General features: G+C 43.4%; 2 long non-coding RNA genes and 1 gene segment (V, D, J or C); all 3 read left to right on the top strand.

Moving 5' to 3' along the window:
• Window positions 1-21,895: 21,895 nt before the first annotated feature.
• LOC143676102 (uncharacterized) lies at window positions 21,896-22,261 on the top strand. Its single transcript, XR_013171817.1, has 2 exons — window positions 21,896-22,128; window positions 22,209-22,261. It is a non-coding gene; the product is annotated as an uncharacterized LOC143676102 (long non-coding RNA).
• Window positions 22,262-22,637: 376 nt separating this feature from the next.
• Window positions 22,638-26,450, top strand: LOC143676103 (uncharacterized). The gene is made up of 3 exons (XR_013171818.1): window positions 22,638-22,649; window positions 23,954-24,075; window positions 26,406-26,450. It is a non-coding gene; the product is annotated as an uncharacterized LOC143676103 (long non-coding RNA).
• A 30,820-nt stretch (window positions 26,451-57,270) lies between these two features.
• LOC143675569 (Ig mu chain C region membrane-bound form-like) lies at window positions 57,271-106,047 on the top strand. The segment is given in 9 exon segments: window positions 57,271-57,284; window positions 57,373-57,418; window positions 93,099-93,141; window positions 100,344-100,661; window positions 100,808-101,152; window positions 101,500-101,817; window positions 102,039-102,371; window positions 105,206-105,321; window positions 105,777-106,047. Coding segments are annotated over 9 exon segments (1,542 nt in total).
• Window positions 106,048-144,179: the final 38,132 nt, after the last annotated feature.

The raw sequence follows: 144,179 nt of genomic DNA, 5'->3' as shown, positions 1-144,179 counted from the left end.
GATTTTCTGAATCTATGGGATTGTTACATTAAGTTGCTGCCTCAAAAATTTCAAATATCCAGGAGTTTAATGTGAGATAACAAATGAAGACAATAGATGAAGATAGTTGTCTGACAGCACAGATGTTTTGGGATATGTGGTGGATATTTGACAAATATATTCCTGAGTTGAGGCACAATGACTGTTCCAAAAGCTGTTCTTGATCCTTGACCACAAGCATATCCTGGTCATAAACAGTAAGCACATCTCCTAACCTGGAAGAAGTGGATCCTGGGCTTTTGAAATGGGGACACCAGAGAGAATAGTGTGTTCTTAGAGAACTGAGCCAGGATCCTACTCCCAGGTGTACCCACAGATGCAGGGACTCTCATTATCCACTTTCACTATTAAATACAAAGTTACTAGATTATAAGCATTCTGGATGATATGATCTCAGTCTTTATTGTCTATCTTTCCTTCTGATTTCATTTATGCCCCCAGCCCTCCTCCCTCTATCATCCTCACATTCAGCTTCATTCAGTATGCTAACATTATTGTATTACAGTTAGGTAATATTGTGCTATCCATTTCTGAATTTTTACAATGAATTCTGTTGCACAATCTGTATCCCTTCAGCTCCAATTACCCAATATCTACCCTATTTCTATCTCCTGATGGTCTCTGTTCTTAAATGAAATTCTCCAAGTTCATTCACTAATGTTAGTTCATGTCAGTGAGACCATACAGTATTCATCCTCTTGTTTCTGACTAATCTCACTCGGCATAATGTTCTTAAGGTCCGTCCTTGTTGTTACATACTTCATAACTTTATTCTGTCTTACAGTTGCATAATATTCCATCGTATGGATATACCACAGTTGTTTAGCCACTCATCTGTTGATGGACATTTGGGCTGTTTCCATCTCTTGGCAAATGTAAATAATGCTGCTATAAACACTGGTGTGCAAATGTGCATTTGTGTCCTTGCCCTCATGTCCTCTGAAGCAGGTTTATAATTCTCCAAGTTTTCACCCATAAAGACTGAGTTTTAGGGTCTAAGATGCACTTTCAGACAGTCTGCTATCAATGGTATTGCCGGATCATATTGCAATTCTATACTTAGCTTCCCGAGGAAGTGCCAAACTGCCTTCCACAGTGATTTTGGCATTTGACATTCCCACCAACAGCGGATAGGTGTGCCTCTTTCTCCACATCCTCTCTGGCACTTGTCATTTTCTGTTTTATTGATAATGGCCATTCTGGTGGGTGTGCGATGATATCTCATTGTGGTTTTGATTTGCATTTCCCTAATAGTAAGGGAAGTTGAACATCTTTTCATGTGCCTTTTGGCCATTTGTATTTCCTCTTCTGAGAAGTGCTGTTCATGTCTTCTGCCCATTTTGTAATTAGGTTGTTTGCCTTTTTGTTGTTGAGTTCAACAATCTCTTTATATATTCTGGATATTGGACCTCTAGCTGATATATTATTTTCAAATATTGTCTCCCATTTTGTAGGCTGTCTTTTTACTTTCTTGACAAAGTTCTTTGTTGCACAAAAGTGTTAAATTTTGAGGAGTTCCCATTTATCTATTTCTTTCTTAAATGCTCATGCTTTGGGTGTAAGATCTAGGAAACCACTTCCTATTATATGATTTATGCGATATTTCCCTACATTTTCTTCTAAAAGTTTTATGGTCTTAGCTCTAAAGTTTAGGTCTTTGATACATTTTGAGTTCATTTTTGTATAGGGTGTGAGATATGGATCCTCTGTCATTTTTTTGTATGTGATGTCCAGTTCTCTAGGCACCATTTATTGAAGAGACTGCTCTGTCCTAGGTGAGTTGGCTTGACTGCCTTATCAAAGATCAATTGTCCACAGATGAGAAAGTCTATATCTGGACACTCTATCCAATTCCATTGATCAGTATATCTATCTTTATGCCAGTAGAATGCTGTTTTGACCACTGTAGCTTTGTAATATTCCTTAAAGTCAGATAGTGTGAGACCTCCAACTTCAATTTTCTTTCTCAGGATATCTTTAGCTATTCGGGACACCCTGCATTTCTGAATAAATTTGGTTGTTGGTTTTTCCATTTCTGAAAAGTAAATTTTGGGGATTTTAATTGGTATTGCATTGAATCTATAAATCGATTTAGGTAGAATTGACATCTTAACTATATTTAGTCTTCCAATCTATGTACAAGGTATGCCTTTCCATTTATTTAGGTCTTCTGTGGTTTCTTTTAGCAACTTCTCTTAGTTTTGTTTTTTACACTCCTTTTGTTGCCTCTAGCTGCTCTTGCCTGGAGGGAATATACTGCGTGGAAGGTCACTCCAGAGATGACTTTCCAAGTCAGTATTTCCTAGACAAAACCAGGACAGGGATCCATGAAGGGCACATAAACCAGTTTCAAAGAACCCTGGGGAGAGTGTCAGGAAAGATACAAATGTTTTTTGATGACTCCCCTAAACATTCCTGGTCAGCCCAGTAGATGGTGCTCTTCAACAAGCTGTTACACAGCCTTTAAGTTTCCACTCTCTTCACCTCTGTCTAAACTGGGCTGAAACATCAATCCAAATTCGCTAATCAGAAGCCATGATCAGTGGTCGTCCATGCTCACCTGTGTTCTTAATGAAAAAGACTTTCATATCCCTCTCCATCTGCAGCAACCATCCAGGACTGGACCTCAAGGCAGTGCAGGGTGTGGGGACAGCAGCTGCTGGTCCAGGCAGTGAGCTGCTCATGTTATTTTACTACAGTATCTGAGCATCTTCCACCTGCTCTTCCCTCCATGCTGTAAAAGCCTCCCTGGCTTCAGAGAGTTCCTACCTCTCACTAGATGTTATGGATGAGAAGTGAGTCCTGAACATCTGTACTCCACCATCATTCCTGTACATTCTCCTACTATTAGCATTTCTTTGATCTCATTGAGGATAAGAGTATTGAACTTTAACAATTTTATATTAACTGCATAGTGACATTCTGCTGCATATAACTTTTTTAAAAGCTTTATTTTCTTCATTATTAGTATTAAATTTCCCTTTGCCATAGCAATTCCAATATTAATGTACATCTCTGTAGGATTTTTCTATTGCTTACCTTCGATAAATTCCTGATAGATGCATTCAATATGTTTACAATGTATTTTACAAGTTTACATTCCCACACCCAATGCACACATTTCTCAATATTTTTCTAATTATTTTATTTATATGAAATGTCTGTGTTTACAGGATAAGGTACTATTACAAATTTATGTTCCTTTATGTGCATACCTATCTGTCCTACTCCAGTTAGCAAACATGATCAAGTATATATATTTGTACAACTGAAAGTAAATGTCACTCTTGTTGAATATAAAATTTGAAAATAATTTTCTAGGGTCTATACAATTTTATTTTCTTAATTATGTCAATAGCATGTTTTAAAAGTGTCAGTGACTTATTAATACATTAATACATATATTAACTGATGAGACAAATGTTCACTTTTAATATTTAATATTTATCATACCTTTCATAAAAGCTATAAAATAATTATAAGAATAAAAAAAGATTATTTTAGGTATAATTAGATGGTCTATTGATAATTGACAGTGGTGAATTAAAATGTCCTACTGCTAATCTAGAACAATAACTTCTCCCTTCAAATCTGTCAGTATTCATTTCGGTTAGATCTACATATACTTTTCCCATAACCCTCTGTCTTCCACCATTTTTTGTACCTGTACAAATCTTTGTAGATTTCAGGTTTGAAAAGATATATTTTTCATTATTATTCATGCATCTACATTTTAGCACTTATGGAAAGTGAGAATTGGAATTAGATACTGTGTTAGTCAGGGTTACCTAGAGAAATAGAACCAACAGGAGAGATATGGAAATATGAGATTTATAAATGCATCTCATGCAACTGTGGGAATGGAAGAGTCCAAAGGCCACCACTTGTCAACTTGGGAGCTATACACATCACCTTGAAACATGCTTCATTTTCAAGTAAAATAGAGTAACAGTTATATGTTTCACTAACGGTACTCAACTGTCCTGTGTATAATTGGAAATGCATTACATCTCTCCAGAATAGGGTGCAAGTCCTTAGGTAACATTCACTGTTAAACTTCATATCTTATTACTTAAATACTGTAACATGCACAATACAACTTATGCATGACTTAAATGCCATAGCATGAACAATACAACTTATGTAATATGAAGAGTGGGAAAACAAAATGCATGCTCATGTACCAATGCAAACATACTAATAAAAACAGGGAGGAAAACATACTCATAAAAATAGGGAGGGAATATTCATACAGTCACAGTCCTCATTTCTGTAACTGGCCACATGATCATAGTTCATATTTATCAATACCTACTTCTACTACCCATTAAAGTTTTCCTTTACCCTCAGCAAGTACTTCAGATGGCCATGGTAATTTGCCAGTTGGGGTGACCCAGACCTTCAATCCTGAAAGTTTCTGGGCCACTGATAGCCATGTCTGGATTGTGTTGTTGCAGTTCTCCACTGAGTTTAATTACAGGGAATAGTAGTACTAAGTGAAGCCCTAGGGGATCTCTTATATTCCAAGAAAGCTCTTCTTTACCTCCATTGTGTAATTGCAGTCCTATATCCCCTTGATAGTCAGAATCAATCACCGAGGGAGAACAGTAATCCCCTTTGGTGCACATTGATTCAGTGGCATGAGAAGCCCAAAGTGGCCCAGGTGAAATGGAATTTCAATAGAAATTCCACTGAATTCCATTGAATTTCTATTGGATTTCTAGTTTAATGGAATCATTGCTGTGTCTCCTGGGAGGAGCACTCTTCCTTTTAGAATGAAGATCTGGAGACCAGCAGAGCTTAATTTTTTAGGGGCAGGAAACAAACATTTTCCTAGTAGATTACTAGGGGTGATAGTGGGTGGTGCCGTTCCTATTTCCACTCCTTGATTCCTGGACCCATGAATCCTGGCTATAGTAGAAATAGTACCTTAGAGTGGGTACTGATTCAGAGCATACACAGCCTCCTCAAATCATTTCCCCAACCCTTCAAGGTATTACCACCTAGTTGACACTTTAATTGGATCTTCAAAAGTCCATTCTACCATTCTACCATTCTAACAACACAGCTGCCTCTCGATGATGGGGAAATGGTAAATCCAGAGAATTCCATGAGTATGTTCCCATTCCTACAATTCATTTGCTGTGAGGTGTATTCCTTGATCAGAAACAATGCCATATGGAATACCATGATGGCACATAAGACATTCTATTAGTCCATGTACGGTAGTTTCCGCAAAAGCATTGCATGCACGGAATGCAAACCCATATCTGGGTTATGTGTCTTTTCCATTTAGAACAAATCACTGACCATTCCACGATGGAAATGCTCTGAAGTAATCTACATGCCACCAGGGGGCAGGCTGAGCACATCGGAGAATGGTGCCATATTGGGCTGAGTGTGTCTTTGCTTCTGGCAGATTGGGCACTAGACAATGCCTTATGCTTGATCAGCCTTGGTGAGAGGAAGTCCACGTTACTGAGCCAAGTGGACAATGGCAGGATTAAGTGAGGAAAGAGGATGACTTGTTTTCACTAGATGGGTCATCTTATCCACTTAATTATTAAAACCTTGCTCTTCTGAAGTCACCCTCTGGTGAGCATTCACATGTTACACAAATATCTCCAAGTTATTTACTCATTCATAAAGGTTCATCCACATACATCTTCCTTATATCTCTTTGTCACAAATTTTCCTGTCATGCTCCGTCGAAGTCCCTGACCATCTATCCAAACTACTAGCAAAAGCCCACAAATCAGTATGCAAATGCACTACTAGCTAATTTCCCTTCCAAACAAAATGAACAACCAAGTGCACTGCTTGAAGTTCTGTTCCCTGGGAGGATTTCAACCTCACCACTGTCCTTTTAAGACATCCCAATATGGGATTATAGTGGTGCAGCTGTCCACTTCCAGGTGATTCCTACTTATCATGCAGAATCATCTGTAAACCCAAGTTTTCTTTTCCTCAGTCAACTGACTGTAAGGAACTCCCCCGAGAGGCCACAGTCTGGGAAAGAGAAGGTAATGTGGCAAGAGTAGGGGCCATAGGCAGTTGAACCACATCCTTTTGTAACTTACTTGTGCCTTCAGGACTTTCTTGAGCCCTATCTCTAATACACTATTTCCATTTTATGAGGAAAAGCTGCTGTTCCTGGCAAACTCTATGACTTGGTGGATCAGACAACACCCAGCTGATGAATGGCAACTCAGGTTTCATGGTAACTTTGTGACTTCTGGTCAAATGCTCAGTCTTTACTAAGGTCCAGTAGCAGGTTAAAAGCTGTTTCTCAAGACAGCAGTAGTTAGCACAGCAGATATTAAGGCTTTGTTCCAAAATACTAAGGGTTTGCATTATGATTCTCCCATAGGGGTTTGCTAAAGGCTCTAGACAACTTCCCTATTTGCTGCTGACACTTCCAGCACCACTGGATCTGCTGATCATTTGGCCAAAGTGGCAGAGTAGCTTGCACAACAGCCTGGACCTGTCACAGAGCCTCCTCTTGTTCTAGTCCCCACTCAAAAACTAGCAGCTTTTCTGGTCACTCAGTACATGGGCCAGAGTAGCATATCAAAATGAAGAATATGTTATCTTCAAAATCCAAAGAAGCCAATTAAGCATTTTGCCTCCTTTTTGGTCATGGTAGATGCCAGATGCAATGACTTATCCTTCACCTTAGAAGGGATGTCTTGACTCGTCCCACACACCTGGACACATAGAAATTTCACTGAGGTGGAAGTCCCTTGTATTTTTGATGCATTTATCTCCCATCTCCTGACCTGCAAATGCCTTAACAATAAGACTAGAGTAGTATACCTTTTGCTCACTAGGGCCAATCAGGATGATATCATCAGTGTAATAGATGTGTGTAATATCTATTGGGTAAGAAAAATGATCAAGATCCTGGTAGACAAGATTGTGACAAGCTGGAGCGTTGAGTTACCCCAATACTACTGGCCTTGCCTACTGACTGCAGACTGTTTCTGGTGGTCCTATCTGGCAGCTGTTGAAAAAAAATCATTTTCCAGATCAATAGGTGCATACCAGGTACCAGGTGATGTTTTATTTTGCTCAAACAATGACACTACATCTGGGACAGCAGCTGCAATTGGAGTCACCACCGGGTTAAATTTACAATAATCCACGGTCATCCTCCAAGGCCCACCTGTTTTCTGCATAGGTCAAATGGAAGAGCTGAATGGGAATGTAGTGGGAATCACTACTCCTGCATCCTTCAAGTTCTTAAGAGTGGCACTAATCTCTGCAATCCCTCTAGGAATAGGGCATTGCTTCTGATTCAGTATTCTGCAACTTAGGGGCAGCTCTAGTAGCCTCCACTTGGCTTTTCCTATGATAATAGCCCTCACTCCATGAACCAGGGAACCAATGTGGGGATTCTGCCAGTTGCTGAGTATGTCAATTCCAATCATGAACTGGAGAAATGACCCAAGAATGGGTCAAGGAACCCACTGGACCCACTGTGAGGCAGACCTGAACTTAAACTCCACCTATCACCTGACCTCCATAAGCTGACTAGTGGACAAGAATGTGTTTTGGGTCTCCTGGAATTAGTGTCTCTTCTGAGCGAGTGTCTAATAATCCTTGAAATATCCGATGACTTCCTTTTCCCCAGTGCTCAGTCACACTGGTAAAAGGCTATAGGATACCTTGGGAAAGGCTGGGAGGAATGTTTACAGTGTAAATTTTGGGTAGTGTAAAAGGGTCCTATCCCATATATACGTGGTCCTCCCACCATTTGATGGTCTCTGGGTCTGTAAACTGTCTCAAGTTTTTAGGAATTGATTTAAGGAATGTGATTATCTTTTTTTTTGTAATTCAAGTTAAACTTCTGTTCACTTGACCTAGAATTCTTCTGCTTAAGTAGCTCAAACAAGAATTTAGTAGACTGTCTATCTATTCTGCTTCTAGAGACCCCATGATTTTATAGCCAATGTCACAAGTCTCTGCAAATCAGAATATTTTGACTGCTGCTTCGTGTCCGCTCTGTCCATTTTGGTGGCCAACCTTGTCTATGGTGGTTAACTGTCATCATATAGCTTCTGCCAACTCAGAAGGATCTGATCATCCCCTTGTGTTTAAGGATTCCCCTTGTGTTTAAGCATTTCACACAGTAATATCTGACCTACAGAGAAGAGTGACTAAAGAGCTCTTCAGGGATGATGGAGCTAGTCTCATGGATTTATTTCTCAATAAATTCTGGTAAAAGGTGTGTCCTCTGGACAGTCCTAGGGTGTGTGAACAGGTCTTCCATGATAAACCCATTTTAACACTCCCATCTCTCTAAGCCTCTGGATCCTGTCATCTCCCTTATATCAGGGCAATTATTGCATTTTGACCTCAGGTAATGTTAGCCATGTTTTGATCCATGATTCAGCCAACCATCCAAACAAATGTTAATGCCCTTTCCAACCCCTCAAGCTACAATATTGAATGGAGAATCTCTCATTAGTTGGCCCATCTCAATAAATTCAGCTTGATCCAACTTTCTATTCCTTCTACCATTATCCCATACCCTTAATATCCATTCCTACCCATATTCCCTGATTTGTCTCTATATAGATTAGAAAACTCATGCAGTTCTTTTGGAGTATAGCATACTTCCTCATGGGTAACAATTTGTACCTCACCTTTAGGGGCCTTTTGGGACTTCAGTCTATTAATATATTTTGAAGAAAAGAAGGGTATTGGGGGTGGGTAAGGGAAAGAAATAAAAGTGTCTTTCAGCCCAATTACCACAGGACTGTCCATTGCAGTTTTATCTTGTGAAATAGGATTAATTGATCCAGACAGGAGTGAGGGCTGTTTCCCCAGGGGAGGTGGATACAGGGTTAGTGGGAAGTGAAGGCTCAATCTTGTTAGGTGGAGTTTGGACGGCACCTCTGAGGAGACTGGGGATGGGGAAGCTGTTTCATCAAGGCAGGTTAGAGGTCAGAAAGACATTTTCTCAGGGCAACCCTTTACAGATCTATTTAGCAAAGACTCAGCAAATTCTAGGGATTCCGTCTCTCCATTGCCATCACTATAGAGCAATATATCACTATCCCATGTTTCAGGATCACTTTCTTTTCCAATCTAAGACCTTTCTTTAGCAACAGAAACTCTACAAGGTTGAGATTTTAGCTTACAATGTAAATCTGTTACTTACACAATGAAGTTTTTTGTGTGGTTTTCAGATATCTAAAGTCTGCAACCACAGGAAATAGGATTTTCTTTGAGGGCACACATAGAAACTTTTACATCATGCATATGATGCTATAGTTTCAAATTTGGAGCTTTCAACTTGTCTCTTTCCATCATCATTGTATCCAGTGTGTCTAACAACAACCAGCCAACATCCTACCTCTTAATTCCACAGAACTCCGTAAAAATGTCAAAAATATTATCACCAACAGCCTTGCCTCATATAAGCATACAATTAGCAGAATCTAACGGTGATATTTCAAGTATCTCTTTTGCCAAATCACCCTATGGACTATCAGTGTCATCTTGATAATTGGAAACAGAGTCATTAATGTCTCTGAGTCTAGTCAGAGTAGAAAACCGCTTACAAAACCCATTTTTAATATCATTTCTTTTGCTTGCTGAAGGCTTAAATTGTTCTTCTTTCTCCATTTTCCAAAAGTGGAAGCTTAGATTATAGATTTTACATAATGTCCCTTTCATAAAATCTGAACTTAATGCATGAATTCTCTCTAAGCATTACTTTTACTGCTTTCCACATTTTGATAAATTTCAGTAAGTTCAAAATGGTTTTTAAAATGTCTCGAGACATTTGTACCTATTTTGCTCTACAAGTGTTTGTTTAATCTCCAAATATTTTGGAGTTCTCCAGCTGTCTTTCTACTATTGAATTCTGATTTATCTCCATTGTCTTCTGAGAACCTACTTTGTATGTTTTCAATTATTTCAATTTTGTTAAGGTGAGTTTGATGGCGCAGAATATGGTCTATTATAGAGTTCAATCCATAATAGTGTAGCACTACTCGGGGAAGCTTGTAATTTTTGTGTGGTTCTAGTTTGTTGTTCCCTCTCCAAAGACTCACTTTCCCTCAACTCCCCCCCCCACACACACACACGCACAACTCTTTAAGTTCTGAAGGAGAGGATGTGAGGAATTAGATGGGAGAGAAAAATTTGATTTTTCTACATTAGAAGGCAACTAAAGGAGAATTGCTCAGGAAACCTTGATCGTAGGACCCATGAAACAATCTCCCTCTTAGAGCCATAGAAACAGCATAGAGAATAGAGACAGATGTGTCCACACCTAGAAACATTTTGGAAAGAGCCACATACTCTCTCAAACTTTTATTGACCCCAATTAAATTCTCCCCTGATCTCTGGGAAAGATTTTTTTCCTGTTGAGTCTCAGATGACTACGCTATGGCCGAGACACAGAGGGGGCAATAGGTGATGCATGGGGCAAGGGCCAATGCATCACCAGATCCTATAGTATCTTTCAGGCAGGACTGTTCAAAAGCTTTTAATATGGCCTGTTTGGGCCAGACTCATGTTTCAAAATCTATCTCCAGTCATCTACTGTACAGTTCATTCCCATCTCATAACTAAGGCCGATCCAGAGTCTGTTCTAGCATTGATTTTAGTTACCACTATTTTAGCACTTTCATCATGGGTAGGTTAATATTATATGCAGAGAGAATCACATTCTATATTGAAATGAAGTAATCAATGGCCAGAAGCAGATGCCACTATCTTAAGAATGTTCACAGAACTATTTCTACAAACTGTTACATAAATATGTTTTTATTTTGAATTTTAATTTGGCTTGATTGAGGGTGGGTAGTAAATAGAAGGTTAAAGTTGTAAAATCGTACTATTTCCTGGGGCATTGCAATTCCTCAGGAGAAATCATAATGGCCTAAATCAATGATGGAAGATTGAACTAAATTTAGTCTCAGCAATGCCTGTGAACTATGACATTGACCAGTGTGAGGCTGATAGAGAGAAACTTTATCATCTGAGTCCAAGTTTTCTCTGTTTGTTGATGAGGTGACCATCAGGCTTTCACCATGAGGCTGGATAATGAGGAGAAATTCATGGAAATAGAGGCAATGACAGACTTGGATTTTGAAAATTCTAAGCCTGTGATTCTGGAATATCTAGTTATGTATTTTGTAAGTGATTGGGTTGATAAGGACAACCAGAGGTAAAAAATGTTGTAGTTACCAGGGCTAAGTTACCTTTAGTTCATCAAAGGTAGAAGGCATATATAGTGGGAAAAAATTCTGTACCAAAGATATGAATCTATTTATTCTTGATAAACTAAATGCTGGGGAAAAATAAAACTAAAATGTCAGTGTATTAACATGACACACTCATAACACAGTCCAGTGTGGTGTAGCAAGGATCCTCTGCTCCATGCAGTCACTTAGGGACTCATGTGTATTGCACATTGTGAGTCTCCCCTTCTCTAGTCCTTAGAATCACCTTCATTCTACTGATTGGTAGAAGGAAGATGTAGAGGTGTTTTGTTGGCATGAGCTGGAAGTTATATATGGCAGAGTCTATTAACAAATAGTCGTATGTTTCCACTTCTCTGCAAGGGATAATAGGAAAATGAGGCAAAAGAAAGTGAAATGTAGCTTGAATTGAGTAGAACAGTCTCTGGCATAGCCGTATAAACTTTTAAAGGCAGAGAAACAAAATTAGTGTCTGTTTCCTATGGAGTTCCAGCAGCTTTCTAGCTATTTTTGCCATAATTGTCATTTTCATCCCCATAGCCATTATTTTACTCACTGAAAAGTTCAATAGCACCTATGATACACCAACTAACTTTTTTCTAGACACTCTAACATATATGCCTGAATTAGTCTTCATAATATCTGATGCTATATTTTGTCATTACACCAACATTGCAGATAAAGCAAAGGAAGTCGAGAGAGGTGATGTTCACACAAAAGGTCACATAGTAAGAGCTGGAGGAGAGTCTCTTCCCAGAAGCCTTACTTCCCATGCCTTTGAACACCATGTCCCACTGATACCTGTCAATGCCTTCCCGCCTGGACCAAGATTTAAACAGGAACACCTCGTGTTTTCTGTAACAAGCAGGAAAAAATCAAGCTGAGAGCCAAAAATTTTGGTACTGATTGAGTTTGTAGAGGGTTGGCACATCATTGCCTCTAGGGAAGCCCCTTGTCTCCCTATCTTTACGTTAGTGCCTTGTTGAGGTCTCAGAGGCAAGGAGAACTCACATCACAACATCTGCTGCACTTCATGTATTTGTATGAAGACCCTGAGGAAAAGAGGACAATTAAGTTTACCTAATATCCAGGTTTTCCATATCTCAATTTATATGCATCTCTCAGCTTTGACATAGTACCTTTCTACATAGGAATTGCAGTGTTGTTTTCTGGATAACCACTGACCTGGTACCATAATTAATCCAGTGTTCAGAATACAGTGACGTGATAAAAAGTTCACAACAGTGTCATTTAGTGCTCACTGGTTCCTCCACTTTGGGGGTTGATGCTATTCAGGAATAATTTTCACTTATTTTTACTATATGTCATCCATTCATCCCTCCTCTATATTAAGTCTGAAAATCTTTGCTGTGTATTTTTAAGTAAATCCTGATTGCTGTGAATTCGTTCTGTTTCTTTGTGATGAGTCTCTTGGCCTTGTCATCCTCTATATTCCCTCTAGATAAATTGTTCTCTACCATCTTGTAAGAAGGTGGGGAAAACATTCTCCAAGATAAACTGCTTGGTTGATAACAAGACATTTCCAACAAGAAGATGACACGTTTGTTAAAATGATGAAAGGATGAAAAAATAATGTGAGGAGATAGATGATAGGTGGTGATGATGATCATAACATAGATAGTTGGATAGATAATATACAGTTAAAGGAGATCAAGAAAAGGAGACAAAGAGGAGTCTGAAATAGGAAATATTTGTCAATGGGGTGTAGTTGCCACATTATGTCCATACGCCTTGTAATTTTCAGATAAAGATGCTGAGGAGACCTGTTAGAGAAGCTCAGGATGACCCAAGGAATGTAAAGATCCTGCTCTTGAGAGAGGCTAGAGAGGCACAGAGAGGTAAGCCTTGCGGCACCTTTCAAGGCTCATTGGTGAGTTTTCATTATATATATATATATATATATATATATATATATATATATATATTTAATTTCAATTTACATCAATCTTGGTAAACAATGGATTTAGAATTGCACAAACATATGTATGCACAGACAGGTGTATGCATAAGGGCAAATGTGAAATTCAGGCAGGAAGATCTTGCTCCCTGAACTATTCTAAAAATGTAATAGATTTATCCAATCTCAAGGAACTCCAACAGCTGCCCTCCTGACCAAGGTACCCTTCCTGTCTTACCTTCATATGACTGCTTGTCATGTGTGAGCATACGATAAAAGTCAATTATATTTCTACCACTTACTCCTCTATTATTCTATAACTAGTTATTCTGTTTCTTCTTTCAGGAAATTTAACAAGCATTTTAATATGCAATTTGTGTTCTCCTAGGCTGTTCAAAGCAAACACCATGAAATAGGTTGGTTAAGCAATGAAAATTTATTTGTTTTTTGGTTTTATTTTTTTATTAATTTCAACATTGTAAAAAAATAAGACAACAAAGAAACACGAACATTCTAAATATATGATCATTCCATTCTACATAAATAATCAGTAATTTGCAATATCATCACATAGTTTCATATTCATCATCATGATCATTTCTTAGAACATTTGCATCAATTCAAGAAAAGAAATAAGACAACAGAAAAAATTCATACATACCAACTGACCACTAGCACTCATCTGTTGATAAAAGGAGCATCAGATACAAGGTTTTCCCAATCACACAGTCACATTGTGAAAGCTATATCATCATATGATCATCTTCAAGAAACATGGCTACTGGAACACAGCTTTACATTTTCAGGCAGTTACCTCCAGCTTCTCCATTACATCTTGACTAACAAAGTGATATCTATTTAATGCATAGAATAATCTCCAGGATAAACTCTCAACTCTGTTTCGAATCTCTCAGCCATTGACACTTTATTTTGTCTCATTTCGCTCTTCCCCCTTTTGGTCGAGAAGGTTTTCTCACTCCCTTGATGCTGAGTCTCAGCTCATTCTAGGGGATTTCTCAATCTCTTGATGAACAATGGGTCCCCTAGAAGAAAAATATGGAATTGCTGTGTCTCTTTCTCTGCCCAGTGAGTTCATCCCAAAATGAGTTTCCTTGGGTTTTCAGAAATGAGTGTGGGCTATTGTTCTAGTTTGCTAGCTGCCAGAATGCAAAATACCAGAAACAGAGTGACTTTTAAAAAGGGGGATTGAATAAGTTGCTAGTTTATAGTTCTGAGACCGAGAAAATGTCCCAATTAAAATAAGTCTATAGAAATGTCCAATCAAAGACATCCATCCAGGGAAAGATACCTTGGTTCAAGAAAAGACCGATGAAGTTCAGGGTTTCTCTCTCAATTGAGCAGGCACATGGTGCATACAGTCAGGGTCCTTCTCTCATCTGGAAGGGCACATGGCAAACATGGAGTCATCTGCCTGCTTCTTCTCCTGGTTTCCTGTTTCATGAAGCTCCCCAGGAGGCACTTTCCTTCTTCATCTCCAAAGGTTGCTGGCTGGTGGACTCTGCTTCTCGTAGCTATGTTATTCTGCTCTGCTCTCTCTGAATCTCTCATTCTCCAAAATGTTTCCTCTTTTACAGGACTTCAGAAACTAATCAAGACCCACCCAAATGGGTGGAGACATGTCATCACCTAATCCAGTTTAACAACCACTCTTGATAACATCACATCTCCAGGGAGATGATCTAATTACACTTTCAAACATACAGTATTGAATAGGAATTAGAAGAAATGGCTTCCTTGACCAGATGAGATTAGGATTAAAACATGGCTTTTCTAGGGTATAAAATTTAAGTATAAAATTATTATGACAGCTTTGAGATACATTGATAACATCTGTTAATAGATAATATGGGTTGTAGTCAAACATCAGAGGTTGATAAATGTATTATAAACTTTCTCCAGAATTAAGCCTATGGAATAGTTGTTTTAAAAATGAATTGGTTGAGGGTGGGCAAAAGTGACTTAGTGGCAGAGCTCTCACCTGCCATGCTGAAGACCCAAGTTAGCTTCCTGGTGTTTGCACAAGTGAAAAAAAAAATGAATTCGTTGATAAATGTTAGGATATAAATTTCAGGCAATATTCTTAATCTAATTAATCTGCAGACTTTGGTAAAATAAGAACTGAGAGCTATATAACCATATATGAACTATCAAGAGGAGCAACCCAGATACAATAGGGATGGATCTACAGCTGTTTTCATGGGCTCACACTGGGTGTTTGGGAGAAAGAACAGGAACAGGGCAGGGGACAAGAGAGACCCCCAAACCCTCCTTGTGGCAAGTGCATCCAAGATGTATTTCAATGCACTGGGGCAAGCACAAGTCAAAATCACCCATGCAGTACCTTCTATAATCAGATACGTTGGATGTGGGAAAGTGACAAGAAACTCTCTTGGCCACCAGAGAAATAATCTTCATGCTGGAGAAGAATAGAAGTCAAGCTCTCTTCCTTTAGTGGAAAGGCAGGAAGCACATGGGACCAGCACTGAGGTCTGCACTGAGATGAAGTCTATGACAGCTAAGTCCAGGGAGGGGCAAGAAATGACCTTGTATTCAACACCTATCAGGGGCACAAGGTATGGTGACCATGGGGACTTTCAATGACCAGCCAGTAGCTGGCTGGACTCACAAGTTGCTTCTCCACAAATAGTTTCTCCAGTCACTGTTTAGCCTGAAGACAACTTCAGCTTGGACTGATGTTTTGACTGCAACTTCATGAAGGATCTTGAGCAAAAACTGTAAAGGCAAGCCAATGCAGAATCCATGCCCCATAGAAAATGTGAAATAATCAATGTAATTGTAAATCCTTTGGGCCATTTGTTATGCAACAGAATATGTCTTGCAAATGCAATTTGATAACATCTAATATAACAGTGAAGGATCAAATGTATCTAACTGTTATTGCAAGTTAGCTTTTTTAAAAAATTAATACTGCTTTATTTTAAATGTGTGTACATGTACAATGGGAGTTTCAGAAATACATGATTAAACTTTCCTTGGATTTGAAATAAATATCAATTTTAGAAGATTTTAACAATCAAAGAATCATTTGTGCCTCAGTTCTAAATACATATCTTGGCCTCCTGCATGCCATAATTTTTTTCTTTCCCCACCCCACCTCTTCCCTGGTGAATTTAGGAAACTATCTTTCCCTGCATATATAAAAAGAGGCATGGAACATTGGGTAAACCTTATACTTCTAAATCCATCTATTCAGTTCCTGTATGTTAATATATATCTTCCCTAATCCAAATTGATGAAATCCATGCTAATGCTGGAATACTGTCATTTGTTATTGGATTGTTCATAATGCTGCTTACACACTAATCAAATCACTTTTCTCTCTACCAGGGTCAGAGAAATAAGGAGAGAACTGCTCTAAGAGCCTTCCCCATGCACCCTGAGCCCTTTGCTGTCCTCTTGTAGTTTCAGGGACGCCTACATGCAAATCTCTCTTCAAGCCATGTAGGGAAGCAGGAGTGGGCAAATCAGCCTGACTTCTCACTCAGGGCAGTGGTCTGAGGAAGTCAGGGACTTTATGAAGAAAACCACGAGACTGCTGTTTCTCTTGCTCTGCGTATTAGCAACTCCCTCATGTGATAATTTACATGATTTAAAAAATGAGGCCATGGGCTGTACTGTACGGTTGTAACTCGCTATGGTTCCTCTCCTTTTCCCCAGGTGTCCAGCCCCAGGTATAGCTACAGGATCAGGCCCAGGACTGGGGAAGCCCTCACAGACCCTGTCCCTCACCTGCTCTGTCTCTGGATTCTCCATCAAAACCAGTTGTTACTGCTGATATTGGATCTGCCAGTTTCAGGAAAGGATTGCCGTGAATCGGGGACATATGTTATTATGGGGACATGTACTATAGCTTATCCTAAAAGAGCCACATTTCCATCACTAGGACACATTCAAGAACCAGTTCTGAATGCAGCTGAGCAGTGTGACTGTGGATGACGCGGCCATGTATTACTGTGTGAGAGATAGTGAAATCAAGTTTGAAGAATTATTTTATTGCAAATGTGATTTGATAATTAGTGAATTGCCCTTGACTACATCCCCGAATCTAATGGAATCGGGTGCCCACTGCTGACTCTGCCTGCCCTGCCTCCCAAACCCCATATCTCAGCATACCTGCAGTGTCTATTTATGCAACCTCCTAATCTGAAGACAACCTACAGTCAGTAAGGCCTACAACCCATGGTCAAAACTGAATAGTTAAATGATGAGACATTCCAAGACGGCCATGTAAGCATTTCCAGTTTTGCTACATGTCTTAATTAGGATGAAAGAAAGTAAATATAATTCCTGCTGGTTAAGTATGTGGTGTCCAGGGACTGTTTTTGGAGACAGTTGGACCAGGTCATCTGCTTTTGCATGAGATCATTTCAGTGTCCAGCCAGCCCAGCAAACACCCGAGAGTGGATGCTGACTCCAGGTGCCAGGAGGTCCATTCTTCCAACTCAGTGAAGGACTACACTGCCCAATACAACTAGAAGACAAACATGTGGATGCTGCCATCGGGAACATCTTAAATGCCTCAAAAGTGTAGTTCACAGACGGTACTCCTGGACACCCAGAACAGAGTTGGGACTCTGTGGATCTTACTGAAGCAAGAGATTAATGACTTGGTTCTTCCACCCTAATCATGTCAGCAGGGTTGGCAGACCCTGACTGTTTGCTGTAAATACCATGTGCCACCTAGAGGGGAAGTTATTGTGGACATAAAGCTCTTTCTTTTCTTTATTTGACACAGAATTTATTATTATTAAAGGAACCTGATATTTCAAAATAGTCACATTGTCTTAGGGAGCTTCTCAACATGACCTCCTAGAGTATGATGGGAAAACTAAATTCACCACAGTAAATGCTTACCAAACTCCTTGCAGGCCTTAAATGATCAAGAAATTTAAATTCATACATAATAGTGTCAATATTTGTCATAAAGTGTTAGTATAAATTTGAACAATACCTTTTCCCTCTTTAAAGAATATTTTAATAAATGTTTACTTTTTTATTTTTAATTCCTTAAAAGTTCCATATTTGTAACATACCTGCTGGAATCAGTCTTAGAAGAGATCATTCCCACACTGACTGAGGACACATCTTTCCTGCTCCTCTTCTCCTGCCTCAATCACTCCACCCTGAACTCCTCTCCTGTTGCTGCTCTGAAGACACTTCTTCCACCTGTAGGTACACTGCATATTCTTAAAGAACCAACTGTCTATACCCTACACCCAAGCTAAAGTCAGAATATACGATTTTTGATTTTCAAATCAAGGTATCTGTTAATTGTGCTTGCATGTTTGTTTGTGTTGTAAAGAAAGTCTGTTTTTCTAGGAGGCACTAGGATTCCCTGACCATATGTTCCCATCTGCAGTCTGAGCTGTGCAAAAGTAGGCATGGTGAGGTAGCTGCTGCTGCGGCCACTATTTCCACTCTCTAAACCGCAAGAGCAGATCATCAGATACATGTGACCAGGTCACCCATGGGTGTTCGTCACTGGGCCCAACTTCAGTTCTGGCTTCTGCAATAAATAAAATTTTACTTCTGCCAGAAGTTGGGTTAGGGAAAGGGAGGAATCAAAGTATTAATCATTCATTTTAAATTGCATGGCATTAGAAGTATGTCCTATGAAACACAGATGACCCAGAAACTAGAATGGATATATATGTCGTGATCTCAAAATTCTCTCCAATTTGATGAAGGAATTCTTCATCAGAGAATAAGCATTAACCTTCTCAAGGGAAGACCCAGATCAGGATATCCTTAGCATGTCCAAGAGGTTGAGGAACTTCACTATATACTTGGGCATTAACCAGATGGAAAATTAACTCTTCATTTCCAGAACCAGGAAACATTACTGTAGTCAGAGAAGGCTGAATGAGTTCATCTCCTATGGTCAGAGTGCCACCTACAGGCCTTCAGCAGCAAAATGAGGAAAGCAAAGGGCTTCAAACTTGACTTCCCTCCCCTACGTCTGTGCATCTAGCACCTGAGGCCTCAGAAATCTGTGAGGTCCCAACAAGACCTCCATCTTCTACCCATCTGTTCTACTTTGCTAGCTGCTGGAATGCAACACACCAGAGATAGAATGGCTTCCAATAAAAGGGGATTTATTTTGTTAGTTCTTCAGAGGAAAGGCAGCTGACTTTCAACTGAAGTTCTTTCTTACGTGGGAAGGCACAGGATGGTCTCTGCTGGCCTTCTCTCGGGCCCTCTGAGTTCCAACAACTTTTCCCAGGGTGATTTCTTTCTGCATCTCCCAAGGCCTGGGCTGAGCTGGGAGTGCTGAGATGAGGTATTCAGAGCTTCTTTGCCTGTGTTACATTGAGATCTCTCATTTAAGCACCAGCCAATTAAATCAGAGATCATTCATTGCAGCAGGCACACCTCCTAGCCAACTGCAGATGTAACCAGGAACAGATGAGGTTCACATGCCATCAGCTCATGTCCACAGCAGTATATCTAGGCATCTTCACCTGGCCAAGCTGACAACTGAATCTTCCCACTCAGTGAAGGACTACACTGCCCAATACAATTAAAAGACAGATATGTTGATGTTGCCATCAGGAATATCTTAGATGACTCAAAAGTATATTTCACAGACGGTACTCCTGGGCACCCAAAACACAAAATTGATAATGTCATTTGCAGGTGAGGATGCAGAACGCTACAACATTGCTGGTAGGAATCCAAAATGGTGCAGCCACTTTGGATACAGTTTGACAGCTTCTTACAAAGTTAACCTAGGCTTACCACACAATCAAGCAAAGGTGCTCTTATTTTCCCAACTGATTTGAAAATTAATTTCTACAAATGCATACACTCAAATGCTCTTAGCATCTTTATTCATAATCCTCAAAAGCTAGAAACAATGAAAATGTCTCTCCCACATGTTAATGGATAAAAACTAAATATGGTACAGCCATATTTGGAATATTATTCCAATTGTTTCTTTCTTTCAAAAAATTCTCTTTTTGCTCTATATTCTTTGAAATTATTTCAACTTAATCTTCTAAATGTTTTTCTCCACTTCTCAATTTTTTTTAAAACACAGAAAAGCATTAACTTTCCATTCTCCTACCTATAATTGTATGATTTCCTGTTCTCTTTCTCAAATTTAGATCTTAGTTTTAGGATTCCTTTTGATTCATTTTTTCAGTAACATCAAAATTATATTTATTGCAATAATTTACTATAGGATTATTTATTTCATTTGTTCCTATAGTCCCAGCTAATTTATTTTTCAAGTACTTTTTTGCTTTTCCTTGTTTATGTGCCTGTACTTTGGAGATTTCCTCAAAATTCATAATCGTAGTAGTTTTAATGAGTCAGAAAACTCACAAAGAAAATGATTATAGAATCATTATATGTGGCCAAACTTTCTTGGCCTATGGAAAGTTGTAGAGGGAACTCACTTTTGACCACTGTCATATTAGGTTTATAAATCTCCTTTTGGTCAGTTTTAATATAAATGCACTATCACTTCCTGTAGGCAACTATAAGACTGGCTGCTAACCACCTGGATTCTCTATAACAGAAATCCACTGGAGATCTAAACATCCTACTCATGGAAATTTTGGTAACACTCCTTTCCAGTTGGGCAATGCCTGTATTTGCACAAATTGTCATGTCCTTGAGCACATAGACCATGTCACCCGACCCAAGTAAAAGGGAAATTTCCATAACAATCATGCAGTACAGAAAGAGACCACTCACCCAATTTCCATTACACTCACGGTATAAAGAAAGAGACCACTAACACTTTTCCTGGGATAGAGAATGATGTTGGGAGATTGAGGTGCAACTTAAAATGTTTTTCAAAAACTCCCCTTCGGCAAGATCGATACCCACATCTTCCATAACACCCTCATGACATTCAAGTCCTCAAGAGCCCACCTTCTCCTGCAGAGTCAGCCCATTTGCATTAGTGCCCTTGGCAACTCTGGGGTCTGAGAAGCCAGTCAATAGTGTCATCCACTGAGATCATGGAAGCTGAACTCACAGACAGGGATATGCTCTGGAGCCTCCTGTCACAGCTCCTCCTTGGAAAGGCAGGGTGGGGAGGGTTTGAGGAGCACCCAGGATCAGTCCTCCTGGTCATATAGACAGTGATGTTCCATTCATGCAACCTTGGGTGCCAGGATCCAGGAAATTGTGAGAGGCTCTTGCTCTGTGCAGACACTCTATGAGAGAAGAGCAGGGCATGGTAAGGACACTGATGGGAGCACCCACTGTTTAGGGCTTCCTTCATCCCACATACTCTGACTCTGTGCCCACTTACTGATGGAGCTGCCACTATTTCCCTTTGAAGGTGCCAGTCCTGGCCTCCTACAATCTGAGGGCTGCTTTGCCCTGCTCTCTACATTTGCCTCCCATCCTAAAGTTGATGTGGAATTTTCTCAATTATGATTGGTTATTTCCTGTCAGGCGCACTTCTAAGGGTTTGACATGGATGAGGTAATTTCTTATACCAATGCTGGGATATGACTCCTAATATTATTACCCCCTTTGGTTACAGACACTCGGGAAAGAGTGCCTGGAGACTCAGACTGAGATGTACACAGGTTCCACGCTGTGGAGGTATTCCACAAGCTGCGTTGTGGATTGGAGGCAGCTCTCTATGCTCAGACTGCAGAAACTCTCCCAAGAGTAAAAGGTCTAGAGAACGATACAGCCAGGGCTGGATCCCAGGTCAACCAGAGGCAAGCTCAGCCTTTATCCTCACCCAGCACTGGGGCACGTGGAATCCCAGTGACTGCCACTAGTTCAGCCTCTTTTACCCCCAGGGATACCACATGCAAATCACCCTGGTGGCTCACAGATGAAATCCCCCTTCACAGCCTGGGCCTGTGTGGTGGGTCTTCATGGTCTTCGTGACAATGCAGATACTGGAGCTCCTCCTCTGCCTGCTGGCAGCTCCCTTGGGTAAGGTTTAGGGGGTCCAAGTGTTCACAGAGCTTGCTTGTGTGATGGGACTGACTCCTAATGACTCTCTTTGTCCCCAGGTGTTCTGTCTGAGTTGACACTGCGGGAGTCAGGCCCAGGGCTGGTGAAACCCTCGCAGACCCTCTCCCTCACCTGCACCGCCTCTGGGGGCTCTGTCACAAGCAGTTATTCTTGGAATTGGATCCGTCAGCGTCCTGGGAAAGGGCCGGAGTGGATGGGGTACTGGAGTGGGAGCACATACTACAACCCAGCCTTCCAAGGCCGCATCTCCATCACTGCTGACACATCCAAGAATGAGTACTCTCTGCAGCTGAGCTCCATGAGTGCTGAGGACACAGCCACCTATTACTGTGCAAAAAACACAGTGAGAGGAAGGCAGTGTGAACCCAGACACAAACCTCCCCTGCAGGAGGGGATGGACTGCAAGATGCCTCCGGGACCACCAGGAGGAGGATCAGCCCCAGGAACAGACGCAGGCAGGGGAATGGTTTCCTCTCAGGGTCTGGTACTTCCTTTGTCCTAACCCCAATTCCCTCAGGACTTCACTTCCCTTTTCCTGGATTCTCCTTCATTTCAGTCCCCAGTGCAATGTCAGGGCAAATCACAGCTTGCATTTGGTTCACATTAAGAGGGAAAATGAGGTCACTGTCTCCATCCCCTCCATCCCCTTACTTAGGGCTTTGATTAAGATTCCAGTGTGACCTTTTCTAGCTCATCTGAGCTAGTAACTCAAGAAACACCTGAATATCTCTGTCAAATAATGACTTTCTCTTCTTTCTAAAAATTGAAACCAAGTTAGGGAAAGACCAAATTATTAAGCTTTCATTTCTTTTTCTTTGCAAAATAGATTTTCATATTTTATGTGAAAATATATTTTCATATTTATATGAAAATATATTTTCATCTAAATCAGAGCTGTAGATTTTCAGAAAAACTGAGAAAATGCAAAGAAAATTGCCATAGATTACATATCTAGTTTCTCCTACTATGGACCTCTTATATATCCATAGGACATTGATAAAAACTTACTCTTAATGATAACAATAATAAACAATAGGCTTTATATGTTGCCAATTTTTCTATATATGTCCTCTTTCTGATATTTCCAGTCTTGTGCATATGTTGAATTTTAGTTTCATTTCTCCTTTCCCTGATGTATGAATATTTCTCATTCTTGCCTTGTGTGTTTAGATATTTTGAAGAATGAACTCCATTTTGGGTTTTAAATGTTTTCTTATGGTTGCACTGTGATAAGGGTCAGGGGAAGAGTGTCAAAGAGGCCCTCGTGTCATACCAGAGGACGCATGACATCAACATGAGTCAGCACTCATGATGGTCAATCCCCTCACTTGGCTGGGGTGGTGGTTTCCACCTTTAAATGTAGATTTACTATCTGTCCCTTTCCATACTCTATTCTCTGGGACTGAGTTACTGGATACAGTGCACACCCAAGAGGAGGGTAATTAGGCTTCAATTCCTTCGTCAGTTTGGTTGTCTGAATCTGCATAGATTATTTGAGATAACGAAATGGTTTCTTGGATCTTTATTTTATACTTTGGGCTATAATCCAATACATTATTTATTTTTATGTTCAAACTGTTCTAGCTTATTCAAGTGGGAGCTCTTTCAGGGTGGTCCCTTCCTCCCTTTGAAATATTCCAATCAGTATGCATTTGTGTGTGCATAGGTAAGTGAGTAAGTGTGTGTGACTGTATGCATGCATGCATGCTGTGAATACTTCCTTATATTCAGGTATTACAAGGTATCCTGGGTTCTTCCTATCTTTTTCCTTTACTGCTCCTAGCATTCCATCTGCTTCTGTATATATCACTGTCCTTCAGGAGAAGTGCTAAAGAAGTACCAAAAGAGGCTCTCCAGGAGTCTCTGGGAAAGAAGTCTCCTGTAGCCTCATCTCCTCTCAAACAGGTAAGCCTTCAGAGATTTTCAGGACAAAACCCTGGGAGATAGGACACCTCCAAGATGTAGTGAGGCAATGCCACCTCTAGGGCAGGAGAGGTAGAACTATCTAGAAAACTTGGGAAAGGGCCTGGGCATTGGCTCTGTTGCTTCTCTGCAGAGGCTCAAGTAGCTGCACCATTTCCTAATCTGATGACTTTATCTCTGCCTTTCAAATTTGGTTTAGATGTCAGTGATTTTACCTTAATTCTCACCTTCTTAATAAATACCATGCAAATTGAACTAAACAACAGCAATGGGACTCATAGACATCTTCTCACCTCGATAATTCCAGCTCCATTCTTTGGACTCTGCTTCCTCATCTTCCCTTGCTCCCTAAATCTGTGTCCTGGCAAGCCAAAGAGGCAAGACCTGGGGAAAGAAGCTGCTTGAGGTGGTTTCGTTGTATGTGAGTCTCAACTATGACTTCCCTGCAGACTCTTGAAGCCATCAGGTGGCCTAGATACAAATTAACCATCCAGTGATCTAGGGAAAGCTTGGTGTCACACTTGGGAGTGTCAGTTATTTTTCTTGCTCTTGCTAGAGACCTCTGGGAAAGACATGGTCATCATTAAGAAAAACATGAGATCTCTGTATCTATCCTTGGCCTGCTAACTACACTCCCATGTCAGTCTTTCAGAGATGTCAAAAAATAGTGCTTCTAGTCTGAAGCTTCTGATTGTGACTCCGTGGCTCTCCATTTCACCAGATGTCCTCTACCCACTGCAGCTACAAAGGTCAGGCTGAGGACAAGTGAAGCCCTTGCAGACCCTGTTACTCACTTGCTCTTTACCTAGTGCCTCCTTTACCAGTTGTTACTTCTGGGCTTGGATTTGGATCCAGAAGCTTCCAAGAAAGGGCTAGCGTAGATGGGGGCATCAGTTTGGTAGGGAGTACAAAGCTCTGCATATCCTGCCAGAGCTGACTCTTCATCTCCAGAGTCACATTCAAAAATTAATTCTCCCTGAAGCTGAGCTCCATGACCACCCAGAACATGATTATGTATTACTGTGCAGGTGTCACTTTTAAAGGAAGCCACCATGAGTGAGGTACAAACTGCCCCTGCAGGAAGGGGTCTGTGGAGCACCCGCCCACGGTCCAGACCTAGGAGCATGCACAGTGGTAAACAAAGATCATATTCCTTACTGTGCCTTGAGTTGGATTCGCCCCTACTACACAGGAACTGAGGTCATAGGAAATCTTGTTTTACACTTTAAGAGATCATTTTATTTTCTCCTAGTTCAGGCAAAATGTAATATATATTTTTGGCACTGTGTACAGGACCATGCACAGAATCGTTATCACTTGCAACATCAATGAAGTTGACTTTAAAAGAGTTTGGATTTTACTTGGAAAAAAATTTGATTTAAGATGATCATTTTCTTTGTATGTACTTGGAGAATTACGTCTCCCTTCTTCAGAAAAGAAATTTTACCCACATTCCTTTTCACATCTGCAGGTCTTTTGCATGTTTCTCTTAAACTAGACCATCCAGGGACACTGGAACAGCAACTTGAAGAGATGTGGACCAGAAATCAGGGCCCTGTCAGTGCTGAGAAAAATCCCTCTGAGCCTAGTGGAAGTCTGCATCTGTATATCTGGGTGTGGATGATGTTATAATGTGCCTGGTAATAGGAACATGTCTTCAGGGTTCAATTATCTAAGATATTGGGATTGGATACCAAGAGATTATTTGCAATAAGGCTACTCATAATGTTTTCCTTCTCTTTCTCTTAATAGAGAGATTCATAAATACTAATTTAATCTGGACTTTGATAAATGAGAAAGTTGTTTTAAATTAAAAAATGTTTTTATTTAAATTCCGAATGCAATTTACAAATTACAGGTATCTACAAAAAAAATGGTGCATGGATAATGTGTGCATATGTCCAAAGACAGGAGAAAAAAAGTAAAGGAAACATGAAAATGCATGTAAAAACTATGTCAGAGTTTGGTCTTGTGCAAGGCCATACTTGAGCCGTGGGGAGGTTTTCATGGGGTGATGCTTAGGCATCAATTATAATTAGGCTTAATTTAATTATTATGGGAATAAATTTTCAAAAACCTGACTTATGACAACAAGGACACATTTACATCCCATAGGAGCATATTGCAATATAAAGTTCAAGATATCCAAAACGGCCCTGTTAATTGAGACTCTTGACCTTCTCCCACCTTTACAGTCTCACAGGGTTATGTTGACAGATAGAAAATATTTTATGTACTTGTCTTGCTTCTCACTTAACGTTTTTGTGCTATTGCTGTTGTTATTTTGTTTGTTATTGTTTTTTTCTCTGAAGGTGAAGTTTTGATCTGCAGCTGATCACATACACTTTCAGAGACGCATCAGAGAGAAAAGAACGACAACTGAAAAATAAATTTTGTTCATGTGTCTTGTAACTTTTTTCTAAGAATAAAAAATTACAACATTCCAAAATAAGAAAGAAACAATTAAAAAATAAAATGAAAAAAAAAACAAAAATAGAGCATTCTCATATACTACCACATTGTTGACGCTTATCATTGGTGTAGTGCCTTTGATCCAATTGATGCAAGGTACTAAGATATTACTGTTAGCTCATAGACCAAATTTTGTGTTAGGTGCATTTTTCCCATATGCCAACCTATTATTAAGTACGACTTGTAGTAGCAACATGCATTTGTTGTAGTTCATGTAAGACTATTAACTACAATCACCTTCCACGACAGGGTTCACTCTGTTATACAGTCCTATGTTAAATACCCATACTTTCCTTCTAGTGACATACACGACATCAAATTTACCCTTTCAACCACAATCACACCCACAATCAACATTTTTACTAAATTCTTATTTGAGCTATATGAGCAAAAGTGTTGTAGGTCAAGTGAGCAGAAATCTAACTTGAAATACAAAAACAGAGAGGCACAGCCCTTTAATCAATTTCCAGATCTGAGACAGTTTACAGACCCAGAGCCCCTTGAATGAGGGGGAGTCCAAGTCCCTTTGGGAGAGGACCCTGTTACATGGCCACAAATTTATACTGTTAATCTTCCCCAGGGAGACTGACGGCCTTTAGCCAGTGTAACTGTGCATTGGGAAAAAGGAAATGATCAGATCTTTGGGGGATTATTAGACACTGGTTCAGAAGTAACATTAATTTCAGGGGACTCAAAATGTCACTGTGATCCAGCAGTAAGATTGGGAACTTTTGGAGGTCAGGTGATTGATGGAGTTTTAGCTCAAGTCTGTCTCATAGTGGGCACCATGGGCCATTCTGTAGTTATTTCCCCAGTTCCAGAATGCAAAACTGAAATAGACATACTGAGCAATTGGCAAAATCCCCATATTTGCTCTCTAACTCGTGGAGTAAAGGCTGTTATCACAGGAAAGACCAAGAGGAAGCCACTAGACCTGATCCTACCTAGCAAAATAGTAAATCAGAAGCAATACCGGATTCCTGGAGGGATTTCAGAGATTATTACCACTCTTAAGAACTTGAAAAATTCTGGTGGTGATTCTCATCACATCCCCATTCAACTCTCCTATTTGGCCTGTGCAGAAAACAGATGGGTTTGGAGGATGACAGTGGATCATTGTAAGAATCAGGTGGTAACACCAATTGCAGCTGTTGTTCCAGATGTGGTATCAATACTTGAGCAAGTCAATACCTTGTAGCTGGTATGCAGCTATTGATCTGGAAAATGCTTTTTTTCTCAATAGCTGTTAGTAAAGACCACCAAAAACAGTTTACTTATGCCTGGCAAGTTCAGCGATATACTTTCTCTGTCCTACCTCAGACATATATCAACTCTTCGGTTCGATGTCAAGCAACATTGTTAATAACCCTCATGATAATGTGCTACCATCATTCTGTACATTTCTAATGAATCTTATAAAAAATACTGGACAAATTAAGCATCAGCTCCCTAGTCTCTATTCTCTTTCTGTTTCCTGGTTACCTATTGTCGTGGTCAGGTTCATGCGTCAACTTGGCCAGGTGGTGGTGCCCAGTTGTCTGGACAGGAGAGTGCTGGTCTGTCTGTTGCTATGAGGATATTTCATGGACTTAAAGCATGATTACCTTAGCTGCATCCACAGCTGATTGCATTTGTAATCAGCTAAGGAGAATGTCTTCTGCAATGAGTGATGCTTAATCTAATCACTGGAAGGCTTTTAAGGAGGATTCAGAAGAGACCATCACTATTTGTGCTTCAGCTAGCAAACTTCTCCTGTGGACTTCATCCAGACACTTCATCAGAGTCACCAAATTCACATCCTGCCCTGAAGATTTTGGACTCTTCAATTCCCAGGTTTGTCCAACCAACCTCTCCTAAGAGTTCCTTGAGGAAATTCATTAGAGTAACCAGCTTGCAGCCTGCCCTACAGTCCTTGGACCTTTACATTCCCATGCTTGTCCAGTCAGCCTCTCCTGAGAGTTCGTTGAGGACCTTCATCAGAGTCACCAGCTTGTGGCCTGCCCTCAGACCTTGGCCTCTACATTCCCACTGTTATGTTAGACATTTTTATAAATTTTATATCTGTGGGTATCTCCTGCTGATTATGTTTCTCTAGAGAACCCTGGCTAATACAGCTTGATTTTGGGAGTGGTTCTTAAGAAACAGAATCTGAAAAATGGGTTTTTACAATTAGTTATCTACTCTGACAGGACTCAAAGGCATGAAGGTCTCTGTTTCCCATGATCAGAATGACACTGCCAATCCATGGGGTAAGCTGGCAAAAGAGATAGTCAAAATATCAACACTGGATTCTTCTAATGCTTTGCTTGTATGAAGTCAGGTTCTGGGGGATAATGTTTTTGACACCTTTATGGAGTTTTGTGGAAATAGGAGGTATAGAGATATTGGCTGGTTGTTGCTAGATGCACTGTAAACATTAATGAGGTAAAAGGATGCGCAGAAGGCTTCAAATGAGAAGCATATGCACCATATGACAGATGTAAATGTTTCTATGAGTGCCTTGAAGGAAAATTTTATTTCCTGTAGCCACAGACTTGAGATCTCCAAAATTCAGACTCAGGTTGATTACGCTGGACCACTCCCATCATGGAAGGGGCAGTGATTTGTTCTAACTGGAATAGACACCTACTCTGGATATGGGTTTGCTTTCCCTGCATGCAATGTTTCTGCCAAAACTGCCATCCAGGCTTACAGAATGCCTTATCCATCATCATGATATTCCACATAGCATTGCTTCTTATCAAAGAATCCACTTCACAGCAAATGAAGTGCAGAAATGGTCACATGCTCATGGAATTCTCTGGTCTTCCCATTTTCCCCATCATCCCGAGCAGCTGGATTGATAGAATGATGGAATGGCCTTTTGAAGACTCAGTTACGATGTCAACTCAATTACGATTAGACTTGCAGGGCTGGGGTGATTTTCTCCAGGGGGCTATGTATGCTCTGAAGCAGCATCCACTGTATGGTGTTATTACTTCCATAGCCAGAATCCATGAGTCCAAGAACAAAGGGGTAGAAATGGGAGTGGCACCATTCACTATTACTCCTAGCAATCCACTAGGAAAATTTTTGCTTCCTGATGCCACCACTTTGAGCTCTGCTAGTCTACAGGTTTTAGTTCCAGAAGAGGGAATATTTTCACCAGGAAAAATAGCCAAGAAGGGGATTACATTACTGGCTTGGGTGATTGACCCTGACTATCAGGGGGAAATAGGACTGCAAGTATGCAATGGAGGTAAAGAAGAGTTTTCCTGGAATTTAGGAGATACCCTGGGGTGTCTTTTAATACTATCATGCTCTGTGTTTAAAATCAATGAAAAACTGCAACAACCTAATCCAAGCAAGACTATCAAAGGCTGTCAAACCTCAGGAATGAAGGTTTGAGTCACTCCAGCAAGCAAAGAACCACGGCAAGTGCTTTCTCAGGGTAAGGGAACATGGAGTGGGTAGTAGAAGAAGGTAGTGATAAATATGAACTATGACCACGTGATCAGTTACAGAAATGAGGACTGAAATGCTGTTTCATTCATGTTATAGTATTTAAGTTGTAAGATTTAAGTTTAAGAGTGAATATTACCAAAGGACTTGCACCTTATTCTGGGGAGATTTCACGTGTTTCCAGTTGTACATGGTACAGTTGAGTATTGTCAGATAAAGAAAAAATGTGTCTGTTATTCTTTTCTGTTTAGAGATTTAAAATTGTTTAAGGTGATATATATAGCTGCCAAGTTGACAAGAGGTGGACTGTCATGGTCAGGTTCATGCGTCAGCTTTGCCAGGTGATGGTGCCTGGTTGTCTGGTCAGCAAGCACTGGCTTGTCCATTGCTATGAGGACATTTCATGGACTTAAACCACGATTACCTTAGCTGCATCCACAGCTGATTGCATTTGTAATCAGCTAAGGGGAATGTCTTCAGCAATGAGTGATGCTTAATCTAATCACTGGAAGGCTTATTAAGGAGGATTCAGAAGAGATCATCACTCTTCATGCTTTAGCTAGCAAACTTCTCCTGTGGACTTCATCCAGACACTTCATCAGAGTCACCAAATTCACAGCCTGCCCTGCAGATTTTGGGATCTTCCATTCCCACAGTTGCCCAGTTAGCCTCTCCTGAGAGTTTGTTGAGGACCTTCATTGGAGACACCAGCTTGTGGCCTGCCCTACAGACCTTGGACTCTACATTCCCACAATTATGTGAGTCACTGTTATAAATTTTATATCTATGTATATCTCCTGCTGATTCTATTTCTCTAGCAAACCCTAACTAGTACACCTATATTATAGATATTAGGTCCTTGAGTTTGTCCATTATACTTAGTTCACATTAGTGATATAATACAAAATTTGTTTTATATGTCTGGCTTATTTCACTCAGTACAATGTTCTCCAAGTTCATATATGCTTTTGCATGTGTTGGGACTTCATTTCTCCTTGCAGCTGGATAATGTTCAACCACGCGTGTATACCACATTTTGTATATCTATCATGTGTTGATGGACACTTGGGTTGTTTCTATCTTATCCTTGCAATTGTGAATAATGCCACTATGAACATTAGTGTGCAAATGTTTATTTGAATCCATGCTTTCAGTTCTTCTGAGTGTGTACCTAACAGCAGGATTGCCAGATTGTGGAGAGCCGCCTCCCGGGTCAGGCCTAGTGGACACGCTGCAGCCTGCTCTAGAGTTCCCCCCGCCCATCGAGTGAGCCAAGATGGTGCCCACATCCTGCTTCCGCATATGACGCACACACCCGCCAACCGCATCTACCAATCACCCCTGTATACGTGGTGTTAGCCTATTGGATTTTGATTATGCATATAAGGCGTTACCCGGACGGGGTAAGCGGAGACGACCCGCAGGGAGCCGTACCTGACGGCCGCATAGAGGTTGCTCCCCCGTGGGGTATTCTAGCCCGCGCGGAACCTGTTACAGAGAATGCAAGCTTAGCTCCAGTAAAGGTCTGTGCTCACAACCGCCGCGTGTTACGGATTCGTGTTTATCACTCGAGTCGGTTTGTCTGCGTCTGTCTCTCTCTCCTCTGTCCCCTTCGCCGGCCGGGGGCTTGACGCTGAGCGAGATGGCCGCGGACAAGTGGTGGCCCGTACGGGGAACCTCCTCGAACCTCCCTCCTGCGAGGAGCGCTGTGCTGTCCTTTCTCGAGCTGGTGAGGACGCGCATCCTGAGTTCGCGGCGGACTTTCCAAGCCTGATCACCGCGAGGAGGTGAGTGCTTCTTATTACGTGAGAGTTAAGGCCCGCGGGCTTTCAGGTAGCCCCGGGGACTCGGAAGAGCTCTCCGAGTGATTAAAGTACAGTGCCGACTGCAAGCATGGGGCAGTCAGGAAGTTCACCTTTGTTAGCTCCCTTAAAGACCCTTTTGAAGCAGTGGGGTATCTCGGTTAAGGAGAGTTCCCTCCTGCGGTTCCTTGACGATATTGCTGCTTTTGCCCCTTGGTTCGCCCATTCCGGTAGCCTCAGTTTGCCTTCTTGGATAAAGCTTGGTAAGGACATAGATCAGGCGCGCCGGACGGGCCTATGCATGGACCCTATCCTGGTCCCTATCTGGGAAACCGTCCGTGCTTGTCTTGAGGCAGAAGCTGCTACAGGCCTCAGTCCGTTCCCTGCCCTGCTAGAGGCACGGCACGCGCTTCAGGAAACTCGGTCGGCTTCGTCTGCAGACGGCTCCTGTAAGAGTGAGCCGCCACCTCGCAAGCCGCCAGAGTCAAGCACTAGTTCAGACACCTCTGACTCAGAGTCAGATGGTGATGAGACCGAGGGTGCAGACGCGCCTCCGCTGATCGATTGGGAGAGGCCCCCTGTCTCACCCACGCAGCCTTCCGCCCCGCCAGCGCCTGCTGCAGGGGCGCGGCGGCTTCCGGTGAATGGTTTTGGTGATCTCGCCAAAAACCCTCACCACGGGCTCCCTCTGGTGGCCGAATCAGGTAATTACACTGGTCCTCCTTTGCGAGACCCGGAACCCCCAGCAGGCTGGTCGGGGGAGGGGCAGTTTCAGCTGTGCCCCCCGCCCGCGTATGCAGGCCCTCAGAGTCTTTCGCCGTTAGGCAACAGAGGGAGACATTTCTGGAGGTGGACTCCATTTTCAACATTTAGACCTTTTGGCATGCTGGGTGGTTACCAACCACTTAAACCAGAACCAGCCTCAGAAATGTTCCCGGTTATTGTCAATCCCCAAGGTAACAATCAGTATGAACCATATGATTACAAAATTTTAAAGGAGTTGAGGCAGGCCGTCCATCAGTATGGCCCCAATGCTCCTTTTACCCTGAATATGGTTGAAAACCTTTCCGCCCTGAATCATACACCCGCAGATATTTTTCAGCTGGCCCGTGCTTGTTTACCACAGGGCCGATACATAGATTGGAAAGCATGGTTTGAGGAGCTGGTTGAGGAACAAGCTGCAAGAAACACAGCGGGGAGACATGGCGGATGGAATGCAGATATGCTATTGGGGAAAGGTGCCCATGCCCAAAATCAAACAGGGTTCCCTCAAGAGGTCTACCAACAGATCTTCCGCTGTTTCGTAGGAGCCTGGAAAAAATTAGCAGGCCAGGGAGAAGCCCAAGCTTCACTCAGCAGCATATTGCAGGGCCCCACTGAACCATTCGTGGATTTTGTAGCCAAGATGCAAACTGCAGCTGAGAGAATTTTCTCAGATCCAGGAGTGGCAGAGACCGTAGTTAAACAAATGATATTTGAGCAGTGCAACAAGGAATGTAAAGTCATCCTAGTACAAAACAGGGGAAAAAGCCTGACGGATTGGGTTCGGCTCTGCAGGGACGCTGGCAGCCCGTTAACTAATGCAGATCTCCTTGAGACAGTGCTGTCACATTTAGTCCTTACACTCAGAAAAGTCGGCCTAGAAGTTGCCCCTGAAAAGATTCAGATAGCGGACATTGCCACCTTTCTGGGAGCAAGAGTTACGCCTACTCATGTCTCCCCCCAAAAGGTGTCTCTTAGGCTAGACAACATACATACCCTCAATGACTTGCAAAAACTCATGGGAGATATCAATTGGATTCGCCCGTACCTGAAATTACCTAATGCCAAATTAGCGCCTTTATTTGACTTGCTAAAAGGGGATTCAAACATAACTTCGCCCCGGCACCTCACTCCCGAGGCTAGGCAAGCACTGTGCCAAGTAGAACAAGCACTCGGTGACGCTGCATTAAAAAGAATAAACCCCAATGAGCCTTTTGAAGCTTGCTTGCTGCCAACAGAATTACAGCCCACGGCAGTGTTGTGGCAACAGGGACCATTGCTCTGGATCCACCCCGGAGTTTCTCCTAAAAAGATTTTGGAGCACTATCCTACTGCGATTGCAGAGTTGGCCTTAGAAACCATTAAAAAGGCCGTACAACATTTTGGCCAACAGCCTAAAAACCTCAGGGTACCCTACTCTTCCCAGCAACTTGAGGTACTTACTGGATGTATAGATCAATGGGCCATTCTCCGATGTACCTTTTTAGGAGGTATTGACAATCAATACCCAAAAGATCCCATCTTACAATTCGTTACCCGACACCCAGTAATCTTTCCTAAAATGACTTCACCTGAGCCACTAGCGAGCGCCCCCACCGTATACACGGACGGCTCCAGCTCTGGTTCAGGAGCATATTATATGGAAGGGGATACTCCCAAAACAGTATTATTCCAACCACAAAGACCTCAGTGGGTAGAATTACAAGTCGTTATTACAGTCCTAGAAAAATTTACCGACCCCCTAAATATTGTTTCTGACTCCGTTTATGTCGTAAATTCTGTACAAATTTTAGAAACGGTGGGCATCATAAAATATTCCTCCTCGGTAAGACCATTCTTTGTCAAACTACAAGAGACAATACGTGCCAGACAACACTCTTTCCACATAACTCATATCAGAGCCCATACAGGCCTACCTGGCCCCATGGCACAGGGAAATCACATAGCAGATGTGGCCACTCGACAGCCGCACATCTTCCCTGTGCTGACACCATATCAGCAAGCCCAAGAGTTCCATGCCAGATTTCACGTCAATGCAAACACCCTAGCTAAGCGGTTTAGCATACCGCGTGCAGCTGCCAGAGATATAGTCCGAACCTGCAGAGATTGTGCAGAACAGAGGGCGGTCCCTTCGGTTGGAGTTAACCCTAAGGGCCTCATCCCAGGAGACATTTGGCAGATGGATGTCACTCATCATTCAGAGTATGGCAAAATTAAATACCTACATGTGTCAGTAGACACATGTTCTCAAATTGTATTTGCCTCTGCTGAGACAGGAGAGAAAGTCCACCAAGTCATTGCACACTGCCTTGCTGCTTGGGCAGCTTGGGGTAAGCCAAAAATATTAAAGACAGATAACGGACCTGCTTACACCAGCAAAACTTTCCAAAAATTTTGTGAAAATATGGAAGTGCAGTTAAAGCATGGCATCCCTTACAACCCCCAAGGGCAAGGAATCATTGAAAGAGCACACAGGTCTCTCAAAGACTTGCTTAAAAAACAGAAAGGGGGAATAGGTCATGGCCTGTCCCCAAAGGCTCAACTGTCTGTAGCCTTGTTTACATATAATTTTTTAAATGAAAACTCACAAGGAATGACACCTGCCCTTCAGCACACCACTCCGAGTCCTCCACATAGAGGCTTGGTCCGATGGAAGGATGTCCTGTCGGGGCAGTGGCGAGGCCCTGACCCAGTGCTCAGCTGGGCCAGAGGCTCTGTTTGTGTCTTTCCCCAGGAACCAGGACGTCAGCCAGTGTGGGTTCTGGAGAGACTGGTGAGAACCGTGACATCGCCAGAGGACGCAAAGGAACTGTTGCCCAAGAAAAAGGAAGAATCAACAAGCCTTCAACCTGAACCATCAGATCCGGTCTCCGACTCTGCTGATGATGGCGGCGACCGACAAGATGACAACAAAAGTGCTGGTCACCCTTCGGCTGTTTAGAAAGGGGACCCGTTTTAATACCCCCCATTCTCCTGCTATGAAAATCTTTTTAACTTGCCTTTGCCTTTTCAGTACAGTTATACTCTAAACCAATGTCGGGAACCGATGGTCAATCCCACAGCCTCCCGCGTCCAAACCTTCGCTCAGCATCTGGCCTGTAACCCCTTAGGGGCCTGTCTAGACTTGCGTTATTTTAAACCAATTGTTCCTTTCAGTTACACCGAGAGGTTTGTGTGTCACCTCCCTTTGCCTTCTTAGTCTCTGAAAGAGCAGATTTCAACTGTTCTTCCGATTCCTGCATCCTGTCCGAGTGTTGGAACGGATTTCCTGTCTTCGCTATTCTAGTGTATCGCCCCAGTTATGTTTGGCTTCCCATTAATACAACTGACTGGGTAGGCCCTGTCTCTCAAGTCATGTCAATAAATAAGTTTCCACTCTCTAGTCACAGGTCAAGAAGAAGCGTGAAGGCCTGGCTGTGGAACACCGCCGGGATAGTATCCTCCTTGTTTATCCCGGCGGTGGGACAGGCGGTGCTTCAGGCCTGGACAACAGATCAGATCGCTCTGACGATGGAGACAGTCAATACCCTGGCCAACGTCACCCGGGACGCGCTACTATGCCACAGCCAAATGCTGACGTTGCCCAGTCCTCCCCCTCACCGGATGGCCCATCCCGGCCACTCAGGGCGGGACGCTCGAAAGCAAGGTCAGCGGCAAGGCCCATGGCTGTGTCCCGGGTATAAAAGGCGGCACCAGATGTCATAATTTTTGGTCTTAGGATGATCTCTAAGGCAGAGTCACGGTCCTGGCCAGGCTAGACTCCGGCCATTGCACAGAGACACCTAGTGACACTCTCGACTCTGGTTGCCGCTCTCCTACCCCCCTCATAACCCAGTTGCGAGGTGAAGCACTGCAGGGAGAGTCACGTGGTTTCCAGTTCACGGGCTCTCCGGTCTCTATATGAGGAGGCATTCTGGTTGGTGCCTAGCAAGCCTAGTCCAGACTCCCCAAAGCACCAAAACATGTAGTGGGCCGCTCAAGCCCACGGGAGCTCACTCATCAATGGAGACACTGGGTCAAAATAAATAAAAAAGGGGGAGATGTGGAGAGCCGCCTCCCGGGTCAGGCCTAGTGGACACGCTGCAGCCTGCTCTAGAGTTCCCCCCGCCCATCGAGTGAGCCAAGATGGTGCCCACATCCTGCTTCCGCATATGACGCACACACCCGCCAACCGCATCTACCAATCACCCCTGTATACGTGGTGTTAGCCTATTGGATTTTGATTATGCATATAAGGCGTTACCCGGACGGGGTAAGTGGAGACGACCCGCAGGGAGCCATACCTGACGGCCGCATAGAGGTTGCTCCCCCGTGGGGTATTCTAGCCCGCGTGGAACCTGTTACAGAGAATGCAAGCTTAGCTCCAGTAAAGGTCTGTGCTCACAACCGCCGCGTGTTACGGATTCGTGTTTATCACTCGAGTCGGTTTGTCTGCGTCTGTCTCTCTCTCCTCTGTCCCCTTCGCCGGCCGGGGGCTTGACGCTGAGTGAGAAGTCCCGGACACCAGATCATATGGCAGTTCTATGCTCAGTTTTCTGAGAAACAGCCAAACTATCTTCCACAGTAGATGCACCATGTTACATTCCCACCAGCAACTAATGTGTTCTTATTGCTCAACATCCTCTCCAATACTTGTAGTTCTGGTAGGTGTGAAAGGAAAGCTTATTGTAGTTTTGATATACATTTCTATAATAGCTAGTGAAAATGGATATCATTCCATGTGCTTTTTAGTCATTTTTGTAGAGTGAGATGGGGTCCTATTTCATTCTTTTGGATATGTATTTCCATTTATCCCAGCATTATTTATTGAAGAGAATGTTCTATCCCAGTTGAGTGGACTTGGGAATCTTGAAAACAATCAACTGACCATAGAATGGTCAATCTGCTTCTGAACTCTCAATTTAATTAGATTGAATAATATGTGTACCTCTCTGCCAGCAAGATGTTATTTTGGCCACTGCAGCTTTGTAAAATACTTTAAAGTCAAGAAATGTGAGTTCTCCAACTTCATTCTTATTGTTCAAGATGTTTTTGTCTATTCAAGGTTATTTATCATTCCAAATAAATTTGATAATATACTTTTCTATTTTTTGAAAGTAAGTGGTGGGAATTTTTATTGGTATCATGTTGAGTCTGCTAAGAATTAATATCTTAATAACATTTAGCCTTCTAATCCATAAATATGTCATGTTCTTTCATTTATTTAGGTCTTCATTGGTTCCTTTTAGAACTGTTTTGCAGATTTCTGAGCACATGGTCTTTACGTTATTGGTTGTTCATGCTTAGAAATTTGACTCTTCTAGCTGCTAGTTTAAATAGAAGTTTTTCTTCTAAATTTCCTCCTCAGATAATTACTAGTGTATAGAAATTCTACTGATTTTTAAGTTTTGATTCTGTCTTCCACCACTTTACTGAACTGGTTTATTAGCTCTAGGGGCTTTGTCATAGTTTTTGGGGACTGTGTCTTTTGCAATCAGTGAAAGGTTTAATTATTTTTCAATTTGGATGCCTTTTATATCTTTTTGTTGCCTAATTGCTATAGTTTATAAATTCTAGCATAATGTTTAATAACAGTGGTGACAGTAGACATTCTTGCTTTACTGCTGACATTGGAGTGAAAGCTTTCAGTTTATCACCATTGAGTCCAATGTTGGCTGTGGCTTTTTCATATGTGCCCTTTGTCATGCTGAGGAGAATTTCCTCCTACTTATACATTTTGAAGTGTTTTTATTAATAAAGGATGCTGCATTTTGTCAAATGCCTTTCCTGCATGAATCAACATGATCATGCGTTTTTTCCCTTTTGATTTGTTAATGTGATACATTACATCGACAACGTGATGTATTGTATATCACACTTGCATACCTGGAATAAAATCCACTTGATTATGGGGTATAATTATTGTGACGGGTTACTGGATTGGATTTGAAAGTATCTTGTTGAGGGTTATTTCATACATATTCATTAGACAGATTTATCTGTAATCTTCTTTTCTTGTTGTCTCTTTATCAACTATTGGTATTTGGATGAGGTTAGTTTTATACAATGAGTTAGATATTGTTCCCTCCCCCTCAATGTTTTGGAAGCATTTCACCAAGATTAGTATTAATTCTTAAATGATTATTGAAATTCAACTTTGAAGTCATTTGATTTCTGAACTTTCCTTTGTTGAGAGGTTTTTGTTTTTGTTTAATTTGTTTTTTAGCTTCCTTAGAAGTCAGGTTTTTTTTTAATGATACTAATGCAAATTGTATCAAATGTTTCATACCAGTGCAAGTTGCTAGTGGTTGGATGGTATATGAGAACCCTGTATTTTAGGCATTATTATTCTGTAAGCCCACAACTTCTTTAATAAAGAAAAACTGGGGAAGAAATAAAGTGAATCAGCAACTTAAAGTGGATGATCTAAAATTATGTAATTAATAGAAGAGTTACACTTAGTGTAGTATATGAGTATATTTCCATACCACATCATTATACATTTAGAATAAATATTTTTTTATAAAATGAAATAACTTCTTCAGTCTCTCTAAGGAAAAATTAAACATATTTATGTGTAATGCTGATATTAAAAATAGAAATTATAGGGTGTACAGGTGGTTCAGTGGTAGAATGTTCACCTTCCATACAGGAGACCTGGGTTCAATTCCTGGACCATGAACTCAAAAAAAAGAAAAAAAAAGACAGAAAAAATAAATACTTTTTGTTTTCAAAAAAATTATACCAACTGTATTCTTACTGGCACAAAAGTCAGAAAATACAATTTTAAAAAGCAACATTTATAATAGCATTAATAAATCATAAAATGTCAAGAATGTAGTTAAAACATTGAGAAAGACTTACATAGTTAAAATTGTAATGCATTGTTTAGGGAGGTTTAAAAATATCTGAATAATAGCAAGGTATATCTTGGATATGGATTAGAAGGATCACTATTTTTAAGGTGACAATTTTCTTCATCATTGTCATGATTGAATGCAATCCAAATCAAAACCCCAGAATGCTTTTCACTTTAGAGAAATTTAAAAGAGAATTCAAAAATGTACATGAAACTGCAAGTAATTTAGAATAACCAAGACAACCTTGAAGAACAATGTTGGAGTACTAACAAAAACAGATTTCACACTTTCTGTAGTTATAACCCTGCAGTAACTAAGAGAGGGTGGTTTTGGCAAGATAATAGGTATTTAGTTTATAGTTGTCTGTACTATCCTTCCGGGTTGCTTGTCTGTTAATTATTTTTTCACATTATGCATGGATTTTTAATGATGTAATAGATACTGCAATTTCAGCAAAGACACATCTACTGACAGTCTTGAATTTCTCTTCTACTGAATAACTTTCTTAAATTAAAATATCATCATTAAAATTAGAGGAAAATTTCCAAAGACCTGGAAATCGGAAACCCAGCACTCTCTCTACAGTTAAGAATCAGGAATATATTTTCCGGTCATTTTCCCAAAATGGAAAATTTGGATAAAAGCATTAGAACATTAAGTTGAGGTAATTCCAGAGAATATAGAACAAACAATAAGTAGGTCTTTTTAAAAGAAAGAAAGAATTAAAAAATCATCCCACTCTATGCATATGCCACGACGTTTTCATCCATTCAACTTTGAAAGATTTCTTGGTAGCTTCCAGGTTGGGGCAATTATGAGTAAAGCTGCTGTAAAAATTCACCTCACAATTATGTGAATGTGAGGACATAAATTGTCAAATCATTTTGGCAAATACCTACTTTGGATGCATGTCTTTCATCAGATATGTACTTTACAAATACCTTGTCCCATTAAATGGCTTATCTTTTCATTCTCTTAATGTTGTCTCTCACAGGCAGAAATTGATAATTTTCAAGAAATCCAACTTAGCAATTTTTTCCTCTAATGGTTCTTTTTATTTGCTATCTAAAAACTCTTTGCCACAAACCCTAGTCTTACTGATGGGAAGAAGCACAACTCCCAGCCCTGTGGGCTCCTGCTCCTGTTCCTTCTAATCCCTTCATGTGGCTGCAGTTTGTTGTTTCAAATGCTTGTGTTTGAGATCATTACATTGGATCTTGGAAAGGGACCTTCTCCAGATATACAGAGTTCTCCTTCTGTGCAGCTCTGCCTCTGCATTTCTGCCTTGCAAACTCTAGTTGGCTTAGCCTCACAGACCTTCAACTCAATCTCAACTCAAGAACTTTATTGGGTTCTGTTTCCTCTTTGCCACAGTCTAAAATATCCCTCAAGGCAGTAAGCAGAAGCAACCTTTGGGCTCATCTCATTTGTTTCCTGTCTTAGGTATTGCTGCCAATTGTTTAATGTCTAATGTCCTAAACATGCTTCACATACTTTGTCTAGTTTTCTTAATTATTTCAAGTGGAGGGAGGGTGGTAAACATACTTCCCATTACTTCCTTTTTCCCTAAATTGAATCTTTTTTCTTTTTCTTTTTTTTTTTAGAAATCATTCCATTCTACATATGCAATCAGTGATTCTTAATATCATCACATAGATGTATGATCATCATTTCTTAGTACATTTGCATTGATTTAGAAAAAGAAATAGCAAGACAACAGAAAAAGAAATGAAATGATAATACAGAGAAAAAAATAAAAATAAAAATACAAAGAATATATATAAAAAAACAGAACAAACAAACAAAAGAAGAGAAAAAACTATACCTCAGATGCAGCTTCATTCAGTGTTTTAACATAATTACATTGTAATTAGGTAGTATTGTGCTGTACACTTTTGAGTTTTTGTATCTAGTCCTGTTGCACAGTCTGTATCCCTTCAGCTCCAGTTACCCATTATCTTACCCTATTTCTAACTCCTGATGGTCTCTGTTACCAATGACATATTCCAAGTTTATTCTCGAATGTCGGTTCACATCAGTGGGACCATACAGTATTTGTCCTTTAGTTTTTGGCTAGTCTCACTCAGCATAATGTTCTCTAGGTCCATCCATGTTATTGCATGCTTCATAAGTTTATTCTGTCTTAAAGCTGCATAATATTCCATCGTATGTATATACCACAGTTTGTTTAGCCACTCGTCTGTTGATGGACATTTTGGCTGTTTCCATCTCTTTGCAATTGTAAATAATGCTGCTATAAACATTGGTGTGCAAATGTCCATTCGTGTCTTTGCCCTTAAGTCCTTTGAGTAGATACCTAGAAATGGTATTGCTGGGTCATATGGCAATTCTATATGCAGTTTTTTGAGGAACCGCCAAACTGCCTTCCACAGTGGTTGCACCATTTGACATTCCCACCAACAGTGGATAAGTGTGCCTCTTTCTCTGCATCCTCTCCAGCACTTGTCATTTTCTGTTTTGTTGATAATGGCCATTATGGTGGGTGTGAGATGATATCTCATTGTGGTTTTGATTTGTATTTCTCTAATGGCCAGGGACATTGAGCATCTCTTCATGTGCCTTTTGGCCATTTGTATTTCCTCTTCTGAGAGGTGTCTGTTCAAGTTTTTTTCCCATTTTGTAATTGGGTTGGTTGTCTTTTTGTTGTTGAGTTGAACAATTTCTTTATAAATTCTGGATACTAGACCTTTATGTGATATGTCGTTTCCAAATATTGTCTCCCATTGTGTAGGCTGTCTTTCCACTTTCTTGATGAAGTTCTTTGATGCACAGAAGTGTTTAATTTTTAGGAGCTCCCATTTATTTATTTCTTTCTTCAGTGCTCTTACTTTAGGTTTAAGGTCCATAAAACTGCCTCCAATTGTAAGTTTCATAAGATATCTCCCTACATTTTCCTCTAACTGTTTTATGTTCTTAGACCTAATGTTTAGATCTTTGATCCATTTTGAGGTAACTTTTGTATGGGGTGTGAGATATGGGTCCTTTTTCGTTCTTTTGCATATGGATATCCAGTTCTCTAGGCACCATTTGTTGAAGAGACTGTTCTGTCCCAGGTGAATTGGCTTGACTGCCTTATCAAAGATCAAATGTACATAGATGAGAGGGTCTATATCTGAGCACTCTATTCGATTCCATTGGTCGATATATCTATCGTTAGGCCAATACCATGCTGTTTTGACCACTGTGGCTTCATAATATGCCTTAAAGTCTGGCAGCATGAGACCTCCAGCTTGGCTTTTTTTCCACAAGACACTTTTAGCAATTCGGGGCACCCTGCCCTTCCAGATAAATTTGCTTATTGGTTTTTCTATTTCCAAAAAATAAGTTGTTGGGATTTTGATTGGTATTGCATTGAATCTGTAAATCAATTTAAGTAGGATTGACATCTTAACTATATTTAGTCTTCCAATCCATGAACACGGTATGTCCTTCCATCTATTTAGGTCTTCTGTGATTTCTTTTAACAGTTTTTTGTAGTTTTCTTTGTATAAGTCTTTTGTCTCTTTAATTAAATTTATTCCTAAGTATTTTATTCTTTTAGTTGCCATTGTAAATGGAATTCATTTCTTGATTTCCCCCTCAGCTTGTTCATTGCTAGTGTATAGAAACACTACAGATTTTTGAATGTTGATCTTGTAACCTGCTACTTTGCTGTACTCGTTTATTAGCTCTAGTAGTTTTGTTGTGGATTTTTCTGGGTTTTCAATGTATAGTATCATATCGTCTGCAAACAGTGATAGTTTTACTTCTTCCTTTCCAATTTTGATGCCTTGTATTTCTTTTTCTTGTCTAATTGCTCTGGCTAGAACCTCCAACATGATGTTGAATAATAGTGGTGATAATGGACATCCTTGTCTTGTTCCTGATCTTAGGGGGAAAGTTTTCCATTTTTCCCCATTGAGGATGATATTAGCTGTGGGTTTTTCATATATTCCCTCTATCATTTTAAGGAAGTTCCCTTGTATTCCTATCCTTTGAAGTGTTTTCTACAGGAAAGGATGTTGAATCTTGTCAATGCCTTCTCTGCATCAATTGAGATGATCATGTGATTTTTCTACTTTGATTTGTTGATATGGTGTATTGCATTAATTGATTTTCTTATGTTGAACCATCCTTGCATACCTGGGATGAATCCTACTTGGTCATGATGTATAATGCTTTTAATGTGTTGCTGGATTCAATTTGCTAGAATTTTGTTGAGGATTTTTGCATCTATATTCATTAGAGAGATTGGTCTGTAGTTTTCTTTTTTTGTAATATCTTTGCCTGGTTTTGGTATGAGGGTGATGTTGGCTTCATAGAATGAATTAGGTAGCTTTCCCTCAACTTTGATTTTTTTGAAGAGTTTGAGCAGAGTTAGTACTAATTCTTTCTGGCATGTTTGGTAGAATTCACATGTGAAGCCGTCTGGTCCTGGACTTTTCTTTTCGGGAAGCTTTTGAATGACTGATTCAATTTCTTTACTTGTGATTGGTTTGTTGAGGTCATCTATTTCTTCTTGAGTCAAAGTTGGTTGTTCATGCCTTTCTAGGAACTTGTCCATTTCATCTACATTGTTGTAGATGTACCATCTATGAGGCATGTTTGGAGTAGTTACCTTTTTTTCCAACCTACAAAATAATGCATGTGTTTCCCTACACTCATATCAGTTTTTGCTTCAAGTTCTTCCTGTGAGAGCACCATATGTTTCTCCAAATGAGAAAGATATGAGCAAGCTCCTCTCTCAGAGGTGACTCTACAAGTCACAGAAGATGTCTAGAGGATGGATGGAGGGGAGAAGGCACAGCTTTCAACACTGATAACACGCTAGTAGGAACAAATCGATCTGCTTAAGAATGTATGGTTCTACACTCCTGTTCAGCACCAGGGGCCTCGCTAAAAGAGAATGTGTGGCTTAGCAGGATGCAGAAGGACAGTCAGGGAGCATGACTGGGTTTGTACGCCAAGATCAAAAGAGACAACCACCCTAAAGACCTGGGATGGGTGGATGGGAGTTTCAGGGAAAGACTGAGTGGGGCATAAAGGTGCTTTCCTGCTCTTAGAAAGCTCCAGGCAGGGGACCATCTCCTTTGCATCAGATTCAACATTACTTAGGTATTTTAAGCAAGCACTGCAGGTAAAAGTCTGATTCTCCACCTGTAGGTACACACCTATAGCAGATATGTACAGATGAGTGACCTAAGCATGAGGACAAAGCCTACAGCCAGCTTTTCCTGTAGGGCTCTGGCTAGAATAGTCTGCCAATCCTGCAGGATGCAGGGAGCTGAGCTCCAGAGGAGGGGCTTGTATCAGATTCAACAAGCCTTCCTCAATGCTTGGAAACTTGCTTCACCAAAGGACTCCCACCCCTCATTTTAACCAGAGTTCCAGGCACAGAAGACAGTGGACAGTAAGCAGGCACACCAGAAAGAGGGTAAAGCACCTGAGGTGTCATGACATTGGCATCCATGTGATGGAGGACTGTGGGAAAGCAGGATGAGGTCAAGATGGTGAGGATTGGGTGGGGTGACCAGGGTGGATGAGGGCTGGACAAAGATGGGCCAGGAAGGTGTAAGGGAGAGGATGAACTTGGGTGGGCTCTCCATTTTTTTCCAGCAGAAAGCTGCCGTTAGTGCAAGCAGCTCTCTAAGCTGTTCCTACCTTCCTTCCCCCTCTAAGCCCATCCTCCCTGTCTCTTTGGCCACTCACTGCACAGGGATCCAGTTTTCATTCTTGACCTCTTCTCTCCAGGTAATTCCAATGTTTTCTGTCCTGAGTATTCTCAGGGAAATTGCATCAAGTGTGTTGCATTTGTTGTTTCTTCATTTATTAAAAGTTAACTTTCTTACCTTTAAGTCAGTTTCACATTTTCTCACGTCAGATGGATAATAGTCACAAAATACCCTATATTGGTTGAATAATGGCTGTGTGCCCCGAATTCCATGAGCATCATCTTTATTCCTCACCACCATCCAAATAATTTGTACAATGTTGAAACCCAAGGTACCAAGGACCAATGAAGAAGCTGAAGGTCAAAAACATTCAATTTTGTGCCCCAAATTGCACAACAAGGGTTGGTAGGGATAGGGATGGTGCATTGTGAGCTTCCCATAGATGCTGGGAACTCCCTTTATCTCTGCATGAACAGTCAGTTGGTGCTTAATGTGTGTTCACTCATTTCCTCACACTCTTCCTTGTCACACATATTTGAGGCACCCCTTTTGTAAGCCATGGAAGTCCACGTAGACTTCACATTTCCCAGCCCCATCAAGGCTCTCTCTGATGCCTGATGCAAGCTGCCTTTGCCAACTACAAATGCACCCAACAAATACATTGTTCCTGCAATGTCCTGGGTACTGCTGAGGGTGGGGCAGGGAACAAAGGAGACCAGGACCCTAGCCACATGGAGAATGTGAGAGAAATAGGACGAGCCCAAGTGAAAAAGTATGTGCAATACACTTATTAGTGAGTCTGAGTGGGTAAGTGCATATTTAGCATGTATATCAGTCAGCCCAAGGGAACAAGTATGGGACATACTTGTGAGTTCAAGTGAACAAGTCTGTGTGCAAAACATACATCAGCAAGCCCAAGAAAATGGATATGTGACGTACATACCAGTGACTCCAAGTACATGTATAACATGTATATGTGATTCCAAGAGAACAAGAATGTGTGTACATCCTTGGTGGCGAGCTCACCAAACAAGTATGTATGTAACACACTCACCAGGTAGTTCTCATTGCCAAGAAGGAAAGTGGCACAGGGTTCCTGGTATAAAGTTTAAGGGTGATATTGTAGATGACATGTCCTTCCTGTTGCCCAGATCCGGCAGGTGAATGGGGTTCAGATGTCAGGAATGCAGCTCTAAAGCTGACACAGGCAAGGCAATAGGTTTTCCCCTAGGGCTACCGGAGAGTACAGCTCTGCTGATACCTGGAGTTTAGCTCTGTAAGATGCATTTTGGAATTCTGATCTCCAGAGCTTTAAGAGAACAAATAAATTGGTCTTTAGCCCCTAAGTGTGTGGTAATTTGTTACAGCTGCTGCAAGAAACTCATACAGGGAGGATGTGGAGTGGCAAAAGGTTCAAGAACCATAGGGTGAATCTGGTAACTTACAGCTTCATGCCCAGACTCTAGGGAGACGTCTTCTCTACCTGCCCTCGAGAGCAGTTATCCAATGTTCCTTGTGCCCAAGGCTACTTCACAGGTACACACAGAGCCTAAACCTGACTTAAGGTCATCACAGTGGATGAGGAGGGGGGCTTGGTGATGAGCAGGACATTTTCTCAACTGTGGATGCTGTGAATCTTAGACACCTCCTCTTGGTTCGGATACCTCTGCTTGGTTCAGTCACCTCTCCATTGCTCCCTTGAGTATGAGAGGCCCCAGAAGCTTACTCCGGGAGCTCTATTTTAAATAGGTGCTGACATCCCCGGGGATGAGGTGAGAATTTCTAGGAGTTGGCTCTGATCCACCGTGCCACCAGAATCTCCAGAAGGCCCTCCAGCATACACCTCAAGCAGGTGGTTCTCAGGTCTTTATCCCACTGCACTGGCTATAATGTGGACTTCCATCTCTGCCTTGTGCTATCACAGACACTGCTGAAGCTGACCTAGCTCCACCAATGTGACCTCCACATTCTCCAGTGAGGTTTGTGCAGCAGGCTGAGGTAGCCAGATCTGGCAACTCTAGGTGTGCAGAGAATCAGCTTTGCCTGGGGCTTCAGGGATGAGGAACAGAGTCAGTCTCTGGGAAGTAACATGTTTGAAGGAAGAAGGCAGGATCATGATATTTGCACTTCTGAGCAGTCAGGAGCCAGCTTCAGAGGAGTGGAAAGAAGCTATTCCTTTCCCCCAACTCTGGAGAAAATCCAAAATTTCAGATATAGTTCCTAGAAAGTAATTTTACAGTTAAACCACTACCAGAGATATCATTAGAGGTATGGCCTCAGCTATCCTTTCCTAGCTAGGAAGGATTACAAGCTTTGATGTGAGTGGCTGATATCCAAGGGCTTATAATGAGGGCTCTACAATAAGATTCAATGACCTATAAATCTCCTAGAGTTGTAAGAGAAAAGTTTTGTAAACACTGCTGGAGAGATGAGGATTGGCATAAGTACTCATGCAGAAAAGAGCTCCCTGGTAACTGTGGGTAATTAGTGCTTCCCTTCCCCTTGGGCCTCTTGTTCAAAGGATCTATGACTATCTTCTTGGCATAACCGTGGCCAGTTTTAGGAAGTCACCTGCCAGTGGAAAAAGATACATATACCCCGATAAATAGCTTTGTGCTATTGCTATTTAAGGATAACATATTTCTCTTGATTAGCTTCAAAATTTTTCAACTTGAACTCACTGCAGCCCTGCAAGGGCAGCCAAAGGGGACTGACTATAGGAACACTCAGGCATACCAACTGCAGGAAGTGCAAGGGCTTATTTAGCCTGATGCCCACATCGTATGCCAACTCACCTGTAGGCTGGACCCACAAAGAGGTGGTTCTGGGCCTCCACAGAGGTGAGAGACTCTGGGCACACTTGAAATCAGACCCAAAATGGCTACCTCTTCTATGCAGACAAGTGCCAGTTACAGCCCAGGTAGAGCCAAGGCCCCATAATAATGACTGAGGCTGCATAAAGTGAATAGGGCCAAGGCCACAGCATGAGGACAGTGTGTTAGAGTTGTATCATTGGAGGAAGGCTGGAGAGGGGTATCTGGAGCTCCAGGACCAGGGAGAAAGCTTGCCAATACAAAATGCTGCAGTGCTGTCCACTGTCAACCTGTAAAACTGACTTTCTTCTACGTCTGGAGTGCATGGCCTCCTGAGATTCATAGAGAGATGACATGTTTTCTTATTCTTAGATAACCTGTTTTTAATGATGAATGCCATTTGCATGGGTGTGTGCATTTTATATACATGTGGGTATACTTGTGAATGTGTCTGTCTCATATACTGGGTCACGAAAAGGAAATATTTCTCCTATTCCATTTCACAAAACAAGGAGGCCACCCTTCTCTTCAGAGCCCAAGGAAGTGACCTGCCCACAGCCCATGTATCTAGAGGCCTCTAGGTCAACATTCACTGCTTGTCACTTGGATAGGCTCGTACCTTCTATATCTCTGAATTATCTTATGGTCAACACCCGTCAAATCCTCAAAGTGTGTTTAAGCCCAGAGATGGAAAGTTTAGGAAAAACCTTACCTCACTCCACTGTGGCTTGAAGACATGAGAATCGTTGGGGTGATTGAGGGTAATTAGGAATGGAGAGATTGGCCAAGGACTGGGTTCCATATGGGAAGGTGGGAGAAGAATGTTCCAGAAGATGCTCCCCAATTATTCTATATGTCACTGCAAAACCACCCCTTGAGAAAAAAAGACTTTTTTTTTTCTGGACCCTGGTCATGACCTTAGCCCTCCAGAAGCTAAGCACTGCGTTTAGTGTGTTTACTGTTCATTCATCACACAAGAAGCCACATGTTCACCACCGCAGGCCACAGTGTCCCAGGGTCTGGCACTGTGGCTTCTGCCCCTAACACAGGTCTCTGTTCACGACCATGGGGCCATGCTGTCCCAGGGCTTAGCATGTGGCTTCTGTCCCTGGCTCAAGTCTCCTTGAATCTGGTCCAAGCTGAGCTTTACTGTCAGGCTGGGCGTAACTGTGAGAGTATGGACATACCCATATGGAGCTACCACCTCAGGTAGCTGCCAGCCCAACCACCAGCCACTGAGATGAATCCCACTGCCCAACAAAAGGCATCAGTGAAAATCCAGAATTGCCCAAGAGGTGGCCAACCGCTTGAGGCCAAAGGTGAGAGCTCCCTGAACTCGAGGGCTTTCTGTGTCAGTAACAGCTGACCTGAAAGAGAAGAGGGGATAAGTCTTCTCTACGCAGACCCCACACTGTTCCCAACAGTGTAGCACAAAGGGGACAGTAGCACACAAGTGCACACAGTTGGTTGCATACTGCAGGAATAGAGTGTCCTCCATCCTGGATGCCCTGTCCAGACCCAGGACTCATGGACTAGAGGCAGATCCAAAAGATCTGAACCCATTGTTCATGCTCTACCCTATACACTACTGCCCTTGATTCCTTGAGGCTCTGTTTACTGTAAGTCTTTCTCTGTCACCATCCAGAAGTTAGCTCCCCTTTTCCCTTCTCAGAGAGAGAGTTCTAATTCTCAACTAATTATCTTATCATCCAATTGTCATCCCATTCAAAAAACCTTCACTTGATTTAAATCATGGCTCTGCTGCCAACATGCTGGTGATCCTGTGCAGATTCCTTCACCTCCCGCTGCCTCAGCCTCTCCCTCTACCCAATAACTTAAACACAATAATAATAGCAATGATAATAATAGTAACAATAATAATTCTAATGGTCTCCCCTTGGATCGGTGATGAGGACCAAATGGAATGTCATACACTGTGCTCAGCCCTCAGCACTCATGTTTTGTGAGCCATTTTTGTTAAATTACCACCACTACATTCCAACACCCAGAACATCCCTGTCTGCTGTGCCTGAAATACCTGTCTCACCACCAGCTTAGCAGGTGTAAAACCCCTGCCCACCCCTCAAGAAATGCTCACCAGCACACACACACACCTGTCCCCATGCATCAGGAGAAAAGCAAAGCACCAGCTCTTCAAGCTGGAGGTGATGTTTCTCCCTTTTGTTCCATTTCATGTCCCATCTCTACATGGCAGAGCTCCCACTGGCAGAGACTCTTCAGGGATCTGGCAATAGCAAGTCACTTCTCCTTGAAGTGTTGACCTCCCTTTCCTCTCTCTGGCTCTTTGTTCACCTGGATCAACTGCTCCCACATACTGGTCACGATTTCTGAGTGCTTTCCCACACACTGGTCATGATTTCTGAGTGCTCTGAATACACTATCTCATTTAATCGAAGTGTAGCTCCTATACAAGAGAGGACAAAGCACATAGAATACTCTTATTAGTATACATTTTGACAATTTATATGATGACAATGTGAAAATTTCCTTTTTGGTAATAAAATTTAACAAAATTGACTCAAAAAGAAGTAGAAAACATAACTTAAGCAGTAATCCTCAAGACAGCAATGAGATTATCAAAGAATTACCAGCATGGATGACATCAGGCCCAGAAGGCTTTATGGGAACCTTTGGAAATTTTAACATAACTGATCATTTCCATATGAAGTGTTCTGGATTCAGAGGACATGGAAAGGCTCATTTAATGAATCATGCTCCTGATAAAGAATAAAATCAGACAAAGCTTCCAAAAAGAGAAACAGAGATTAATTTCTGTTTGAATAAAGAGCCAGGGGTCATAGATAAAATTGTAGAAAGCCAAATTCTGTCTAGTTCATTGAAAAAGGGCTTAAACTAGGAAATAGGGACTGTCGCACTGAACATTCAATGTTCATCTGTACAGTCAGGCAAATGGTAACCGATGACCTCCTAAACAGAAAAAAAAAAAATCTGTATTCAAAGTTAATTCCCAGTTCAACTAAAGCTTTTAAGAGACTGACCCTAACAGGAGCTCTGACACTATGAGCACTGATATCAATCCAAAACACTCCAAATAGACAGATCCAAAAAGCTGCCCAAAGTCATCCAGGCTTCACACCAAATCCCAAAACATAAAACAAGGTAACACATTTAAAGATTATTTCACAAAAATTATCAAAATTTAAAATCAAAATTAGAAACTAAAACAAAATTGTAACCAATATGTAAAGGTTTCATAAAGGTTTTATACCACTAATATGCAAAGAATTCATATAAGATAAGAAAAATAGCAAATCCCTTAAGAAATGGGCAAAGGATACAAAAAACAATTTATGAAATAAAAACAACTGGCTCACAAACATAGGGAAAATGCAGAAAACACTTTATCAACAGACACCATTCAGAGTATTGTTTATAATTATAAAATCTGGAAGGAAGCTAATGCCTAAAGTGATGATAATGGGACATGAGTGGGAATATTCTATAAATATTTGCAATTATGTTCACAAATGACATGTGATAAGGTTTATGGGTACATTCTGTATTGGTTAAAGGGTACAGAGGGGACACACACTGTGATGACAATGGAGTAAACATAACAGGCCAAACTGAGAAATAATTCAGTGAACTAGTTCATTTTTACTTTGTGCTTTTGGTTTAATTTTTTAAATATTTTAAGAGAGTGGGTTTCTATGAGATGAGCAAGTTTTATAGAGGAAAGACAAATGCATCCCAGGCTCTCCTTGCTTGCTCGGCCCACAGAGTCCTTTACGCATGTTGCTGTTAAGGTTAGCCTCTGAGGAGCTGTCCCTCCAACTCAAATTAGGTCTGGGCCACAAGGAGGCGCCCACAAACCCTCGCTCCAAAGGGAGAGCTAAACCTGGGCTCATTGACTCCACACTCTCATCAGCCACCAGCCCTCACATCCCAACAGCCCAGTCACTTCTGTGACCTGCAGAGGCTCCACTTCAGGTCATCTCAAAACTACAAAGTACAGACACACAGGGGGACGAGCTCCGACTCATAGCAGAGAACACCCTGCAATAGCTTTTGTTTCTCCACCAAGAAGGCTACCCTGTTCCAGACCCCACATGCCGTGCACTAATAGCTCCCACTCCCCAAGTACTAATGGTCCCCACACCCCCTGCACTAACAACCCCCACACCCTTCTAACAGTCCCCACACCGCCCTCCACTCACAGCCTCACACCCGCATGTACTAACAGTCCCCACAACCATTGAACTAACAGCCCCCACACCCGTGAACTAACAGCCCCACACTCTCCTGAACTAGCAGCTTCCAACCCCTCCCTGCATTAACAGCCCCCACATCACCCTCCACTAACAGCCCCCACATTCCCCTGAACTAACAGCCTCACACCTCTGCACTAACAGCCTCTATAGCCTCTTCCTGCACTAACAGCCTCCACAACCCTGCTCTGCCTTTATACCCCCTGCACTAACAGCTCCCCACAGACCCAGCCTTCTCTGACCTGTCACTCTAAGCCCTGGGATAGCAGGAGCTCTTTTTCCCATGGAGCTCCAGGGAGAACACCGGGAGATGCAATGCTGCCACTATAGTCCCTGCCCCATTTCTTGCAGTGGAAAATCTGAATCTGCCCAATGCATGGGGCTGAGTTTGGACGAGGGGCTGCAAGCTAATCTATATGACCTGAGACTGCACAATTGTTCTCAACAGCTGTAGGGCCCATCTAGCATCTGGATTACAGAGGCCAAGATCTGGGTTCTATCCCTGTGAAGTCCTCAGGGAAGGGAGAGAGGGCGGCTTAGAGGTAAGCACATACTCCCCTGCCTAGGCAGCCCCTGCTGTGTTAGACCATACCTTTGGAACCCCTCGTTCTCATTCCCTTGCCAAGTCCTGAAAGCACCTTGATGGAACACAGTTCTGGTACCCAGGGTGGGCTCCAGGACCACCTTCCACCTCTCAGGACCAGGCAGCACCCTGAACCTGTCACCCCAAAGCCTCAAGAACCCACAGACATGGGGCCACCAACCCATGAAGTGATGGAGTCCAGCACACTAATTACTCTCCATGCCTGCACAGAGCCATCAAATCTCTGTTTCATGTGACACAGGAAGGATACATCTGGGGCCAGACACTGGAAAATGGTCACCACTAGAGGCCCATAGGCCACCAGAGATGCAGCATTCCAGGTAGAAGGAAAGGGGCACCAGCTCCATTATCTCCAGTGAACCTTTTATGCAAAGTTCAAAGAAAACAGCTCTATGCCCCTCCCCAACCTTCAAACCCCATGGACCCCACCCCAGAGACACCTGTGCTATGCCCCTGTGGACCCTCCTCTGGCTTTCACTCTGTTCCCATACAGGTCACCTCCTGATAATGCAGGACACAGTTGGAGAGACTCTCCCTCATGCTCTTAGGGCAGGGGCTTCAACCACCAAAGAACACTTTCAACACCAGGAGCCCAGGAATGACCTTCCTGGGTCAGGGGCTTGTGGCAGGATTTCTGAGTCACTAGGGGCAGGAATGCTGTCAGCTGGGAAGATTGCACCACATTTGCCTGGACCAGATCTCCCAGGTGGGAGGGAGAGTTGGAAGTGAAAATGCAGGTACCGTGGCCCTGCCCAGACCACCGGCCTAAACACTGACTCCAGGTGTGGATGCTGGAGATGATGAGCACTCCACACTACTACTCAATGTACATCTGCTCCCCAATTTGTAAGGCTGCTCCACATGGTACAGAAACATCCACCAAGCAGGACATTTTCTTCGTTGCTTCTGCGGCTTTTGCTCTATTTAAGCTCTCCCTTTCCACCTCTTCACTGGAGTTCCTTTCCATGGATGAACCGGATGCTGTCTCATTCATGAGTCATAAACTGCTCGAATAAACTCCCATAAACAGATGGACTAATTTTAAAATAGTTTATAATTGAATACTTTAGATATAGGCCATAGCTTCTAAAAATCAAGGAGGCTTTATGCCAGCCCTACCCAGTCTGGGAAATTTCCCCTTGCTTCCACACAAAAAGTCACCCAAAACCTTCTTGAAGGAGAGCTAGGGAGTAGGATCCATCTCTGAAGACTAGCAGAATCCTCTCCCATATTTCCAGGGCTGGCCAGGTTGCCCAGTAGCAGTCACTCAGAGCCTTGCTCAGCTTAACCCAGAGCTGACTGATCACACTCAGAGTCTGACTCACCTCTCCCAGAGCCTGGGTAAACTCCCTCTCAACACAGATAATCTCATCCAGAGCCTGACTTGCCTCATCCAGTATCCAGACAACCTCACTCAGAGCCCAGTTCGCCTTACCCAAATCCCAGCTTGCCTTACTTACTGTCTGGCTTGCCTTTCCCAGAGCCCCCATCACCTCACTTTAACCTGGATCACCTCACTTAGAGCCCGGCTCACCTCACTTTTTGTTGAGCTCAACTTACCCAGAGCCGGCATTTGCACTAGGTCATCCAAGGCCACAAAAGTATCTTCAAGGCAGCTGGGTGGTCATCTGGAGAAAGCAAGTGGTAGGATTCATAGTGGGTGGAGTCTCCTTCACTGTTAGGGGACATATAAGTCCCATCACCACCCCACCAACCCACACATCAGCAGTCATCAATCCTCACAACTCTTTTCCCATTCAGTGGCTTGAGGCTATTACTGTGGGACACACCTTCTCATCAATTTTTCCTCTCCTAAGCCCCAGGGACCCTCCAGTGAAAACCCCTCCCAAGTCCCACCCACAGCTGCTACCATCTAGCAACACCTCATCCGGATGCCTGGGATTCAAGCCTGGCTTGCTAATAGTGGTTATGCATTCAGCCTGAGGTTTGGGAGACAGTTTTTGGTGGTGTTTAATATGCATTTATTGAAACAGTGAATAAAGATTTTGCTCTCTTTCCATGTTCACTTCTAACACACTGGTAATTTTTATGTAAGTGGTTGTTTCTTTACCCCACTCCTTTCCAGGCTATAACTCTGCGAAAATGCAAACTAATATTTTGGAAATGAAATTCTTGGATTGGCCAGAAGCACAGCCCAGCCTTGGCTCAGCCCTGTGTCTCACTTTCTGCTCATGTGTCAATTTGCCTAGGTTATGGTTTCGGTTATTTGGTCAAGCAGGAGCTGGCTTGATTGCCACAGTGAGGATATTTTGTGGATTTAAATCCTAGCACACTGATTGCATCTGTGGCTGGTAACAACTACAATCAACTATGGAGATTGCCTTTATCAATGAGAGAAGTTTCATCTAATCAGTTGAAGGGCTTAAAAGAAGTGATTTCAGCAGTCAGTAGGGACAATTTCCATCTTTATATCAGCCAGCCAGTTTCCCCTGGGGAATTGATCAATAACCTTCTTCAGAGTTCCCAGCTTGTATCCAGTCCCCTGAAATTTGGGACTGTCCATTCTCACAGCTACATGAGTCAATTCATATAACAAATCTCATAATATTGCATACTTTATCTATCTATCTATCTATAGAAGGATAGATAGCTCTTCTGTAAGTTCTGTTTCCCTGGAGAACCCTTACTAATACACCTTCTTTTCACTTGGTCATCATCAGACATCTCCTGGGTGATCATACCCAGCACCATGGCCTTATTTCTGAAAAATGTGCTACTAATATTTAAACACTTTTAATACTAAAAAAAAACCTCTATAATTAATAGCACAATTTAAAAATTTGCTGTCATCAGTTGCAGCAAATGTTCCACACCAGTGCAAGGTGTTGGTGGTGGAATGATATATGCCCCCTGTATTTTTATATAAACGTCTTCTCTTCTTCTGTAAAAGCACAATTTCCTTAACAATAGAATAAAATAAAACTGTCTAATGTTGGAAGCAGTAGACGTGGCCTTGATGAATTATCCCCTTAATCTACTGTATCTTCATATTCCTTTCTGAGGTCAGGGTTTGGGAGTCTACGAGCCTCTAATAAACAATAGAGAAATTTTATTCGCATTCTTGGTGGATTTTGTTTTGCTTGGTTTGGTTTGGTTTTGCCTTAGGGGGATAATTTTTAAGACTGTAGAAATTATATCAGATACCCTTGTAGAACTCAAAGGCTTACTCTCCAAAATTTCCAAAGTCAGTATCATGAACTAAAAGAACTGAAACCATCTCACAAATAGTCTTAAAACTGACATGTCCATAAAGAACAGCTGAGCAGTAACCGGTAAACTACTGGGCAGAAGACAACTCTGTTAACACCAGGCCCACTCTGTTACCATTGAAGATAGGCAGTCGGGTCTCTGAGCCTCAACTGATAGGCAAGCACCTCCCCAGGCACCTTCCCTGGAGCTTCACAGGCAGCAGCACTCTCACCCCAATGGGGAAAGCTAACATGTTGGATGCCCAGCTTCATTCCAGCACAGGACACTCACTTGCGTTTTTCACTACGGAGCCTGGTAGAGAGGGTGGCAAGCCTCAGCATGGCTCTAGCCACACATGTTTACCAACAGAAGCAGTGGGGCAGTTGCAAGTTTGGAACCCTGCCCAAATTGAGATTTGGCAAGCTGACCTCCTAGCAAATTCCAGGTCTAGCTTCCAATTCCAAAGTATGGCTGTGAAGACCACAGGCAGCAGGGTTGGAGCAGCCATCCAACTGCACACGTGTAGAAATGAGGATGAGCTGCTCCATAGGGATAATTTAAAGTTGCCTCTGGTAAGGAAGCCTGTATCTCTCCCCACAGAGGAAGGGCACGAACGTTATCAAGGAAAGTGTATCTCCAGCAATGCCCAAGATATGGAAACCCTTGTCCTATTTCCTACATGGAACCCGCAAGGCTTTGGAAAGGAAACTCTAGCCATGAGGGAAGGAACCCCTGAAACCCTTGTTAGGATTCGTGAAAAGTGGCAACATGTCCATCTGGCCCACAGATTTTCCCTCAAACTTAGAGCAAAACTGGGCCAACAATATTAAGTCAGCCCCCTTCAGATGCCAATCAATTGGATTTGCAGTTTGATTCCAAAGACACAGTCAGAAACTCCCAGTTGATAACCCCATCAAGGAAGTCTCAGAAACTCACCAATTTCTTGCCCACACATGCCAGTACCCAGCCACTCCAGCAAACAGGGCAAAACTCAGAGAGGGTTACAGAGATCAGAATGGAAACAACTGGCGAATCGAAAACTCCAACTGAACCAGCACAAATCAAAGACTGTCCCTAGGCACTGCCAGGCAAACCCCAGCACACATAACCCCAGGGGGCCAGAGCAGCCTGCATTGGACAGTAAGTGCTGCAAAAGAGAGAGGGATAGTCATCTCTATGCCCACCACCAGGCCTCATCTAGATCAAGAAAGACCTCCACATGCAACTCATAGGGCTGGGAGTCTTGTGAAAAGTCATCTCTTGAAACCTGGAGTTCTGTGTCAGGATCATCCTCAACTCACCTTGAAACCAAATGCCCACTGGAAGGTCAGAATATTCTCTGCAGAGCTGTCCTTCAGCCAGCAACACTGTCAGGGAGCCAGGATCTCACCTAGGATGGGAGGATTGTGTGAAGGACTGTGTCACTGTGGTACTATTGTAGTGGTAGTTACTGCTACTACCACAGTGACACAGCCCCATCCAAAACCCCACTAGGGCTCACTAGGGACATTCTGCATTTGAGTGTCTGGGTGAAAGGACAGCAGCACCTACCAACATGTAAAATGCACACTTATTCGACCTAGGCGCCCTCTTGTGGGAGGCAGAATGCAGAGGCAAAAGAACAGGCACCCCATCATTGATTATAACGGAGAAGAGAAAACATGCCTGGAAGTGGGCTGGGCCTCCTCTGCACCTGACTCTCCATTGTACCTCCTCCAGGTGCTGCTGAAGCCAGGATTGGAATAGAGGTTGCACAGGGTCACCACCAGGGCTGCAGGTGTGCTTTGTGGAGTGGAGAGCTATGGAGGTCTCCAATCTCTGCCGTGGTGCAGGCAGTTTTCAGGAGAGGCAATATGTGCAGGAGCGCAGCAGTGACAGAATCAAGTGAGCAATGAGCCACACCTTAACCCTAAAGTAGACCCAGCCAGCAAATTGATCAAGTGAGGTGCAGGAGGGGGAGAGCCTCTTTAGCTATGCCATTCACAGAATAAGGAGCTCTCCCCTAGGCTGGAATGTGCCGTCTCACCCTCCCAGCTCAGACTTTGCACCCTCCTCTGCCTTTCTGCTTGGGAGAATAAATGACCCCAGAGTGACCCATGCACAGGGGAGGGGGGTTTACCTCATAGGGCAGGATTCCAAAATGGACATGCGCAAACCAGCCACGGACCATGCCCTGACATTGTTTGGCAGGAGCATCAGGACAGAGGGAGGCTAGGGGGCATTCACCCACCAGAGAGGTCTCCATGGGCTCTCAAGTAAGAGACCCCAGAATTTGGAGACATCCTCACACCCTCCTCTAGGTGCTTTGCCTCCATCCCCAAGGTCAGCTTCTGTCTGTGGGGTGGTGTGTCCCCTGGGATGTTCGCCTGCCAGGGCCCCACAGAGGGGATTGAGGGTGGGTGTGTAACACTGTGGGTTACTGTTCAGGTTGCTATGGCCACAGTGGCACAATGCCTGTCAAAAACCTTGACAAAAGTCTGTGTCCCCAAGCACTTATCCTCCTGCCAAGAACATACACTCCAGGGTTTGTGAATCTGGCCACACCACCAGGTTATGGTGCTTACCAGAACATGACATCCTATAATGCAAACCTGCTGGGATGTAGGTGCTGACAGTGAGAACATGACCCCTCCCTGAAGTCCACTCCTCTGCTTGTTACAGCAGAAACAAGATTCCTGTTCACCCTCCTGTGAAGCACATAGGACCATGAAACACATAGACAAAAGCCACCCCTATCCCCGGGTGCAACCAAACTTTGCTCCATGGTAGGTGTCCCTACTGTTGACCCTCCCCAAACCAGAGAGGCGGAGTCCAGCTGGCACTCCTTCGGAGGAGTTTGCCCCTTTGCAAAGACTTGGCTACCAACTCAACAAGCACCCATGTCTGAGCCTTTTCCCAGGGGTTTCAATGGGGATCTGGACCTGGGTAGGTTCAGGGGTCTTCAATGAAGCCCCCTCTCCCTTGATAGGCCTGCTAATGCACTCTGCCTGTCTAGCCCACAGCTCAGCTTTCAGAACTTAGCTACTCCAGAAGTAGCCTGGACAAGGCAGGTTGGGTGCTACCCATGGCCTCCTCCAGTCCTGTGGGAACACACAATATTGTCAGGGCCTCTATCACTGTGGGTGGAGTAGTGGGTACCACAATGATGAAGCCTGTGCTCAAAACTGCACTGGCACAGCTGGACCCCTGCCACCCCTGCCAGGAAATAGGCCTGGTGTTCTGTGCATCCTCCCAACAGTACTAGAAGTACCCTCTCCTGGGGAGGCCTCATGCCACCCTGCCCCCAACACCAGACTGACAGCATCAGTCCCTGTGGCCACCCTGGGGGCATATGGGAGGAAGTGGAGCAAGGTCTCATGTCCCTCGGGGACAGCCACATTTCTCCAGAGTGGAGAGGCTGGTGGAGTTTTGGGCGGAAAGCAGGAAAGAGTGGACTGCTGCATGGGGGGAGTGACTGTTTGGGTGTGCTCAAGAGGACCATCTACTGGACATGGGGCCTGAGATCCCTTGAGTGGGCCCTGTGCACCTCAGCCACAACCAGAAGCCAATGCCTTTAAGTATTCATCAGCCTGGGGCCAGGGAGTAGGACAGGGGCCCAAAGAGCTCACAGTGAAGGTTGGGTCACTAAGAACTATGAAGGCCAGGGTCCCTCCCCCAGCCCAGACTGCCTCTATTGCTGTCTTTCTTTCCTGGGCTCATTCTCAGGAGAGAAAAGGACAATTTCCTTGGCCATACCCAGGGTCCTTGGGTCTTGCCTGCCCCTGCTGTCCCTTACCCCCTAGAGCCCCAGTCCTTCCCTGAGTCATCCTGAATCATACCCATTACTCGACCTCACCTAGGGAAGCTGACCGAGGAACCGTTTTCACACACTCAGGCTAAAGGAACATTCCAGAAATTGCTGTGTACCCGCAAAAGTCTCTCCCTGTCCCATGCAGGGAGACAGTCAGTGTGAGGATGGCCATCAGGGGACAGGGCCAGCCGCCTGCTCTGCCCAAACCCCAGGAAAGATGCACAGTGTCCATCCCCTCCACTCCCCTCCCTGCAATGTGCCTGTTTCTCAAGACTTCATCCTAGGGCCACTAGGCTCCTATCCACCCCACAGCATATGTGTGTCACCACAAGCATTTTCCTGGGGGAAGAGGAATGTGGGAGGGTCCACCCACACCTGCCCACAATGGCAGAGGAGATGCAGGAAGGTCTAAAACCTGAGAACCATCCACAGAAAAGATAGAGGGCCCAAGTAGGGCACCTCACACAGAAGCTTTTTCAAAGGACCCTCCTACTGTGTTACTATAACTACCACAGCCACAGACCTAGGAACAAAAACCTGGCTGGGAACCCCACTGGGATTCACTAGCTCCCTCAGCTCTGAGCCACACCCTCCAATGCCCAAAACACACACTAGCCAGGAGAGGCCTGAACGCTTTGCTTCTTCAAGACCATCCTGTGGCCAGGTGCAGTATCTACCCACTGACCAGGAAGTTCAAAGAGCTGAGCAATGAGACGGCCACACTGAACCCCTCTACCCCTCTCTCCAACAGCAGCACTTGGAACCCTACAAGGCTGTCCACATCATGAGCCTCTCTCCTGGCCTCCTGGACACAGAGACAGCTCTGGGGCAAATCATCCATGGTGGGCAAGCTCCCAATGGGCAAGACCTGCACAGACCCTCCCTTCCAACAGGCCCCATTGACCCACAGAGTCAGGCTGTAAAACCGGAGGTCCCTTGCCACCTACCCAACCACTGAGGAAGGGCTAACCTGGTTGGCCAGGCTGGGGCATGCTTAGCAGATGAGTATCTTTGGGGAGGGTTCCCTGGCTGTTCAGGCACATTGTGACTGTGTCTATGGGAGGCATATAGCAGAGCAGACCCTGGTGGGGGGCACACAGCCCTTTTTAGAGACAGTTCTTTCCACTAGCAGCCATCCTCTTCCCCCACAGAAAGCACTGCCCAGAGCAGGGCCGCCCCAGGGGTCCAGCCTGACTTTAGAGAGTCAGAGATCAGAGACTACCCACCCAAAGCTCACATAGTGGCCTCAGGGCCAGGAACATCAGAGTCTATGACCACAAGTTGGCTCCTCTCCTCAACAGACACTGGGCCAGGCCCCAAGGCCCTGCTATGGTCCCACTCAGCATGACCCTAGCTCCAGCAGGCAGGGGTGGGATGGGTTCTTGCCAGCCTATGCAATGGCTCCCAGGAGGCCCGACCATGGCATCTGCCCTTGAAGGCACTATCCACCTGAGGTCAGCCAGTGTGGCCAGACCCACCACATGTGTCACTTATCTCAACCACCCTCTAATTCCTCAGTTTTACCATTGGGAGTCCTCAGCTTGGCCTGTTCAGGTGTTGACCCTTGAGCTTAGCCCCAGGTTCTCTAAGAAGCCCCCTCTCCCGTGACAGCCCCAAGCTCCATGGTACCAGTATGTTGGTCAACTGCTTGAACCCCTCTTGCTTGTTGTATGCCCCTGCACAGGCCCCACCTCCAGGCACCCAGGCATGTTATTCTCATAAAGCACCAGGCAGTGGTCTAAATGACTACAGAGAACAAAGCGACATCCCCTCATAGCAACCAGGGCCAGCATGAGGCACCCCAGCACCTCTGCAGACCCTCTATCCTCTGAGTTCCAACCTCAGCAACAGACCCAGGCTGACCCAGACTTCACACTTGACTCTTTGTGGCTGGGATCCCAAGCCCACCACGCTCTGACCTCTGGTTCCTGGGAGTGATGGTTCCAGAGCGGGAACCGGAGGAAAGACAATGTAAGGCGGGTTCTGCATGAGAAGACTGAAATTACAGGCCGCTGGTAAATAAGGGGCAGGGTCCCAGTGCTGCTGGATAGGTGTGCTGGGGTCTAGGGAGAAGGAAAGCTTCAGGGTTCAGTTCTGGGGATGCAGGAGAGAGGCCAAGAGAGGTGAGAGGCCAGAGGTGGTAGAGCCAGTGACACAGTGCCATGAAGCCCAGAGAGTACGGTTTATGGCTTCAGGTTATGGCCAAGTCCCCAACCTCATCCCCTAGTTCTCAAAGACAACAAGACAGGAATTGCCAGGCCTGTCCTGAACATCTCACATGATCACCACCAGTCCTCACACCAGTCTAGCCAGCACGCTGCATCACCCCTTTCACAGTGGGGAAACTGAGGTACGAGACAGTAGAGGGCCTGGTACAGGCTAACCTGGGTAGTTTAGGAGGAGACTTCGGGCCCGCCCTCAAGTCCTGCACTCAACCCTGGCCACACTGTCTGCACAGGAGCCTATAAAGTAAACTCCTTCCAACCCCCAACACCATGAGTACCATGTCTGAGCCCTTTCCCTGGGGCCTCAGCCAGGGTCAGGATCCAGGAGGCCCCAGGGGCCCTGGATAACCCCCTTCTACCTTGCCCATCCGGGGAATGCACTGTTCCTTACTTCACTTACAGCTGAGCCTCCAGATCAGCCCCTGGCTCCCCTGCAGCAAACTGGACATGGTGAGGTTCTGCAGGGATACATGATATTGTCCAGGTTTCAATCACAGTGGATATAGTAGCAGCTACCACAGTGATATGGCCTGTGGTCTAAAATATGCTGACACTGGCTGCCCTGCTGCAGTGGCTGGGCTTAGTGATCCATGCCTCTCCCAAAAGTGCTAGGAGGCTGGAAATAGGTCTCTTCTCCCAGTGGGGCCTTGGGAGGCTCAGCCACACACCGGTCAGCAGTAAATGGTGTTTCCTGGTCTCTGAAGAGCATTCCACGGGCAGACCCACCAGAAGCCCCCTCCCTGCTTTCCCAGGACAAGAAGAATGCCATTGTCTGCCTACCACTGGCCCAATTAAGCCCCAGCCTGCAGCTTCCTGCAGCTTCCTGCAATGTCAGTCCAAGAGTTCAAGAAATGAAGACACAGCCTCCTTCTGCTGGATAGCCTCGGGACAAGCTGCATGAGATGAGGTGAGATGAGATGAGGTGAGAATGGGGGAAAACTCAACTTTCCCAAGTTGAATTCTTGATATTCTCACAAGCAGTGTGGACAGCCAAAGCTATAGGCTGAGCCCCCAGTCTTGGGGTTTATTCCTATGAAACTTAACCCCACAGGGGATAGGTCAAGCCTACTTAAAATTAAACCTAAGAGCCACTCCCAAGAGAACCTCTTTTGTTGCTCAGATGTGGCTTCTCTCTCCAGCCAACACAGTAAGCAGACTCACCAACCTCCCCCTGTCTACGTGGGACATGACTCCCAGGGGTGTGGATCTTCCTGGCAGCATGCAACAGAAATCCCAGAATGAGCTGAGATTCAGCATCAAGGGATTGAGAAAAACTCTAGAATGAGCTGAGACCCAGCATCAAGGGATTGAGAAAACCTTCTCGACCAAAAGGGGGAGGAGTGAAATGAGACAAAATGTCAATGGCTGAGAGATTCCAAACAGAGTCGAGAGGTTATCCTGAAGGTTATTCTTATGCATTAAGTAGATATTACCCTGTTATCCAAGATGTAATGGAGAGGCTGGAGGAAACTGCCTGAAAATGTAGAACTGTGTCCGAGTAGCCATGTTTCTTGATGACGATTGTATAATGATATAGCTTTCACAATGTGACGGTGTGATTGTGAAAACCTTGTATCTGATGCTCCTTTTATCTACCTTGTCCACAGATGAGAGGAACATATGGAATAAAAATAAATAATAGGGGGAACAAATGTTAAAATAGATTTAGTTTGAAATGCTAGTGATCAGTGAAAGGGATCAATAAGGGGTATGGCCTGTAAATTTTTTTTGTTTGTTTGTTGTATTTTTCTGTTGTCTTTTTATTTCTTTTTCTGAATTGATGCTAATGTTCTGGGAAATGATCATGATGATGAATATGCAACTATGTGATGATATTGTGAATTGCTGAGTGTATGTGTTGGGAATGTTTGTTTCTTGTAATTTTTTTTAATTAATAAAATTTTAGAAAAATGCAAAATTCTACTACCTATTATATAAAATAGATTTTATGCATCTTAGTTTATATACAATTTTGCCTATGTTTTATTTTATAAATAAATAAAATTAAATAAATAAAATTTTAAAAAAAGAGTCAAGTTACCAGGAACCCCTTCCCTGGGAGCCCCTCCATTACCCTACCCCCTGCCAGAGGCCACACAAAGCATGGCCAAGTTCATCAACTCTGAGAAACCCAAGACTTCTCTCCAGGGAGCCACTGCCCCTCCCCAGGGGCACAGGACACTTCCAGCCTCGCCTCTTCTTCCTCTAGCTTTTGCTCTCTTCCTCTCATTCCCTCCACAGGACATCCATAAGGGTGGCCAGGAAAACCATCCCGGGGTGGGGGTGGGCATACACAGAGGTGGAGCACACCAGGAGGATTTGATTAGAGGGCGGATTTGATTTGAGGCTCTATCACTCTGACATTAGCATACCAACTACCAGCATGATAGAGGTCAGAGAAAACACCAGGTCCTGAGAGACAGACCGGACAGGAGGCTACCCCAGAGGTCAAGCCGGGTGAGCTCAGGCTGAGAGGAGATGAGAAGAGACTAAGCAGGGGCTGAGCTGGTGAGCGGGGCTGAGCTGGAGCAGAGCAGGGCCAAGTGGTGCCAGGCGGGAGCCAATTGGAAGCCAAGCAGGACCTAGCAGAGCAGAGCAGGAGCAGCTCTTGGAGGAGCAGGGAGAAAGCTCCAGTGCACAGCAGAGCCAGTGTCCAAAGGGAGCTAGGCAGGATCAGAGGAGGGGCTGAGCCAGCGCTATGAGGGACCCAGAAGGAGCTAAGCGGGGCCAAACAGGAAAGGTTCCTGGGAAGTGGAGCCAGAAGGCCAGGGCAAAATAGAGTGAAAAGACCCGAGAGGAGCATACAGGGGCCCAGCAGGGGTCAAGCGGAAACCCAGCAAGACCGAGGCTGCCAGGCAAAGCCGAGCAGGAGAGGCTGTGGGCAGAGTGGAGCGAGAGGGACCAAACAAAACCCCAGAGACCTGATGGAAGCCATAGATATGTACCCACCATGTGGAGGGGAGGGGAGAAACGCCTCAGTTGAGGATTGCCCTCTTCATTTCCACCCCTGCTCTGGTTCCTGGTCTTCACTCTGAAACCTGCAGATCCCACTTCCAAAGGCTTCTTGGAAGGGTTAGAAAGGGACATTTTGCCTGGGGCCCTGTCACAGTGAACTCTCCACAATGACTCAAGCAGAGCCAAAACCCCTCCAAGAGCCCAGCTTACTGTAAGGGAATCCCTGCACCCACAGAGGCCAAATGCAGGGACCAGAGCCCAGGGTGCAGCCCCTCGGGCACAGGAGAGGACCCAAACCTAGCCAGGTTGGAAGAACACGAAATCTGGATTCAGTTACGGCTGGGATTCAGACTGACATCAGGCCCAGGAGAAATGACCATCTTTTGCTCCACAAGGGACAAGAAAATCCCAACCTATGGGGAATAGTGTCCTGACAATAGGCAAAGTTGAAAGTCCCACAGAATCTGACTTTGAAGATGTTCAGAGCTGAAGAGAAAAGGAGTCCAAGACCCCACCTCACCTGCAAGCCACACAAGACCAAGGTTTTGAGCAGGGTAAGCCTGAGTGTGGTCTAAGCTGAATCAGAATTTGTGTGGGCCTGTGGCACAGTGGTTATAATTGGGGATATCACAATAACACATGACCCATGTAAAACTATCCCTGAAGCTGCCGAGAGCTCAGGGTTGCGGGTCAGGCCCACATGACAGATAGAAACTTAATTCCAGCACAGACCCTCCTCTTACCAAGAACATCTGCCTCAGGGAATGGCCCACAGCACCTGGGGGATTCTGGGCAGCTCTGTGTCACTGTGGTTACAGCTGGAGCTACCACAGTGAGGAAGGCTGTGTCCAAAACTGCTGTGTGGCAGTCAACCAGAAATGCAGCCAGGGCTGGAAGTCAGACCAGACAGTGAAAAACATTGCTTGCCCTGAGCACCCACACTCCACTGGACCTCAGTTCCTCCATGCGTATGTTCATTTCATGCTGAGGATATCAGGCACCAGCCACCTGAGAGTGACATCATCCTCCAGCCTTGGTTAGGACACCCCTGGCTTGAGCAGACCCTATTAAGAACTCTTGGGGAGACAGGTGTGTCTAGTTCCACAGAGAAGCAAAATGAGGTCAGGCAGAGAAATGACTGCCAGCAGACATCAAAGGCTACCTGCCACTTCTCAGGGAGCCTGAACCCAGCCTTGGGCAGCCCAGCCTTGGCCCCTGGCCCATGAACCCACTTTGTTGTGTAACCTGACAGGAGGGTCTGGCTGAGGGCACTAGGTGTGTGACCACTGGTATTCCCATGTTCCTGGAAATCTCTGCTCAGGAAACAGAATGACCTCACCGTCCCTCAGTCTTAGCAGAGTGATGACCCAGGAGGTTGCCTTCAGACATTCTTGGCCCCCTTACTCCACCAAAAAGTGTTAAAAGTATTTTATGGCTGTAAGGGCATAAAGATTTAAGCAATCTGGGCCAAACTCACTGTTGTATATTCATTAGGATATGTTCTTTTTGATTTTGAAAGAAAATATTAAAACATTTTCATTGGTCAGTAAAACTGTGCCCATTGTCCTGGCAGATGACTTAACCCTGGACTCTGGGCCAGGCCCCCTCCTCAGCCACGGAGTTAAAATACAAATCTAACACACTCCAGATAGTCTGGGTCACAAATGGGTCATTCTTGCACTCCAGAGAGGCCAGTGCCATGGCAAAGGCAGGTGAAGAGCAAAGGTGCCAAACAGGTATGATTTCTGTGCCCTCCAGGAGCCCATTTGGGGAGCTCAGATACTCCTACCACTCTGGGGGATTCCCTAAGACCTGGTATCCAGTGCGGGCTGCGCCAACTGGAATCTAGTCCAGTGTATCCACCAGAACCTAAGAAAAGGTCCCTCCTCTCAGCCAAGGACCTGGCCTTTCTGGAGCCCACCCAGGCCCACAGAGAAATCCCTGGAAGCCTGAAACCCACCATGGAGCAGAACAAGGTGCATAGAGTCTACCTGACATGCCACCCCACCCCCGACTCCCATCCCAAGACAAACCAACCTGCACAATCTGCATTCATTCAGTAAATATCCTGGTGGCCCAGTACATAGCATGCCCTGAGTTAGTCGGGCACTGGTACTACAATGGGGTCACATGATGACTGATTATACGTATCCATTTGGCAAAGCTTTGGTGTCCACTTGTTTGGTCAAACACTGGCCTGAATGTTACTGTGAAGGTATTTTGTAAATGTGTTTATATTAGTGTCTAATCTATGATCAATTGACTAAGTAAAGAAGATTCTTTTCAGCCACGTGGTTGAACTGGAGGTCTTAAGAGCAAAAACTGAGGTTTCTGGTAGATGAATTTTGTACTCAATGACAAAAGGAAGGAAGGAAAGGAGGAAGTGAGGACAGGAGATAGGGAGAGGGAGGGTGAAAGGGAGAGCAAAAGAAGAAAGAAAATAAGGAAGGAGCAAAGGAGAAGAGAAAAATGAAAAGAAAAAAACAATGATCTTACCACAATTTCAGGCCTCTGGTCTGCTCTGCAGGCTTTGGACTTGCCAGCCCCCACAATTGTGTGATACAATTCTTTAAAATAAGTCTTTTGCTATATGCATGCGTCCATGTGGTTCTATTTTTTTGGAAACTCCTGACTGATTCAAGCTGAGACAAATTTGTTTTCCACCCTATAAATCAGTCAGTAACAGATAACACCACACAGGCTTGCAGAAACTCAGTGAAAGACCATGAAGGGAAGGTTAGGATGTCCTGATACTGTGTCACCCTACCCGGTCCAGCCTGGGTCAGTCTGGGCAACTTCTTGGAGGAAGCAGAACTTTTATTTGAGCCTTGAAGAATTTGTAGACATGAACTCTACTAAGGGGGTGGGGTTGTAAGCAGAACACTTGCGCTTGGAGGGTCAGTGAAGGAATCCAGGGTCTAAGGAAGGATGCTGGAGGGTAGACAGAGACTGAACTGATGCCCCATGGTCTGTGGAATATGGGAATCTCACTCTGCCTGCAGCAGAAGAGAAGGCACCAGGAGGTTCTGAAACAACAGGAAGACATGTTCACAGGGGAACAGGAGCAGAGGGGAGAAAGGATAAGCACTGGTGCCAGAAGGACCCTGAGATTTCTGGCTTGCAGGAAGCCCCCTAAAAATATGGGGCTCCTTGGGAGGGATGAGGCAAGGTGAGACTGAAAGCAACTTTTGATGGTTCACATTAGGTCTGAGGTCCTTGAAGACCTTCACTGAGATGCTAGGACCAGCTAGGTATCAGGGGATCCAGGCCACACAGAAGCTAGACTGAGGGAGATAGCAGCTGGAGGTGACTTGGAGAGGACCACAGAGTGGTGATGGAGGGAACTCTGATGCACACCATCCTGGCAAGGACCAGACCCATTCAGGGACAGGACACAGAGGGCTTCAGGAAATACTTTTGTCCACAGACACAAAGGACAAACTGGTGCTCCTCTCCATGGGGATTCAGGGTGTGCACCCCAACGGCAGATGTGGAAATGGAACAGGGAATTAGTTGAACAGGGAGACACTACACGAGAGTCTTCCTGAGGAAACTCTGGGGGTACTGTGGGGCCTCAGGGTGTGGGGACAAGGGCAGCCAGAGAAAGGTTGGCAGTCTGCATTGCCATGCCATAAACATGTGTGTGCCACTACTTGGCCATGCAGTGTCCTGCAGTCCACCTGGGCTGGGCCACAGCACATAGGGAGGACCCTGGTGGGACTGAGGCTAGGAAGGGTCAACATAAGACCCCAAAGACAAGGATGCCTCACAAGTTCCATTGGCCCCATCCATGCTCGGGTTTGAAGTTGGAAGTATGACAGTGGAGATATTAGTGGCATAGGGACTTCAGATTAGCTGCATGGTGGACCCCCAAACCAGAAAGATGCAGCAGGGTGGTTTCTGCTGTGTATGCAGAAGAGTTTGTAAGAGAGGGTCTTGGGGTCTCACAGCTTGTACTGTTTGCTGGAACTAAAACAAAGTGAATGTAGGTGCTGATGGTACATGGCTGGGGTAGATGGAACCAATAGAATCAAAACAAATCTGAGAGAGCCCACATACCCTTTGCTCTTTTTCTCCTCTACAAATTGACCATTACAACACCAAGCCACTCTTGTCCCTGATCCATCCAGCATGACCTAGGCCCAACACCAGGACTTGTCATTCTCCATTGCCCCACTTGCTAAATCACAGTATCTAGCATCCCTACCTCCCTCTCTCAGCCTTCAGGCCCCCACTTCTTTCCTCACCCAGCTTGAGTCCTCACCAATTACCACATCTGCATCTGTCAACTCCCCACCCCACCCCACCCCACCCCCTACATAGTCTTTCTAGTTCTTACCATACAATTCTACACATCCACATTGTCTTTGGGTCTAGGCCAAGGACTGTGACTGTCAGCGGTCCAGGTGCCATTTTGGATTCATGCCCACTCACTGCACAAGGCTGTGGACTGCCCAGCTTGGCTTCTACAGCCCCCTTCTCAATCACTCTTTGGGGTAAGAAATCCTAGGTGTCCACTTAATATCTATTCTCTCCTCTTCCTTCCTAACACAGTCCTGACCCATACATCTAAGAGCAGCCATATGAAACCACTTCTGGCCAATGACATGTAAGCTGAGTCACCAGATAAGGATTCTGGGGAAACATGTTGAAAGCACCGGTCAGCCAGAGGATAGTTCCCTACTTGATCTTTGTCTATTCTGAGATACAGATGCAATGCCTAGAAATGAGCAGTCCCTGTGACCACCTGATAGCAGAACAGAAAATTAGATGAAGATGGATACTTATAAATATAGAAGGAACCAGTGATGTTTTGAGAGTCTTCTGAATTAATGTTCATGACAGAAATAAACCACTTTGGTTAACCACTGCTGTAGGGTTTCTATTACATCCAGCCTAATTGAATCCCACACCACCCCATATTTTACTCCCTTTCCATTCTTCTCATACTCCAGGCCATCCCTTCCAACCCCCCTCACTTTGCTGATGAGGGAATAATAGAAAAGGATCCACTCATCCTCCCATCACCATGTCTACTAACCTGCTTACAGTTGTGCAGCTCCCTAGATTTGCTGCCTTTTGAGAGAACCAACCTAGGATAAACCATGCCTGATAAAAAAGAAAACATAGAGGGGGTGCAAGGGTAGTTCAGTGGTAGAATTCTCACCTGCCATGCAGGAGACCCAGGTTTGATCCCAGGCCCATGTACTTCCCAAACAAACAAAGAAACCAACAAAAACAAACAAACAAACAATTCAATAAATGATGCTGTAATAATAGGATACCCACATGGAAAAAGAATTAAATGTGACCCCAGCATAGAGCATAGAAAAAAGAAAACAGTACCATAATATACAATAGAAAATTATGCTCAGATGTGTTATTGCTTTAACAGAAAATGAAAATGGGTACTTACTTGAAATTATAGATTACCTGGCATTATTTATTTTGTTACGTGAATGCTATTTTTAAATCAAAACAATAGGACAACAATAGACCTAGAAGCAATTAGTAATTTCCAGTAGAACTAATTAAACAAATAATGTGTGAGAAAAATGGAACCATATTCTTATAATATCTCTTTACATCCTCTGATAGAGCAATTTATTTTAACTTAAAAAAAATAAACTCCTTTGACTTTATTTAAATTTTGGCACCTATGTCATTGAGTACTCTTAAGATATATAAGTGTAAGACTTTAAAAGGAGAATGTAAATACAGTAGGGATCATTAAACAGGTATTACCTGTACTTAATTTTAAAAAATGGCATGTTTCCCTCTACCCTGTGACACAGTAGGACACATTCTTTCCGTAACTTTTGCTAATAATACTTCTCATAACTACCCACAGCCTCAGGATATCCCTGTTTTTTTTCCTGCCTGCAGTCAGCCATAAACTTCACTTTGACTTACAGCTCTGCCATTATCAAGCACACAATACATTGTTTCCTAGTGTCTGTCAACTGTGACAACATAGAGCTGAAGTGTCTCTCCTGCAAAGCATTTGAGCTTGGCACATTTAGGAGTCTGCAGAGTAGGCCTTTAGACTTTCAGGAACTGGTTTCCAGCTGCCCAAATATATGAATCCACTTTGTCAATCCAGCTCTTTGCAGTCATAAATGCATCATTACTGGTTCTCAATGTCTAAGATATCCACTGCTGTTAAACAACCCAAGGCATAGTGGATAACATTTTAAATTAACCCTCTCTTTCTCAGGGAAAATAGTTTTAAAGTTCAGCAGTAATTTGTATGTGAACTTAATGCTGGATTCCAAATGAATTAGTGTTTTGGCAAATGATTCTAGAAAGTCCTGTTATCTCAGCTACCCTTTCCTGATAGCACACATTTGGGTTCTGAAGTAGTCTGATTTCCAAAAGATAAGTCATTTATTCACTGTATGAGGTCTTTTTTCCCACAAACTTCACAAAGTGATCAGTGTAGAGGCAATCAGTTCATCCTTTTCCAGGCCGTCATGGGTTTTTCAAAGATCATAAAACCATTTTGGAGAAATAGCATATACATTTCTGTTTTATGGTAACCCTTTCTCCATTCTCTTTCTCACTGTAGTTCTGAATTGTAGGACATTCCTCCAGAGGAAACACGATTCTACAGCAGGTAAACATTTGAATTCCTTTTCTATGGCCATTAACGATACTAAAAATTTTGCAGACATGTGTCTAAGATGCTTTTCTCCTCCCATTTCTAGGAAGCAAAAGTCATCTAGTGCGCCTGCATGATTTGAGGGAACCGGAAAATGGCTAAAATCTTTCCTTGTGAAAGCCTCAAAGTCATAGATAAGCAAATAATACTTCCTTTTAGCCATATCATGTATAAGGTGTGCAGAAAACTTAGCTGATAAGATATTTCCATTTGATTTCATAATAAGTGTATAAACTGAATGAAATTTGCCACAATTTACATTTGCACTGTCGAATGTGCAGATAGATAAGCAAAGTTCCCTTTATATTTGGAAAAGGCTTAACAAACAACCTTTTGTTTTTATCTTTTCTGCTGCTTTAATTAAAATCTTCAGAGAGAAGGGTGCATGAGTGGCTCAGTGGTAGAATGCTCACCTTTCACGTGGGAGACCCAGTTTCAATTCCCGGACCATGCACTCAAAAAAGAAGATGTTTATAGAGATCCAGAAGACAATTTGGAACTCCCATTTTAAAATAAAGTTTTAAATCAAAGACTTAAGGCCTGGGAAACATTCTTTGGGTGCTGTGATTTAATAAATCACTTGGAATATAGCAGAAAGCATGATTGTTCATAGAATGGAAGAGAATTAGCTCTGTACTGCAAGAGGCCAATGAATCAGTTATCAATCTCACCCCACCCCCTTTTTTTTAAAATCTGCATTCAGTCTCTAGACCAGCTCAACTAGTTCTCTGTTTTAATTATGTTTTATGCTAATAATGTCCAAAGAGAGTGCTCTATCCCCAAACCCAGCTATTGACTTGCAACTCCTATATTCCCCTGCTCACATGACAGCTCCACTTGAATGTCCCAATAAGCAGCTCAGTTTACTGTATCTGAGCTATATTTATTATTTTTACACTTCCAGGACTGTTCCACATCTCTGCTCCATCTCAGAAAATGGCACCACTGTTCACACCATCACTTAGACCACACATTTTTATTTGTAGTCCTTGAAACCTCTTTTTCTCTTACTTCCCATACCCAATCAAACCCAAATCCTACCAGCTCCATGCTGGAGGCTATACCAGGTCTGTCTGCATCTACAGCCCCCACGACCAGTGGCCTCATCAGAGATTGCTCCATCTCCAGCATCTGCTGCATCACCCTTCTAGCCCAGTCTCACACTTCTGTACTGAGAACTGTCTATGCCATTCAGACAGCAGCAGAACAAGCCTTTCAGAACTTTAAATTAGATCACTTTTGCCCCTGCTGAAAACCCTGCAATAATCTTTAATATTTCTCAGAGAAAAATCCTTCATACACTGTGTGATTTCAATATTATTGAATTTATTGAGACTTGTTTTGTTTCCCCTGGGCTTGATCCAAATTATATGTTTTGCGTCTATGTACAAAGCCATAATTTTATCATTACTTTTTATGCATTTGCATTTTAACACCTGTAAGAAGCTAAGTTATATACCCCAACAAAAAAGAAAAATAGTACTGACATTTATAATTACCCACATGGTTACTTTACTAGAGGTCTTTATTTCTTCGTGTCACTTTGAACCACTGTCTAGTATCCTTTCCTTTCAAACTGAGGAACACCCTTTAGCATTGGTTGTAGGGTAGCTCTAATGGTCATGAACTTCCTCAGCTTTTGTTTATATGAGAATGTCTCAATTTCCTCTTCCTTTTTTTTTTTGCATCCCCTTCATTTTTGAAAGAAAGTTTCACTGGGTATAAAATTATTTGTTGGCATTTATTTTCTTTCTACACTAAGTATTTCAACCCACTGCCTTTTGCTTATGTACCTTTTCATGAGATACTGGTCCTTTATCTTGTTAGGATTCCATTGTACTTAACATGTTTTTCTCTTGAAACTTTCAGAATTCTTTTATTGTCCATTGCATTCTACAGTTTAACTACCACATATCTGGGTGTATTTTTCTTCAGGTTTAGGCTTTTAGGTGTCTGGTGTGTTTCTTGGATGTCATATTCATGTCTTTTGTCAAGTTTGGGAAGTTTTCTGTCATTATTTCTTTGAATAGTCAGTCCTTCTGTTCCTTTCTCTCCTTTTTCTCCCTCTAAATCTCCCATAATTCATATACTGGTATCCTTGATGCTATCTTTAAAATATCCTTAGGCTATTTTTCCTTTCTCTAATTCTTTTTTTCTCTTTGCTCCTCAGCCGGGCTTATTTCAATAGTGTTGTCTTTGAGTTCACTGATTCTTTTTTTCTTCCAGCTCCAATCTGCTGCTAAAACCTTCTTGGGACCTTTTCATTTCAGTTATGTGATCTTCACCTCCAGTGATTCTGTATAGTTTCTTTTTAAAACACATGTCTCTTTCTTGAAATCCTCACATTGTCCATGCACTGTTTTCCTGATATGTTTTAATTATTTCTGTGTACTTTGCTTATCTCCTTTGAGATAATGAAGATCTTTTGTTAAGTCTTTCTCAGTACATCCACAGTATGGTCTTTGTTGATGTTTTCTGGATTTTTATCCTTTTCCTTTGGGTAAGTCAACATTTCCTGTTGTCACTGTTTTTTATATTTTGTTTGTCTTGGAATTTTTTGTTGTCTAGTGTATATTTTAATATTTAAAAATGCAAATTTTGGGATTTAATCCATGAGCTGCTTGTTTTTTGATTTTATATTCAAGACAGACTTTGTTTTAGTGTCAGGAGCTAAAAAAAAGATTAATAAACAAATATAAATTTCATCAGAATTTAGACCTCCTATCACGTCAGTCCAAGGAAATAGCACAGCACAATATCCTCCCTGTCTTTTCTGAGCCTGTGTCTTGTCCTGGACTTGTTCTTGCTAGAGGCCCTAGTAGATCCTCTATTTACAATGATTTGAATGTCCACTCTATTCCTTAGGATAATGACCATCTCCCTTCCTTTGGAGCACCCGCACAAGAATTAAAGCATGTAAACTTTTGCCCCAGGCCAACCCAACTCAATCATTTCTTACATCATTGCTTTCCTGTCCTAAGCTGCTTTGTCTGTAGGGCAAGTTCTGTGAGGGGGCACTTTAGCGAGGAGTTTCTTAGGTCAGTGTTTCCTAGCTGGTAGGAAGCCAAGGACCCACAAAAAGAGTACACAGCCAGCTGTACACAGACTGGGGAGGAAGGGAGAAGGGTTCCAGGAACTTCTGTTATAACTCTTTGAAGCTATGTTTTCTTGATTCATCACTTGTCCATAAATGCAATCTTTATCTGTTTTCTGTAGCTCTGAGGAAGGATGATATCTGCAAGACTCTTCTGACACTTTTCCCCATGGCAGGTTGAAGCAATAGCTGCCCTCAGAGGCAGGCCCCAAACTATCTGGGCTTGCTGATCCAAAGCAGTTGTTGGTGATCAGATGACACACCCATGGATCTTGGGGAACTAGGTCTTAACAGCCCTTCTTGACACCAGCAAACTGTACCGTGCTGCAGAGTGAAGCTGGCAGCTTCACTGTGGCCTACTACGAGACTGTGGGAAGTGCATTGGTAAAATTCACTGGTGTTTACTGCAATTTTCCAGATACTCCCTCCGGCTTTTCCTTGGATCACATCTAGTAGATGACATAATTTCAAAATAGTTGATTCAGAATGTTCTTTCTTGTTTAATAGTTGTTCTGGCAAAGGGAATCATTCATGGAGCATCCTTCTCTATCATCTTCCCAACAAAAAATATGTTTTATTGATGTTCATGGAAAATAAAATAAAGAAGCTTTTGAACACCTAAACAAAAATGTCAGCTCACTTGTAAGGAGTAAATACAATCTAGTCTCAGATTTCTCAAAAAAAAAAAAAGTGTATCCAACCTTATGAAACCCTGTTGGAAAGAAAATATGATCCAAGAATTTAATACCCAACAAAACTGTCATTAAAATATACTCTCCACAGGTACAACAAAATTTGGTCTCCTTGAGTCATTACTGAAAATTAACTTTATTTGAATAGACATAAACCTTATCCAATCAAGTACAAATGGAAAAATGCTGATCTATAACTGTTCAAAGAAAAAATTAAAACATTCAGTGTGGAATTTATAATGTGTGTGGAATAATAAGCATATGTGTGTGTGTGTATATATATGTCAATACAGCACAAAGGGTACAGGAGTAAATTAAAGTCTAACACTGTGTGTTCCTAAGGTGTACACAAAGCACTCAATATTAACTCTAAGTACTTTGTATAGGAGGTATATTTTGTAACTCTAGGGTAAGAGCAACCACTAAAATGCTAATGTAAACTGCACAGACAAAAGGCCAATGGGGGAGTTAAAATGAAATATTAAAATAAATTTAATTCAAAAGAAGGCAAGAAAGGATGAAGAGAGGCACAAATGTCAAGAAGAATTTGATAAGGAAACTATTTACAACAGCATTCCCCAGGGTTAGAGGTTGAAGCATTACCACTTTGATGCTAAATATGTAGTGTGATGTGCTGAGTCAGGATCCCTGGATATGACTCTGAGAAGATGGAGTCCAGGGGGCTTATTGATGGGTGTTCTCTGGAGTGTTGACAGCAGATGAAGCCAAGTGAAAGGGTGAAATGAAATACAGTTGGAGCACCAGAAGTGGGATGGGCTCTCAGAGATGTCTCAAATCAAAGTACAAGAGCCTCCCCTTGGAGTCTTCACATTAACCAAACATTGGCTTCAGATTGTTCCCCAGGGGCAAGAATTTAAAAAAGGTCAGTCTCCAGTCTCCATAAAGGTCAGTCTCCACATGAAACAGAATGGAGAAGATACAAAAAGAATGGATTAAACAACAAAAATACCTGAGTGTGGTAGAAACGTGTAGTGTTCACCTATATCTTTTTTTCCCTCCTTCCAGGGGCATTTCTTTAAACAGCAGTTTCCCCTTATTGTTCAAGAATTTATGCAAAAACAAAATGTGGAATTAAAAAACACTGAAAATTCCATTTTAGTGAAATGAGGAAAGATTTAACCTACAGTATCTAAAATGTAAATAAAGGCTTACAAACCAGCTGACATTGACAGAGGCCACGTAGAAGGAAGTAAACAGATGACACACAAGTCATGGAGAGAGAGTTCAGCAGAAGCACCAGTGCCAGCAGATACATTTACTGAAAGTAGGAAAATCTTCTTAAACTTCAAAAGTTTTATACATTGTTTGCAACAACCATGACAAAGATTGGAATGGAGAGAGTTATCAGTTGAACCCTTCTATTTCGGTTAAGCTCACTTCAGAAAAATAGAAGACTCTAGATAATGCAAAGAATCACATCGATTAGCTATTTCTGCAGGTAGCAGTTTATCTTTGAGGTAGCAGAGAATGAGAAATCCAAAAGCGCAGGTCAGAGGGAGTTTAATTTATTAAATAATGGATAATAAATAAGAACTGGAGCATTGATTTATAAAACAAAGCTACCAAAATTGAATAATAGATGAAATATACTCCGCAGAAAAATGTAGTCAAAGGATAATATGAAAATATTGATTTAATAATTCTCCATGAATAAAAATAAATATGCAATTTGGATTTACAAGGAAAAGAACAGATCAAAATACAAGTGCTTAGAGAAGAGAATAAAAGACAACAGGCGATGAAGTATAGCCTGGCCAAAAGTAGGAAATAAGTAGTGGACATAATAACCTTCACAATGATTAGTAGAGAGAGCACAAGGAGAAATAGACACTATAAAAAACACAGGAAGGAACAAAAGGGATAGAAATTAATTAGAAGAAATATAGCAAAGAAATGAATAGTTTTAAACAATTAAAGAGAAGTGATATTTAGGATGGATTGTATGGTATGTTAATAAAACTGTTTAAAAAATAAACAGAAGGATACAAGGGCTGGACAAAATGTGGAGAGAGAGATATTCCTATTCACTGTTAGAAGGGAAATAAAATGGAGCAGAATTTCTGGAGGAGAGTGTGGTGGCTCCACAGGAGACTAAATATAGGGTTTCCATATGATTCTCCAACCCCATTATTAGGTAAATACTCGGAAGAACTGAAAGCAAGGCCATGAATAGACAATTGCACATTGATGTTTGTGGTGGCATTATTTATGACTGCCAATGGATGGAAGCAGCATAAGGGTATTGCTTGACTAATGAACAGAAGAGTGAACAATGTTGAACACATATGACAGAATATTGAGCCACTATAGAAGGGAAGAAAGACATGAGGCATGCAACTAGGTGAATGAACTTTGAGGACAGGTTGAATAAAATAAGCCAGGTCAAGTGGACAAATAGAGTCTGGTCTCTCTAATATAAAATACCTATAGTGAGCAAACTCTGAGAATTGAATTTGAGAGCATAGGTTATCAGGGGATAGAAGGTTGGCAGAGGTTGGGCAATTGATTAAGGAGTATAAAATGTTCAATAAGGTTCATTATAAAGGTTCTTAGATTGTAAGTTCTTAGAGCAGTCACATTTATTCCTAAGTTTTAACTACTATTTTTAAATTCTGAGATGCTGCACTCTTTGTATATAACCTGGTAGTTAACTAGAACTTTTGGCACCTGAGTCTCAGGTTAGATTTTTTGAGCTCTGAAAGTCACCATTACCCCATAAACAACTGACAAAGAAGCTTAAAAAACAATCAGATTTCAATTAGAGATATGGACAAAGCAGACCTTGTAAATCATACTGCAGGGTTAAAGATGATATTGGCTGTATTTTAAAACTTCAACTTCAGTTTGGGACCAAAGGAAGAGATGCATATTTTGTTGAAAATTTATGTTTTCTATAGAACACTACCTGATTTGACTGGTCTGATTGGTTTATTTAAAAACTCAATTACATGGAACCTAGAATAGAGAATGAGAGCTTGTTATTCTGCACAGGTTAATGTAATATCCTGCTACATTTGATAGTATTTTGAGAAGAAAAATAAAAAAGTATTTGCAAAGTCCCTTTGAGGGACTGAGGAAAAAGTGTGGAACTATTAAACTTTCCCACCTGGAGACAGAATTCCTGATATTCTGTCACAAGCATTAGGGATTCCCAACCTAATAATTGGGAGCTCTCAACCTCGAGTCTTGCCCTCATGAACTTATTTCTGCAATGACAAAGTTAAGCCTACTTTTAATTATGTCTGTGAGTCATCCCCAGAGAACCTGCTCTTTACCCAGATGGGGCTTCTCTCTTTAAGCCACATAATAAACTCACTATCCTTCTCCTTACATGAGACATGACTCCCAGAGGTATAAGTCTCCCAGGAAATGTGGGACATGACTCCCAAGGATGAGACTGGCCCTGGATGGTATCATGGAATTGACAATTCTTTCTTGACCAAAAGGAGGAAAAAAAAAAAAGCAAAATTAATTTTCAGTGTTTCCCAGTACCTGCCCATGCAAAAAAAAAAGTTAAATTAAGTTTCGGTGGTTAAGAGGTTTCAAATGGTATCTAGAGGACATTCTGGAAGTCACCCTTTTGTAAGCTTCAGCTACATGTTGCAAATTGCCACAGTATGCCAAACCCCAACCAACAGTATTCTTGAAAACTCTAAAGAATACCTTGGGCTCTACCTAAGACTCTGCGCCAGTTTGAATGTGTGGTGGACCCCAGAGGCCATGTCCTTTAATCCTCATTGAATATTGCTAGGTGGGAGCTTTTTGATTGTTCCCATAGAGATGTAACCCACCCAATTGTGGGTTTTAACTTTTGATTAGATGATTTCAATGGAGGTGTGTCTCCACCCATTGAAGTTGGAGTTGCTTACTAGAATCCTGTATAAGAGAAAACATTTTCCAGAGAGTCCCTTTTTGTAGAGCCATGAGAAAGTCAGCAGATGCTGCCATGTTCACCATGTGCCCTTCCAGCCAAGAGAAAAACGTTGAACATCATCAGCTTTCTTGAACCAATGTATCTTTCCCTGGATGCCTTAGATTGGACATTTCTATACACTTGCTTTAATTGGGATATTTTCTCATAAGTTAGAACTGTAAACTAGCAACTTATTAAATTTCCCTCTTTAAAAAGCATTCCATTTCTGGTATTCTGCATTCTGGCAGCTGGCCTCTTAGAATGGACTCTATAAAATTTTCCTTAGTAAGTTCATTTTATTAGAAACTGAAGGCTTCCGGATTGTTCCTATACAAGATAAGTCCTGAAACTCAGAGGTATTTGTCTCTACAGGAATACCAACCAGCTTCATTACTCAACCCCAAAAGGACAGCACTCATTTTCAGCATGAAGAAGTTAAAATGGCTATCATCCAGATATCCCTGAAGATTGAGAGAATGATCAAATGAGAGGGATGAGGTGTAATTGAGAAATTAGGATTTAGCAAATGATTATGACTACTGACTCATTATATAGATATTTCTTGTTAATTTTTAGTGTATTAGAGTTGCCAGATGGAAATGCTTTATATTGTTGAGTTGTAATCCAGTAGCCTTAATATCTGAGAATGATTATACAACTATATAGTTTGTGTTGTGTGGCCATATCATCGTAAAATCCTTGTGATTGACACTCACTTTATCCAGTGTATGGGTAGATGAATAATATAATAAAGACAGTATGGAAGAAAGAGAAATGATAGATATAGGAGACAGACGGTGACTGATCTCTCTCTCTATATATATATATAGATCAGTCACTAAAAAAGAATTGAAGTCCAGTACATTTACTAGTACATGTCTTGGGAGCCACCATTCCAGGTCAGTTTTTTATGGCTCACCATATTCCTTATCAAATGTGAATACTCTTATTTTCTTTCATGGTAGAATCTTTGAATTACATTTTAAGATGTTTTTCTGTCTTGTTACTTTGGTCATTAGTTTTGGAAAAAAATAATTTAAGCAGCATTAAAAATATCAAATAATTTGAAAAGGAGGAAAAGAGACTGTTTTCAGATTTCTTACCATCCACATTGAAAACTAGTAAATTGTGGAATAAAACCTACCAGATCCTCAAGGGAAAAATGTGTGGATCTAGGAATTTATAGGCATTCAAATTCTCCTTCAAAAATGAAGGCAACTTTACAAAAGTTTTTAATGCTCAGGAACCCATAAAGTAGGTTTCCATAACCTCTTTTTGATGAAACTGCTAGAGGAAAATGTTCAGGATCCAATAGATGGCTAGAGAGGCTGGGGCCAAAGAACCAACAGTAAGCATTAAGTGTGTTTAACCAGAAGACTAAGAATAAAAATAACTGTGAAGATTGTATTTTCTGAACATAATGGAAATGGTATCTGCACTACAAAGTAGAAATTTTGCAACTATCAAAAATCAATAAAATGGTTTATGGGTGGTACAGTGGTAGAATGCTTGCCTTCCATGTGGGAGACTCAAGTTCAATTCTCAGATCATGTACCCCTCAAAAAAAATCAATAAGTAAAGATAAAATAAATGTGGGAATTAGAGTACTTATGAAATTACTGCTTCACTCCTAAGAGGAAGGAATCAATGGGAATCATAGAAGCCAAATCAAGTAATAGAAACATATATCTATATAAAAGCAAATACTAAAATATAATATTATTGACCAAAGTCATTTGATGTTGTGGGTGGAAAGAAGGAGAAAGGAAGAGGAAAATAACCAATTTTTGATGGTGTATAGTGGAGAACTGTTACACATTGTCTAGGAAGTACAATAAAAAAGATAATTTGGAAACTTATAGAGGTTGCCACCACACACACAAAATTGCAAAGAAAAGACACCGTAATGTGAAATCATTATTTTTGAAGTATAGAATAGAAGACATAAAATAAATTGGGACCAAAAATGCCAGTTATGTCAATAAATATAAATTATCTTAATTAATTTATTAAAAGAAAGAGAATTTCAAATTGGATCACAAAACGTAACATAACTCTATATAATAAATGAGTAGTACATGTAAAATGGGGTAATTTAGAAAAGCTTATGAGCAAATTTATGCCAGGCAAATACAAATAAAAATAAAGTAAGCATTATAATTTTATATGAGACTAAACCTAGGCTAGAAAGCATAGATGTACTGTGTAATATTAAGGGGTACAACTTAACATGAAAATATAACAGTTATGAGTATCTGAGTACCAAATAACACAGTAGCAACATTCATAAAGCAGATATTTTTATAACAGTCAATTAGTAAAAGTACTTTATTTTCCTCTTATATTTGTAAAGCAGATATTTTAAGGGAAAGAAGTGAACAAAGACGACATTCTAATACTAGGAAATTTTGACTCTCTCAGTCCAGGACAAATGGACAAGAAGTAAGTATATTTGATAAGTAAAATTATAGAAAACATAAATATCAAATAAGATTTCACTTTCATAAATAGGCCTTTGTACCTTGAAAATAGAGAATAATATGTTCTTCCAGGTATGCATTGAAGACTAAGGAGTTTTTCAGCCCTCAATATTAAATCTTCATTGGTTTTCTCTGGTTTTTACCATTGAAATCTTGACTTACCCTTCTCTTAACTCCTTGCAAATGTGGCTTATCTCATAGATATCACCAGTGCTGTTGATTTTCCCTAGTATTTTTTTGGCCCAAGAAAAGTGGATGCTGCAGATTGGTCTAAAACCTGTGCATATTTGGAAGTCCATTTGATTTGAGATAACTGCTTTGCTTAAGATGGAGTCCAAATAGTTGAAACCTGAATTCTTTTTCAGACATGTCTGTATAAAAACCATGGAATAGGAAAGCTGTGATGGTCAGTTTCATTTGTCAACGTGGCCAGGTTGTGGTGCTCAATCATCTGGTCAGACAAGCATTGGCGTGTCTGTTATTGTGAGGATATTTCATGGACTTAAATCATGACCACATTGGCTTCATTCACAGCATTTGCAATCAGCTAAATAGAGTATCTTCTGCAATGAGTGAGGCAGAATCTAATCACCAGAAGGCTTTTCAGGAGGATTTAGAAGAGACCATCACTTTTCTTGCTTCAGCCAGCCAGCCTCTCCTGAGAGTTCATTAAGGATTTTCACTGGAGCTTCCAGTTCATGGCCTTCCCTACAAATCCTGGAATTTTATATTCCCACAGTTGCATGAGACCTTTTCTAAATTTCATATTTATGGATATCTCCTGCTCATTCTGTTTCTCTAGAGAACCCTGGCTGGTACAGAGGTGAAGGAATGGTTGTCTAGAACCTGTACTCACCCTTCTTCAGGGGAAGACTTTAAGGGCCCAATAAACTAAGAGAAAGGAACTCTTAGTTTATTGAACTAAAATAAGAAGAGAAGTTGTTGACAGAGGTTGAGGAGGAGAGTAAGTCCATTAAAATTACAGAACTTTGTGAAATAGTCTCACTGAGGGAAAGAGAGATGCCAGTGACATAGAATACAACCATTAGTTCTCCCATCAACTGATTGGATAAGAGTGTCTTATTTTTTAAGGCATTTCTTTCAGTTGGGTCAATGCAATCAACCTGAGATACAGTCAAGTCCATGAAAAGTCCTCACAGTAAAAATCAGGCCAGTGTTTGCTTGATTAAACAACTGGACACCAAAAATTGGCCAAGTTGATGCATACCCATAACTACCAAGCTACTCCACATATTTTTACAGATGAGACATGGAATTGGGCTTAGTTATGATTTAGAAACCCCTGATCTTTCCTCTGCTACAATGACAGTGCATTTGGGCCAGCTGTAGGGACTGTCATGGCTCAGCTCAGACACATGGCTGCTAGCAGGAAAGCAATTCACAATGTGTGTTCTAAATACAGTGGGTCAGGAAAGTCAATGAGAACCAGCACATGTCAAGACTTCAAAGTGAAATTCTTCATGTTTCAGAAGCTGAGGAAACTATTTTGCATGGCTCAGTCCCAAGATTTCATCCACAGAACATCCATCCTTCATAATCAATGGTCATTTCGAGTTTCCTGAGAATTTCAAGAAATATTGTTCTTCTCATCCCCTTTCATCATTAACTGTAAATTTACCGTGTGAGGAGTATGGGTGAATTATGAGGAGGAAGTAGGAGGCAAAAATCAGGTCAAGATAACTTTCAGGAAAAATCCTTGAAAGTTGCTTCAAAAATGCATAAATGAATGTATACAAATCACATGTAAATGTTATAAAGAGTTGAAAGCTGGAACTCAGAAACTTTTACACAAAAGTCATCACAGCATTATTCACAATAGTCAAAAGGTGAAAGCAACCCAACTGTCCATCAACAGATGAATGGATAAGTAAATGTGGTAGATCCATACAATGGCATGCTATTCAACCAAGGAAAAGAAAGAAGTTCGGATACATGTATTAGCATGGATGAACCTTGAATACAATATGCTAAATGAAAGAAACCAGATGCAAAAAGATAAATATTGTATGTTCTATCTTATATGAAATATCTAGAACAAGTAAATTCATAGAAACATAAAGTAGATTATAGGTTTTAAGGAGCTGAAGGAGAAATGGAATAGGATGTTATTACTAAATAAGTATAGACTGCAGTTTCTGTTTGGGGTGATGAAAAACCTTTAATAATGGGTGACGATGATAGTACCACAGAACTGTACACTTTAAAAATGGCTAGAATGGAAAACTTATGTTTTTTATAAATGGTAACATAATTTATTTTATTTTTTTTAATTGTGAGGCTCAGGTTTACGAGGGCATTCTTGAGCCACAGTGAAATGAATCTCCTGGCTCCCTCTGCTCTATGTGAAGCTGTGCATCTCCTGCCCTGGACTACTGTTGGCTGAGCACTGATCTTGGGACTATTTACTTTGATAAATACCTTATTTACTTGGTCTTAGACTAAGGAAGGAGGAAGGGAGTGCCCTGTAATCTCTCAGATTTTGTCAAATGTCTACAATGATTCCATGGAAGGAACACTTGTGTCATACTCTTGTGGGATGATGCCCTTAGGATTTGAACCCACAGTCATTGCTAGAGTCCACATTTCCATCAGAGAATCAGCCCTTGGTGCTTGTCCCCTCCATGCTTCCAATTCCTTAACAGCCAGAATGCCTGATGCTGAGAAGTTATGAAAGTGAGGTACTTAAGCAGCAACAGATTCCCCGTACTAAGGGACACCCCCAGGTGTCAGGGGCTGGTGCAGTCATGAGAAGCCTGGGATGGACATGCAACAGAATTTTGGACAATGAGAAATAGGGTAAGATGGGGCTACCAAACTTGTACAAAAAGCCAGACATTCCACAAGAGAAAGCACTTGCTTTTGACCTTTCTTCCCTGCTTAGGTATTGGTGAGGGACAATCACTTTTCATTCATGAAAAAAAAAGCTAAGATATTGAGCGAGACACTAACCCATCTCCCTATAGTGTCAGTTCATGAGTTAAAACCAGCAAGTCTTCATCAATCTTCTTTGTTTTAATAACAGCTTTACTGAAAGGTAACTCACTTTCCACACAATTCACCATTTAAAGTCTATAATACAATCATTGTTAGTATATTCAGAGTTGTGAAATCATGATCACAATCAGTTTTAGAGCATTTTCATCCCCTCAAAAAGAAACTCTGTATGCTATAGCCATCACTCTTCAGTTCCCCCATCCTTAACCCCAATGCTAGGAAACCACTAGTCTACTTTCTGATCTGCCTATTCTGGACATTTTATACAAGTAGAATCAAACAATCTCTGGTCATTTGTGTCTGGCTTCTTTCACCTAATGTTCTCAAAGTTCTCCTACTCATCATTTCCTTTTTCCCCATCTTCATTTGACAATGTTGTAGAAGGTATTATAAGTACATTATTTTCTGTTGCTAAGTAATATTCATTGTATGGGTATGCCAAATTTTACTTATCCATTCTTCCATTGATGGAGATTTGGGCTTGCTTCCACATTTTCACCATCGTGAGAAATGCTCTTATAATCATTTTATTCAAGTATTTATGTTGAAAAAATGCTTCATTTCTCCTGGGTGTACATCTAGAAGTGGAATTGCTGAATTATATGGTAATTCTGCTTAACCATTTGAGGATCTGCAAGACTGGTTTTCAAAGCAAATGCACCATTTTACAGTCTTACCAACAGTGAATGAAGATGCAGTTTTTCCATTTCCTTATCAACCCTTGTTATTGTCAGCCATCCTAGTGGGTATGGACTGGTACCTCATTATTTTTTCATTTTCTTGGTTAACTGAATATTCATGAAAATTTTGAGCATATTTACATCTGCTTATTGGCCATTTGTATATCTTCTTTGTAGAAATGTCTATTCGGATCCTTTGCCCATTTATGAATTATGTTATTTGCCGTTTTACTTTCCTTGTTGCTAGAGCAAATAAAATGCAATGAGTTCACACAAACAATGGGAATTTATTAGTTAATGGTATTGAGGCTAGGAGAAATACTAATCAAGGTATCTTCAAGGTGATTCTTTCTTCCTAAAGACTGGCATTCTTGGGCTGATTGCTAGTGATCCTTGGTCTTTGGTTCCTCTGCCATATAGTAATGCACATGGTGGCCTCTCTTCTCTTTGGGTTCCATTATCTTAAACTTCTTGTTGCCCATGACTTTCTGTCTATCTGCTTGATTTCATTCTGCTTATAAATGAATCAAGTAACAGGATTAAAACCCATCCTGATTGAGTTTGGTCACATCATAACTGAAGGATCCTCATCAAATATTCTATTTTCAGTGGGCTTACAAGAATGGATTAAATTTAAAAATAAGTTTTTGAGGTACATAGTTTAAAACATTTGCCTTTCTATTATTTGGTTATAAGAATTCTTTTTATATTCTAGATACAAGTCTCTTATCAGATACATGATCTGCAACTATTCTCTCCTATTCTATGGGTTGTAGTTTCAATTTCTTCATGGTGTCCTTTGAAGCACAAAAGTCTTTAATTTTAAAGTCCAATTATCTATTTTATCTTTTGTTGTTCATGCTTTTGGGGTCTAAAATTTCTTTTCCAAATCCAAAATCACAAAGATTTACCCCTCTGTTTTCTTTGCAGTGTGTTATGTATTCCGTTCTTACGTTTAAGACGTTCATCCATTTTGAGTTAGATTTTGTATATGGAGTGAGGTAAAAATCCAACTTCTTTCTTTTGCATGTGAATGTCCAGTTGTCCCAGTACCCCTTCTTCTCCCTCTCCATTCCCTCCTCCTCATTATTCTGACTATCTTACCCTCTCCCCCTCACTCCCTTTCTCATTCTCTGTCTTAGATTCCTGGGGATGTTGTAGCAAATCATCCCAAACTGGATGACTTGAAACAACAGAAATGTACCCCCACACATTTCTGGAGGCAAGAAACCTGAAATCTAGGTTTTGGTAGTGCTGCACACCCTCCAAAGACTCTAAGAAAGAGTTATTTCTGTCTCTTCCAGCTTCTGGTGGTTACTGGTAATCCTTGGTGGGTATTTCTTGGCTTATTGAAGCTGAACTGCAATCTCTGCCTCTGTTTTCACATGTCAGACTCTGTATATCAGAAGTTTCTTCTTCTTATAATGAGTCCAGTCATATTTTATCAGGACATTCTCTAACCTAGTTGGCCTCATCTTAACTAATCACACTTCCAAAGACCTTATTTCAAAACAATGTCACATTCATAGGACTAGTGATTAGGACTTCAACATGTATTTTGAGGGGTACACAATTCAACCCATAGGAATATCCCTCCTTTCTGGACTCCATTCTGTCTGCTCCATCACCCAGATCCCAACAGTACACCTGGCACTTGGGAAGAACTGCTGGGGCATATGTCTGTAATATACCATCTATTTCCTTGGACTGTGTTTGTGGTAAGGGCAGGAAGTAGGGGAACTGGGCTCTGGGAATTAGGCCATGAATGTTACAGAAAGAGCTGAAAGCAACCTGGACATGAGAAAAGTCAGCAGGTCATCTGTAGAACTCCAGAAGCACCACAGCTTCCCTGACCCAACTCTGGCACAGAATTGATGGGAAAATACAGAGAAAATTGCTTAGGAACTTTTTCTTAAAGGTTCAGGGATCGCTTCAACATCATATTCCTCATGGGCTGATCTGCATTATCTGTGGGCTGGCTGATGCTGTTGCAGCCTGAGCGGGTGGCTGCTGTGGGTAAAGACTCAGGTGGAGCTGGGGTCTAGACATACATAGCACTGTTGACTGAGAAGTAACATAAAGGAAATAAAAGGCCAGAAAGATGTTTACTTGGGGTATACAATTCATAGAGCACAGAGTCAGGTAGCAACCCAAATTGTGTTCTGTCTGTGTCTCCAAGCAAAGGTTTCTAAAGACTACATAAGTTGCTTGATATTGGTAGATATGCAGGGTCTTCTAAATGTCCTCCAAGTTATATAGTTTACTGACTTCTTTCTCTTGTGGTTTGTTTTTGAGTCCTTAGGATTCTGAGGAACAGTGTTGCTTGGGGGGTTTTGTATACCATTGCAATTTTTGTCATCTGACCAGGACGTGCAGAACAGTTTCCAGACTTTATTTGAAATTCCTTATCCAAGGTAACCCTATTTTCTTTTATTTCTTTTCACAGTAAGAACCTTCCCTTCCCACAGGCTGAAGCCTGAGGTCCCAGAGAAGCAGGTGCTTTCTCCAGGGCCTGTGGTAGTTCCCCTTGCTCCTTGGGAGGGAGATGGTGGCCCCAGATCCCAGTCTTGAGGAACAGGGCTCAAGGCATTGAGAAAACCTATTCATGAGCTCTGAGGCTTCCTATATGTGTGGAAGAACATAAATCTTAGGAAAAGGACAGATCCATCCCAAACCTTCTCCTCCTCATGGACCCTGTCAAGGCTAGACAGGAGAAGCCACAGCTGGTTTTCAGCATTGTTCCCTCTATAGAACAACTGATCTCCTCCTTCGTTCTCTCTCTGCCTGACCCCGATTCCTTCTCTCCTACTGGGGACCTCTCCTCAGGTGTTCCTTAGCCATTTTTCCTGCTTCCTTAAGCAGTGAAGGCCCCCAAGGCTCAGCCCATATGCTCTCATCCATCCCCTGGCATCAGGCTTCATCAGAGGTCTCCCAAGCACCTCCTACCAGTCAGATTGAGCTAACATCACCATTGTCTTTCAGCAGTACCTATCTATAGCCCTGCCCTAAACAACCAGATTCTTGTTGTCCCTCCAAGAACTTCTCCAGAAGCAAGAACCCCACTTTTGTCCCCCAAATTCTATTGGTGTTACCTGAGAAACTGTGCTTACTCTCCCTGCTCTCAATTTCCCATGGAGTCCACTCAGTTCTGCTTTGACCCGTGACCCCCCCTACTCTGATTTGCCTGGAATTACTGACCTGCTCTCCTCCACTCCCTCTTTTCTGGAACACTCACCTCCTTCCATTCCACCCTGCCTGGACCCCTGTCCTCCACTCCTCCACATCAACTTGCCTTTAACCCCTGCTGTACCCCCATCCATTCCATCTTGTCTGGACCTTTGTCTTCTCCTACAGCCTCTATTCCATTAACCTGGACCCTATGGGAAGCCATAACCATCTCTCATCTTTATACTTTACTCTCCACCTGCCCCATCTTCCCCAATGCTCATGCACACTATATCATCAGGCACATCTACAGTGAAAGTTCTTCTGTAGCCTCCAGCCATAGGCAGCTTCCTTGCTGGGTACATGATCCTACTTCAAGTCCAGCCATATGACAACCTGCCATTCTCCAGAGGATACACTAGACCTCTACCTTGGCTGTAACTCTGCCAGAACTCCTCCTCCATGCCCATTGTTCCCACCTCATGTTGTCATGGCAAGATACCATTTACCTGCCCCTCCCCCAACAATCGTCAGGGCACCATTGTCCCCAGTCCTTCAGTGTCTGGAACCCTTTTTGCCCACCCCAGCAGTAACCTCTGAGGGCACACCCCTCGCATTCATGTCTGGCCAGCAGGAGCCTATGTCTCTATAATCCTGAGTGCAAAGGGCTAATGTGCCTGAGGGCTGACACCCATTCCCAGAACAGTTGGGGAAATGAACACAGACCTCCCCTCACCTTCCAAAAGACCTCCACACAGAGGACACCTATCTTGGCCTGGTGAAGTCAGGTGGAAGCAGTCAGGCTGGCCTGGGAATAGAGAAGGGAAATCCCTGCCTTCAACCATCCTACCCCTCCAACTGCCCTTGTCGCTTCAGACGAGACAACTGAGAACAAACAGCTCAGAACCAACAGCTCTGGAAGGGTGGGAGGGATGACCAGGCACCCACTGAGTTCACTGGGGGTGAACTTAGAACAGGCCCAGCACTCCAGCAGCTCACATTTCAGGGAGAGAATGGCAGTGAGCACAAACTTAACAGTGGGTTTACTTCCCACATGAACGATGCCATCAAAGAGAACAAAAAGCTGCCCCAGAGCTGGGAGGCTGGCAGAGCCCCCAGAGGGGCCATGCCAGGAAAGCCTGTAGGTGCTATAGGGGTCTAACAAATGGCAACCGCAGCTCCCCATGTGACCCCAGGTGTCCACCCTCATGGCTTTTCTGTCCAGACTCCAGAAAACACCACAAAAGACAGAGAGGTCCATATGTGAGATTAATGGCCTGGCCTATACATGCTCTGATTTCTAAAGCAAACAATGTGCTCTAGACTGCTATAGTAGCTGCAAGTCCTTTACACTGTCCCCAACCTTAATGGTGCAGGGGAGGGGTTGTCATGTGGCCATAGCAACCTCCTGGGCCACTCTCCTCTTCCTTGCCTAGACTCCAGGTGCCTAGGAACCACCTGGGTTTTGGCTGAGCGGAGAATCACAGTGCTAGCTGGGATCACAGTGACTGACAACAATACAAAAACCCTGGCTTCATTTCTGCTGGGCTGGCAGGGCAGGGCCTCCAAAGGAAGAGAGGGGAGCCCTGAGGGGCTGTCCCCAGGGCATGCTGTCAGTTCTGCAAGGGGGTGGGGTGCGGAGACCAGAATAGACAGAAAAGAAGAGATGAGAGATGGACCATATTGAAGGAAGAGGGGAGAAATTTTGGAGTGGAAATGCATAGATGTCAGGAAAGTCATGGGGAGATGCTTGTCATATGTTGCCTAGGTTGTCTGGGTGGGCGCTGGAGCCTGCCATCTCCAGAAGCCTGGAGTTGTCTGAGTGGGGCCTGCGGACTGCTATATTCAGCAGCCTGGGGTTGTCTGGGTAAGGGGAGGGGCCTGCCATATGCAGCAGCCTAGGGCTGTATTGGTAGAGAGCCACATGGGGCAGAATCAGGACAGGGAGAGCGAAGAAAGGCCAGCCACAGAGAGCTTGACTTGAGCTTCAAGCTGGACAGCACATCAGAAGCAGGGGAAGTGGTGACCCAAGAAGACAAATGCAGCCAAGTATCAGGAAGGACTGGTTAATCAAAGAGGCAGGGACTAAGGGCAATGGTGACATTTAGAGGGGCAGTGGGGTTGGAGAGGCTCTTCAAGCAGAGAAAAGATTTTCTGGGACCCTGGGCTCCCAGTAAGCCCCCGGAGAGATTCAGGTTGTGGGGAGTTACTGTGGCCCCTAGCACAGAGTCCATACAGTTTGGCTACAATTCCTTCCAGTCCTAGGGCCAGAACAGCCCATTCACCAGGTGATTCTGACATCTGGTGCCCTGAAACCTGGTGCAGTGGGATCAAGTGTGCTGAGGCATTTTGGTTAGTCTCAAGGTCAGGAGGACAAGAGGTTCCTGGTCTGGCAGAGGAGGGAAGGGGAGACTCACTTTGTATAGGAGAAGCAGGTAGGTGCAAGCTGTGCTATTGTTACCCACAGTTCTGGAACCAAGGAGCCACTGTCACCCTTGCACCAGGTGAATGGGCTACTGCAGTTTCTCTGCTTGGGCTCAGGGTCAAGGTCTTGGGGTCCACAGGTGGAGGAAGATCCGGTATGGCCATCACTACCATCCTGGAAGTCAGCAAACCCTGAATGGACAGTCAGGGTTATGGCCCTACTAGTGAGTTGGGAGTTGACGGATCCCCTGCATGGCTGAGTGTGTAAATAAGACTCACACCTGTGTGGAGAGAAGCCACAGGCACAGACCTGGCTAGTAATGAGAAGTTGCAGACAGTGCTGGAACAAGGTCCCGGCTACCTGGAAAGTTTGCATGCCAGGGTGCTGGCATGCACACCCGTGAGTACGGTAATGGAATCTTTGAGTGCTGGAGTCAGTGCTTCCCAAACATCATCACCCCGGGTGAGTCCCCCACTCAGTCAACTAGCAAGCTTTAAGTAGGTACAGAGAATTCAAGCCCTGCCAACCCTGGAGCCATTCCTGGACTCAGCAGGGGCTTCCTCTCATGGGGGATGGGGGCTCAGGCCAGGCCTGCATTGTCTGTGCTGCATGGTGTTATGTGCCAGTGAATTAAGCATATCCACTAGTGTGTTTATGGCTATTTTGACCACTGGGGCCTGAGCACTTCAGTCACCATTTCCTCAGGTAACTGTTCCCTTGCCCACCTTCAGTCTTCCCCTGGGGGTCTCTGTAGCTGAAGCATAAATCCAGCTCATACTGCTGAGTGTCCTGCGTGGTTGGGCTTGTCTGTCTGAGGGGCCTATGGCAGGATTATGGAGGGCAAGAGCAGGGATTGTGTCCCTGCATGATGGTTTTGACTCCTGAGGCCATGGCATGCTGATGATCATCTCCCCAAGTGAAAAAGCTCTTTCTCTCCGCCTCCTAACCTGCAGTCAACCTCTTCTGCCTGGAGCAGGGACTGAAATTTCTAGAGACACCCTGGCTAGGGTAGGGCCTACTGGATCTCTCTGAAGCCCTCTGTGCATGATCTGGTTCTCTGTTGTGCAAAGGGTGTTTTGCAGGTTAAGGGGATCTCTGCTCTGCAGACACAAGCTGGGCAGAGGCGTGCTTTGTGTTCAGGGTATGGGTACCTTTCAGAAATAAGAAATAAGGCTTTTTGCCATGGCTGGACAGCACAGAAGAAGGGGTGGATAAGGGAATTTGTTCAACTCTCAGTGGGGCCCACAGCAATGTGATAAGTTTGATCTTTGAGGACAAGGAACACAGGTCACCGTCTCCTCAGGTAAGTCCTCTCAGCTTCTTTCTCCAGCTTCTTTCTGAGGGTTTTGCTATATTTGGGGGGAGGAAATTAGGGTGTCTGTATCTCAGCCTCTGAAGGACTGGGTACTGTGTGGGAGTCTCTGAAAGCAGCCAGTGAAGGGTCAGGACCTCACAGGACACCCTCTTCTCCCGAACTCTACAAGCTGGGAGTTTCTCTAGGGTGTCCACTGCCGTTGGCCTCTGGAGTGCCTTGTGGCCTTTTGGCAAACCTGGGCTTGAGTTGAAAAGGTTCTGCTGTGCCTGATGGCCCCTGTCAGGCAGAGTTCTTGCCTGGGACCCCAGTATATTTGTCAAAATGTAACAACAGATTTCACCTCTAAGGTCTTCTCCTCAGGTGAGAAAGCTCTTTCTCTTCCTCTTCAAGCTGCCTTCAGCCTTCTCTGTCTTGGAGTAGGGACAGTAATTTCTTGAGAGACCTTGGTCCAGGTGGGACCTCCCAGGGTTCTTGGGGCTCTTGGAGGTTTTCTGTGTGAGGTTCAGTTCTCTGTTTTGTAAATGGAATTTCTGTAGTGTTAGGAGTGCTCTGCTGCTGGGACACAGACTGTGCAGAGGAATGTTTTGTGTCTGGGGCATGAAAACCTTAGGAATAAAGCTATTTTTGCCATAGCTGGACAGGCCTGGGATGGCAGGACTGGATCATAGATTTTGTAGAACCCCTAATTGGTCTCACAGCAATGTGATTAATTGATTTCTGGGGCCCAGGAATCCTGGTCACCGTCACCTCAGGTGAGTCCATTCAGCTTCTCTCCAGCTTCTTTACGAGCGTTTCTGCTGTATTTTGGGGAAGAAATGAGGGTGCTTGGATCTCAGTCCCGGAAGGACTGGGTACTGTCTGGGGGTGTCCAGAAGGAGCCTGCGAGGGGTCAGGTTCTCTCCTCCTGGATCCTGTGACATGGATGTTACTCTGGGGTTTGGGCTGCCATTGGCATATGTAATGTCCTATGGCTTCTTGGTCATACCGAGTTCCATTTGCAGTCCTGACTACCTCTATTAGACACGGTTTTTATCTGGAGTCCCAGGTTGTCACAATGTGACAACATAGTTGACACCTGGGGCCATGGGACCATGGTCACCATCTCCTCATGTGAGTCCTAATCCCGATTCCACTTAAAACAGTATTTTAATTATTTGGGGGAATTTGTGGTGTCTGGGTCTCAGAAAGAGACCAAGACATGTAAAAGTTCAGAAAATAGAGCCAGGGAGAGGGTCTTTTCTCTGCCTCCGTAACTAGGAACACAAGATCAAACCTTCCTTTTCAAAGGGCAGCCTGCTGCTCTTTTTGCTATTTTGGGGTCCCGATCAAAGGTGACCACTCTCCATTTCATTGAATTCCTCTGTAAGATGCAGTATCAGGGAATGTCATGACTCTGGGTCATAATCGAAGCTTCCATATACCTGCAAGACACCTGGTTTTAGGGGCAGTTACTGGTCTTAGATTATGTTTGACTTTTGAGTGCAAATTAGGACTTGTCTTCAGTGCAGGCTAGTCTGTTCATCTCCCTCATACTGCCCAGGCAGTCAAAAGGCCAGGTTGGAATGTTGGGTCTCCAGGGCCAGTCGAGGAATCCAGGACCCTCTGACCCCAGACAGAGAGGGGGCTGAGTATGGAGATCCCAGATAACAAGATGTGGACCATTGGCTTCCATGGGGGCCATGAGACACTGCAAGATTTCTGTATGGTCCATTTTCTGGGTGGCAGACAGTGATGTGTTTTTGTGGGGTGGACACAGAGAGGTCATCATTGGTGACTATTAGGCTATGGATGCCTGGGGCCAAGGGATCATAGTCATCATCTCCTCAGGTAAGAACAACCCCTCTGGGGCCTTCAGTTTCTGCTTATTCTTATGTTTTTTCCCCTCCTTCCCAGGGATGTATCCCTGAGGGTCTTAAGGGGCTGGCCCGGAGGGGATGAGGCTTGGGCTGCCATAGAAATTTCAGAACCTCCGTTACTTCTCTGATACCTTTCTAAAATTCATGATGTCCAGCTTGTCTGAGTGGGTGCCTGAGCTTCTGAAAAAAGGAATTGCTGGGCTGAGCATTTGAAGGGCCACTTTTGGGCAAAGCACTCAGAAGGGACGGGATCCTCCCATGGGCCAGAGGACAATCTGGATCATAGAAGCAAATACTTCTGTTTTGGAAACATGGTGTTCGCTGAATGGTGTGCCTTTCTAATAGTGTCTTTATACTTACACCTCATGTACAGAGCACAGTGAACTATTTCCTTTAGAATTGTGAGATATATTCTGTGACAGATTTTTGCTAAAATTCTGTGTCAGTTAGAAAGAAAATTGCCTCCCGTAAGTATCTCAGAAAGGAAAGGCATGTCATCTTTGTCTCGGTAAGCCTCCAAGGGCTGGCCCTGAGAGGGCTGCATGCTGGCAATCTGTACAGGGACATTTTAGGGAACTTCATTTGTGAGGACAGTTTATAAAAGTGATTTGGTAGTATTAACAGAGATTATACATTGGAATTGGTTGAGGAAGATAATTGGGGATAATGTTACTTAAAATTTTAAGAAATTGTCCACTATGTTAAGTTTTAAACTGCCAAAGAATTTAAAATTCAGATTCAGTTAACCATGAGTTCTGTCTTTCTGTATTGACAGTATTATGGGTTTGGCAAAGAGGTGGTATAGTAAATCTAGTTTATTTTAAAAAAATAATTGAGCAATTTTTCAAGATGTTGGTGTTGAGTTAGAGGCAAGATGGCTGCGGGCTTGCCTAGGCACCTGCAGCAGGTGGCCGGAAGCAGGTCATGTCTGGAGTCTCTTTCAGGAACTGAGAAAACACGATTGGTAAATTTAGCTTATGGTTCTGAAGAGGTGGTTTTCAGATATTTTTGCCTAGCCCCATATACCCGAAATTGTTCCAGTGAACAAAACAACACCTGGGTAATGTGCATTTCTAAAATAAGGCATGCAACCTGACAGAAACTGTGAGGGTTCCGTTTTCAACTATTTGATTTTAATTCTTTATGTTCAGCTTTATCAACTTTTAATTTGTATTCATGTTTCAAAGTAACATGTTTAAGAAGTCTTAGTATGTTTTGTTAATGCAATAAGAACTTCTTTCATTGCTTTGTTACTCTCTCTTTTGATAACTAACTTCAAACAATTTTCACTGCCCCAGAGCATTATTCTTGTAATGATTGTGTTCAGAATTATTTAAGTTAGTTGGTTTTCTCTTTGCAATTAAGAAATACTTGAATATTCTGAAAATATTGCCTTCATTTTAGTGTTTTTCAAGACCATTCTTCAAGTATTAATTATAGATAAAGTTTAAGTTAAATGCATAGATCGATGCTGGATTATTTCAGTTAAATGTGCTAGTTGGTGGATTAAGAGGAAACCAAGTTGGATAGAGCATCAGAAAGGAACTTCTGAAGCAAAGCAACTCCTGGGAGTTTCTGTTTTTAATCTTGGCTGAGCTTCTTAGTGGAAGGAAATAAGAAGGGCAGAGAACAGAGTTCCTATCAAGTCTGGCCTTGGCTGTGCCATCTCCTGGAACCACACAGAGTCTGGAATGTGCAGTTGTAGCTTTTGCCACTAAAGGCCAACCCAGCTATTTATGAATTCACCATTTTTAAATGGATTTGGAGGAATTAGTCAATACCAAATAATCCCAGAGAGTGTGCCAGTGACCAGGCAGAAAAAATAGTAAGAAGAAGGCAGCCTGCACTGCCTGATTTAATGCTTATAAATGTTTGTATTTGATGTTTGTTTTTCTGTCGTGGAAGGAAATCAGTCTTTATATTATTTCTCACTGAAGAGAAAGAGACTTATTTGGATGATCATCCCTTGGGTGATTCTTGGTGGATTTAGACATATTTAACTTTCCCTCAACGATGTTTCAAGGAAAAAAAATAGTATGAACTGATATGTTCCTTATTGTTGATATTGTCTGTGATACTTTAAAATACACAAAACATTACTTAAATTGTCTTTATTTCAATTATAAAAGCAGCTTTGGAATTTAACCATTGTTGTACATTCCCATACCTTCTAAGAGCTTTACAGTAAAAAGCATTGTCTAAATGGCCAAATAAGATAAGATTAATTTCCTGGTAGTTTTGTTTTTTAATTTCCTGGTAGTTCTGTGTGTGTGTTTCTGTTTGTTTGTTTGTTTGTTCATTTGTTTGTTTTATGCATGGGCAGGCACCAGGAATCAAACCAGGGTCTCTGGCTCCTGGTAGTTTTTAATGATGATTTTTATCTTGAGAGAATTTAGTTAAAGAGACTATTTTAGACTGAGGACAGAGGAATTTGGGCTCAGAGGACTATCCAGTAAGTCAAAATGCCTGAAGGGAGGCATCTCTCAAATCTCCCCACCATCCAGAATGTGCAGTTGTAGCTGCTGACTGTACACAAGAAAGCCAAGCTGCTAACTGTAGAGCAAAGGAGACGCTTTCATCTTTTGTGATAGGATTTGCTGTTTTTCAATTCTTATCCTATGTTTTAACGAATTTAAAGTGGGATAAACTAAAATTTAAAGTTACTGTTTTGGAGCCAAAGCCAGTGGTGCTAGGATGTGAGGACTGGGATTTGGAGCATGAAGTGTAGACAGCACAGAAGGAAATCTATGAGGGTGGGGAAAGGCACCAGAAAGGAACCGATGCTGGACTGAGTTTGGCTATGCAGGGTTCATGGAATAGCATGGCTTTAGCTGAAGCAAGTAGGTCTGGTTGCGCTGGGCCCTCCTGGCAAATACCCCATCACCAGGCTTTTGGGGCTTTATAGGCTGCATTCGACCAGCTAAAGCTGAACTAAGCTGGGCTGAGTTGTGCTGGCTGAGCTGAGCTGAACCAGCAGAGTTAGGCTGAGCTGGGCTGAATTGAACGGGCACAGCTGGGGTGAATTCGGCTGAGTTGGGCTGAACCATGCTGAGCTGACTGGTGATCTGGGTTGAGATGAGCTGGGCTAAGCTGGACTGAGCTGAACTGGCAGAGCTGGGATAAGCTAAACTGAGCTTAGCTGGGCTAGACCAGGCTGAACTAGGCTGGGCTGAGCTGAGGTGAATCAGGCTGACCCAACTTGACCGGCTGAGCTGAGCTGAACTGAACTGGTAGAGCTGGGGAGGGCTGAGCTGGACTAAGCTGGACCAAGCTAGGTTGAGCTGGCTGGCCTGAGATGAGCTAAATCAGGCAGAGCTGAACTGATGAGCTGAGCTGAGCTGGGCTGAGCTAGGCTGAGCTGAACTGGCATAGCTTGGCTAAATTGGGCTGAGCTGGACTGAGCTAGTCGGGGCTGAACCAAGCTGAGTTGAACTGATGAGCTGGGCTGAGTAGAACCAGCAGGTCTGGCATAACTGGGCTGAGCTAAGCTCAGCTGAACCGGCATAGCTGGGCTGAAATGGGCTTGCTGAGCTGGGCTAAGCTGGGCTAAGCTAAAGTGAGCTGAGCTGGGCTAGACTGGGCTGAACTAGGCTGGGCTGAGCTGCATTGAATAAGGCTGACCTAAATTGACCAGCTAAGCTGAGCTGAACTGATAGAGCTGGAGTAGGCTAAGATGGACTAAGGTAGACCAAGCTAGGCTGAGCTGGCTGGCCGGAGCTGAGCTAAACCAGGCTGAGCTGAACTGGTGAGCTGAGCTGAGCTGGGCTGAGCTGGGCTGAGCTGGGCTGAGCTAGGCTGAGCTAGGCTGAGCTAGGCTGAACTAGGCTGAGCTAGGCTGAGCTGAAATGGCCTAGCTTGGCTAAACTGGGCTAAGCTGGGCTGAGCTAGACTGGGCTGAACCAAGCTGAGCTTAACTGATGAGCTGGACTGAGCAGAACTCGCAGATCTGGAATAGCTGGGCTCAACTGGGCAGAGCTGGTCTGGGCTGAGCTGGGCTGAGCTAAGCTGGCTGAGCTGAGCTGTACCAGGCTGAGCTGAACTGATGAGTTAAACTGAGCTGAGCTGGGTTGAATTAGACTGATCTGAACTGGCATAGCTGGGCTGAACTGGGCTTAGCTGATCTGAGCTGGGCTGAGCTAAGCTGGCTGAGCTGAGCTGTACCAGGCTGAGCTGAACTGATGAGTTAAGCTGAGCTGAGCTGGGCTGAATTAAACTGAGCTGAACTGGCATAGCTGGGCTGTACTGGGCTTAGCTGATCTGAGCTGGGCTTCGCTGGGTTGAGCTGAGCTGGACTGAGCTAAATTGGGCTGAGTCAAACTAAAATAGGCTGAGCTGAATTGGCGAGCTGGGTTGAACTGAACTGACAAAGCTGGGTGAGTTGGGCTGAGCTGGACCAAGACAGGCTAAGTTAGCTGGGCTGAACTGGGCTGAGTGGTGATGAAGAAGCTGGGCTGAGTGGGGCTGAAGAGGCTGGGCTGAGCTGAACTGAACTGGAAAGCTGGGTTGAGCTGAACTGTCAGAGCTGGGCTGAGCAGGGCTGAGCTGGACTGAGCTGGACCAAGTTGGACTAAGTTGGCTGGACTGATGTGGGTTGAGCTTTGTTGATCTGAACTGGACTGGACTGACCTGAATCAGGCTGAGCTATACGGGTGAGCTGGGCTGAGTTGGGCTGAGCTGGGCTGATGTGAGTTGGGATAAGTTTGACTGAGCTAAGATGAACTGAGGCAGCAGAACTGGGCTGAGCTATGCTAGTCTTCCCTAGGCTGGACTGAACTGAGCCAGGCTAAGCCAAGCTGGCCTGGGCTGAGCCAGGCTGGGCTAAACTAGGCTGGCCTGGACTGGCCTGAGCTTGGCTGAACTTGGCTGAGCTGGGCTGATCTGGGCTGAGCCGGGCTGAGCTGGGCTGGGCTGGGCTGGACTGGGCTGAATTGGGCTGGGCTGGGTTGAACTGAGGTGGGTTGAGAAATGCTCAGCCAGGCTGAACTGGCTGGGCTAAACTGGGCTGAGTTGGACTGAGCTGACCTGGCATGGTCTGGGTTTAGCTGACCTGAGCTGGGCTGAGCTAGGCTGGGCTGAGTGAGGCTTAGCTGGGCTGGGTGGGGCTAAGCTGAGCTGAGATGGACTGAGCTGGATTGGCCTGGTCTGGTCTGGTCTGTGTTTAGCTGAGCTGAGCTGAGCTGAAATTGACGGAGCTGAGCTGGACTGAGTTGACTTGGCCTGGTCTGGTCTGTGCTTAGCTGAACTGAGATGGGCTGAACTGGCCTGGCCTGGCCTGGTCTGTGCTTAGCTGAGCTGAGCTGAGGTGGGCTGAGCTGGACTGAGCTGAACTAAGTGGACTGATTTGGCCTGAGCTTTGTGGGTTCTGCAGGGTTAAATAAGGTGAGATGAATTGGGTACAGATGGGCTGAGCTAGCTGGGCTGAGATAACTAGTGTGAGTTGATGGGCTGCTTTGGGCTGGACCGAACTAGGCCTGGCTAAATAGATCCAAATTGAGCTTAAATGACTATTCTGTTCTGGATGACATTGTACTGTGCTGACCATATGTGATATGGTTGGGCTAAGGTGGAGAGGGCTGAATTGGGCTAGCACTAGGCCATATCCAAGTACACCAACCCCCAATCCCTGATACCTTGCACTCTACACTGAGCTGCTCACTCACTAGGCTTCAGGACTGGACTGTGCAGCTCAGCACCCTGAGCTGCATGGTGCTTCTCTCTGGATGGCAAGATCGGTGCTAGTGAAATGGATCTCCTGCTTTGACAGGAAGTGTTCCATCACTGGGACTTCCCACACATTCAGAGTAGCAGACTAAGGGTGGGTAGTCTGTGCTTGGCTTCTTCATACCCCAGGGCCTTCCCTTCACCATGGCTTCCTACCACACTTTTGAGCTACTCGCAGCCAGTACTCGGAGGTCTGCAGGTGGGCTCAGCCACAGTGGGATGAGGATGGTAAGTAGTTAAGAGCACAGAACCTGCTGAACTCCATCGACCTGGACTCACTGAGCTGCCTCTCACTCACCCATTTCTGCTTGTTGAGCTCTTACTGGTCCTGCCTAATCATCCCCTCCCTTCTCTTTTTTGTCCTTTCGGGTCCTCAGAGAGTACATCTGCCCCAACACTCTTCCCCCTGCTCTCCTGTGAGAATAGCCTGGCCACAGACAACCTGTTGGCCCTGGGCTGCCTTGCCCGGGACTTCCTGCCCAGCTCCATCACCATCTACTGGAAATACAAGAACAGTACCTCTGTCAGCAACCAGAATTTCATGACCTTTCCATCAACCCTGAGCGATGGCAAGTACATGGCCTCCTCTCAGTTGCTGCTCCCTTCCTTGAGCATTGTCCCTGGCATAGATGAGTATCTGGTATGCAAGGCGGCGCACAGCAGCGGTGAGAGGACCGTGAACGTGTATCTGGCAGGTGAGACCAGGGGCTTTGAGTTCTCTGTGGGCACACACTCTCTGGTGTGGTGGGACCCAGTGTGAAGCTGGGGGTCACCCGCATGGTGGGCAGAAGGCACAGCATGGGGGCCTCTGGCCAGACCACTCTGACACCTTTTCCCATAGGTCTGAGGCCTGAGGAACGATCGCCTAACCTAATTGTGTACATTCCACCCCGGGACGCCTTCTCCAGTTCCAGCCAGCGCAAGTCCAAGCTCATCTGCCAGGCCACAGACTTTAGCCCCAAAAAGATCTCTGTGTCCTGGCTGCATGATGGCAAACTGGTAGAGACAGGCTTCTCCACGGGTGCAGTTGAGGCTGAAGTCAAAGGGTCTGGGCCGGTCACCTACAAAGTTACAAGCACACTGACCGTCAGCGAGATCGACTGGCTCAGCCAGAGTGTTTTTACCTGCCGCGTAGAGCACAATGGTGATTTCTACCTAAAGAATGTGTCCTCCGTCTGTGGCACTGGTGAGTAGACAGTCCCTTCAGACAATGGTCCTGGCCCCAAATCCAGCACCTGGCCTCATGGGCCCAGGCATGTTGCCCCTACCCCCCATATTCATAGATGCCTCCCCAGATGTGATCTTCTGTCCCAGACTGGGGCTTCCCAGGGCTAATTAAGAACAGTCACTCATGGGTGGGGCAAGAGAGCAGCCCTGCAAGACAGCATGGGGCCACTAATATATGCCCCATTGCAGGACCTGTTGGGGCCCAAGAAAGCTTGGCACAGTTGACCTGGCTCTCTGGGAGAAGACAAAACCTTATTTCGATTTCACATGCCACTGCTCACTGAAACCAACTTTCTCTTGACTCAGGTCCATCCGCAGCCATCAAAATCTTCCCCATAGCACCTTCCTTTCCCAGCATCTTTCTCACCAAATCTGCCAAGCTCTCCTGTATGGTCACAAACCTGGCAACCTACGACAGTCTGAGCATCACCTGGATCCGCCAGAATGGCGAGGTTCTTAAAACCCACACCAACATTTCCGAAAGCTTCCCCAATGCCACATTCAGTGCCACGGGTGTGGCCACCGTCTGCACGGAGGACTGGGAGACTGGGGATGATTTCACGTGCATAGTGACCCATACGGATCTCCCCTCCCAACTCAAGCGCACCATCTCCAAGCCCAGGGGTGAGACCTTCATTTTGCTCTCCTCACCTGGGAATTGCCCCACAGGCCTCTGGGTGCATTTGAGACACCCAAGTGCGGGTGAGATCTTGTGGCTGTGCCCAGGAATCCTCTCATTGACCTTCTCTTTCTCCCCCACACCTCAGCCTCCCTTCCCCGTTCTGAACATGAGCTCATATCCACAGCCCTATTCAGTCCACTCAATATCCTATCTTTGCTTGCAGGGGTCGCCAAGCACACGCCAGCCGTCTACATGTTACCACCCACCCGAGAGCAGTTCAGTCTGCGGAAATCAGCCTCTGTCACCTGCCTGGTGAAGGACTTCTCCCCTGCAGATGTCTTTGTGCAGTGGCTACACAAGGGGCAGCCTGTGCCTACAGACAAGTATATCACCAGTGCCCCAATGCCTGAGCCCCAGGCCCCTGGCCTCTACTTCACCTACAGCATCATGACTGTATCCGAGGAAGACTGGAGCAATGGAGACACCTACACCTGTGTCGTGGGGCACGAGGCCCTGCCACACACTGTGACCGAGAGGACCGTGGACAAGTCCACCGGTAAACCCTCCCTGTTCAACGTGTCCCTGGTGTTGTCCGACACGGCCACCACCTGTTACTGACCGCACTGGGGTCACTGTGTTTGCAAACTAACCATGTCAATGGGGAGTGATGTCGCATTTTATAAAAACTAGAAATAAAAATATCAGTTAAAAAGATGCTGGTCCTGAGTGAGCGGGTTTCTCCACCTGCCTGGGGCTGGAGCTATGATGTGCCCACATGCCCTCATACCACAAACAACACACCCATTTGCTTCCTCCACCACTGTCTGCCATCGCCCTGGGAAAGTCTTCAGGCACTGAGTCTGGCAGACACCACAGCCAACAGGCCCCATCCTCACTGCTCTTATAGCTACTTCTGGATAGTCGGTGGGAGTAGACCCACACAGGCACAGGCAGCACACACAAACACATACATGCCCACACACAAACACACACACAGACACATGGACACATAGGCACATAGACATAGACACACATGGGGACACATACATATACATGGACTGGTGGACACACATGAACATATAGACACAGACATACATGGGGAACAAGCACAGGCACATATACACACTCTCACATACACATACATTTGCACAGACATAGTGATGCACATGCACACACAAATACAGACATGAACACTCATAAGACACACGGACATATGGACACAGGTACACATACATGGGTCTTCATGCACACACGTGGGCACATACACCTATGGGCACACACCCAAGCATACCTGCTTGGGGACACACACCCCATACACAAAATCACATTGACCATACACATGCACATATAGATACACAGACACCAGGAATGGCACATTCATACCAAGGCAGTTCCTCCCCCTGACACCTCTCCTCTTGAGCCATCTCTGCCCCCGTACAGTGACTACCACAGGGCTTTCTACCTAAAACTCTGCTTGTCCTCTGTCTCAGCTTGAATGTGCATTCAGGGACAACCTGGCTTAGAGGATGACCATGGCTGCTGTATCTCAGCCCAGGGAAATGTCTCCGAGATGCATGCTGGGCATAACCTGAACCCCCTAAGGTTTATCTGGCTGGAACTCCTCAGGGGAGCTGTGGTCCCTCCCAGTCCAAGCTCCTGGTAAAGGCAGTCCCCCTACCCCAACAGCACCCATCTATGAATAGGACCAGGAGTTCTACCCCATGCCCTGATTGTGCCTAGAGGAAGCAACACTCCTTGGCAGCTCTTCTTTTTAGTAGGAAGTGGCAGGGAGATAAACCTGAGCCAGCTATTTCCTCCAAACACAACCCTCATGTCCCTTGGATTAGGGAACAGGGGAACTCAGGAGGCAGAATCTAGCCAGGAAATCCCTGAGCCAAGAAGACCCAGATAGAAGAATGGGATAGCAGGTGAGATCTCTGGGAACCATGCCCAAAAGACAGTATATGCCTAGGGGTTGCTTCTGGGGCTGCTTCCAAGATGCCCTCAGGGTCTCAGCCCATTGGAGGCCTGAGTTTCAGGTACCCTCGATGGCCTATATGTGCTGCAGATTCAGACCCACTCAGTTTTCTCAGCCTACCCATCCTGATATCAACTTCCCTGAGCCACAGGCTGTCTGCCTGTCTCCTTTGTCCCAAGGGTCATAAGTTTGGATGGGGCAGGACAAGCCAGCCAGGATATCCCACCATGGTCTCTCAGGCATGGCCTCCACACTGAGAGGGAGGGATAGAGTGAAAGAGGGAAGAGATGGAAATAGAGAGAGAGTTGTGGATAAAGATAGAAAGAGAGAGAGGTAGAGATGGAGATGGAGATAGAGATGGACAGATATAAGAGAGATGCATATGAACAGATGAAGAGAAGAAGAGATAGACAGAGATAGAGGTAAAGATGGAGATAGAGAGTTGGAGATGAAGGTAGAGCTGGTTAGAGATAGAGATGGAGTGGGCATAGACATTTGGATATGGACATGGAAAGAAAGAGCTGGAGATAAAAAGATGGAGATGGAAGATGGAGAAAGAGAAATGCAGATAGTGATGGAGGAGGAGAGATGGAAATGGATATAAAGATGGAGATGGAGACAGAAAGAGAGAGATAGAGGAAAGTGAAGACAGAACATCAGCCAAGGGCAGATGACCAGGAGAAGAGAACGTTCAGATGTGGTTGTCCACCATGACACCCCTATCTAACTACAAGATAGAGGAAATACCCCTTTATGTTTCTTTGTCTCATATGACCAGGGAATCTGTGCTCCCAGTTGTGTCATTACCTCTTCAAGGAGGGTTCAGTACACACTTAGGTCCCAACCACTGGCCCCAACCCAAGCCTGGCCTGCCTGTGTCTGTATGCTGCCTCTTTCATTCTCTTACCACCCTTATGGCCTCAGGACAAGGGTGCTTTGTGTCAATGACCTACCCAAGCTTAGCCTGAGCTCTTGCCTCTGTGTAACTCAAGCACGCACTTCCTCATCAGATGTTTGGGTGGACCCATGACACACTTGTTGGTGACTTGTCCAGACAGAGCCCAGGAGCCCCCAGTCCCAGAAATAAATAACAGGTGGCTGCTGCTCAGAGCTTCATCCTAGTAGTGTGCCCACCAGTCCTCCATATTCTCTCACATGTCCTACAGTTCTATGCATAGTCTCCTTCTTGTGTTCTAGCTTCTGCTATTCCTCCCTGCCTCACGCCCTACTTAAGGGTGCAGCACAGCCAAGAACCAAGTATTATCTTATCCCAGTGGGGTGTGCATCCTTCAGTAGCTCCAGCAGTCTGAACAGTCCCACCCTGAGCCCACCACCCAGCCCCCAAGGAAGACCCCAGCAAGGTGCTCCGGTCCCAAGCCTGATACCTTCATCTATGTTGTATCCCCTTACAGAGGGGGAGGTGAATGCTGAAGAGGAAGGGTTTGAGAACTTGTGGACTACAGCCTCCACCTTCATCGTCCTCTTCCTCCTGAGCCTCTTCTACAGCACAACGGTTACCCTGTTCAAGGTAGACCAGTCCTGGGTGGGCATATGAAGTATGGAGTGGAGTTCCAGGAAGTGGCCATCTGGCCAGTCCTCACAGTCATGCTGAGAAAGAGTTCAGAGTGTATAGGAGACCCTTGTGGTTCTGCTAGGAACCATGTTCAAACAGAGGCCTTAAAAGCCTGGACCCAAGATGCTAAGTGTCACAGACACTGTTTGTCCCCAGCTCTGGCATTCTGAGCTCTAGCTCTTCATCCATGAAATGCAAAGAACAGAGACTGGCCCTCTTATGACATGCATGGAGGAAGCAAAAGGAGATAAGGCTCAGGAAGGGAGTTTGGAGACACATGGAGCCACTCCTGGAATGGATGGGACCTTAGATCTGGGTCCCACCACACTCGGGACTATAAGTTATTCCTGCCCCTCCCTATTGTTCCCACCTATAGGAAAGTCATTCACAACCATCTTTGTCATCTGCAGGTGAAATGATCCATCAACAGAAGGAAATCCAATCCCAAAGAGAAGAGCCAAAGGGGATCTTCTTTCCTGCTTGGGGATTTTCCCAGGCTTGTGTTAACTGTTGGCTTGAAATCTTCTCCCATGTCTTTCTACAGTTTCGAACCCTAAAAAACAGGCTTCTTCTAGATACAACCAAATCCCTATTCATTATGTGTGGAATCTGAAGCTGTGGACTTCTGCTCTGTATATGTTTATTGTCTCAAAATAAATATGTATATTTTATCTTCTTAAACTGCATTTTCATGAGTTCTTTATTTGCTTTATTTTTATTTTTTGCAAACTGCACTCCTTTCTTGTTGCATGAGTACTTCCAAAGGGACTGTGGGAATGTCTCAGCAAGAACTCATGGTGGGGTATGCTGAGAAAGAGACCATGACAACATGACAAGAACGTAAGAATGTAGGACCACACACCTAACCCTGGGGTCTTGGGGCTTCTTGCACCTAATATAAGGGTGCCAGACTAGCTCAGGAGAATTCCAGTTGTCGTCACCCAATTCTAATAAGAATGGAGAAGCTGCCATTGCCTGGAGGCACTGTCCACTCACTGGGGCCACAGAAGGAGGAGGGATTCCTTAGGAGGTTAGACCATTGTGCTCTACACAGCAAGTGAACATGCTCTGGCTAAGCCAGTTGATCTCACAATGGTCAGCATGCTGGTGACCTTGTAGGTGGCCAGCCCAGACCTTTTGGCTTAGGACTCGACCTCGTACATGGAGAAGCCTGTCTCTACCAGCTTGCCATCATGCAGCCAGGACAGAGAAATCTTCTTAGGGCTCACATTTGTGGCTTGGCAGATAAGCTTGGACATGCACTGGCTGGAACTGGAGAAGGTGTCCCAGAGAGGGATGTACCCAGCCAAGTTGGGTGACTGTTTCTCAGGCAGTGGTGTAGGGAAAAACGTATCAGAGTGGTCTGGCCAGAGGCCCACCCACTGCCCCTCCTGCCCACTGTGTGGGTAGCCCCAGCTTCAAGCTGGGTCCCACCACACCCAGGTCTTTCTTTGCCTACAGAGAACTCAAAGCCCCAGGACTCACCTGACTGATCCATGTTCAGGATTTTGTCATCACTGCTGTGCCCCAGCTTGCATACCAGGTACTAATCTATGCCCAGGATGGTGCTAATGTAGGGGGGTATCAACAGAGAGAAACTTGGTGTCAGGCCGTGGTGGCACAGTTGGCATGGCTAGCAGGACCCTCTTCATACAACTTTCATCTCAGTGTGTTGCTGCTTGTTTCAGCAATCATTCATGGCATGTGGTGTGCATGGACACTAGTAGGGATTCAATATCAGGATTCTGGAGGAGCTAGCTGTGCCATCCAGAGCTCAGTGTGTGCGTACCATGTCTACATGCTGTGTCAGTGTGTCTGGGGTGCTGTAAAAAAGTGCCATAGACTGGGCAGCTTAAAAAACAGTAATATGTTGTCTCATGGCTGAAAGTCTGAAATCAAGGCATCTCCCTCTTAAAGAGGAGAATCAGTTCTGATCTACTCCCCTGGCTTCTGGTGGGTGGCCGGCATTCCATGATGTTCCTTGGCTTGTGGAATAACTCAATCTCTGCCTCCATCACATGGATGTCTCTATATCTTCTGACCGTGCCCAAATTTCTTCTGCTTATGAGAATAACAGCAGTACTGGATTAGGACCCCCTCCAATCCAGTTTGGCCTCATCTTAACCCATTGTACCTTCAAAGAGCTTTTTTTAGTTGAAGTCACATTTTAAGGACTGGGGTTTAGGAGTCGCTCAGATCTCTTTGAGAGAAACAAATCCACCCATAACAATGGTGTGATAAGGAGATGCAGTGCACAGGGGACATAACTTGCAGGAGTATGGGGGACCATCCTTCTTTGCCTAAGATAGCATCATCTGCAGCAGAAGCCATTGATATGAGTTGGCAAGTGAAAGCACATTAGGAAGGGGCTTTATGGGACAGAGAAAAAACAGAGGAGAGTGTCTATCACATGAAAGAACAGTATGGCAGAAAAGTGGCAAGGGAAGATCAGTGAGAAATGAAATTCATGGGCCGAGGGCACCCAGCTAGGGGCTTGGCATTAATGTTAAGTGAAGGTAAGACTTATTTTAACTAATGAAAGTTTGGCCCTATCTTAACTAATCACATCTTCAACAATCTTATTTCATAGGATTGGGGGTTAGCACTTGAACATGTCTTTTGGGGGATGCGACTCACCCATTTTGTGCCCTCTGAACACAGTGTGGGCAGTGAGGATGGCCAGAGTTGTGCAAAGTACAGGCAATGTCCAGGCTGGTCTTGTGAAGAAGGGAGGTGGTGGGAGTGGAGAGGAAAAGCCTGAAAGTGAAACCTAGCAGAATCCTGTGACCCAGAGAGATCCAAGAAAGGAGAGATTTGGGAATGATCCACAGGCCATGAGCCAGGCTGAAACTTGAGAGGAGGGCTTCTAGGCTGAGGGCCAGCTATCCTGGGGATCGGGTGCTGGGTCCCCTGTGTGCCACTGCACACAGCTCTGAAATCAAGATGCATGTGCAGAATCAAGAGAAAGTTCATCTTGCCAGCCATGGCTCAAAGCAAGCTACTTAAATGTTCCAGTTTCATGTCCATAAAATGGAGGTCATCATGGGCTCAAACTCACACCATGTGGAAGGGCTGCATGAGGTGCTCCTATAGTGAAAGACATCCTCAAGAAGGCCAAGGGAACAGGAGCAGCTGCTTGGGCCCACTCATGCAGCCCATGGGGTCATGGAATCTTTCCAGCAACATCTATGCACAGGTGCTTAGGGGGAGGGCAGGGCTGACAGACCTGAGCCTCAAGAAAAGCGAGGACACTCATGAAAGGTGCTGAGCTCAGAATCTGAGAAATGACCTGGGGAGAGAATGAGGGCAGCTTGTTGAGGTGGTGGCTTCTGGGGTGCTAGGGACAAGGGTGAGGGTAAACCTGCCAATGACAGTGTGAAGTTGGAACTGTGTCACTTCTGTTTTGCCCTGAGCTCAGGAGAATGGGGAGACTATTTCTGCCTCAAGAGGGCCAATGGACTATGCAGAGAGCACATCTACATGCCAGATGAGAGTGGGACTTATGGCCCTACCTGAGCAGTGGCAGGAAGACAACATGGGCAGATGGGTGGAAGAACATAGGATGAGGACACTGATGTTGGCAAAAAAGGCAACAGGAGGGTGATGTCATCAGGGTTCCTGGGAGACTTGGAGACTGGTTGATACTAAGTCGAGCCCAGGGGTACACCATTCTGGGACCCATCAATAATGTGGTTGTAGTGTTGCTCCCTCAGTCCAGTATCCATGAAAGACAGACACCTGCAGGCCAGCTCTAGTCATTCTTATGTCCAGGATGAGCACCTGTTGGGCCAGGCCAGAGCACTCTAGGGGTGGAGAACCCACATAGAATCTTCATCTAGAGGTTGGCTGTGTTGGAGCTAGGGACTGACTGACCCTTTCTGTAAAGATAGGCCAGCTCAGAGGTAGGTTTTGCAGAAGCAGAGTCCCTGAGTCCAGGCATCAGGGAGGGAAGCATCTAATCCCACCCAGTTGCTACTGGGGAGTCCTACAAAGGGTGAGCCACTCACCCTTCTTCAATGACAGGACACTAAATGCCCTCATGAGGGCCTGGAGCACCCAAGGCTGTCAGGTGTGTGGGGTTCTTGGCCCTTGGCTGACACAGAGTGAAGCCCCCTAAAATAGGGTATCCTCCTGCCCAGGTCCCTGGAGTCAGGAGAGTGATATGGAGAAGAGATGGTGGGGTTTATGGGAAGAGCAGTCCCAGGGCCCAACTAGAGGGCCATCTGGGCTCAGGAGGGAGCCTTCTGCATGGGGTATCCCTCTGCTATACAGAGTCCCCACCCCTGAAGGACTTTAGGCATCTCTAATCCAGCCACAGGGCTTGAGGCAGGAACCCCAATTACTCTCATTCAAAGGGACAGGAGGAGCAATCCTTTAGGCCACATCTCAGGCTCCCAACCCTCCACACCCATGAGCTCAAGGCTCCTCTGTGTTTTCCAGTGACCACTGCAACCCCGGATGTTTACCCTCTCTTCTCTGGGTGCAAAGCCCCAGATGACTTCGTGACCCTCGCCTGCTTGGTGATGGTGAACATGCCTCGGCCAATTAATGTCAGCTGGAAAACCGGAGCCCAGGAGAAAACATTCTGACCTTCCCAGCTGTACAGGGAGAACACAGGTACATCCTGAGCAGTCAGCTGCCCTTCCCAGCCAAGCAGTGGAACAACGGGCCCCACACCTGCATGGTTTCCTACCCCAACATGCTCAAGAGCATCGAGAAGAACTTCCAGATGCCAGGTGGGTCCCCACAAACAGTCAGCCTCCTAGAGCAACCTAAGAATGGCCCTTCACAATTTCAGTCACCTTCCACTCAGAGCCTGATCCTAAGGAATGGAGGGACTGGGGCCACAGCCGAGGTGCACAAGCCCTATCCCTGCACTGAGTGCACCTTGCTTCTTACTCCACTCCTGTCTCATCTTTCCCTTCCCCAACAAGACCCTTCCTATATGAGCACTGCTCATAGGGGTCATTCCCATTTTAGCCCTCCCTGCCTTGCCCATCCCTAGTTGTCCAGAAGGTAGCTGCTGGGAGTAGAGTCTCCCACAGCCAAGTCTCCCAATCTGTGGCCTTGCCCAGCTCCCAACACCCTCTTGCCGGCCTCGAGTTCCTTTTTATCTATCTTCCTGTCTATATCTCAACCTCTATACCTCATCTGCCTCCTGATTCTACTTCAATTGCTATTCCTCTGGTTTCAGCATCTTGTGATACTCAGAGCACCCCAGTGGCCCCGGTGTCACCAGTCCTGGACATCACCACCAAAGACATCTCCACCACACAAGCCCCTGCCACCACCAGGGCCCCCGCCACCACCAAGACCACCACCACCTCCAAGGCCCCCCCCACCACGGCCACTACAACCACCTCCAAGCCCCCACCACTACCAAGATCATCACCATCACCAAGAACACAGGTAAGGAAACCCTGTCTTCAGCCCCTTGCTTGTCTGCCATTCTTATGGGCTGCCTCCTCCATGTAGTCTTCCATGGCTTCACATGTGAGTCTTCTAGTCATGCACTATGTAAGGAACAGGAGAGTAATGGCCTTAACTAACATGGCCCCCACATAGCTTTCAGTCCATCTTCTCTGCTTCTTCTACAAGGACCACCATGGAGAAGGGCAGTACTGTGACTCTCTCTTGCTCAGTGGGGTCATGTACTTGGCTTGACCTTGGGGCTTGGTTACTGTGGGCAACACAGTGAACATGCTCTCTGCAGCAAGGAGCCAGGAGTTTGGCTCTACCGTTGTTACAGAATTTCCAAGAGCACCAGTCCTAAAGTGACTGGAAACGAGGACTCACCACAGCAGGAACCTTGCTCTGTAAGCCACCCCCTTACCCCTCTCTCATCAATCAGCCTGGCCTCTCCAAATAGTGGGGGCTTGGTAGAATTTGTTGCGGGGTCATATCCTCTCAGCATCTGTCACCTCAAGCTTTATTTGGAAAAGAGCACAATTCACACTTGGATTGGCCCCACCTGCTTGTGTAGCCAGGTGGATGTGTTCCATGCCAGGTAGAGCCAGAAGTTGCTCTGACCAGGCCTGAGTCTGGGTGCTAAGCTGTAGGACAGGAAGCAAAAATGATGGCTCCTTGCCTGGCTTTACAAACAAGATAACATGAGGTGAGCACCCATGGGATGGTCGAGCATGGATTCTTCATCCACTGCTTCCAAAGCACATGTGCAGAAATGCAATGAACCCCATCTCCCAGCTCTGCCAGCCCTGGGGGCTGTGGCAGCTTGGTCAGATGCATGAGGGAAGTTCATTCTCCAGATGAACATGGGAGAATCAACTGTGCCAGCACTGGTGTATGAATGGGTCCTTCTTTTCAGCCAAGGAAAGGAATGGCATGCCTGATCAGGCAAATCCTTGAGCCATGATGCCTGGGGTGACATCATACTCCAAGAAGGCCAACAAGTGTTGTTTCTCAAACTCCACCTTTCTCAGCCACTCAGCCTTCCTGTTACAAACAGGCTGGGCCTTTCTGCCCTTGGGCCTGGGATACATCCAATTGAAGGTGATTCTTTCTGGGGCACGTGCTAGAGGGGTTGATGTTCAAGTTGAACCCTCAGGGCATGCCTACATGGCACCACTGCCTCATTCGTTTCAAGGTCTACTGCAGGACTCAGCAAAGCACAGCCTATGGGCCAAATGCAGCCCATGGTCTATTTCTGTATGGCCTAGATTTGGTCTTTATGTTTCTAAAGGGATGCTGTAAAAAAGAAGAAAAGTATGCGATAGAAACCCTATGTTGCTGAAAATCTAAGTAGTTTCTATTGGTGCATTACAGAAAAAGTTTTCTTGGTCCTGCTGTACTATAAATCCATGAGCCAATAAAGTATTGGCTGTATGCTCCTTAAAACTATTACATGGATGACTCCTGACCAATTAGAAACAAAAGTTGACCACTAAGAGTCAGCAAAAATGCAATCAGGGTCCCACAAGAACTAGAAGGTGTGCATGGGCCTCGGCTCTGGCACCATGTGTGTATAAGGGACATGGGGAGGGAGGGTTCAAGGGTGCTAAAGGGGAGGGTGCCACAGCCTCTGAAGACAGGGGTCAGGGCCAAAATCCCAGCTCTGCCTCCCCAACCTGTCTCTGCAGGTCCTCTCACAGGAGCCAAGGACCCCGGAAAGCCAGGCGACTCTGTCTACAGAGGTCAGTTTCTCAATGCCCAGAGAGAGTGTTGAAGGGTAGAAGGCAGATATGGGGGCACTGGAGATCACACAACCTGAAAATAAGCCCCCAGCATGGTGGAACAGAGGCTGCATGGAGACCTTCTTGCATTTCAGCCAAGTGATAGACCCCAGGCTACTCTACAGAGAACAGGCAGCAAAAGGAAGACAGAAGAGAACAATAATGATGGCATAGCAGCTCTGCTCCCTGCCAGCACCTGACTCTGGGGGGTATTTACTCACAGACTGTGCAACCCCCTCAAGGCAGGGTCTGCATCCACCCTCATCATCATGCAGAGAATGAGGACCTGAATGTCATTCTGAGGGAAAAAGAGGGTCTGGCAGAAGCAATGGCAGTGCCATTGCTCTTTATCACAAGGCTTCCCCCTTGCAGTTTTTCTAAGGCCCAGATTTCCCTTTACATTTCTCAAAGGATGTAAACAAAAGAATAATCAATAGAAACCCTATGCAGCTGCAAAGCCTAAAATATTCGCTCTCTTGTCCTTTACAGAAAAAGTTTGCCCAACCCTGCTTTATTGCCCCTCCTTATTCTACCTTCTGTTCCCACAAGGCCTGGGGCTCCCTATGAGGCCACTTTCGCCTGACCTGGGCTTAGGAGGTGGCTGTGATCTCCTTAGAGTGTGTGGGGGGATCTCTTGAGCAGCATAAGGATAGCACTGAAAGTCTCAGGTGCCCCTGTCCCTGCTCAGGCTGGGTGGGGCAAGGGGACACCAGTAGCACTCTGGACCCTGGAGCTGAGGAGGGGGAGGGCCATGTCTGGCTCTAGCTTTTCTGGATGACTAGCTTCTCTTCCACTCTCTCTTCCCTCATCCACCACAGCACCCAGCAGTATCTCCCTGGGCTTCCTGATGGCACCCAACCAGCTGGCCTCCCAAGAGGCTGCTCACTGGCTGCTGTGCGAGGTGTCTGGTTTCTCACCCCCCGAGGTCTTCCTCATATGGTTGAAAGACCAGCACCCAGTGGAAGCCACCTAGTTCACCACCATGAGCCCATTGCCACAGGCAGGAAACACCACGTTCCAGACGTGGAGCATCCTCCACATCCCGGCCACTTCACAAACACAGCTTGCTACTTACACATGCACGGTCAAGCACGAAGCCTCCCAGAAGGTGCTCAACGCCAGCAGGAGCATGGATGTGGGTGGTGAGTGAGGTGGGGCAGGTGGTGCTGGGGAAAGGGAACAGAGTCCCTGGGGGCCACATCATGGGAGAGCCAGGGCTGAGAAGGTACAGGCTTGGTCCGTGGAGGGAATGGGGTCTGCCCTCTAGGCCATGGTAGCCATCACTGCCCTGCCCTCTAGCCCACAACTCCACATCTTCGACTACCTCCTGTTCCCATGGTTCCCCTTGATATCTGAGAACAGCACACCCATTCTTCCTCCACTCCTGTGCTTCCCCTCCCCCACCCAGTCCTGGCTGTCCACAAACCACTCGTTAGCTACTCCAAGTGGGTCCCGGGGCAGCAAGGTCTCCCAGTGCTGTCCCAGACAGACTCAAAGCAATGGCCACTCCTTGTCCATGGCCAGTTGCAGGTGGCCCCACCCTCAACTCCAACCCACATTCCCACACCCCCATGATTGTTTGGTACCACAGACAGCTGTCATCACTAGGGACACCTGAGCCTTCCCAGAACCCAGACTCAGCCCATAAGAGACCCAGGCCCTCTGCCCATACAAGAGCATGTGGGGCTCCCCTGGATGCATCCACAACTGGAAATTTAGACTTGGGTATCTAGTGCAAAGATAGACAAGTGTGCATTCCTGGCAAATCCTAATCACACACTGCTGGGGTGGCTGACAGAGGGGGTTTGAGAGGGACACTCGCAGTCCACAGCTCAGGGTAAAGGCACAGTGGAAACTTTCCTCACGCTTCCAGCTGAACAGCCAATCTTGGTGTTCTGTGGCACCACAGGTGAGACTCTTCTACACGTGCCAGACCTGGCTGGGAGGGTATTCTGCCACCAAAGGGTCCATTATTGCATAATATGTGTGTGTGTCAACCTGGAAGTACCCAAGTACATGTGTGTGCTAATATGTAAGAAGAAATACCCAGAACAACCCAATGGTTGAAGGCTTAGGCAGAGATATGGCTGGCTATGCTCATGTCTCCACCCATCACCTACACTATAGGATGCTGGAGAATTTACTATGTCTTCCCTTGCTTCACTCTCCTCACTTGTAAAAGGGGGAAGTAATAGGACGTTCATCATACTAGGTGGTGCTCAGACGCTCCACCCCACTTGTGCCTATGTGTAAGAGTCTGTGTGGAACAGGGCAGGGTGTGCACCTGTATGCATGCATGCTGCTATGTGTGTAAGGTGGGAAAGCAAGTGACAGATTGCTGAACCACCTAGCACCCAGCATTGCCATCAGTCTATGTTGATGCTGCCCTGTGCTCTGGAGCCATTTGGTAGTCAAGATTTTAGGAGGTATGTCCCGTCCCAATGTGGAATCTGAGGCCTACAAAGCCTTGGCAAAATCACTCATACTTCTTTGCATGGGCTCTGGAAACACCATAGGCATGGTCAGCCCCTTGGTGACACATACTAGAAACACTGCAGAGCCACAGAGGCTGCTGGAAACCAGGTTAGTGACAACCACCACCTGATCCCAGCTCTAGGCCGCAAGAGCCTGGCCTGTTTCCTGGCTCCTCTGGAAGTGAATGGGTTGAAATTCTTCCCCCCAAAAACCAAGCTGCTTGCCAACCTCCTCGGGGATCAGGCAGCACTGTGCTATGAGGACATGTTCAGGAAGGTCACAGACGACTCTTCTTCCCTGGCCATCTGGAAGTTGGTTAGAACTTCCCTGCTTTAGGCAGCCTCACGCCCTCTAGAATGAACCATGCCTTAATTACTGACTTAATCATAAGCTCTCCTGCTCTCCCCAATCCCCCGCCAGGTGAGCCTCTCTCCCCTGAGCTTGTGGCTTTCCTTTCCCCAAAAGATCCCCAGTTCCCTCCTCATTTGCCATACATGTCCTGCCTCCCTTGGGGCCTCCATTTGAGGCCAATCCACCGCCAGTCCCTTCTTCCCAAGCAATGTGACACGAACAACATACACAGTACAGGCCTGGCATGTGATTCACCCTCAGTAACTGATATAACACATGTAGTCACCATTATTACTATAAAAACACCATCACAGAGATTGTCCCATGCTAGGCCCCCCCATTTTCCTTCAGCCTTTGTCCTGTTCTTGTCCCCTCCCTCTCAGTTCCCTTCATCACCACCTTACCACCTGCTCCTCCTCTCATGCTCCCTGTCTCCTGAAAGCAGAATCTCCCCAGGTCCCACAGACAGAATATGAGTGACAAAGATCACTTTCATCAATCTCACAGTTGACTTTCCAACTCCTGGACACTATGAATCTTCCTCCTTCCTTCCTCTTACCCTCCTCTTTCACTTGGATTATCATCTAGGCCCCCCACTTTTCTCCCCACTGCAACTTTTGCCCCATCAACTCCATCCCTTACTCAGCAGCTAAGATGGTCTTTTTATAATACGTATCTGGGTTCTGCTTCTAATTAGGATGTAGAAGGTAGCAAAAGACTGCCATCCCTATGGAAAAAAAAATAAAACACTATATAAATGTTTAAATCATACTTTTGTTTTAAGTTGTTAAGGAACTGAAGATTCAAAGAAGTCTAACAGAACCAAATTCCTACGTAGAAAGAGAGACTGGTGACCACTTTGATCATCAGTCCTGGCACAGGTGGACAGAAGGATGGGTCATTCATTAGAGGAAAGGGAGTCAAATAAAACAACCACCATGTTCAGTTCTGAATGGCCTATCATCAGGGACAGGATTTTGGAAGGACCCCAAATGCTCAACTAATTCTCCTGCTAACCAATTCTCTCACAGAGGACATTTGCTAAGTAAGCGACAGCTGGTAGCAGAGCGGAAAAGCAGAGATCTCCAGTCTTGCATGATGCTTAGACCCCAAAGTCCAACTGGAAGGAGGGGTCCAACCCCACCATCAAAACATTTAAAGCCATGGGCAAACTGAAGTTGACTATGCTCCCACAAGCCCCAACCCATCTCAACTCTTGATTAGAACAAAGGATCAGAGGAAAGGTTGTACCCTCTCTGTGGAAATTACACATGAATATTCTTCTTCAAGCTCTACTATCTGTATATACACTATGTCCAGCATGCAATAAACAATTGAGACATGCAAAGGAGTGGATAAATGTTATTCATAGCCAAGATAAAAAGCAGTAAATAGAATTAAATCCACAGATGATCCAGATGTTGGAAATAAAGCACAATTCTGATCATTTCACACTAGCTTAAAATCTTGTTATGGCTCCCCATTATCGTTAGGGAAATCTTCAGACCCTGTGGAAGAGTTTCACAGGCTCTGCCTGATGGAATGCCCACAGACCTTTCCCACCATACTGTAGTGACAAGTGCAAATGGGGCATGAGTTCTTGCACCTGAAATTCCCCTCAACACTGTTCCTCCTGCCTAAAGAAACTTTCCTAACTTCTCATCCAACCAAATTCTGCTTAACATTCATATCTCCACACATTTCCCTATGTCTGAGGAAAGGCTTCCCTGACCTCAAAGCCTGGGCCGTATGCCCCATCTGAGGGATCAAGAACACCTGTCATTTACCTGAATGGTGCACCATCCATGCTGAGCCATCATCATGTTTATTTGTCTGACTAATTCCTGGATTGTATACAGAATTTCACTCACCGCTATATTCCAAGTGTCTAGAGCAGGACTTCTCAAATTATCTGTGATACAGGACCAAGATTTCTAAATTTTGTTCATTTTGTTTAATTTCCAATTTATCATGAAAAAGTGGTTTTGTAAAATGTAGCAAAGATAATTACTGGAAAAATTAAAGGAACAAATCCATAGATATACCAATTTTTTATTATTAGATCCAACAAATCAAAATTTCTAATGCTCACACATGAATTCTAACTTCCTTGTGCACCTGTGACAAATGGTTCATGGACCAGCTCCATCCACAGACCCCATTTCACTCTGACGAGTGCTGGTCAAGCATAAATTACATCCTCAATAAATGCTTGTTGGATAAAAGCATATGGAGCACCATTATGAGAAATTCTGTAACCTAAAATGGTTCATATCAGTGATATTTCCTACTTGCAACTGGCTTTCCCAATGTGGTTTGAGTTATGCTTTCCCATAAGTATGCTTAACTGGCCTGAATGAAAGTTCTCTACCATCTTCCTTCTCCTCACTTCAATCTCAAATCTCAAGCCATAAAGGCTTTTTTTTCTGGCATGTATATATTTTATCACTGTGATCCATTTTTCTAAGAAAATCACTTTTTCTTTATTTATTAGAGAAGTTCTGGGTTTACAGAACAATAATGCATAAAACACAGGATTTCCATATACCACCTCAACAGCAACAACTTGCATTAGTGTGGAACATTTATTACAATTGATGATTGCACATTTTTATAATTGTGCTATCAGTTAAAGTCCATGGTTTAAATTATGGTTCCCTGTTTTGTACTGTAGTTCCATTGATTTTTCTTAAATTTTATTCTGTTACCATATGTACAATCTGATATTTCCTCTTTTAATCATATTCAGATACATATTTCAGTGCTGTTAGTTGTGTTCACAATGTTTGCTACCATCACCACCATCCATTACCAAAGCACTTCCATCATTTGAAATGAACAGCCTGTATATTTTAAGCCTCAACTTCCCATTCCCTACACCCACCCATGCCCTGGTAACCTATATTCTAGATTTGGACTCTATAGCTTTGCTTATTCTAATCATCTCAAAACAGGGAGATCATATGATATGTATTCTTTTGTGCTTGGCTTATTTTACTCAACATGATGATTTCGGGGTTCATTCATCTTGTACATGTATCAGGGCTCCACTCCTTTTTACAACTGAATAATATTCCATTGGGTATATATATGCCACATTTTATTTATCCATTCAGTGGTCATTGGACACTTTGGTGGCTTCCAACTTTGCGCAATTGTGAATAATGCTGCTATGAGCATTGTTGTGCAAATACCTGTGTCCCTCCTTTTAGTTTTCTGGGTTTTCTACTGGGATTACAAGGTCATATGCTCTACACTTATCTTTCTAAGAAATAGCCAAACTGTCTTATACAGTAGCTTTACCATTTTACATTGCCACCAGCAATAAATGAATGTTCCTATTTTTCTGCATCTTCTCCAACACTTGTTACTTTTCATTTTTATTAATAGCAGGTCATCCTAATGGGTTGGAAATGGTATCTCATGATTTTGATTAACGTTTCCCTCATGTCTAATGATGTTGAGCATCTTTCCATGTGCTTTGTGGCCATTAATACATTTTATTTTTATTTTTTTTTTGGAGAGATGTTTATTCAAGTCTTTTGCCCATTTTTAAATTGGGTTCTGTGACATTTTATTGTTGAGCTTCAGGATTTCTTTATATATTCTGGATATTAAACCCTAAATGGACATGTAATCCCCAAATATATTCACCAGTGAATATGTTGTCTTCACTTTTGTGATGCAGTCCCCGCATGCACGAAAGTTTTTAATTTTGATGAGTTCCCATTTATCTATTTTTCATTTGGTGCTTGTGCTTTGGGTATGAAGTCTAAGAAAGCACTGAATAACACAAGGTACTGAAGATGATTTCCTACAGTTGCTCTTTTTTTTTTTGGCAGTTTTCCTTGCACTATTTGTTGATGGAACTATTCTTTCCCAATGTGTGGTCATTTCTACCTTGCCAAGAAAAATTTGGCATAAATGTGAGGGTTGCCTTCTGGGCTTTCAATTCTACTCCATTGGTCTATATGACCTTATACCAGTACCATGCTGTTTTGATTATTGTGGCTATTTAATGAGTTTTAAAATCGAGAAGTGTGTGTCTTCCAATTTCATTTTCCTTTTTCAAGATCGCTTTAGATATTATGGGCCACTTACCCTTCAATATAAATTTGATGTTTGGCTTTTCCATTTCTGCAAGGAAGGTTGTTGTCACTTTGATTGGTGTTGTATTAAATCTATAAATTGCTTTGTATACTACTGACATCTTAATATTTAGTCTTCCAATTTGTGAACATAGAATGTCTTTCCATTTATTTTTGGCATTCTTTCATTTCTTTTAACAATGTTTGTAGTTATCTGTGTACAAGTCCTTTACATTCTTGGTTAGATTTATTCCTCAATATTTTATTTTTTAGCTAGTATTGTGAATGGATTTTTTTTTGATTTCTTTTTCCAATTGCTCATTGCTTGTGTGTAGAAAAACTAATGCTTTTTCATGTTAATCTTGTAACCCATCACTTTTCTGAATTCATTTATTAACTCTCGGAGCTTTGTTGTATATTTATCAGGATTTTTCTATATATAGGATCATATCATTTGCAAACAGAAAAATTTTACTTCTTCCTTTCCAACTTGGATGCCTTTTATTTCTTTTTCTTGCCAAATTGCCCTGTTCTTGATCTGAAAAGGAATGCTTTCAGTCTTTCACCATTAGATAGGATGATAGCTGTGGGCTTTTCATATATACCTTTATTGTGTTAAGGAAGTTTTCTTCTATTCCTAGAATTCAAAGTGCTTTTATCAAGAAAGTGTACTATAATTTGTCAGATGTCTTCTCTGCATCACTTGGGATTATCAGTGTTTTTTCTTTTAATATGTAAATGTGGTCTATTACATTAGTTACATGATTTTCTTATGTTGAAGCAACATTGCATACCATGATACATCCTACTAGATCATGGTGTATAATTCATTCATTATGCTGTTGGATTTGATTTGTTGATAATTTGTTGAGGACTTGTGCATCCATATTCTTAAGAGATATTGCTCTAGGCAGTTTTCTTTTCTTGTGATATCATTCTCTAGCTTTGGTATGATCTTCTGACTTGATGTTCTATCAATTATTGAGGTGGTGTGTTAAAGCTCCTATTATTAATATGGAATTGTAAATTTCTCCCTTCAAACCCATCAGTATTTGCTTCATATATTTTGGGGCTCCACTGTTAAGTGTGTATATATTTATAATTGTTAAATCTTGCTGAATTTCCCTCTTTATCAGTATATGATGAACACCTATGTCTCTCGTAACTGTTTTTTACTTAACGTCTATTTTATATTTATTAGTATAACCATCTCAGCTCACTTTTGGTTACTTCGGCATAGTATGTATTTTTTCCATCTTTCACCCTAAACTTACTTGCATCATTGAATTTATAAGTCTCTTGCAGATTCACATATAGTTGAGTTATGTTTTACTTTATTTTTTTATCCATTCTGTCAATCTCTACCTTTTGACTGCAGAGTTTAATCCATTTACATTTAAAGTCACTACTGATAACACAGGACTTTTTCTGCCATTTTGCCATTAAAGCTTTGTATATCTCATAACATTTTGTCCCTCACTTTTATTAAAGCCTACTATTATATCTACTTCATTTTTGCATGAGTATAAAATTGAATGGCTTCTCATTTCTATATGAATATGCTCTTTCATCTGTTTTCCTTGTGTTTATGATGGACTTAAAATATACCATCCTGAATATATAAACCTCATATTTGGTTTGATACAAACTTAACTTCAATAGCATGCACATATTCTTTTCTCATACTTTTTTGTCCCATCAAGACTTTTTGTACTTGTTACCACTTACATCATTGTACATTGTACATCTAAATACATAGATTTGGCATTACCTTTATGTATTTGCATCTTAACCCCTGTAGGAAATTGAATGGGGAGTTTCATACCAAAAATGTGATACACAAATATTGGCATTTATTATTTATCAAAGGGTTACTTTTACTGAAGATCTTTATTTCTTTAAGCTGCTTTGAACCACTATCTACCGCCTTTCCTTTCATTCTAAACAGTTCCTTTATCATTACATGTAGGGCATGTCTGGTGGCAATAAAATCCTTCAGCCTCTGTCTATCAAAGAATATCTTAATCTTTCCCTCATTTTTTGAAAGAGAGTCTTGCTTGGTGTATAATTCTTGGCTGACAGTTGCTCTCTTTCAGCACTTTAACTATTTCAACCTACTGCCTCCTTGTCTCCACGACTTCTGTGGAGAAATGAGAACCAATCTAATTGGGACTCCTACATGCCTAACGCATTGCTTTTCTCTTAAAGCTTTCAGAACTATGTCCTTGTCCTTTTCATTAACTCAGGTAATCAATATGTGACAGGATACATTTTTCTTCAGGTTTATCCTCTTTGGTATTCTCTGAGCTTCTTAGATGTGTATGTTCATGTGTTTTGTTAAGTTTGGAAAATTATCTGTCATTATTTTCTTTTACTATTCCTTCTGCCCCTCTCTTTGTTCTCTTTCTGGGATTTCTCTAATGAGTATATTGGTATGCTTCATGGTGTCCCATAGCTGTCTTAGGCTATTTTCAGTTTTAATATTTCTATTTTTTTTTTTTTTTGCTCCTAAGACTTTCTCATTCAAATGTCTTGTCTTTAAACTTATTTCTTTCTAATACTAGGTCCAATCTGCTCTTGAAACTCTCATGGGCATCTTTCATTACAATTACTGTGGTCTTCGACTCCACTAGTTTTATTCAACTCTGATACTGTTCATTCATTGTTTTCTTGATATTCTTTAGTTCTTTCTCTGTGCTTTCCTTCAGCTCTGTAAGCATAATGATATCATATTTTTAAAGACTTTGTCAACTTCCACCTCTACCCTTTTCTAGTGAGGATTGAAACAATGATGGCTGCTGCCATTGTCCAAGACAGAGTCAAACAATAAGTGTCCTCATGGCCAGGCCTTTACCAATGCAAATTTGATTATCAAAAGACTTGATCAGTGCTTAGTCAGTATTGCCCACCCCAGCTTTGGGGGAATAGGAAATTATGTCCTTTTCAGTCACCAGCTAGTTGACCTGGGACTGAACTTCGAAGTGCCCTGCTGTGAGAATGAGGAATAGGCACTGGTACTTGCTGTACAGGGAGAGCAACTTGCTATTCTTTATCATAGTTTATGAGTCTCTTCCTCCTCCTTTTCCCTGAATGCTGTACAGTGACCTTCTGGCTTCTAGAGTTTCAAAATAGTTGTTTCAGATAGCATCTGCCTGTTAAATAGTTGTGTGTGTGTGAAAGAACTGAGTCCTGGAGCTCCCTACTCTGCCATCTTCCCCTGAATTCGTCCCATAAGAACATTTTTGTTACACAAATTTGGTCATGACCTGCCCTTGCTTGCAACGATTAATGGTTCCCTATTGGTCTTAGGATGAAATCACCAGCATGTTCTGGGTCCTTCTCAAATCTGCTTCCTCTCATGCCACATACTGTGTGCTCCTTGTTCCTGCAATATTAAGCTGTTTTCAGCCCTTCCTGGTGTCGTATGCTCTCTCATGACACAAATACAAGGCATTTGTGCATGTTGTTCCTCCTTCTTAGAATGCAGATCCCTCCTGTCTTTGCCTGGCTAATAACCCCTTCTTTTGTATCATGAGAGTTGCTTCATAAGAGAGGCTTGCACTGGGCCCTACCCAACCTCCCTTATGCCCTTGTCGGGGGAGCCATGCTGATTATTTGCAAGATATTTGGTTAAGGTCTCTCTGTCTCACTTAATACTACATCATACATCTAGCTCTGTTGAATGTCCAGTGCCTAGCACAGTCCTGGTAGGGAGAAGGGACTTAATAGATGCTTTCTGAGTGAACACATGGATCAATGAAAGAATAAATGCTTGATGGAGAGAAAAGCTAACCTTTAGGTAGAGTTTTCCTTGAGCTCAACTCCCTTAAATGTTGGCGCCAGGCAGGGAGGTGGCCCTGGTCAGCAGGTCTGGGATCCTTTTCATCCAGAATCCAATTATTCCCCAGGCTAGACCACAACTTCTTTGGTCCCTCAGAGTGAGGAGGAGAATCGCAACAATTACATGGACCTTGATGAATTTAGCAGCCTGTGGACCACACTGTCCACATTTGTGGCCCTCTTCTTCCTCACCCTGCTCTACAGTGGCTTCGTTACCTTCATTAAGGTATGTGGGAAGGGAGGTGCTGATCACATTGGTCTTTGCCACTACCTCACTGGGCAGCCAGGCCTCCTTTAAGGCTCAGGCTCCCCTCCATGTAGGAGTGAAGGTAGGATGAAATATTTGTTAGAGGCTTTTCCAGGAAGACATGCTGGAGTTCGTCCCAGAATTCTGGAATGGACAATACAGGTCTGTGGGGCTTAGAAAGTATGTGGAACCATCCAAAGGCACAGAACACTGATCCATTTCTAAGGGAGCTACCAGAGCCTCTCAGCCTATGGCTGTAGAACTGTAGCCCTCTCCTCCTCCTCAGACTTCCACACTGCCTGGTACTTCTACTGATGGCCTTCCAGTAGGACAGACACTTCACATTTTCTCCTAGAGGAGGGGATGGGCAGGTAGAGGTTCTGAGATTCACAGTGCCCTTGCCTGTTTTCTTTGGAGGGATCACCTACCTCTGTAGTGGTTAAGATGTAAATCTTGGGCCCACCCCTGCATTTGAGTCTGTTTGGGCAGGAGTGGGAATTAAAAACATGCCCTGGGCCCCATCCTACCCCAAACATCTCCTCCTAGGAAAAAAAATGAGTTTCAGCTGGCAAAGCTCATCCAGTCGTCTCCCACCCTCCCCACCCTGCTCCTCACAGATCCCCATCTTCATCCCTTTGGCTGCCAGCCCCTTTATAACCCTTGGGTTCTTGTTGTAGGTAAAGCAACCTTTCCACAGGGAGATGGTCATGATGAGGAGGTACCCTACACTTGCAGAGAAGTGAAGCTCAGCTTCTGTACCTCATCCTTGATGCCAGAAAGCAGAGAGGACCCAGCCTTGACTCTGTGCAGAGAAATGCTCCAGCCCCATCTCTTAATGCCCACCTAACCTCTGTCCACCATAGAGTCCAGCCTCCCCAGACCCTTCTCCAGGCTAGAGGGAGGAGGGCAGATAGGACAGTGCTTACTTGGCAAGTAAAACCAGTAGCTCTTCCTGTCTTGGCCATGATCCTGTGCTTCCCTGTGCTTCCATCAAGCCAGGTACCTTCTTGTCCCAGAGTCAGCTGTGTCCTAACTTCAGCCTACCCCTGTCCCACTGACATACTCTAAATATGCTTTGGCTCATTTCACTCATCTACTGTTTATTTGTTCCAGCAGTCTGGGTTGCCACATGTCAGAGAACATGAGAGCAAGCAGAATGTTTGAGTTTTGTCATGGGGTTATCATATCAAGGCAAATTAAAAATTGAACTTTCTTCACAGAAATCTAGGGCACCTTTCTTTCCACATTAAACACACATATGCACCCTTACATACCCATGCACAGATGCACATACACAGATCAGACACACATGCAATGCACATTTATATACCTATGGAACCCACTTTCATGTGAATATTTGCACACAAGACATGAACTCACATGTGCATGCCCACACACACAAGTGCTCCCATCATGAGTGGTATTAAATAGTGAGTAGAGGGAGACTCCATGCACAGAGAAACTTCTGTATGTATGGGTCTACCTCTTATTAGCTGGGTCCCCTGAGGAAAGACACTGATCTTTCCTGAGTCTCTATTCCTTCCACCTTAATGGGAGTGATGAATGCACCTCTTTCATAAAGTGGGTGAGACTTAAGTGAACTAGTCCATGAAAGAGATTCAGAGAAGACCCTGGCATCAGTCAGCACTTTGTGATTATCAGCCTTCATGGTTACTATCCAGAATCCATGGAAGCACATGAGCACTTGCATTTGACCCCTGAACACTTGGACACAGTCTCTTCTCCCTCCACCAAGTGAGAAAACAATAATGGGAGGAAGAGGTAGGAAAACACATGTCATGATGTCCATGGCAGACATGTTCCCCCAAATACCTCCACAAATTGAGGTCATAGGCAGGACTAGTGAGAAAAGGCAGTCACTGAGTCAGGGGTTTGCCTCCTTTGACCAGCCTGCAGCATTTGTCCCCAGCACTGTATTACATTTCCTCCCTTAGTTGACTCCCAGGATGCCACACATGTTGGTTTCCTTCTTCTTACTGGCTGTCCCTCCCAGACTCTTCTCTGACTGGACTCATTCCCTTGCTCAGCTCACTGAAGCACACAGCTTCCAGAAGTATCTGTTCACAGTTTCATTCATCTCTGCCCATAAATGAGGACTTTATTCAATGTGGTAGTGTTGGAGGTCAATTAGACTGTTCATACTCAATGCATCCAAAACCGAATGTCTGAATAATTGGCCCCTAAGGATGCCTTCATCCTAATCCTCTGGAAACACATGACCTTAGGTGCCAAATGGGACTTTGCAGATGTGATTAAATGAAGAATCTTGAGATGAACAATGTTACTGAATTATTCATGTGGTCCCTAATTGCCATCACAAATATCCTCATAAGAGGGAGGCAGAAGGGGATTTGGCAGACACAGAAAAAGGCCATGTGATGATGGAAGCAAGAGAGGCAGAGGCAGAGAGGATGCTATGCCTCTGGGTTTTGAAGATGAAGGAAAGGGCCAGAAGCTAAGGAATCTAAGAAATGTTGCTCTAGAATGTGCAGAAATGCAAGGAAACTGATTTTCCCCAAAAGCCTCCACAAGAAAGACAGCCCTGCTGACACCTTGACCTTGGCCCAGTGAAACTGCACTTAGACTTCTGGCCTCAAGAGCTTCAAGAGAATAAGCATGTGTTGTTTTAATCAAAAATTTTGTGACAATTTGTTATTACAGCCAAAAGAAACTCATACACTGACTGCCTTTCAAAAAACCAGCTTCTCCTAGCTTCCCATCTCAGTTTATGGCATCCCCCAACTTTTTCAATGTCTCAGTTCAAAAGTATGAGTTGTCCTTGATTCCATTTCAGTCTATCAGAAAATTCGGTCAGCTCTGCCTTCAAATATATGCAGAGAACTTCCACTTCTTTACACTTCCAGGTTTACTGCCTCAGTTCGAGTTGTCACTGTGCCTTGATCCTTCTGGCCGCCCTGTTCCTTCTTTGTCCTTGCAGCCTATCTTCAGCAAATTATTGAGGGTGGTCCTGTCTAGCATGAGGGCTTCCACAATTTGTTAGAAGCCAGATCTCTGCAAGGCCCCCTCCAGCCTCTACAATTCAGCCCCTGGCCTCTCTCTGACCTCCTTCCTTCTGCATGCCCTCAAGCCCCCCTACAGAAGCCTCTTGCCTTCCCTCAAGCACACAAGCACACACTTGGCATAGGGTCTAGTCTTGGCTGACTCCTTGCAGGTGACCTGCCCCCAAGATATTCCCATGACTCTGTTCTACACCTCTTTCAACTCTGTTGGATGTCTATCCCTAATAACCTTTGTACAATTGCTGCCCCACTCCTAGCCCTTCTGTCCTCCATGCTGCCTGAAGTTTCTTCCTCACTGTCTTATGGTATGCTATAGGATTCACTTATCTGTTGCATTTGTTTATTACTGTCTGTATCCAATAATAAAAGGACTATGGGGTTGTTCCTGAGGACCTCTAACACCTAAAGAAGACCACAGTTCACAGTAGTTGCTCAACCAGCATTTGTCAAATGCATGAAAGACAGTGGTAGGTCCAGCACAGACCACTCTGCATTACAAGATCATACGATCAATTTGGCTTCTGGACACATTCAGCTCGGCATGTCACATATTTATCAAACTTAATATTCCCTAACAAATATCCCTTCTGAAATCTATCTCTCCCTGGGTTCTGCCATCTCATTAATGGACCACCATCTGCTAAGTAATGTTTGATCTACAGTCTTGACTACTGCCTCCTTGACCCCATTTTCCCTCCACCCATGCCACTCCATCATGACCATCAGTAGTGCAATCCAAGATACTGCCTCCACATGAAGCATCCTTCTGACCCAACAGACTCCATATTTTCCCACCTCCAATCCACACCTCATGTGGGATCTTTAAAACATACATTTGCCAGGCACTTCTCACTGAAATTCTTTGTTGGGTTCCTGTGATGTTATGTGTCTACTTGGTGAGGTTATGCTGACCAGTTGTTTGGTAAAACACTGGTCTATATTTTGCTACAAAAGTATTTTATAGATGTCATTAACTTCAATCAGTTGACTTTAAATAAGGGAGATTATCCTTGATAGTTTGGAAGAGCCTCATCCAATAATTTGAAGGACTTAAGAGCAAGCAATTGAGGTTTCCAGAGAGAGAAGAAACTCTGCCTCGAGACTCCCTCATCTATTCCTCTGTTAATTTTCAGGTTGCTGACATTTCTGTGAATTTTGGACTCATCTGCTCTACAGAATTCAGACTTGTAAACTCCCCCAATTGTGTGAACTATTCCTTAAACTAAAGTCCATAGGTATGTATAGATAGACAGATAATATAGATGTAGATGTTGACAGTTGATAAAGACAGAAATAGAAATAGATAGATACAGATATTCACTCACATCTTATTGGTTCTGTTTTTCTGAATAACCATGACTGACACAGTTCCCATCATATCTACAATGAAATAAAAACTCATTTATACCTCACAGGGCATAGCCTAGAGTCTGGATCTCTCCACACCACCTTGGCTCAGGTCCTCACTCATTGCTTACCAGCCTCATGACTCAAAGTCTCCAATACTCTTACTTTCTTCTCCTCTATGGGCCACCTATCCCCAAGATTCAGCTTCTTCATCATCTCTGGTCAAAGCCTCCTACCACCCACCCATCGTTTCTGCCTCAGCTCCTCTCTCACTTAATTCATTTGTAATTATTTATCAATTCTTCTCAGGCCTGCTTGTTTCCACTTTAGACTCAAAGCCCCATGAAAGCAGAGACAGTGCATCCCTAGTCTTAAGAACAGCTGAATGAATCCTTGAATGAATGAATGTATGAATAAATATTCAGACTGGTTTGGTGAGTGGTCTCAGAGCTACCTGGTCAAAGAAAAGAGCTCACTACTTGGGCCTTCTGACCTAAGCCATGTTCTCCAGTCCAGCACCAACCAGAGACGCCCTTGTAGTGTGATCACAGCTGTTAGGAAGCAGATTCTGACAGACTTATTCAGACATTAATATGTATTCTTGAAACCCATTCACCGGCTCCTGGTAGGCAAATGGGGGATGCCGGCACCCAAGCCTATAAACAGTGGTTTCCCCTGAGGATGATGAATGGCTGCTTTGAACCAAAGTTCTTGATATAAGCTAAGATGGTCTTTTAATAATACATATCTGGGTTCTGCTTCTAATTAGGATGTAGAAGGTAGCAAAAGACTGCCGTCCCTATGAAAAAAAAAAAAGAAAACACTATATAAATGTTTAAATCATACTTTTGTTTTAAGTTGTTAAGGAACTGAAGATTCAAAGAAGTCTAACAGAACCAAATTCCTAGGTAGGAAGAGAGACTGGTGACCACTTAAATCATCAGTCCTGGCACAGGTGGACAGAAGGATGGGTCATTTATTAGAGGAAAGGGAGTCGAATAAATTGACCACCATTTTCAGTTCTGAATGGCCTATCATCAGGGATGGGATTTTGGAAGGACACCAAATGCTCAACTAATTCTCCTGCTAACCAATTCTCTCACAGAGGACATTTGCTAAGTAAGCAACAGCTGGTAGCAGAGCAGAAAAGCAGAGATCTCCAGTCTTACATGATGCTTAGACCCCAAAGTCCAACTGGAAGGACGGGATCCAACCCCACCATCAAAACATTTAAAGCCATGGGCAAACTGAAGTTGACTATGCTTCCACAAGCCCCAACCCATCTCAACTCTTGATTAGAACAAAGGATCAGAGGAAAGGGTGTGCCCTCTCTGTGGAAATTGCACATAAATATTCTTCTTCAAGCTCTACTCTCTGTATATACACTATGTCCAGCATGCAATAAACAATTGAGACATGCAAAGGAGTGGATAAATGTTATTCATAACCAAGATAAAAAGCAGTAAATAGAATTAAATCCACAGATGATCCAGATGTTGAAAATAAAGCACAATTCTGATCATTTCACACTAGCTTAAAATCTTGTTATGGCTCCGCATTATCATTGGGGAAATCTTCAGACCCTGTGGAAGAGTTTCACAGGCTCTGCCTGATGGACTGCCCACAAACCTTTCCCACCACATTGTAGTGACAAGTGCAAATGGGGCATGAGTTCTTGCACCTGAAATTCCCCTCAACACTGCTCCTCCTGCCTAAAGAAACTTTCCTAACTTCTCATCCAACCAAATTCTGCTTAACATTCATATCTCCACACATTTCCCTATGTCTGAGGAAAGGCTTCCCTGACCTCAAAGCCTGGGCTGTATGCCCCATCTGAGGGATCAAGAACACCTGTCTTTTACCTGAATGGTGCACCACCCATGCTGAGCCATCATCATGTTTATTTGTCTGACTAATTCCTGGATTGTAAACAGAATTTCACTCACCACTATATTCCAAGTGTCTAGAGCAGGACTTCTCAAATTATCTGTGATACAGGACCAAGATTTCTAAATTTTGTTCGTTTTGTTTAATTTCCAATTTATCATGAAAAAGTGTGCTTGTTAAATGTAGCAAAGATAATTACTGGAAAAATTAAAGGAACAAATCTATAGATATACCAATTTTTTATTATTAGATCCAACAAATCAAAATTTCTAATGCTCACACATGAATTCTAACTTCCTTGTGCACCTGTGACAAATGGTTCATGGACCAGCTCCATCCACAGACCCCATTTCACTCTGACAAGTGCTGGTCAAGCATAAATTATATCCCCAATAAATGCTTGTTGGATAAAAGCATATGGAGCACCATTATGAGAAATTCTGTAACCTAAAATGGTTCATATCAGTGATATTTCCTACTTGCAACTGGCTTTCCCAACGTGGTTTGAGTATGCTTTCCCATAAGTATGCTTAACTGGGCCTGAATGAAAGTTCTCTACCATCTTCATTCTCCTCACTTCAATCTCAAATCTCAAGCTATAAAGGCTTTTTTTTTCTGTCATGTTTATATTTTATTACTGTGATCCATTTTTCTAAGAAAATCATTTTTTCTTTATTTATTAGAGAAGTTGTGGGTTTACAGAACAATAATGCATAAAACACAGGATTCCCATAACTCATCCCAACAGCAACAACTTGCATTAGTGTGGAACATTTACTACAATTGATGATTGCACATTTTTATAATTGTACTATCAGTTAAAGTTCATGGTTTAAATTATGGTTCCCTGTTTTGTACTGTAGTTCCATTGATTTTTCTTAAATTTTATTCTGTTACCATATGTACAATCTGATATTTCCTCTTTTAATCATATTCAGATACATATTTCAGTGTTGTTAATTGTGTTCACAATGTTTGCTACCATCACCACTATCCATTACCAAAGCACTTCCATCATTTGAAATGAACAGCCTGTATATTTTAAGCCTCAACTTCTTATTCCCTATACCCACCCATGCCCTGGTAACCTATATTCTAGATTTGGACTCTCTGGCTTTGCTTATTCTAATCATCTCAAAACAGGGAGATCATATGATATGTATTCTTCTGCGCTTGGCTTATTTTACTCAACATGATGATTTCGGGGTTCATTCATCTTGTACATGTATCAGGGCTCCACTCCTTTTTACAACTGAATAATATTCCATTGGGTATATATATGCCACATTTTATTGATCCATTCAGTGGTCATTGGACACTTTGGCGGCTTCCATCTTTGTGCAATTGTGAATAATGCTACTATGAGCATTGTTGTGCAAATACCTGTGTCCCTCCTTTTAGTTTTCTGGGTTTTCTACTGGGATTTCAAGGTCATATGTTCTACACTTATCTTTCTAAGAAATAACCAAACTGTCTTATACAGGAGCTTTACCATTTTACATTGCCACCAGCAATGAATGAATGTTTGCATTTCTCTGCATCTTCTCCAACACCTGTTACTTTCATTTTTATTAATAGCAGGTCATCCTAATGGGTTGGAAATGGTATCTCATGATTTTGATTAATGTTTCTCTCATGTCTAATGATGTTGAGCATCTTTCCATGTGCTTTGTGGCCATTTGTACATTTTATTTTTTTGGAGAGATGTTTATTCAAGTCTTTTGCCCATTTTTAAATTGGGTTCTGTGACATTTTATTGTTGAGCTTCAGGATTTCTGTATATATTCTGGATATTAAACCCTAAATGGACATGTAGTCCCCAAATATATTCACCAGTGAATATGTTGTCTTCACTTTTGTGATGAAGTCCCCGCATGCACGAAAGTTTTTAATTTTGATGAGTTCCCATTTATCTATTTTTCATTTGGTGCTTGTGCTTTGGGTATGAAGTCTAAGAAAGCACTGATTAACACAAGGTACTGAAGATGATTTCCTACAGTTGCCTTTTTTTTTTTTATTTTTTTGGCAAGAATGGTACAAGTTTTCCTTGCACTATTTGTTGATGGAACTATTCTTTCCCAATGTGTGGCCATTTCTACCATGCCAAGAAAAATTTGGCATAAATGTGAGGGTTGACTTCTGGGCTTTCAATTCTACTCCATTGGTCTATATGACCTTATACCAGTACCATGCTGTTTTGATTATTGTGGCTATTTAATAAGTTTTAAAATCGAGAAGTGTGTGTCTTCCAACTTCATTTTCTTTTTTCAAGATAGCTTTAGATATTATGGGCCACTTACCCTTCAATATAAATTTGATGTTTGGCTTTTCCATTTCTGCAAGGAAGGTTGTTGTCACTTTGATTGGTGTTGTATTAAATCTATAAATTGCTTTGTATACTACTGACATCTTAATATTTAGTCTTCCAATTTGTGAACATAGAATGTCTTTCCATTTATTTTTGGCATTCTTTCATTTCTTTTAACAATGTTTGTAGTTATCTGTGTACAAGTCCTTTACATTCTTGGTTAGATTTATTCCTCAATATTTTATTTTTTAGCTAGTATTGTGAATGGATTTTTCTTGATTTCTTTTTCCAATTGCTCATTGCTTGTGTGTAGAAAAACTAATGCTTTTTCATGTTAATCTTGTAACCCATCACTTTTCTGAATTCATTTATTAACTCTCGGAGCTTTGTTGTATATTTATCAGGATTTTCTATATATAGGATCATATCATTTGCAAACAGAAAAATTTTACTTCTTCCTTTCCAACTTGGATGCCTTTTATTTCTTTTTCTTGCCAAATTGCCCTGTTCTTGATCTGAAAAGGAATGCTTTCAGTCTTTCACCATTAGATAGGATGATAGCTGTGGGCTTTTCATATATACCTTTATTGTGTTAAGGAAGTTTTCTTCTATTCCTAGAATTCAAAGTGCTTTTATCAAGAAAGTGTACTATAATTTGTCAGATGTCTTCTCTGCATCACTTGGGATTATCAGTGTTTTTTCTTTTAATATGTAAATGTGGTCTATTACATTAGTTACATGATTTTCTTATGTTGAAGCAACATTGCATACCATGATACATCCTACTAGATCATGGTGTATAATTCATTCATTATGCTGTTGGATTTGATTTGTTGATACTTTGTTGAGGACTTGTGCATCCATATTCTTAAGAGATATTGCTCTAGGCAGTTTTCTTTTCTTGTGATATCATTCTCTAGCTTTGGTATGATCTTATGACTTGATGTTCTATTAATTATTGAGGTGGTGTGTTAAAGCTCCTATTATTAATATGGAATTGTAAATTTCTCCCTTCAAACCCATCAGTATTTGCTTCATATATTTTGGGGTTCCACTGTTAAATGTGTATATATTTATAATTGTTAAATCTTGCTGGATTTCCCTCTTTATCAGTATATGATGAACAACTATGTCCCTTGTAACTGTTTTTTACTTAACGTCTATTTTATATTTATTAGTATAACCACCTCAGCTCACTTTTGGTTACTTCTGGCATAGTATGTATTTTTTCCATCTTTCACCCTAAACTTACTTGCATCATTGAATTTATAAGTCTCTTGCAGATTCACATATAGTTGAGTCATGTTTTACTTTGTTTTTTTATCCATTCTGTCAATCTCTACCTTTTGACTGCAGAGTTTAATCCATTTACATTTAAAGTCACTACTGATAACACAGGACTTTTTCTGCCATTTTGCCATTAAAGCTTTGTATATCTCATAACATTTTGTCCCTCACTTTTATTAAAGCCTACTATTATATCTACTTCATTTTTGCATGAGTATAAAATTGAATGGCTTCTCATTTCTATATGAATATGCTCTTTCATCTGTTTTCCTTGTGTTTATGATGGACTTAAAATATACCATCCTGAATATATAAACCTCATATTTGGTTTGATACAAACTTAACTTCAATAGCATGCACATATTCTTTTCTCATACTTTTTTGTCCCATCAAGACTTTTTGTACTTGTTACCACTTACATCATTGTACATTGTACATCTAAATACATAGATTTGACATTACCTTTATATATTTGCATCTTAACCCCTGTAGGAAATTGAATGGGGAGTTTCATACCAAAAATGTGATACACAAATATTGGCATTTATTATTTATCAAAGGGTTACTTTTTTTTTTTTTTTTTAAAGGAAAGACAGAGAGAAGGAAGGAAGGATAGAAGGAAGGAAGGAAGGAAGAAAGGGAAACATCTTTTAAACATTTTCTTGTTTTATTGTATTCTGTTTCTCCGTTTTTGTTACATGGGCTGGGGCCGGGAATCGAACCGAGGTCCTCCGGCATAGCAGGCAAGCACTTTGCCCGCTGAGCCACCGCGGCCCGCCCTCAAAGGGTTACTTTTACTGAAGATCTTTATTTCTTTAAGCTGCTTTGAACCACTATCTACCGCCTTTCCTTTCATTCTAAACAGTTCCTTTATCATTACATGTAGGGCATGTCTGGTGGCAATAAAATCCTTCAGCCTCTGTCTATCAAAGAATATCTTAATCTTTCCCTCATTTTTTGAAAGAGAGTCTTGCTTGGTGTATAATTCTTGGCTGACAGTTGCTCTCTTTCAGCACTTTAACTATTTCAACCTACTGCCTCCTTGTCTCCACGACTTCTGTGGAGAAATGAGAACCAATCTAATTGGGACTCCTACATGCCTAACGCATTGCTTTTCTCTTAAAGCTTTCAGAACTATGTCCTTGTCCTTTTCATTAACTCAGGTAATCAATATGTGACAGGATACATTTTTCTTCAGGTTTATCGTTTATCCTCTTTGGTATTCTCTGAGCTTCTTAGATGTGTATGTTCATGTGTTTTGTTAAGTTTGGAAAATTATCTGTCATTATTTTCTTTTACTATTCCTTCTGCCCCTCTCTTTGTTCTCTTTCTGGGATTTCTCTAATGAGTATATTGGTATGCTTCATGGTGTCCCATAGCTGTCTTAGGCTATTTTCAGTTTTAATATTTCTATTTTTTTTTTTTTTTGCTCCTAAGCCTTTCTCATTTCAAATGTCTTGTCTTTAAACTTATTTCTTTCTAATACTAGGTCCAATCTGCTCTTGAAACTCTCATGGGCATCTTTCATTACAATTACTGTGGTCTTCGACTCCACTAGTTTTATTCAACTCTCATACTATTCATTCATTGTTTTCCTGATATTCTTTAGTTCTTTCTCTGTGCTTTCCTTCAGCGCTGTAAGCATAATGATATCATATTTTTAAAGACTTTGTCAGCTTCCACCTCTACCCTTTTCTAGTGAGGATTGAAACAATGATGGCTGCTGCCATTGTCCAAGACAGAGTCAAACAATAAGTGTCCTCATGGCCAGGCCTTTACCAATGCAAATTTGATTATCAAAAGACTTGATCAGTGCTTAGTCAGTATTGCCCACCCCAGCTTTGGGGGAATAGGAAATTATGTCCTTTTCAGTCACCAGCTAGTTGACCTGGGACTGAACTTCGAAGTGCCCTGCTGTGAGAATGAGGAATAGGCACTGGTACTTGCTGTACAGGGAGAACAACTTACTATTCTTTATCATAGTTTATCAGTCTCTTCCTCCTCCTTTTCCCTGAATGCTGTACAGTGACCTTCTGGCTTCTAGAGTTTCAAAATAGTTGTTTCAGATAGCATCTGCCTGTTAAATAGTTGTGTGTGAAAGAACTGAGTCCTGGAGCTCCCTACTCTGCCATCTTCCCCTGAATTCTTCCCATAAGAGCATTTTTGTTACACAAATTTGGTCATGACCTGCCCTTGCTTGCAACGATTAATGGTTCCCTATTGGTCTTAGGATGAAATCACCAGCATGTTCTGGGTCCTTCTCAAATCTGCTTCCTCTCATGCCACATACTGTGTGCTCCTTGTTCCTGCAATATTAAGCTGTTTTCAGCTCTTCCTGGTGTCGTATGCTCCCTCATGACACAAATACAAGGCATTTGTGCATGTTGTTCCTCCTTCTTAGAATGCAGATCCCTCCTGTCTTTGCCTGGCTAATAACCCCTTCTTTTGTATCATGAGAGTTGCTTCATAAGAGAGGCTTGCACTGGGCCCTACCCAACCTCCCTTATGCCCTTGACGGGGGAGCCATGCTGATTATTTGCAGGGGTATTTGGTTAAGGTCTCTCTGTCTCACTTAATACTACATCATACATCTAGCTCTGTTGAATGTCCAGTGCCTAGCACAGTCCTGGTAGGGAGAAGGGACTTAATAGATGCTTTCTGAGTGAACACATGGATCAATGAAAGAATAAATGCTTGATGGAGAGAAAAGCTAACCTTTAGGTAGAGTTTTCCTTGAGCTCAACTCCCTTAAATGTTGGCGCCAGGCAGGGAGGTGGCCCTGGTCAGCAGGCCTGGGATCCTTTTCATCCAGCATCCAATTATTCCCCAGGCTAGACCACAACTTCTTTGGTCCCTCAGAGTGAGGAGGAGAATCGCAACATTTACATGGACCTTGATGAATTTAGCAGCGTGTGGACCACACTGTCCACATTTGTGGCCCTCTTCTTCCTCACCCTGCTCTACAGTGGCTTCGTTACCTTCATTAAGGTATGTGGGAAGGGAGGTGCTGATCACATTGGTCTTTGCCACTACCTCACTGGGCAGCCAGGCCTCCTTTAAGGCTCAGGCTCCCCTCCATGTAGGAGTGAAGGTAGGATGAAATATTTGTTAGAGGCTTTTCCAGGGAGACATGTTGGAGTTAGTTCCAGAATTCTGGAATGGACAATACAGGTCTGTGGGGCTTAGAAAGTATGTGGAACCATCCAAAGGCACAGAACACTGATCCATTTCTAAGGGGGCTACCAGGGCCTCTCAGCCTATGGCTGTAGAACTGTAGCGCTCTCCTCCTCCTCAGACTTCCACACTGCCTGGTACTTCTACTGATGGCCTTCCAGTAGGACAGACACTTCACATTTTCTCCTAGAGGAGGGGATGGGCAGGTAGAGGTTCTGAGATTCACAGTGCCCTTGCCTGTTTTCTTTGGAGGGATCACCTCCCTCTGTAGTGGTTAAGATGTAAATCTTGGGCCCACCCCTGCATTTGAGTCTGTTTGGGCAGGAGTGGGAATTAAAAACATGCCCTGGGCCCCATCCTACCCCAAACATCTCCTCCTAGGAAAAAAAATGAGTTTCAGCTGGCAAAGCTCATCCAGTCGTCTCCCACCCTCCCCACCCTTCTCCTCACAGATCCCCATCTTCATCCCTTTGGCTGCCAGCCCCTTTATAACCCTTGGGTTCTTGTTGTAGGTAAAGCAACCTTTCCACAGGGAGATGGTCATGATGAGGAGGCACCCTACACCTGCAGAGAAGTGAAGCTCAGCTTCTGTACCTCATCCTTGATGCCAGAAAGCAGAGAGGACCCAGCCTTGACTCTGTGCAGAGAAATGCTCCAGCCCCATCTCTTAATGCCCACCTAACCTCTGTCCACCATAGAGTCCAGCCTCCCCAGACCCTTCTCCAGGCTAGAGGGAGGAGGGCAGATAGGACAGTGCTTACTTGGCAAGTAAAACCAGTAGCTCTTCCTGTCTTGGCCATGATCCTGTGCTTCCCTGTGCTTCCATCAAGCCAGGTACCTTCTTGACCCAGAGTCAGCTGTGTCCTAACTTCAGACTTCCCCTGTCCCACTGACATACTCTAAACATGCTTTGGCTCATTTCACTCATCTACTGTTTATTTGTTCCAGCAGTCTGGGTTGCCACATGTCAGAGAACATGAGAGCAAGCAGAATGTTTGAGTTTTGTCATGGGGTTATCATATCAAGGCAAATTAAAAATTGAACTTTCTTCACAGAAATCTAGGGCACCTTTCTTTCCACATTAAACACACATATGCACCCTTACATACCCATGCACAGATGCACATACACAGATCAGACACACATGCAATGCACATTTATATACCTATGGAACCCACTTTCATGTGAATATTTGCACACAAGACATGAACTCACACGTGCATGCCCACACACACAAGTGCTCCCATCATGAGTGGTATTAAATAGTGAGTAGAGGGAGACTCCATGCACAGAGAAACTTCTGTATGTATGGGTCTACCTCTTATTAGCTGGGTCCCCTGAGGAAAGACACTGATCTTTCCTGAGTCTCTGTTCCTTCCACCTTAATGGGAGTGATGAATGCACCTCTTTCATAAAGTGGGTGAGATTAAGTGAACTAGTCCATGAAAGAGATTCAGAGAAGACCCTGGCATCAGTCAGCACTTTGTGATTATCAGCCTTCATGGTTACTATCCAGAATTCATGGAAGCAGATGAGCACTTGCATTTGACCCCTGACCACTTGGACAGAGTCTCTTCTCCCTCCACCAAGTGAGAAAACAATAATGGGAGGAAGAGGTAGGAAAACACATGTCATGATGTCCATGGCAGACATGTTCCCCCAAATACCTCCACAAATTGAGGTCATAGGCAGGACTAGTGAGAAAAGGCAGTCACTGAGTCAGGGGTTTGCCTCCTTTGACCAGCCTGCAGCATTTGTCCCCAGCACTGTATTACATTTCCTCCCTTAGTTGACTCCCAGGATGCCACACATGTTGGTTTCCTTCTTCTTACTGGCTGTCCCTCCCAGGCTCTTCTCTGACTGGACTCATTCCCTTGCTCAGCTCACTGAAGCTCACAGCTTCCAGAAGTATCTGTTCACAGTTTCATTCATCTCTGCCCATAAATGAGGACTTTATTCAATGTGGTAGTGTTGGAGGTCAATTAGACTGTTCATACTCAATGCATCCAAAACCGAATGTCTGAATAATTGGCCCCTAAGGATGCCTTCATCCTAATCCTCTGGAAACACATGACCTTAGGTGCCAAATGGGACTTTGCAGATGTGATTAAATGAAGAATCTTGAGATGAACAATGTTACTGAATTATTCATGTGGTCCCTAATTGCCATCACAAATATCCTCATAAGAGGGAGGCAGAGGGGGATTTGACAGACACAGAAAAAGGCCATGTGATGATGGAAGCAAGAGAGGCAGAGGCAGAGAGGATGCTATGCCTCTGGGTTTTGAAGATGAAGGAAAGGGCCAGAAGCTAAGGAATCTAAGAAATGTTGCTCTAGAATGTGCAGAAATGCAAGGAAACTGATATTCCCCAAAAGCCTCCACAAGAAAGACAGCCCTGCTGACACCTTGACCTTGGCCCAGTGAAACTGCACTTAGACTTCTGGCTTCAAGAGCTTCAAGAGAATAAGCATGTGTTGTTTTAATCAAAAATTTTGTGACAATTTTTTATTACAGCCAAAAGAAACTCATACACTGACTGCCTTTCAAAAAACCAGCTTCTCCTAGCTTCCAATCTCAGTTTATGGCATCCCCCAACTTTTTCAATGTCTCAGTTCAAAAGTATGAGTTGTCCTTGATTCCATTTCAGTCTATCAGAAAATTTGGTCAGCTCTGCCTTCAAATATATGCAGAGAACTTCCATTTCTTTACACTTCCAGGTTTACTGCCTCAGTTCGAGTTGTCACTGTGCCTTGATCCTTCTGGCCGCCCTGTTCCTTCTTTGTCCTTGCAGCCTATCTTCAGCAAATTATTGAGGGTGGTCCTGTCTAGCATGAGGGCTTCCACAATTTGTTAGAAGCCGGATCTCTGCAAGGCCCCCTCTAGCCTCTACAATTCAGCCCCTGGCCTCTCTCTGACCTCCTTCCTTCTGCATGCCCCCAAGCCCCCTCTACAGAAGCCTCTTGCCTTCCCTCAAGCACACAAGCACACACTTGGCATAGGGTCTAGTCTTGGCTGACTCCTTGCAGGTGACCTGCCCCCAAGATATTCCCATGACTCTGTTCTACACCTCTTTCAACTCTGTTGGATGTCTATCCCTAATAACCTTTGTACAATTGCTGCCCCACTCCTAGCCCTTCTGTCCTCCACCCTGCCTGAAGTTTCTTCCTCACTGTCTTCTGGTATGCTATAGGATTCACTTATCTATTGCATTTGTTTATTACTGTCTGTATCCAATAATAAAAGGACTTTGGGGTTGTTCCTGAGGACCTCTAACACCTAAAGAAGACGACAGTTCACAGTAGTTGCTCAACCAGCATCTGTCAAATGCATGGAAGACCGTGGTAGGTCCAGCACAGACCACTCTGCATTACAATATCATACGATCAATTTGGCTTCTGGACACATTCACCTCGGCATGTCACATATTTATCAAACTTATTATTCCCTAACAAATATCCCTTCTGAAATCTATCTCTCCATGGGTTCTGCCATCTCATTAATGGACCACCATCTGCTAAGTAATGTTTGATCTACAGTCTTGACTACTGCCTCCTTGACCCCATTTTTCCCTCCACCCATGCCACTCCATCATGATCATCAGTAGTGCAATCCAAGATACTGCCTCCACATGAAGCGTCCTTCTGACCCAACAGACTCCATATTTTCCCACCTCCAATCCACAGCTCATGTGGGATCTTTAAAACATACATTTGCCAGGCACTTCTCACTGAAATTCTTTGTTGGGTTCCTGTGATGTTATGTGTCTACTTGGTGAGGTTATGCTGACCAATTGTTTGGTAAAACACTGGTCTATATTTTGCTACAAAAGTATTTTATAGATGTCATTAACTTCAATCAGTTGACTTTAAGTAAGGGAGATTATCCTTGATAGTTTGGAAGAGCCTCATCCAATAATTTGAAGGACTTAAGAGCAAGCAATTGAGGTTTCCAGAGAGAGAAGAAACTCTGCCTCGAGACTCCCTCATCTATTCCTGTTAATTTTCAGGTTGCTGACATTTCTGTGAATTTTGGACTCATCTGCTCTACAGAATTCAGACTTGTAAACTCCCCCAATTGTGTGAACTATTCCTTAAACTAAAGTCCATAGGTATGTATAGATAGACAGATAATATAGATGTAGATGTTGACAGTTGATAAAGACAGAAATAGAAATAGATACAGATATTCACTCACATCTTATTGGTTCTGTTTCTCTGAATAACCATGACTGACACAGTTCCCATCATATCTACAATGAAATAAAAACTCATTTATACCTCACAGGGCATAGCCTAGAGTCTGGATCTCTCCACACCACCTTGGCTCAGGTCCTCACTCATTGCTTACCAGCCTCATGACTCAAAGTCTCCAATACTCTTACTTTCTTCTCCTCTATGGGCCACCTATCCCCAAGATTCAGCTTCTTCATCATCTCTGGTCAAAGCCTCCTACCACCCACCCATCGTTTCTGCCTCAGCTCCTCTCTCACTTAATTCATTTGTAATTATTTATCAATTCTTCTCAGGCCTGCTTGTTTCCACTTTAGACTCAAAGCCCCATGAAAGCAGAGACAGTGCATCCCTAGTCTTAAGAACAGCTGAATGAATCCTTGAATGAATGAATGTATGAATAAATATTCAGACTGGTTTGGTGAGTGGTCTCAGAGCTACCTGGTCAAAGAAAAGAGCTCACTACTTGGGCCTTCTGACCTAAGCCATGTTCTCCAGTCCAGCACCAACCAGAGACGCCCTTGTAGTGTGATCACAGCTGTTAGGAAGCAGATTCTGACAGGCTTATTCAGACATTAATATGTATTCTTGAAACCCATTCACCGGCTCCTGGTAGGCAAATGGGGGATGCCGGCACCCAAGCCTATAAACAGTGGTTTCCCCTGAGGATGATGAATGGCTGCTTTGAACCAAAGTTCTTGATATACCTGATTTTTCTCTGTCGAGAAAATTTATTTACAAAATGCCACAAAACACACAACATGGTATACATAATCATCAACAAACGTAGAATGCAGACCTTGTGAAGTACCCAAACCCCAGCAAGTATAGTCAGACCATTTGCTTAAAACATCTACAAACCTAGCACCTCTTAGCCTTTTGGTGTTATTTTACACAGTTTCATTTATTTCTTCAAGAGAAAAATCCAGTGATCTGCTTTCCAATCTTACTTCCCTTTTGTAGCTTAAATAAATGCCAGTCAACTTTTGCCTTAGTACAGAAATGTGTTTGCTGGAGGCAAGTGACAGGTCAGATGGGGCCATTTGCTTTCCTGTGATCCCATGTTTACTACATTTATGGGCACTGGAACCACAGGCCCTAATTCAACTGCTGTGACATGTGGGGCCTAGGGCCATTTGCGTGCATACATTGCAAACCGACCATGTCACCACAGCATTGCCTGCCAGGATGTTATTGTTCAGATGGCCCCTCAGGACAGAAACATCTGTTTCCAGCTGTGGTAACAAACAGGATACACACCTTCCCACTCTTAATCAAGGGTCTGACAAGTTTCACCTGGCCTGTTGTAATTCACCAGCCCACCACATGCATAGGATAAATCATCCCTCCTTTTATCCATAATTGGGAAGAAGGGTCTTAGTATGCCTTGTATGACTCAGATCTGGGCAGATATCAGGTTATGCCTTCCCCAACATGAAAGACTTCCCAGATTACATGCCAAATCCTTCTCCCATGGCCTGCACTGGGTCTGAATTCTTTAGATTTAATCTGGAAGGCATATTGGTAGGAACAGGACCTAAAATGAAAATTGGGAAAAATGAAAGAGAAAAGAAGATAAATTATAGAGCAGTACTGCTATAAACAAAAAAAATGACTCTAGAATAAATCATGAGAAATATTTAGAATCTAGATTCTCTGTGGGGAATAAGTGCTTTCTTAGAAGGACATTAAGTCTTGGACAATTAAATGATAGGCAGATTTGCCTACAGAAAAAAGTTACATATCTATATTGATAGAGATACCATAAGCAAAGTAAAATACTACAGGAGGGTGGACAAAGCATCAAAGATCAAAAAGAGCTCAGCTCAATGAACACTAGAAAAATTTGACCTTTAGGAAGAAAGTTTCAGTGGAAAGGAAAGTTGTGGGAAGATCATTTCCAGTGAGTTGAAAACACATATAGTCAATAAAATACTTTAAAATCATTAAAAGTCATAATCAAAGAAAAGTTACTTCAAACAATTGGCCATTCATTCATGGGGTAAACATTTATGAAACACCTACTGTATAGCATGCAGGTATTCAGGTAGAGACACTCACACACCTGGACTCATTTCTGACAGTTAGAAATAAAATTAAAGACATATATTCCATAAAGGACAACCAAACCAAACGAAGTCACAGACATCAGTTCCAGATGCTATTTTAGAGGGTGTTAAAGATTATTTTCTTGAGGAGGTGACATTTGACATCCAAGATCTGAATGGAGTAAGGGGAACTATCCCAAGGTGAGGGCAGGCACATTCCAGGCTTAAGGAGCAGAAAATGAAAAGATCCTGGGGCAGAAATATACTTTGCAAGTTGAAGAAAGGGTGAGTTGAACTGCATTCCCCCAAAAATATATGTTGAATTCTACTCAGTACTACGGAATGTGACCTTATTTGGAAATAGGGTTATTACAGTTAATGATGTCACTCTGGGGAAAGCTGTCTTCTTAATTCAATGTTACTTGTATTCTTACAAGAAAGGGAGAATTAGATACAGTGAGACTGACAAAGGGGAAAACACCATGTGATGACAAAAGCAAGGATTGAGGCACAGGGTATGCTGACAATCCACTAGAAATTGGAAGAGGCAAGAAAGAATACTCCCCTACAGATTTCAGTCTTCTGATTGTTGTTTTAAGCCATTCAGTTTATTGTACATCATTATGGCAGCAATAGGAAACTAACATAAGTGGCAAGAAAACTGGAGCTGGGGGCCATAGGAATGAGTGACAGGATGGAAATGGAGAGTTAGAAAGATAGGCCAGGGGCCAGAAAGTGGGGCTAGACCCTGGATGCCACAAGTCGTGAACTGTGCTGGAGCAAGAGTGGAGGCATTTCAGCTTCCTAGGTCGATGGCAAAATTTCATATGAGTGAGGGGACTGATACACTGGTATGGAACAATGGAGAGAAGTGTTCAGTTTTCAGGTGCCCATTAAAGTTAGAAATGATGGGTTTACTTATGGGTGGATGTCTGCAATGACAGAATAGCACCATTGATGACCTCTATGTGATAAGCCCGAGTAACAGCATGAAGAGAGGCTCCATTTGGTGAGATGAGAAGCACAGGGTAGGGAGCAAATAGAGAAATCAAGAAGTGTACTGTTGACATAGTATGTCTGAGATGCCTATGAGGTGTGAAGAAGTGATACTGGTGACACAGTTGGATGTATGAACATAGTTTTCAAGTAAAAGTCAGAGATGGAGTTTCAAATCTGGGAACTATCAATGTATAGAAGATGTTAATTACTATGGTACTGATTGAGATTGCCAAAAAGTGAGTGTGGAAAGAAAAAAGAGGACCTATGTGCAAGGCAGGAGATGCCAACACTTAGAGGTGT

This window comes from Tamandua tetradactyla, chromosome 3, assembly GCF_023851605.1.
Source record: "Tamandua tetradactyla isolate mTamTet1 chromosome 3, mTamTet1.pri, whole genome shotgun sequence".
In the NCBI taxonomy this organism is placed as follows: Eukaryota; Metazoa; Chordata; class Mammalia; order Pilosa; family Myrmecophagidae; genus Tamandua; species Tamandua tetradactyla.
Note: the sequence above shows the minus strand (reverse complement) of the source record. Positions and strands in the feature narration are given on the sequence as shown.